General features: G+C 47.8%; 1 protein-coding gene and 1 pseudogene across 1 annotated transcript; both read left to right on the forward strand.

Moving 5' to 3' along the window:
• The first annotated feature begins 27336 nt into the window (after positions 1 to 27336).
• Positions 27337 to 28811, forward strand: LOC115312318 (annotated as a pseudogene).
• Positions 28812 to 36774: 7963 nt separating this feature from the next.
• LOC115315163 (carnitine O-acetyltransferase) lies at positions 36775 to 118515 on the forward strand. Its single transcript, XM_042293551.1, has 11 exons — positions 36775 to 36948; positions 49401 to 49660; positions 64648 to 64813; positions 68412 to 68583; positions 77343 to 77515; positions 78652 to 78752; positions 93576 to 93698; positions 94906 to 95028; positions 100812 to 101010; positions 113872 to 114000; positions 118160 to 118515. The coding sequence occupies exons 1-11, from the start codon at positions 36775 to 36777 to the stop codon at positions 118358 to 118360; spliced, it is 1821 nt and encodes a 606-aa protein (XP_042149485.1). The 3' UTR covers positions 118361 to 118515.
• The last annotated feature ends 10687 nt before the right edge of the window (positions 118516 to 129202 follow it).

The raw sequence follows: 129202 nt of genomic DNA on the forward strand, positions 1-129202 counted from the left end.
TTCTAGAACTACTCTAGATATTTCCAGTTCATCATTTTTCTCGCAAAGCATTCGAGAGAGCCAAACCCTGTAATGTACGGAGGGAACTCGCAGAATGATGCGACTGACAGTTTGGAACATTCGGCACTGTAACAGTAATAATGACATTTCACTTATGTAATGCTCATTATCGCAGATCAAACTGCTTTTTCTGTCTACACTCATTTTCAGTAGACTCATTCAGCGAACTCCCACCTGAGACTGCAGCGCTGGGTTCTGCAAAGTAATTTGAATGAATATAGATGCAACAGGTTTCTTTGAGCGTGCGTCTAACACATATTCTTCATATTGAATCTGCTAACTGTATTCATGACCGTGTCCATAATTGTATCCACATTCCAGCTTATTTTTATTTTGACATTTGAGTTTTCTTCCGAACTTTGCTCAACATCTGTGCTTGTTGAGCCGTACTCAAGTACATACATCTTGTCTTTCGCTATTACATTAATATATAAAACTGTTGGTGCCGAGTGAGAATTCAAGGTACCGAATCTGTCGTGCGAGCTAAATAAGAACCAATAAAAAGCTCTACAAAGGAAATTTTGTTAAAGGAGGCAGTATGGGCATTAGAATAGCACATGCCATGCTAAAAAAAAAATACAAATTTTTGTTAGGTATGCAAGGATGACAGTGCTGTGCTGTTTCTAATGTGTCACAAAAAAAATCAGTGCCATACAGTGTTCTTTATGGAAGTACAAACTGTTGAATTCGAAGCCTAGAAGTTTTATTCAAGAATGTTCCTCAATACAAATGTATTTAGAGATCTGAGCCACTGACTCATACATGACTATGTGACAAACATTCATTTTCATGTGCATTATAGTTTACAAGGTCTAGTCTGCATTGATTTATTGCATTCATGTTGAAACTGGGAGGGGTTCTTTGGGTATGAATAAAGAGTAAAACATTTCTTGAAATCAAAACATTTGAGAACGGACAAAAGGAAGGATCTGAGAACGGTATCTTAGATTCTCTTCTTTTTCTTACAGTATCTCTAATGTTCACTTTATTTCACCTGATGCATTTGGTTTTTAGCGCAGCTCTTAGCACCCGTTTCCGCGTTTCACGGCGTCGTTGTCGGCGTAACTGCCCAACTAAACTTGGCAGGAAATTGAAATAATGTTGTGGTCATGTGACGTTAATATTTTCGCTAAGTCTAGCTGAGAAACTGAATTTTTTTATGGATGACGTGACACGGTCATGCGACGTCATTTTCCCCCGCTACTTCTAGCGGGAAAACTGCATTTGTGTTGAGGTCATGTGACATCAATTTCCGCGCTAAATTTAGTGGGAAACTTAACCCGCTAAATTTAGTGGGGAAATTTTCCCGCTAAATTCAGGGAAATTTCCCCCTAAATGGGAGGGAGCAGAAGGGGAGGAGGGGAGGGGAAGGAGGGGCATACCCTCCCATCCTCCTCTTCAAGATCTGTACTTTAATTTCACATTACAGAGAATTGTAAACGTCTCATATTTCATCTCATGTTTCTTCAACTTTTATAAGGCAGGTGCGCTTGCAGCACAAATCTGGGTTGTGCTGATCCTCTACGCATACGTTAGGAACTCCTGAGTGGCAAGAGTGGGAGTTTGGTCTGACAGCTCAAGGGACACCATTGTTCAGTATTGAATTTTAATTATCTTCTTTTGAGCAAAGTTAAGCTTTGCTGCATGCAGTTCTTCTAAAAATAAACACCTACAAACAAATTTACCAGGTCACGACATTTTGCCTCTGCTCTTAGTGCTCCTGGTGAGCCTAGGATAAGAGCTTACTGGTGTGCAAACATCATGCTTGTTTGAAACGACTCACTGATGTAGAGACTCGCTGACATCCAGCATTCCAATGAAACGCTGGATATCCACAAGTCTTTCTTGAACAATGCAAGCGGGAAATGAACCATACAATCGTATCGTATTGGGGGACATTCGACGGAGTGTTTTTTTGTATGTTTTACAGGTTTTTTTTTTTTTCAAAAAGCCGTAAAAGCTACATTTACGCAGTCTGTGCACGTGAGTTATATGGCCAGGGCGGCATAGTATAAAAGGCTAATTTGTAATGATCAGTCGGCTTATTAGAGAGATGTGCCAGACTTCTTTCAGAAAAGTAGATAGAGGTTCATTCTAGCGTAGTTTTATCCCGCGAATCTGAATATCCCGTTCGTTTTCCACGAAGATATAACTAAACGTGAGAAAACACAAAAAAACATCTGACCAATAGTGACATCATAAGAAGACCCTTCGGCCGCCAAGCGTGTGTCGCTTAAGGGCCGCGCGTCCAATCGCAAGTTTTCTAGGTACATTCTCGCGCATTGGCACCAGTCGTGACACCTTTTTTTGCCCTTTTAAAAAATAGCATGTGCGTGCATAGCTTTGATAGGCGGTGAAAATCCGTGAACAAAGATTTTGAAAGCTGCTCTTGTGACGTCGCTCTCTAGGGAAGTGCTTTCACAGCGCTTTAAAAATGACTCTATGCAGCCTCGATTCATCAAATTAGCAAATAATTTTGATATTTGAGATTCTGGAAGTCAAATGAAGAATATTTAAAAATGTTTTCTCAAATACAAAACCGCTTCAGCCTCTCTCTAAGTATAGTATGTTCCTGAAATTTTTAATCACTGAAAATAGACCCATGGTTCCAATTAGAAACTTGCTAAGCATCATCAAAACACACTAAATCAACTTTCTTTGTGAAGATATAAGACAAGAGCTGAATTTTATGGTGTTCTCAAAAAATGGTCAATTTGGACGCGTTTCCAGACTTCGGCTTCTTACCAGAGCGCATATTTGCACCTACGGTCCTGCTGCCCGGTGCCCGCAGTGCGAAGCCGCCCCCTCGCCTCCCTCGTAGGATGGAGGGAAGAAGGCGCACGTGTGTTGCGCCTCTAAGCCCCTGGGGAACAGGACCGTGGGCGCAGAGATGAGCTCTGATAAGAAACTGAAACCTAGAAACTCGTCCAAATAAAGCATTTTTACAGAACACGCAAAATGCTACCCCTGCATTATATCCTTCTAAAAAGAGTTGATTTTGTGGTGTTCAGTGACTCAGCAAGTTTCTAATAGAAACCATATTTTCATTTTCACTAATTAAAAAGTTAATTAACAAATTGTATTTAATTATCTGACTGATCGTTTTGACTAGGTCCCTATACTATGTACGCCTGGCCGTATAACTCGCCTGCACAAATCGCATTAATTTAGCTTTCACGACCTTTCTAAACATATATGTAAAGCTTAAAACTAAATCGCCCTGTACAACAGTGAAAAGGCGAAACCACCAGGTTGGAGCCATATGGCTCCACCGTGCTGGTATCGCCTTTTCGCTGGTATAGGTTGTCCCATATTACGTTATGCATGTATGGTTCCGACATAATCCACTGCGCCGGTATAGGATGTCCGATAATTCGACACGCTTGTATGGTTCCGCCTACCTCCATGGTTCCACCTTAATCCACTATACTGGAGCTGCCTTTTCGCTTGTATAGGATGTCCCATATTACGGTTACGCTTTTATGAGCCTTTTCCATCATGGGTAACCCCTCTGCATGTAAAAATGATGCAGAAGAAAAATCGCTTATATGGGGAGTTTGTAACTTCAAGGAATCATGACAAGTTATTGCGTTTAAGGAAATGCGGGAACGAATTAACGTCTGAGCTAAGAAAAATGAAATCGTCATATTATAAGCAAAAATTCTATGACGCCACAAAACAGCGCGCTGAGGTTGTCTGGAAAGTTCTTAATCGCAATAAGGCATCTTTTTGTATAGAAGAATTAACCTTAGAAGGTCGATCTATGTCAGGAGAGTGTCTGGCAGATTGTTTTAACGCCCACTTTCGAGATACGCAGACTTCTACCTATGATGACAGTGCCATTTTTTATGTCAGTCATGCTCATGACACTTTTTTCTTGAACCCCGACGAGAAAGAAGTCTTTAACTCATTCTTAGGTCTCAGAAACAGTAAGAGTAGTGATATCGACAATCATGAAATAAAACCAGTTAAATTTGTAATGGACATTATATAACCATGGAAAGCGGATATATATAACTTATCATTATCTTCCGTAATATTTCCCGCAAGTATAAAGTTGGCTAAAGTCTCAGCCATATACAATGATAAAACATGGTAAAAAAACTATCGACCTTTATCCGTGTTGCCTGTATTCTCTAAAGCACTCGAGAAAATAGTCTTACACGTCTCAATAACTTTTTGTAAAACATTGCGTGTTAACAGACAATCAATTTGGTTTTCGAAAAGGTAAATCAACTGAAGCTGCATTGGTATTTCAAAAGGAAGTGATATTACAATACATAGAAAATAGATTTACTACATTAGGTGCATTCATTGACTTTCGCAAAGCATTTGATGGTTTAAATCACAAAATTTCGCTTGCGAAATTATATCGCTCTGGCGTCCGAGGTGTGCCACTGGCTCTACTGAAATCATATTTACAAGATCGGAAACTGTGTTATTATTGATGGTCACTGCTCTTCTTTTCGAAATGTACAGCAAGGCGTCCCGCAAGGTAGTATATTAGGACCTGTTTGTTTAATGTCTTCACCAATGATATATTTGAATATTGGTAATGAAGCACAGATTATTATTTATGCAGACGATACGAGCCTGTATTTCCCTGGTAATGATGCTAATCCAGTAATATGCAAAGCAAACTGTTCTAGAAAAGTTTTCTCAGTGGTCTGAGGTAAATCGGCTCAACGTAAACGCAACAAAGTCGAAGGCTATTTTATTCAGGGCTACCAATAAACCATTCGTGGTAAATCATACTATCCAACTTGGAACTTCGGAAACTGAACTGGTAAATAAACATAAAAATTTAGATTATTTTTTTTGTGGAGCACTTGACGTGGGAATCTCATGTAAACTATCTAGTTGGTAAACTTTTTTCGAATTGTTGGTAATGTCGCTCGTTGTCAAAGTGTTTTGCCCCCAACATTAAGCTACAAATTTACCAGCTCTGTTTCAGCCTCACTTAAAATATTGCTATCTTGTGTAGGGCTGCAATGACAAAAACGAATATTCAAAATGTAATACTACACTCTAAAAAAAGGGGGTGTAGGCGTTACACCCCTTGTCACATATACGACACCCCAAAACTTTAGTTTGATGTACAGCGCACTGACATTGTACCGACGCTACCAAATTTCACGAGCGGCTTGACAGCCGAGTTCTACAACTCATTAAAACAGTTAATGTGAGTGTGACTGATTGCAAAAAAGTTATCGGGGTTTTCTATGCTCAACTGCAAAAACTGTGTGTTTTTTCCCTGTAGACTTTAATACGTACTTTAGCTGTTTAATATGTTAGATTGCCCCGTCATCAACCCTCTCGCAAAAGTTGGGGCAGTCAGCTCGACGTCAGCGCGCTGTACGTCCAACTGAAGTTTTGGGGTGTCGTATATGTGACAAGGGGTGTAACGTCTACACCCCCTTTTTTTAGAGTGTACAGAAAAAAAAACAGTACGTTATATTGCGAATGTTTCGTATACAGACCACAGAGAACCTTTGTTTACAAAATTTACAATACTTCCTGTTGCGAGCGTGTTCGAATACCGTTTACTCTGTGTGATTCTTTTTTCATCTCAAGCATTTGTAGATTTTTTGTCCATTATTTCAGGACTCGGAATGAACGGAAGTAATGTTAACACACGACGTAGAAAGACATATGTGCTTCCTCAATCTCTCACAAACTAAAACTTTCAGTCAATACATTATAATGTACCATGATTATTAACCAAATATATCACAAATAACATAACCATATACACATTAAACAAAAAATACCTCCGCTTGCACTGTGTGTAGCTTCGCCTGTTGGGATTTGAATTGCACGTTTTCGCTGTGATTTTTAGTCCGTTGTTTATATAACATATGTTTTTCAATGTCAAAGCTGCTGCCAATGTAAAGGTATCCCAGACCCAGTCAAGCTGTTTTTAACAACTTTTTGTCTGGCGATCCCTCCAGTTTTCTTGAAATAACGAGTTGACTTAATTTAACTTTATATGCAATTTTAAAGCCCTATATGGCCCATGCATTGATATGTTTTTTTGGAACAAAGAAAAACTCTGCTCTTACACGAGTTTGTTAGGAATAAACTCAGGTTGTTAGGCTTGCAGGTTACCACAAAAGTGACGGCGCAGAAGTGCACGTCGGTGCACAGCACCGTCGTCCGCCTCGGATGGTGAGGGAGGAACAAGCACCTTTGGTGGTAGGTCGCAATTGCCGTCCTCAAAGCTGTAGTGCTGTGCAATAGCGTGCCTGACACAGCACACAGCAGCAGATAACGCGGCGCTTAAGCTGTCCAAAAGACCTGCTCAAGTCCCTTGGTCCATTTTCTGCAACTCAAGGTGGGCTTAACTGTCGCCCTTGTATATACAGCTATTGAAAAAGGGTGGCACATAAATAAAGCACCAGGTTTAGGCTTGCCACATGTACAGCAACTCACGTCTTCAATCAAGGCGTGCACCCCTCGTGCCATGAACCGTGCAGTACGGGCTGTGAGTTGAATGTTTTCGTTCACAAAGAACAAGCATTGGGGCCGAGCTCTAATAAGTGTTTGTATAAGCTGCCGTACTAATATTGCATGTCTTTATTGACACTGAATCTTCCTTTCTCGAAATAAATGTTCTGTGCCGATAAAGAGAAAGTCATAGGTGTGGAGGTAACGGCAGTGTGTTACTACGCCAGGGACTTCAGTTTGTTTTTCGTTTCAGTTCCCGTTTGTGCTTTGGCGTGAAAGACATCCATTTGGTACTTTCCAACCCTTTTAAGGGAATCGCAGTTTAAGTCGCCGAACCGCGATCACAGAGAACGCTGATATTTATAGGTATAACTTTTCCTACATTTCACCTGTTTCTAAACAAATCTGAATTAGGTAAATTACACCGTAATCGATCTCGTCCAATTTTGTCTTGCGACCGACGCAGGTATGCGCTGTCAATATAAGAAATGCCGTGCAGTTCACCGTCACTGCAGTTTTGAGGTTATCGGAATGTTAACTCTTCTGGCTTTTAAAAATCAGTGTAAGCTCGAAACATCGAACTAGGAACAAGCACGAGGTACGGCGCAAGGTAAAATCGTATTTTGAGCGCGTCCAATTACTGCTGGCTCTAGGCGGAATCGGAGGCGCACCACTGCTCGGCAAATGCATAGCCAAAACTCGTAATGAAAAACCCAGGGATCCTGGGCTCAAAGCACGTGGCTCAATCCACACCCCTGCCCATTGCACATGCGATGGACGCCATGCTTTTTCTGCAGGAAACTATAATTCACCGTAACTTAGCAAAGAGCAAACCCTACAGCACGCTCGAGCGAGCAGAGCGGCGGAGACGAAGCCTAACCCCAACAGTTCAAGAAGAGGGGAGGGAGGAACTCGGACGTCTATTCCTCACCCACGAAATTCAACCTGTAAGAAAAATGTGTACAAAAGCGCAATTATTTTCTTTCCCGCCGATGTCCTTGACAGCAATCCGCGCACCTAGTGAGTTACATGTCTCTTTTGACGTGCTAATTGGCTCGCTGTGACTGTAGCACTCGCCATTTACCAAGTTACGATGGAGCTGACTAGAAAAAACCTGCAGCAAACAAACCAGGAAAACCCAAAGGAGTAAAAAAAAGAATAGTTATGTTTGACACATTCTGACTATAATATCAAGCAATTGCGGGAAATCAAGGCCAAAAAGTACGATCTTATTTATTTTTGTGCAGTTATTCCTAGCAAAATATTTAGGTTGAACTATATTTATCTGCGCAGTGAAACGGCGTGCCTCGGCTCCGTATCTCCATTTTAACAAAAAAAAAAAAGAAGGCTCCTTTTATAGACCTTTAAACAAACAAAAAAACGTGAGGCCGGTGTTATTTTGAGTACTCGTGTGTATGGCCCGTGCTCTGCTCGCGTTTTTGAAGCGACGAACACGCACGTGCTGGGCTGTAAAGATCGCACGCTGGTCTGTGATTTGTAAACACCGGAAAGTTATTTAGTGGCAGTAGAAAAATTAAAGAGCCTCAATATCATCTCTATGCGATATTGAGGCTACAATTTCGTCTCCACGAGATGAAGTTCGTCTTGTATTGTGACCGTCACCATGTCAACAAGGCATATTCTTTCTAAACGACGGCGTGAGCGCTACGTCTGGAACCAACAACGGGAAATGCCATCTTTTGAAGGGCGTCTGCTAAATGAACGCCATAACTCTAGCCAGAGTTGACCGCTCCGTTGTGTACGTATACGCTGAGAGCGGAAAGCGGTCGCCTGACAAACCATTGGCGGTTCGAACCAGGCTAGGCGCACGCTTGGGCATGATATTATTCGAAACTCCACCCTCCGCTCAGAGTATCATGGATAAACGAAGAACCAGTGAAGTGAGGTCGGCGGTGCAGACGGTGGCAGCTGCTGTCAGCATAGGTCCTGATGTTACTGGTCTGCGTATTCCTGCACCTCGCAGTTCAAACAAGGAAGCGAGTGCGTCCTAGAATAGAAATTGATCCTTTCTGCTTCGCAACTTTTGAAAATCGACATGCACAGTGTGTTTTTAACTAAGGTCAACATCTACGTTACTTGTGATATGCTCCTGGCCTGACCGCTTCCTTTCTATAGCCAAATACATTTTAAAACGCTGACCGGCGTCTGCAAGCTGACACACAGGGAATCCCGAAGAATTTATCCTCCTCTCTTCCTACATCTACTGCCCCGTCACCTATAAGGCGTAGGAGTTACGAATATCAAAGCTTCACCGAGCGCAGCGAAGGGTGACCGTGCTGCGAGGTCTGTGTAACAGCCTACACTCTATTTACCTTTATTATGTACAGCAGGGAAGGCTAGGAGCGTTCCCTGCTGTACATAGGGCACATCTCGGCGGCACAAGCTCTCGTGCATTTAGGGCAGCTGCCAACGCTATGAGCTCGCGCTTCTAGCCATCGCTGCGGTACAACATAATTTGAAACGGAGTAAAGATTAAAACTCAAGCTATAAAAAAAAATCCGTTTCACCTTACGTTGTACCGCATCAAAGTCTGGAAGAGCGAGCTCACAGCGTTGGTAGCTGCCCTTAATGCACGAGAAATTTTACTGTCGAAACATGCCCTGCACTTTGTTCAGCTCAAGTCCAGACGCTGCCGATGCCACAAGCGCGAGAATGTGGCCCTGAGCAGTTCTTCCACTCATCGAACGCGCGCACTTGTCAGGGACGCTGAAAGCCCCGAGCTCGCGCTTGTAGCATCCGCTACGTCTGGTCTAAAGCTGAGCCCAACCCTGCCTGTTTCGATATGGATGAGCATCGAACCGGCGTGCGATGATCCCGTTGCTCTCGGGCAGGGGGCGTGAGCGCGTCCACAAGTCGCGACCACTTTATGCTGGCAGTGCTATCCAGGTGGCACTGTAACGTTCGATTTTCCTCGTGCCGCGTTCGAATGTAAGCATCTGTCAGCACATGTTGACGCGCGATAACAAAACGTCTAAAAAAACTATCCCGAGAGAACGGTTTACGAAAGCACTTTTTTGAGTCTCCGCTATGCCTCTGTTAGCGGGCCGTATGTTTCACTTTAGGTGATAGCGAAGCAGAAGCTACTTGCAAAAAATGACCGCATCTCTACGTGGTGAATGATGTTGGTTGGGGCGAAGCTCTGGTGGTGCTGATGTTACTGATTTTATTGTTCATAGGTAGTACTGATGGTGCTGTTTCTTTTATTGCTCATAGCTAGTGCTGAGTTCCGCTTTGCGTTTCGACTTCATTGTTACTGCTTTATGGTAGGTGAAATGCAGAGCCAGTGGTTCTTCTAGCGGATCACCTCGGATCCGCTAGAATCCGTGGGAACGCATCTCCACCGCTTATGTCAACGGTCCATGTCAGAAAGAGAATGTGTGGTATGGAACGTGGTTATATACGCATTTGAGCATTTGACCGCAGTGCCCTCTCGTCTATAAGCGTTGAGCCAATGCATGCAAAGTTTAACGCGATTATATACGCCTTTGACCGCAGCGCCCTCTTCTGTATAGACGCTGAGCGCCTACAGGCAACGTTTCATCCATGACAGAAACCCCAGCTCTTGAGTTACTACCACATCTCAGAGACCCCTACTCGACCCGCAGTCGTGGCCGAGTGGTTAAGTCGATGTACTAGAAATCCATTGGGGTCTCCTCGCACAGGTTCGAATCCTGTCGACTGCGCAAATATCTTTTTCTTTTTATGTGAGCACGGGCGCCCGCCGGCCGGACGGACGGACGGACGGACGGACGGACAAGGCTAGACCCTAAGGAGCTTCGCCCCTAAAGCATGTTCCTCCGAACGATGCTCACACTGCACGAGCGCGCGTGCTTGGAAGGGACACTGCAAGCTTGGAGCTCGCTCTTGTAGCCTTTGGTACGCTGGCACTTCGAATGGAATGGAGTATAAAAAAACTGTAACGCAGGTTGGAAACGCGAGCCCAATATTTTATTCTTCTCGCCTGGAGCGCTCCTCAAAACTTGGGAGCTACGGGTCTATTGTGTATCCCTACTGCGTGGTGCACATTAAAAACCCCTTGCTCCGGGTTGTACCGCACTGGGTAAATCGGTCATCTACGGCTAAGAGTCAAGACAACCCTTGAGGCAGTCTAACTTCAGGCTGCATAAACATATATAAACTAATCGTTGAACTTCACCTGAAACGAAGTATACACAAGAAGCTTGCGTTTGTAGACTTTCCTGCGGTACATCACAAGGTGAAATAGAGTATAGCGTTGCGCGTTGGTACCAGAGGACATTCAGCAAATGTCGCGGCTGTAGCTGGCTTTAGACGCTGCATTCGCGTCCGCGTTTATTGACATTAGACAGTTTTGGTATAGCGTTCTTGCATCTTACGTACGCAGTACGCAATGGTATAGCCATAGAGTTATTACAATAAACGCTAGAGGCTCAGCTGGCGCTAGTGTGCTGTTGCATTTTGAAGCAGACAGCAAGCAGTCAGAAATTGACTTCCGGTAATGCATTTCTGTGGGAAAAAGCGAGTGCATTTTCTCTCTGCGCTCGATTATAAAAGAAAATATCACGAATTATTTGTACGTACTAGGCACATTGGAACATTTCTCGGACACGCAGGCGAAATAATTGGTCAGTTACGGCGTTTTTATTTTAAAATCGTGGCAGGAAAAACGGTGTTAAAACCGCTTCGTACGTGTATTTATGTGCACTGTCGGACACTGTTAGCGCGAACACGGCGTCGACGCTTTCCAGCATTGGGGGATATACGTGCTAAACGAACGAAGCCCATGTGGAAAGCCAAGAGAGACGGCAAGAACTACGCAGTAGCACTGGATAAGTAACTCCTTGTGCTTGCAGACGATCAAAATAAATATAATGTCACGTAATATAGTCCGATTTGCGATGAAAAAGTACTGCTTTATTCGTTCTGCTCATGAATATGTGCGAAGATGCTTGTTCTGTGTTAAAATCAAAACCCGCACGCTCCAAAATTTTTGCAAACAGGGGGAAGCCAGAGAACAGGCGCGCTTTAAAAACTGCTAAACATAGGAAATAATAATAAAACACACCTTTCGTAGCTCACGTACTTTATTCTTTACGTTTCGAACGTTTTTCTAACCACTCGTAAAGATGCACGACGGGGTCATTTTCATATAGTGAGAGGACAGGCATATTAGCAAGATATACAAGCACCAACGGAATGCTGGCGAACTTTGAACACACTCTACATTCCTTTCGATCGTTTTTTCTTTTTGTTTAGAATCGTCGCTCGTTTCTACATACCTGCCATGGAACAGAGGTTTGTGACTGAAATATGGCGAAGTTTAGCATCGTTCGTTTCTAAAGAAAGAACGCTGTAACTAAAGCAATTACACTTTCACAATATTAATGAAGGTACATAAAATCCGGTACAACCGAAATAACAAAATTTATTCAAGTTATTTTCCGGCGACGAGACAAAATTCACGCGCGTTTTCCAATAGGAATACACAGGAAGGCTGGAAAAGTAGACTGCATGCCGTCTGCTTCAATTTGCAACCGGAAGTCCCGTAGACACTAGCGCCAGCTGAGCCTCTAGCGTTTATTGTACTAACTCTATGAGTATAGCGTACGCTAAAAATGACCTGCTCGCATCGAATTTAGTTCTGCGTTACGTGTTCGAGTGAACACCACGCATGATATTGGTTAAAGTTGTTAGAGCCGTAGAATTTCGCGAGCTTATAGCGCAACCATGCTCCTGAAAAAATATTGAAAAAGCAAAATTGTCCAATTATTTTATTTCAGATTAAACCAAGCCACAGCTGCCTCGTCAAGCGCACTTTTCTGCGGGGTACAGAGGCTACGAGTACGAGTGCGTAACCAAATTCGATCACGGAACCTCCGTCAGTCGTCCCGTGGAAACGGCACCTTTTATAAATGCTATAGCGGAATGAAATTCATGACCCTGATGTCCAGTGCATAGAGAGAACTTCGGCGATTTCTTTTAGAGTCGTTCGTCCGTCATCGATGAACTGTGGGAATAGGCTTAGCGTTGAGCAGATCGCAGCGTCGACGCATACTGCGAGCAGCGAACATTTCCACTGTGCACTCCTTTAGCTGCAGGGCGATCTGATTCGACCGCGGTAGGTCCCAGAAAGAACCGCCGAGCTGAACACGACGCAATTTCACGTATCACAGAACTGCGAAAACACCACGTCGCCCTTGCTGGGCCAGTCGAGGCAACCGCCATCTTGAAAGTGGCGTTCTCTTTGGGTCCGAGATCTCTCGAGAGCGTCCCGCAAGGCCCGCTAGCCAGCAACGCAAAATCCCCAGCGTTGAGTGCGTACGCAATACGCTACCCCTTCTATTGCGTTCTGCGCATGCGCACTCACGGCCCGCAATCTCCTTGCGTACGCAAAGCTATAGCGTACGGTATACTTAAACTGTCTATTAGTTTGCCGTATAGCAAGCGTACTTAATTGTGCGGCAGGGCGGTGGTGTAGCGAGTTCAGGTGCGTAATTAGGGAGTTTTCGTAGATCGTTCTGGCGTCTCCGCTACGTTATCCGCTGCTCCTCCGCAACTACTGCGCATGCGCCATTCTAGCACAGACATTGCGGAGTTGCGGACTTGGTTGCGGAGGCGCCTTACAAAATAGCGGATCTCAAGATACGCTGGCCGTTCGATTGTGTGTCTTTTTATCTATCTTATTTTAGTTATACATACCAGGTCTAGAGTGTCCCAATAAAGACGTCTGCGTTTGATGCTGCTTAGGTATTGCCACGAAAAACGTTCTTCAAAAAAGCGAATCGCATCTCTAGCTTCTATACGCGTATAAATAAAGAACACAACGACAACGCCGTTGAGAGGATGACACACCGGGCGACGGCGGTGCCTCAATCTGAGCCCTGGTGCCTCGGAGGCGGCAGCTTCTACTTTGACTGGGCTACCTCTTTGGAGCCTGATGCTTCGACCGCAGTGGACCCCAATGAGCAACAGCGCCTTAATGTTCCGGAGGCTCCTTCATGCACCGATCGAACGGCGTGCCAGATCCCCCAGCTCGCTTCTCACCCGCCCAACCCGCCTTCACGAAATGTGGACTTCTGCGATTCAGACTGCCATCCTCCCCAACACCAACAATCCATGTCGTCGTCATTATGCACATATATACGCATCACACTATCATGTCTACTAGACGCGGTACCGCGGGCCTTCATGGTACGAGCTGGGGGGCTATGTTGCACGTTTTGGGCTCCCAGGAGACTAGGGAGAAGGAAGTGACGTAGCTGTGAATAAACGTATCTTAGCAGCAGTACGCAACGCGTCATCAGCGACTCCACCAATCAACATCCAAAGAGCATTGTTGACGTCACTTCCTTCTCCCTAGTCTCCTGGGAGTCCAAAACGTGCAACATAGCCCCCTGGTGCCTTTCCGCGGTGCCGCGGCTCTCCAGAGGCAAATAAATAAGGTCTAAAGACGAAAGACAAAATTCTTTTCTAATCAACAGTCGGTAGCACCTTTGAAAAAATAACACAAAAAAACACAATTGTGTTTTTTTTTTTTGGTTTATAGATTACAAATTCCCAAAGTACACCATACCAGTGGCGCACATAAGTGAAATAACATAACACCACTTTGGCAGTTCCAACAACATCAAATACACATCCTCTATTTCCCTCCAACTTAACCTGGACAATAAAAGTTGGTCCTCAAGAAAGCTGAGCCGCTGCATCTTCGGGAATCGGCGGAGAACACGTCCACGAACATAGAAGAGCGCGAGATCACAAAGAGAGGATTGGCTTGGCCAAACTGAATCTGGCTTTAAGCAAAGCGCGAGTACCGCAAGCTGGCAAGATGTGCTACGAAGAGTTTATCCAGAAAAAAAAATTAACATTCATAATCGTAAATTAACCATGTCTTGTGTTCAAAAAGAGGCACTCTGATAAAACAAATACGTGGTTGCAATAATAGTATGCGTTTAATGTTTTATATAGTGCTTTTTACGACCGCTAGTGGCGCTGTCATAATCGCAGTACCGTAGCCCCGAGAGAACGGTCTACGAAAGCACTTTTTTGAGTCTCCGCTATGCCTCTGTTAGCGGGTCTCGTAGCGGGTAGCGAATAGCGTTACGGAAAGGCCAAAACGATCTACGAAAACTCCCTATTGTTTTTTTTTCGCCGTTGTTTTCAGTCGGAGGATTGTGAACAAAAACAGTTTCAATACGAAATTAACGCAGATGGTTTATAAGCCCTAAACAATTAATTTGCTGTTTTTTGGCCGCTCGAGGGCTGGTTTTTATTCCCAAGAACATGGGGCTAATGCATCAAACTGCAGATGACGAAGGCGAACAGAAGATGAGGAAGCTCGAGATATTCCTGCTTGCACTGCACGAGAGCGCGTGCTTGGCAGGGACACTGAAAGCCTGGAGCTCGCTCTTGTAGCCTCGGCTACGCTGGCACTTATAATGGACAGAAGTATAAAAAGCTGTAGGGGGAAGCGTATTGCCGCATGTTCGAAACGCCAGCCAAATATTCTATTTTGTTCACCTGGAGCGCTGCTGAAAAACTTGAGATCAACGGGTCTATGAGGCCCGTAGCCCTCAAGTTTTCAGAGCTATGGGCTATTGTTGACGTGCCGTTGACGTGCCAGCTTCCGAGGAACCAACCCTGACCTATGCAGCCATGTCGAGACGACTGTCGCAAGCTCCCGCCAAGATACGGCGCCACTACGACGAGAACATCCACGCCGCAGAGCTCCCGACGTTAACACGTGCGCCCAAAAATACCAGCAGCAAGGAAGACCGAATTGTGGAGGACGGCCCACCGACGCCCGCTGCGCTAGCACTGCGGGGAAACCGACCACGTCTACCGTCGTTGCCCGTACTGGCTGTTGCCCGTACTCGTCACGTCGGTCCTCGTGGACACTGAAGCAGATTAGTCCGTTTTGAGTGGGAAGCTCTCTCGCCGACTTCAGAAAGTCACCATGCCCTGGGACGGCCCACAAATGCGCACAACCGGGGGTCACCTCATCACGCCTGTTGGGACGTGCACTGCTTGCGTCGAAGTACACAGGAAGACCTGTCCAGTCAAGTTCGTCGTCATTCAGGGCTGTGCGAAAGACGTCATCCTTGGCATGAACTTCCTATGTGAGTACGGCGCCGTGATGGACCTTGGCGCAAATAGCCGCCGTCCGAGTCATTGCAGGCAACGTCAACCTGCCGCCGCGGACGAGTGTTCTTGTGCCCGTCGTGACCAATGCAGTCGCCCAAGTGGAAGTTCTTGTGGAACGCGACATCCAACTGCTCCTCGGGAGAGAAATAGGCACCGCAAGGGCGTAGCAGAGTTGCAGGATGGGCGCACGGTAGTACTCGTGACGAACTTTCAACAGGAGGCGCAGCATCTCAAAAAAGTACCGCTGTAGGACACGTGGAACACCGGAGCGGTGTCGAAATCGCCGCATTCTCCGATGAGCCCTCTCCATCTCAGCCCTACAGCACACCGCCACCGCAGCTCGACGTTAACTTCAATCTCAGTAACACGGAATGAGAGCAGCTCAGGGACCTCCCCGCCGAATACAGCGATTGCTTTGTGACGGCGTCGAAAGGCCTTCAAACGAGAGTTGCGAAACATCTGAACGTTACCAACCACGATGAGCTCCCTGTGTGTCGACCGCCGTACCGAGTCTTCCCAAGAGAAAGAGAGCCCATTGATGAGGAATTAGAAAGAATGATCAAAAGACGACCTCATTCAGCCCTCGAGAAGCCCTTGGGCCTCTCCAGTCGTACTGGTGAAAAGAAGGACGGAACACTTCAATTCTGCATAGACTACCGGCGGCTCAACGCTGTCACGAACAAAGACGTGTATCCACTCCCCCGCATCGACGACACACTGGACTGGCTGCGCTACTCCCGATACTTCTCGTTGACCAACCTGAAGAGTGGCTAGTGGTAGATCGAAGTTGACGAACGGGACCTAGAGAAGACTGCCTTCGTCACGCCGGATGGAATGCACGAGTTCAAGGTGATGCATTTCGGATTGCGCAGGGCGCTGGCAACTTTCCAGAATGTCATGGACACCGGCTGGCAGGCGTCAAATGGCAGAGCTGTCTCGTTTACCTCGACGATGTCGTGGTATTCTCGGCCAATTTTGACGTGCCTTTGCGGCGCCTCCAGGCCGTTCCTAATGCAATCAGGGCCGCCCGACTAGCCCTCAAGCCGACAAAGTGCCGGGTCGCCCATAGGGAACCGAAGTTTCTTGGCCACGTTGGGAGCAACTAAGGCGTTTGTCTTGACCATGAGAAGACCAAAACCGTACCGTCATTTCCACCGGTCACCGACAAGGAGGCAGTCCGAAGATTCCTTGGACTCTGTACGTTCTACAGGCGGTTCGTTCGGGATTTTATCAGGTTTTTTGCGCCACTCACGCACCCCACAAAAGGGGACGTGAGCTTCGAATGGGGAGAAGAACAACAACAAGCATGCGGCGAGTTGAAGTGACGACTCTAGCCGCCTTCAATATTCGGCCACTTCGACCACTTAGCCGAAACGAAAGCTCACACGGATGCCAGCAATAGAGGACTCGGAGCGGTACTGATCCAGCGACAAGAGGGTGCAGAGCGCGTGATCGCATACGCTAGTCGGACGCCACCAAGCGCGGAGCGCCATTTCTCGACGACCGAGGAGGAATGTCTCACCATTGTCTGGGCCATCACAAAATGCCTCCCGTACTCTTACGGGAGTCCGTTTCGAGTGTTCACCGACCACCACTCGCTGTGCTGGTTTGCGAGACTGAAGGACCTATCGGGACGCCTCGCTCGATGGAGCCTAAGACTGCAAGAGTACGACATGACCATGGTCTACAAGTTAGGCCGAAAACACAGCGACGTCCACTGCCTGTCCAGAGCCCCCTCGAGTCAGCTAGTGGCTGTGCCAAAGACGACGACGACGACGACGACGACGACGACAATCGCTTTCTTGACGCAGTGAGCGTTAACGGCATGGCGGCGCTCCATCGGGACGATCCTGAACTCCGCGTACTGATCAACCACTTGGAGAGACGAGGGGAGACTCGGTACGGCGCTCGATACACCTGTGAAAGGCCTCGGGGTCGATACGACCCCGATCTCTTTTACGTGCCCTACAAACATTCGCCGTCCGGCAAGGTGTTTTCTACAAAAAGAACTTCCGGGTCAGCAACTTGACGTGGCTCGTGGCAATCCCTACAAACCCTACAACTCTTGTAGGGATTGTAGGGATTGCCAGCAATGATTCCGAAGAGTGTCCATGTCTATACACAATCGTGCCACGAGTGCCAGCGACGGAAGAAACCAGCCGACGAAGCCGGCAGGCCTCCTGCAGCCGATCGCCACCTCGACTGCACAGTTCCAGCAGATTAAAGTGGATCTACTTCTACCTTTCCCGCCGTCGACGCAAGGCCCGCCGTCGACGCAAGGAAACCTTTGAATAATCGTGGCAACAGATTATCTCACGCGGTACGCCCAGACGAAAGCACTCCGTTCGGGAAGCGCAGCGGAAGTAGCCAAGTTCTTTGTTGAGTCTCTCGTCCTCCGACACGGCGCTCCCCAAGTCCTCATTACGGACCGAGCCTCATTATTCATGGCGCTCCTGACGCAAGAGATACCCCACCTGAGCCACACAGTCCACCGTCCACCGTCGAACAACGGCATACCACCCGCAGACCAACGGACTAACCAATCGATTAAACCAGACCATCAAAGACAGGCCCTCTCGGTACGTGGACGTGGAACACAAGACACGGGATGAGGTGTGGCACTTCGTCACGTTTACCTAAAACACGGCGGTTCAAACAGATACTTGTATTACACTTTTTAAGCTGGTACATGCCAGAAAGGTTACGATGATTCTCGACGCCATGCTGCCCTACGACGCGACGGACTACGGCACCGATGGCGCCCAGCTGGTGACCCATTGGGCAGAAGTGGTAGGCCAGCTAGCCCTCCATCGGATGAAAGACCAACAACGTGTCGATCCTGGCCGGTACATCCTTCGTCGCCGCGACGTGGAATTCCAGCCTGGAGACAGGATGTGGGTGTGGACGCTCATTCGCCTCCACGGCCTCACCGGTGAGAAACTATTAAAATTCTGCTTTGGACCCTACAAGGTCATTCGCCGCCTTCGGGAATTCAACTACGAGGTGCTCCACGACGAAACCCGACCATCAGGACGCCGCCATCCACTACACAAAGTCGTCCACGTAGTTTGACTCAAGCCCTTCTACGCGTGTTAGGATTCTGACACTGCTTGTTTATTTAGTTTCGCCGTAAATGTTTCAGCGATTTTTGTTTTCATGTCGCGTGGCGTCGGGACGATGCGCTCTTAATGTGCAACCCCACCGTGCATGACTTCTTGGGGCTTTTTCGACGGCTTATAACCAGCATCCTGGCTGTTGAGACCAATCCCAGACATAGACTTTTTATTGAATCTTGGCACATACAAACAACGCCAGAAAACATAAATAGATCCCTCGGCACTCTGCCGACCGGCTACGTGAACGGACTTCGCCACCTCACCGATGCAAAACGATAGACACTGCCGTAGACGAAGAAGAAAACAGATTACTGCTCCTCAACGGCCATAGCCGCAGTCAACCCCTGAAGAAGAGACCGAGCTGGTCTCGAAACGTAGGGTTTTCCTTTATACAAGGATTTGGTTGGTGTATATTCTATTTATTATTATTGTTGCTCCCCAACCAGAGAGACTTCTCTCAAATGTTCACCTTCAAGTTTCTATGTACTTACCTTACATTTATAAAGTTAATGCCAAAGTAAAGAGATGTTTTTCAACGATACTTTAATGTCTCGATATTACGGTTATTTTTAGCTGTTAGTTAATTATTAAGCTTTTAATAGACCACAGTCTCTAATATTGAAAAAAAAAAACTTATTTCTCGAATTATAACGCCCTATCGTCCACGATATTTTACGCGAGCATTTGGTTGGATCTAATAAATTAAAAAAAGTAAGCAACAAACTGTTCAGACAAAGTATATTTTAAAAAAAATTAAAAAGGTATTATTTCATGGCGCTATAAAAACGTAATCACGTCAATTAAAGGAGCTGTGCAACGATATTCAATTGGGATGTTTTTCTCTCTACACGAGCTTACTGGCACACCTGGGACTCAAGGATACTCACACGCAACGCCATTGGCCAAGAAACTCCTTTGTTGCGGTGTAATTTCAAGGACAAAAGCGATCATTTTCATTCAATCTCTCCTTTGCAAAATTTGATGACGTAACTCGGGGATCGCAGAACACCCAAGAGACGATATTTGAATGCGGTTCATAGATTGGACCCGAGCATTGCGTGGGCACTCGACTTGGGCTCGTGACAATTGCTAGCTCGAGAAGCATTCGGGTTGTGACCCGTGTCCAATCGCTGCAACGACGACAACAGCCGAGCCATAACAATGTCTGGAACTCAGCGCGTGTCCTGCGCTTTGCCAACCCCAGCGCGTGGCTATGATCAACACTGGCGGCATATAATCGGCTCCAGATCACGTGGCCGCTTGTTCTGGCTGCGAGTTGAGGGGGTGAACGCTGCTCGTTTTTCTTTAATTTTTTTTCTGGGACTTCTATTGCGTGGGGTGAAAAACGAACGCGTGTTTCATAGGTCATTAACGTTAGGGATCCGTTTTAAGCGGTATTTGCGCAGAGTACAAAAATTGTTGCGTAGCTCCTTTAAGGCCACGGTCCCACTGAATCTGGCAATTTAGGTACTTTTTGGCATGTCATTACTCATCTCCTTTTAAATCCTGTTTTGTGGGATTGATGTCATTCGAAAGGCAATGCAATCCTCTTTCATTTGATATTATGTGTGTATTGCTTATATACTGCTCATGCGCATTTGTAGCGTTGCGAATATGATGGCGCGGACCCTCACTTGCTCCGCTAGTTCATGTTTTACGAACGATCCATTAAAGATAACACGGTTCCAATATAGCAGTTTTGTTAAGATGATGTTGGAGCAGAATGTGACGATACACTTTTTTGGTGTTTGCAGTACTGTGTTTTTTTCATCCCTCCAAATATTGTCCTAAAATTGACATATTTCAGCACAAATATGTTTTTAATGACAACCGTTAGGACAATGAAATTAGCTACAGATGTAGTGCTTATAATTGGTAATACCCAGAAAAAAATTTAATGTTGTGTAAAATTTCTTTGTTTAGATATTTTATATCAAACGTAGCACTTTTTTATGCTTCGAGTCATGGTACTTCAAATGCCGCTGAGGAAATAATTAAACTATGATAAAATCTTTTATACCATTTAGAGCTACAATGGTTGCCCAAGAGGTGGACGATGGCTTTTTTTCATTTTCCAAGTCATAACGCTCCAGGAGCGTTTCAAACTTAACTGTTTTGACGCATATATTTTTTAGACATCAAACAGATTTATTGGCATCTAATAACATTTATTGTTTGGAATAGATATACATTGCGATGTATTAAATTTTCACAACGATATTGCTTTGGTTTCTTAATAGGTGTAGAGCTTAGATAATTTTAAAAACAATTAAAAACTGTTTGGGTGTTTTGTTGCGCTACCTGGCGGATGGCAGACAAACTGCTGATTTCTAATGTTCAAAAAATTTCCGAGGGTGGCGTTGGCGTCTGTATCATCATCAATCTCCATGTCTTTTTACCTTCACATTTAAAAATTATATTGCAAGATTTACTATCGATAAATGAATGGTTTACGTACTGGGTCAGGTTCATAAATCTAAAACAAATAATTAGACAGCGTGATATAATGTGTTCATTATTCGATATGATTGAAATCAATAAACAATAAAGACGAAGAGGAAGAGAATACACCCGAGTTCACTTCACGCCTAGAGTCACTAAATGAGCTGCGCTTAGAGTATCAGAACTCCGTTCCCCAACATTGTTTTGGGCGCCGCCATTTTGGGTCTTGTGCAGAGCAAACGCAACTGCCGATCGGAATGATTCAAAAGTGCGCCTTCCTCAGCATTAGATCCGGTGTCAGGAAGCTGATGAAATATTGCTTTGCTCTGTCGCGGAGTGTTTAAATATTTGTGGAGGACGGAAAAGCGTTTTCTGTGATTTTAGAGAAAGCTTCAGATAACTGGCAACCGTGATTTTAAGTCACAATATGGCCAAGTGTCGCTACTCTGAAGCGTAGCTAATTTAGTGGCACTAGCGGGAACAATGAGGAAGAAGCAGGCGTCAAAAGGTAGTGGTTTGTGGAACCCACGGGGCTTACGTCATGGCGCCTTCATGTATTACAAGCTCCTTGAACAAGGGCATGAATAGTGTCATTAAATAAGCTATGTTTCAGAGTAACGACACTTGGGCATATTGTGACTTAAAATCATGGTTGCCAGTTATCTGAAGCTTTATCTAAAATCACAAAAACACTTTTCCGTCCTCCACAAATGTTTAAACAGTCCGCGACAGAGCAAAGCAATATTTCATCAGCTTCCTGACACCGGATCTAATGCTGAGGAAGTCGCACTTTTGAATCATGACGATCGGCAGTTGCGTTTGCTCTGCACAAGACCCATAATGGCGGCCTTCACAACACTGTCGGGGAAGAGAGTGCTGATACTCTAAACGCAGCTCATTTATTGGCTCTAGTTCCCGCGAAACTCCTTTTCCCTGACTGAAACTGAAAATAAATATGAACAATACACCATTATTATAGCTTATTTAGTTATAACCAACTACACATAATGAGAGGAGGAAGCGGCTGGGTAGGAGAAACGCGGGTTTTATGTGCGACCGTTCTAACCGTCTCAAAAGAGAGAACGCGCGAGCTTTCGCTGGTTTAAAAAAGGCATCCAAAGAAAAGAGGCGGCACGCTGTGTTCTTTGTGTTTATGCGTCTAATTGCAAATTGCTGTGTGTATGTTTATACAGCCGGAAGTTAGTCCGCCTCATTGGGCGTCTAGTGTCTCAGCTGTAGATGAGCAATTTAGCCAGTGCCGTGCAACCGAAAACCTGGGGTCTTTAACGTGCACCACGCAGTAGGGATACACGACCGCACGCCGGTACGATGCTCTTCCGGATCGAAACGGGCAGGGGCGGGGAGGGTTCTGCAGTGGTCCGAGCTGGTGTGCGCTAGATCATGCACTCGCCCCCCCCCCCCCCCCCCCCCCTTGTGCGTCTAATTTATATACAGGTATAAGTATTTGAAGATCGACGATGGACGTCGATCGTCTCGAGGTAATGTAACGTAATAACATTCTATAAATAATAAGTTTGTTGAAGGACTGAACGACTCAATTTTTCAATTCTTGGATTGTAATATGGCGGTAGCCTATTGTACTTACTGTTGATGAAGAGCAATATGGGGTGACGAGGTAATGATTAAATGATGAGGCTCTGTAAGGACGACGACATTAGTGGGTGTCGAACCACAACGTTCAGTGCCTGACTTGTTTCAAGTATCGTGTACCCAAAGACTTTCTTCACCCGTAACAGAATATGGTAGAATCAATGAGGATGCTGCTTTACAACTGTACGTGGGACAGGAAACCTGCACTGTGCAGAAGCGCGGCTTATTCGTTAATATGAGGGACGGATTTCTAGCAGCATTCCCTGATTGACTACTTGAGACAAATGGCCTCGTTGACGTAAAGTGTCCCCGTTCCAAAAGATTTATGAAGCATACTTAAACCGCAAAGGAGTATGAGGCGAAAAATAAGAAAAAGGAGCCTGGTGTGAAAGGTCCAAATCAACACCATAGCTTCTACTACCAAATACAAAGGCAGTTACACAATACACAAAGAGAGTTTTGTGATTTAGTTATATTTACACTCAAGGGCATTGATATCCAACGTATTCAGAGGGATGACACCTTCTGGTCAACTAATATAGAGCCTTTTCTACTCAAGTTTTACATGGAAGGCCCGACTTCCGCTGAAATTCCTCACGTAGACGAGTTGTCCGACCGAATAAACTGCCATTACTCCCGATCTGGGAATCTCTCGATCTTCGTTCGTAGGATCATCAGATCAAGGGGTGTGACTCTTCGTCCGCCGAATATTGCTTCGGTGGGTGTTTTTACCGTGTAATATGAGACCGTCGCGTGCTGCTGGAACAAGAACCTGGCGATTCTTCACTGAACTGCTTCTTCCGTAAGCTTCAAAAGGGCTTTTTTTCGTTTCGCACACCATCTGTTCTGCTTGCCCGTTGTTGCATGATGGTATGGTGCACTAATGTGATGCCTGGTGCCGTTTTTTTTTTTTTTTTCTTTAAAACTTAGTTTATTTTATCTGAAGCAAGATTTGGCGCGTTATTAGAGAAAAGTATTTTCGGTAGGGCAAAAGTGGGTAAAAGAGACCGTAGAACGTCAATGACGTGTTTGGACGTCGTGGCAGGCATCGTGTAAACTTCCAGCCACCTAGAGTACGCATCGACCATGACTCCGCAGATGCGGATACGTTTCGCCACCCACCGACTCAATAGTGGATCGTTTTCAGTTACTGTTCATGATGGCGTTGGACTCAACGAAGACTTCGAGTCTTTCCAGAAAGTTTCTGGGAACTATATTGTAACAACCTTTACAACATCTTCCGGACCCCGTGAAACACAATAGTTCGTGACGTTATTTTAGTCGTCATTAAAATGGTGAGGTAAGTACCGTAAATCCTGAAGCAGTTTAGTTGACGTCCGCTTTCACTGGCGTCTTGGAATATGGAGTCTACTGAGCGTGCATTCCTGCAGAGGAAATTTTTATTGATAGAATATTGACACGTCAATCAACATTTGATTCCTTCTTGGTAAGATTTATTGCGAAAGCCCGTTACACCCGCCGAACCGCATCTCCCTATATCAGAGAACAATTTATACCCAGCCTGACATTATCGCATACATCCGTTTGCTGGGCCATGCTACTTGAGCTAGCTGAGCATAGCCAGAGCCCTTTATACTGGGAGAGTTCGGCGGTTCTTTGATCCAGCCGCCAGTCTGGCAGCCCTGATCAAACAGTCTGGCAACTGTGCTCATCCGCCATGATGTGCCTTGCCGTCTAGCTTGATTGCACCTTTGCATTTAATTGCATTATAATTATAACCTTAAACTGCAAGCTTCCCCCTTGTTTGGTGTAAGGCTGGTGGCGGCTGATAAAACCCGTTTGCCCTGCTGACTCGAGCCGGCAGTCGGCTCGCTAGAGTCCATGAAGCGAGAGACGACGATGAAAATGATCGTTCTGCGCTGCGCTCTGCCAGACGTTAGATGAAAAAGAAATGGGGGGCTGCAGTGCCGTTGGGTGCTCGAACAACGCGAAAAAGGGGTTCAGGATGTACCGGTTCCCGCAAGGAAAAGAAAACCGCGCAAGGCACAAGATCTGGGAAACCAAACCAAGAAGGGCTGACTGGAAGCCGAGTTCTCGATTGTGCGAGGTAAGTTTATGACTAACGTATGATTAACGTAACAAAATGCTTGATTTTTCGACTTCTTCCTTTCGCCAACAAAAGCGCAAACGGCAAAACCTACACGCGTATACATCACATGTCAATAGGGACCCACTCGCCGGGAGGCACATCATGGCGGAAGCGGCGCCCGCTGAGTCCGCTAGACCTAGCGGGCCGTAAGCCCCTCCCACCCGCCGAACTCTCCCAGTATAAAAGGCTCTGAGCATAGCTGGCAGCGGCGCGAGCAAGGCCACGAGGGGAACGTGATGGTGCTCGAGCAATCCCACTGTGAACCAATGTTTCGGCCACCCCACGGGTGCGTGTCGCCATCTATTGGTTGAACTAACGCCTTGTTCAAGATGGCTGCCGTGGGACCGCAGCCTTAATCAAAATAACGAGGCATTAAATAATGAAGAATCCGTCGATATTATATTTTACAGAACTTCCATATTGATATATTACACGTTAAGAATATTATAAGACCTGAAACTTTTCCCGTTCAGTTACGGCAAATTGTAATTTCTTAATAAAAAATACAGATGGCGACAAGTGTTCAGGAACAGCTTGATGTGCATTTTCTGTCGTGTGCCGCTTGGAACGCCATGTGCAAGACAGAAAAAGCGCTAGATGTCAGGGTGTTAGATGCCTGGATGCCCGCAGTGAGCAAGCCAGAGATGCCAGAACAACAAGCTCGAGGCTGCGGGTGCACCAAAGCTACTTTTGCGTTCGTTCTACTGTGCGTCAGTACCCATGCCCGACGCGATCGAAATTAAGTGTGCGCCACGAAATTCATTCTGCCATTTCAGATTCTGCCATGTATGCGAAAACGTTTTAACGATTTTATCAGTTTCGAAAATCTTTTTGGCAATCAAACTATGCTTGTTGAAATGGTTTGACTATATTTTGTTTGTAAAACCGCCTCGGTGGCTCTCAAGTGGCAATGATATTAAAACAAAACACGAAACATTAAATTGTCCCAGTGTCTCTGAGGCAACGCGCTGGCCCATGAATCCATCTTTATCGGGTTTAGATATCGGCCGAGGTGCCCGCTATCCGACGGTGGCCAATCTGAGATGTCGGCTGCACGTCAATAGATCTCCAGTTAGTCAAAATAAACCCGCAATTTTTTTTTATTGGGGCATGCTAAGTGATTTTTGTTGTTTTGGCTTGTGAAACCCTAAGATCTGAATATTTGCTTTAATTTACCTTAGTTTGTAGCAGCGGTGTAGACTCTCCATTTTTAAGGGAGGGGGGGGGGGGGGGGGGGTGGAGGAGCAGGCTGAGAGGGGCGTTACCTCCTTGCCAAAATTGGAGATTGAAGCTAAAGAAAGCACGCTGGGGTTTCATTCCCTATGCATTTTGTCAATAAAGGGAACATGGTTGTTATTTTGTTGACATGTCACTACTAGACGCTCGTTACATGACACGTAAACAGCGTTTCGGTAAGGATCATGGCCCGGTCCCGGGAGGGGGTGACTCTGCTCCCCCCCCCCCCCAGATCTCACAAGGGGGAGGGGCACGAGCCCCGATGCCCCCCCCCCCCCCCCCTTCCCCCCGTAGTCAACGCCTATGTTTCGGAGCGCAGCCAACGCTACGGGCTGATGAAGCCACTGAAGCAGCGCCAAGAGCGCGAGGTTAAGCTTTTCGTTCGTTTTCTGTGCAGACATGCGGTCGGGCTAAACTAGAGCCACAAAATAAGCTACGCTTCATACACATCTTTGTTGGTTGTCAGTTATCTGAAGCTTTATCTGAAATCACAGGAAACGCCTTTCCGTCCTCCACAAATGTTTAAACAGTTCGCGACAAAGCGTAGCAATATTAGGTGAGTCTCCTGACACCGAAACTAATGCTGAGGAAGTCGCACTTTTGAACCATGACGATCGGCAGTTGCGTTTGATTTGTTAGTAACCACTAAGATGGCGGCACCCACAACAATATCGGGGGAAAAAGTGCCGATACTCTAAGCGTAGCTCACAGGCTAAACGAAGTGTCGTGGGGGCTCGTTGGCCAAGTGTGTTGTGGCACCGCAGATCAGAGCACGTTGAGAAATGTTTGAGCGCGAGCTCCGTTCAAAGCACTGAGCTCACGCTGCAGAATCTCTAGGGACTGAATCCCCTCGATGTGTTTGCGTTGGTCTTTCAAGTAACTTCGAATATGAGGAAGAAGATTGGATGGAGTGTGGACGTGTCTCGCTTATGCTCCTCTGATTTTGGACACCGGGTATTTTGTTAAATTTTAACTGGAATCAACAGCACGTGACGAACGGACATCTAGACTATCATCATTTTTGTTTCAAGGTGGGCCCTTGTTTTTCACAAATTTCGAGGCTCCGAAGTGTTCGACGAGCCATGTCATGAGCTAAGCCTAAGCTTAGACCCACCGGCCAGAAGTCGTCGGCGGCGGCTGAGGCTCCGCTCGGAGACTGATCTAGCCATGATGGAGACCGTGGAAGGTACGGAGATTGATCCGGAAGAGTTGAACGTGCCAGGACAATGGTACGTTAGTAAGAAGAAAGGAAAAGCGGCCCCCTTAGTGGACAACGAGGCACGCCATATGGAACGGCAGCGAGCCGCCGAGAAGCTCGCAGGGAGGAAGCTGGTGGCAAAGTCGGTTGAAAGGCAGTTTGACCGAGTTCCGGACGGCGCCGACAAAATAGTCATGAGGCCGCACGGCGGTCTCACACGTATGATGAAATACGGAAGTGCGTATTTGGCCGACGTAATACTTAGGGCTGCTGGTGTCAGCCCAGACGCGGCCGGGGGGGGGGGGGGGGGGGGGGGGAGGACGTCATCTTGATGAACGTGAAGCAACATTCCATTCTCGTCGCCACCGTCAGCGCAGAGAGGAAGAGAAAATACGCCGACTTGAAGCTCCTCATGTTTGAAGGGGAAAAGATAGAAATGACTACGTACATCGCTATGCCGGAGGACTGCGGGAAAGGCGTGGTTCATGAAGTCCCTTTGTCCTTCTCGGACGAAGATATTTTGAAAAGGCTGCAAATCTACGGGAATCCTCCGGTCCTAGGAGTGCGAAGACTCGGAAGAGTATGGAGGACAGTTTTAATACTCTTCGAAGACAGAGAGGTACCGCGCTGGGTGCGACTCACGCCCGTGGCGCAACGCTGCATACTCTACCGCAAGAAGTACGAGGTTTGTAACGCCTGCGGCCGGCTCGGGCACCGCGAAGATGTCTGCCCGGACCCCGGAAATGTGAAATGCCGTGGTTGTGGCATGGAGAAACCGCCACAAAACCATTTATGCGAGTCCAAGTGCCAACTGTGCGGGAGAGGACACCCGCTCGGTGACAAAAAATGTAGAGAACTCTATCGTGTTCCTTACGAGGTGAAGAAGAAGATATGGGAACGCAAGATCAACATGCAACAGCATCAGCAACTTCAGAAAAAGCAGCAAGCCGGAGCGACCACCGAGGGGAATCTCCGAGGTCGTTCCAAGGTCGGGCGCGGAAGCGAGTACTTTCGCGCCAGAAGCGACTCCTTCCCGATGCTGGGGGAGACCACCGGGGGGAAGCAGCAGCGCAACCACTCGAGCTCCCGCACCAGGGCGCACTCCGGATCCAGACCCGTGGGGAGATCGAGTTCCCGGGTCCCGGCGAACGCGTGGACAAAGAAGCGGAGCCCGAGCAGGGATCGAAAAGGTGTAAGCTTTGGCAGTGAGGTTTCCCAGGCAAAAAATAAGAAGGACGAGGAGATCGATAAATTAAGGAAAGAGGTTGGGGAGCTTAAAGAGGTCGTTAATAAGCTCACTCAAGAGTTACAGAAACCAAGATTGCAGGAGTGTACGGGGTCCCCCTCCCCCCCAGAGTTCAACCAAAATTGGTACTGCAACCAACCCCCCCGGCCTCTAGGGCTGAGACTTCCACGCAGCCTGCGGCAGCAGGGGAGGAAAAGATGATTTTAGAATTGGCTAGACCGCCTCCACCGAAACGCAAAGGGGAAGACGCTGATCCGTTGGTGGCACTGGAGAAAAAATTAGAAGCCAAAATCGAAGCCAAATTCGATTCTTTCATGGCCCAAATTATGGGAGCAATAAGTCAAACTCAAAGCCAGATACAAGCCCTTACGGGTGAAGTTCAAAAGCAAAGGGCAGGATTAGTTGCCATCGGAGAACGGCAACAAAAAGCTGAGGAAAAATTCGACCCGCTCCAAACTCACCAGAGGCGCACGAAGTGAGTTGTTAATCTGGCAGTGGAACTGTCGCGGCTTTCAACGCAAGCGGGCGTTAGTGCAACAATATCTGACGCTATTAAATGAGAAACCGCTAGTGATAGCCCTGCAGGAGATGGGCAAAATAGCGAAACTCTCAGGATACCAAGCTTTTTCAAGTGACAGGGGTGAGAAATCTCGCGTCACAACGCTGATTAAGAGGAATATCGCAGCTATTGAGCACGAAATAAACTCGAAAGAAATTGAGGCAGTGCTATTGGAAATACTTACGGGACGAAAGGAGGAACCGAGCGTCTTCCTCTTAAATTTGTATAGTACCCCAAAGCAGAGAAATGTGGCATTCAGGGCCCTCTTCCGCAAAGCGATTAAGGCAGCCGGCACCAACCCCTTGCTAATGGTCGGTGACTTTAATGCGGCGCACCCGGAATGGGGTTACGCTAAACAAGATCCTAAAGGCAGGCAGTTATGGGAGGATGCGCATGAGCTGGGACTCACACTACACACCGACCCTAGTAGTCCATCCAGGGTGGGTAACAGCGTGTGCGCAGACACCTCCCCTGACCTGACATTCTCCAAATATGTGACAGACCTGACGTGGCGCAATTCGGAGCAAAATTTCGGCAGCGACCATTTTATTCTGGCCTCGATCATTAAAAAAGGAGTGAAGACGCGTTGTGCGCGTCAACCGAGGATTACCGAATGGGAATTATTTAGGAATAAACGAGAGACAGCTGCCACTGGGAGGATCACAAACATAGAGAAATGGACGGAGATCCTCAAGCGTCACGTGGGGGAGGCCACAAAGACACTTGAAGGGGACAATGCCCCTGGGGTAGCTGATAGCAAACTGCTTCACTTGTGGGAGGCAAAACACGGTATGGAGCGCAGACTAAAGAGACAAAAATGGAACCGCAATCTGAGAAGGAAGATTGCTAGACATGAAGAAATTGAAAATTATGCGATCAAATTGTGCGAACAAAATTGGTGCAGCCGATGCGACGAGATGAAACGGGGCATGAGCCTTGACAAAACATGGGGTCTGCGGAGACACCTATTAGATTCGACCAATTCGAAAACTCAATCAGGAATTAGATTATCAAAAGCCAGGCACGCGTTCGAGGGAACAGACGCAGAATTTATGGACAAACTAGTCAACATGCATATTGGTGATACCGCTAGTACCCCCCTCTTAGAATACGACGGAGCTCCCAACGAGGAGCTCGACGCACCCATCACGGAAGCGGAGGTCAGGGCAGAAATGTTGGGACTAAAAACAAAATCGGCCCCGGGCCCTGATGAGATAACTAACAAAATATTAAGAAACCTGGACAATGACTCCATCAGCGCTCTGACGGAGTACATGCAAGATATTTGGACTAAAGGCCACCTGCCTCGGCAGTGGAAGTCGGCAAACGTAATTCTAATCCCAAAGCCGGGCAAACCCCCTAGACTAGAAAACTTAAGACCGATTTCCCTAACCTCATGCATGGGGAAATTGATGGAGCGCGTAGTCCAGACCAGATTGACGCGCTTTATGGAGCAAAACGACCTGTGGCCGTGCGAGATGGTCGGCTTCCGGCCGGGCTTGAGTACGCAGGACGTGATGCTCCGACTGAAACATGACATAATCGATTCGCGTTCTAGAGACGCCAAAGTAATTCTCGGCCTGGACTTGACAAAGGCTTTTGATAATAGAGAGTTTTAGAATAACGTATGCCATTTTAGCGCACGCTAGCGCTAAATTTAGCGCTTGTATTAGCGCACGCGACGCAAGAGAGTTTTAGAATAGCGTTTCTCCGCCGCGACGCAAAAGCCCAAGCATCTCGCGCTTGCGACGCCACCAAGATACAGTAAAATATTTTATTTCACACACGAAATGCTGTAACTTTAGAAAAAAAAAAACGAGTTTTTTGGTCCAGAGTAGCGTTTTAATTTGTTTAAATATGAGAACGCGACGCGAGCGGTTGAGCGGTCGTGTCCGCTTGCGTCGCCACGGCAAGAGAGGTCTCGTGTACTGACCTTCGCAAATCGTTCCTTCGCCGTGAAATGTTCGCGCGTCGCAAGTATCAAGTTGTCGGTGATCGCTGCCAAACCGAGTACAATGTCGTCCCGTATTGAAAATTGCAGTCGCGAGGATACCGCCGACGTCGCACTCACGACGCCGCCAAAGCAGCCGCCGACATAATCCTGGAAGCCGCCATTTTTTTTAACTGTGCTCGTCTTGGCTTTAGCCAACTTCTCATCACGAATCCTCCCAGGAGAAGCGCAAAGACTCTTTGCGTACGCACGCTATTTCCGAGAAATAGCGCACGCTAAAATTGCGCACGCAAAGCGCAAAACCTGGTTTGCGTTCGGACCATGCGCAGTGGCGACGACGCTATTCTTTGCGTACGCAAAGCTTTAGCGTGCGCTATTCTAAAACTCCCTAATGTTAAACACGAAGCGATCCTTTGCGGTCTCCGAGAAATCGGGGTAGGTACGCGAACGTACGACTACATCAAGGACTTTTTGTCAGACAGAACTGCCTGCATAAAGTTCCAAGACATTGAATCACACACACTAAAGTTAAGGAGCAGGGGTACGCCGCAGGGCTCGGTTCTCTCCCCGTTCCTTTTCAACGTGGCAATGAGGAGCCTCCCAGCAGCTCTGAGGAGCATAGAGGGGCTGAATTTCAGTATTTACGCGGACGACATCACCCTCTGGATTAACCGGGGGAGTGATGCGAGCATTGAGGAGCGCTTGCAGGCGGCGACAGACACTGTCGTGAATTATGCTGCCAATAGGGGCCTCTCATGCTCTCCGCAAAAATCTGAATTATTCGTCTATAACCCAAAGTCTCTCCGATGCAAACACAGCTGGGATTTTAGCATTAAAGTAGAGGAGAAACCAGTTCCAAAGGTAGATCAGATCAGAATCTTGGGACTGTTCATTCAGGAGAATGGATATAATGATGGGGCAATAAAAAGACTAGAAAGATTTGCCACGCAAGCCCTTGGACTATTTAAAAGGGTCGCGCTGAAAGGACGAGGCCTGAAAGAAAGAAGCTTGCTTAAACTAATTCAAGCATACGTAATAAGCCGCGTGAGCTATGCCACGCCTTTCTTAAACATCAGGTCGGAGGAGAGAAGAAAACTAGACTCGCTCATCCGACGATGCACAAAGAGGGCCCTGGGCTTACCAATTAGCACCTCCACAGTGAAGCTCCTCTCTATGGGAGTGCACAATACCTGGGACGAAAAGCGGAGGCTGTCAGAGTATCGCAGCTCGAAAGACTTAGCCGAACAACCACGGGCAGAGCTATCCTCGAGATGGTAGGCCTACAAACAGATAGGGGACTACGAGTCAAGTCAAGCATTCCGCAGGACTGCCGAGAAAACCTAATCATTCCCCCCCCCCCTCCCTCGTCACGTGCATCCCATATTCAACACGGAGAGGAGGGAGAAGAGAGCAGAAGCACTAATCAGACGCTTCGATATAATGGACAGCAAGTCGGTTGCGTATGTGGACGCGGCAAGTGGCAAGTCGGGTGCGGCGGTCGCCTCGGTGGTTGACGGCCGAGGTGCTCCCGTATCGGCCGCCACCATTAGAAGCCGCAACGCAGAAACGGCTGAAGAAGTTGCGATAGCGCTCGCTTGCGTTGGAACGAAAGCCAATTTTATTATTAGCGATAGCAAAACGGCCATCTGGAATTTTGGGAAGGGTAGGATCTCGCCGGAAGCGGCAAGGATTCTTACCGGTAGACAGCTAAACAGAAAAATTAGCCTAATTTGGACCCCCGCACACACGTCCGTTCCTGGCAACGAGGCGGCCCACGAGTTAGCCCGAGCTCTCTCCTTCCGGGTAACTGTGGAGCCACCCGACTGCCGGGACATGGACGAGCGTCTGCAAACTTATATGGAGATTGTGGAAAATTATAGATTACAAAGGAAACAGGTGCCACCACCAGACAAACGTCTAAGCAATAGGGAGGCAGTCGCATGGCGGCGCCTGCAAGCTGGGGACTTCATAAACCCAGTCTGGGCATACCATGTTCGGATAGATGACAGGCAACACGATAAGTGCAAGCACTGTGGGGCGAGAGGGACCCTTGACCAGATAATCTGGGAATGTGCTAGCTCCCCAGGGGCTAAAGCAAATATAAATTGTGGAGAAGCCTGGGAAGCCCTGCTGCGGAGCGAGGTCCCTGCTCTACAGCAGCAAGCCATCCGCCTGGCGGAAGAAGCCGCGAAGAGCCAAGACCTCTTTGCCTGCTTCTAACCGCGGAGGTCCCTGGCCCCGTATCCTAGGCCTGCGTGCCGGGGACGAGGACTAGGTGTCTCCTCATCTGGTGGAACATTAAAGTTGTTATCTATCTATCACGTAACCTTAAATGTGGCAGTGCACGAGGCCCGTCTCCCGAGCGGCCCTTGGAGGCAAATGGCGGCGCAGCAGTAAAATGACTGACCCTCGAAAGCTAATGGTGGCGGAGCGCACGCTCGTGGCCCGTGTCTTGAGCGTTTTCACAACAATGGTGGCGGCACTTGTAAAGGACGCCTTTATCAAGGGGCCTTGGCAGAGGTCCTGGGTTCAGTCGCCCGTCTGCATCCTACCGTCGTGCGTTTGTGTGCCCATATAGTGCGTAATGTACGTTAAAGACCCCGAGCTAACAGTTGCACTGCACTTTTTATAATCTTCAACGGGTAACAATGTCGCCCTACGAAACTGCTGCTCTCTAATAAACTAACGACTAATTTTGAATGCGCCGCTACACTGCATTTTTAATGTGCGTTCGCGTTCTTTTTTTTGTGTGTACATCTTTGATCATGTGGTTCTTACTTATGATAAAACAGACTATAGCTGCGGGACTTCTGGAAAAAAAAATTAGATAACCAAGAAAATGGCACGTGAACGCAAAAAGCAAAAACACACACACATTGCTAGGCGCACCTAATAGAAATAATTGAAATAATGGAATTGGTTATAATGGTGTTATCAAAGTTTTTTGGCGCACCAAAAGCTATAAAAGCGAGCTCGATGCTTTGGACGGTGCGCTTCTTCGCTGGACGCACAGATCAGAGCAGTATGCTTGTGCTTGTATGTTCCGCTTTGCTCGCATGATAAAACCAAATACTTTACTGCTACTGTATTTTGTGAAACAAAGCTTACCTTCTGGATATGTGCAATGCCCTCAGCTTTCGCGTAATTATACACTTGTTTATCATTGTTATTTTTGTTTCCCACTGCGATTTATTTCGTGTTCTTTCGTGTGCTACATTCATTAAAGACCCTAGTAAGCCAGGAGCATTCTATTTCGCGGATTGTTTGAAAAACCCATGCAACTTGCCCCGTGTGCCACAATTTATACAAAATATTCTAAACTTCACATGTGGCAGCTTGCGTGAGCAAACAATATTGTTTTTCAAGAACAATTCGGATTGTACGAAATCGCGTGGGAAAATCTCGTTCTTAGCACGTGACCGTTGGCATGCTGTGAATACTCATAATCAGCAGGGGGAGTTTTTCTATGAAACCAGAGTTAAACTGTTTCCTACTTTCTGTTTTAAGCAATCAGGAGACAACTTACACAAAAGCTGAGGGTAATAAAGTGCAATAAACATTTAAACATTATGGCCTGAACAGCTTGTGTGTACAAGCTTTAGCTTTAGATGCACCCTTAAATTTGGACACGCTCAACGCTAGTGTAAATTCTAGCGCTGTTTCAGTCTTAATCAGCGCACCATGTGCGTGCTTACACTATATTTCATACAACGTCAAACTCTACCCGTTTGCATTTTTTTTTTATTTTTGCACACCACTATTTGCGCGCATAAATCGCCAAATTAAGACAGTACATTCCCTAAAATCTGTGCCAAAGCTATACCCGACCCAGAATCTTTGCCCATGGCCAGTCATTGCAAGTATCACTGAACTCGTACTAAAATTAGTTCTTATCAATTATTGCTGGGAGTTAATTTTTAACCCTGCCATTTGTTTTTTTTTTTTTTCAATATGGCTCTTGTACCAGTCCTTCTTTGGGTTAACCAATATCTAAACCTAAGTGTCATTTTTTTGTTTTCCAGTCTCGTGGTTTTGGTCAAAATAAACACCCAGCTACCTAAATGAGGCACCTGACCGCCTAAAAATAGTTTATTTGTTTTGATTTTTGTGGTATCTAATTCCTCAAGCTAGAACTTTGGAAACCCAAGTCTATCACGTCATCACGTTTTCCTGGAAATCCACAAGAAGCCAAACGCATGCACGACAAAAGGCTCGGCCCGTCATATAAACCCTGTCACATTGAAGTATATGTAATCGGTCTTTGAAATCCCCGTGGTTTCCTAACGGCGCACAGGCAATTTAATATTTTTCAGCTCATCGGTTGTTTTGTTGTGCATCTGTCTCGACACTTGGCCAAGGATGATTTTCGTTTTCTTCGGACCACATTTGCTAAGGACGGGAGCTCGGAGCGTAGACAACTGGCCCCCTTGTACAAGAACTGGCACAGCCGTGCGCGTTCCAAAGAAAGCACGTGCAGAGAAAAACAAGCGAAGGACCAGGGATGTTAAGTTCAGGATATAAAAAAATACCTCACTGTATGGAAGCGCCACCACACAAGATTTTTCGCACTGATCTACGGGCCTGGAAGGTGATCCCACCGCCATCTGTTGGTTCAGAAACACACCAACACCAAGGGTGGGGTTGCACCATAGTAGGGGGGGGGGGGGGGGACAATGCCGCGCGCAATGCCGAGCAAGCAACACTCCGTCACGCACTTCTGGAGGATGCCTCTTCATACTCGATGCGTGACTTCTATAATTTCGTCCTTGTTTCTTGCTCACGAAAATGCATGTTCATTCTTGCCGCGAACCCGCGACGTTCGAACCTTCTTTGCAGAACATTCCAGATGCTGACACGCTCCAGATAAGCGGCGGCCCGCGACCCAGCTGAGTTAATCTCGTTTTTTCTGCTGCCTCGAAGCTCGCCTTCTTTTTTCTTTGGCACAAGTTCGCCAGTTAAACCTCTACTTTCAGCTCACAGTTCGTCCTCTCGTCACCTTCATTCGTCACAATATATTTATTCGCTTGATGAAAATTTGACATTACCATTCAAATCGCAAAACTTGTAAAACTAGGTCATCGCAAAAATGAAGTCCTTTTGAGTAGGTGTACTTGCTGTATTCCTGGACACGGAGCGGCGCATCCTGCTTGAAGCGCACGTTTCCTGCTGTTACTAAGAGATTAGAATACTGAAATGTTTTGGGTCTGCCGTTTACACATATGGCGGCGTGCAACAGGGACTGCTTAGAACCTGTAAATTTACTTTTTATGTTAAAAAAGAAAATAAAAAAAATACTTCACCATCTGAAACCAGACCGGCGACGACGCGTTAATTATACGCGAGTCCCCAAAGAACACTGACGCAGTAGTTGCATCCAATCGCTATGGTGTCTCGGTCGTGCAGTAGCGTGAAATTTCGAGTGCATTTAACTTCTTGTCTATACGGCGTTAGCAGAAGAGATTGTGTCATGCAGAGGTAACCATAGTGTGAGGTTAATGTTTGCCGGCTAGTGTTGAGACAGGCGAGCATGTAACCTCTAAGTCCTCCGAAGGAAAGCAAAAAAATTACTTAGCGGAGCCAGTTTCGGAAGGAACGACGCGTAGCCCGGAGCTACTTCACGTTAACTCCATGGTTGCGCATTGACTTTTTGCAGGATGTCTTCATCTCTGATTGTCGCTGGCGAACCGGAGACACCTGAAGGTATGATGATGTCCAGACAGAAAGAACTGCCCACCTTGCCCGTGGTGCCTCTGCGAGACATGCTTCGCAGATACATGGACTTCGTGGAGCCCTTTCTAGCGGCACAAGAGTTGGAAGAATTACAAAAGGTACGCAGTGATTCCGGTTTGGATTTCAGCCTTTAGTGCGTATCACTATATAAGACTTTGCTGCTTTTGCCCCGTCGAAATGGACCGCGTGCCGTCAGGGATGTCATTTGTAAGCAGTGAGAGAGTGCAGGCGAGCTGGTAATTAATCGACATCTTATAAACCCTGAGATGGGGAACGATAAAAAAAACGGACGAACACAACAAAATCTCAATCTTGAGATTTTGTTGTGTTCGTCCTTTTTTTTATCGTTCTCCATCTTAGGGATTACAATATGTCATTTGGTGGGTAATGTCCGTTTTATATGCAATAGCATTTTCTTCACCGGCCTTGAAACGAGAATAAAATAAAAATATGAATTGTTTAAAAAAGTACCCTAAGTGAAATAAGTATTAAACGACAAAGAATTGCACGACATTGTTGTTTTTATTGCGCAATACCACCGAAGTAGAGGGGCTTAGATAAATAAACTGGAGGCTGAAAGTGACCCCACCCGGCCGCCGCCATGTTGGACATTTTCGACCACCAGACACGTAACCTTATTTGTGTCTAGAGTTTAACAAAGTACTCGGCACAGATAATAGCTTATTGATATTTAATAACAGAAGCGACGAGGCAAGCTATTTTAAGTTTGTTTTAACTCAAAAATGAAAGCCGCTTACAACTCCCTGTAACGCCGAATTGGAGTGCAGCTCTTGAGGAGGAGGAGGGAAGGGCACTGGGGGGGGGGGGGGGGTTAAACTAACCAGGGGGGGGTCACGTGACCCCCAATGCCGATGATGTCATCACTGACGTCCCTGATGACGTCATCAGTGACGATGACGATGCGGGTACCGATGACGTCATTAGTGACGTCACTGATGACTTCACCAGTGATGATGACGATGACGATGCGATTGTCGGTGACGTCATCAGTGACGTCGCTGATGACGTCATCAGTGATGATGACGATGACGATGCGGATGCCGGTGACGATGTCAGTGACGTCACTGATGACGTCATCAGTGATGATGACGATGACGATGCGGATGTCGGTAACGTCATCAGTGGTGATGACGATGACGATGCGGATGGCGGTGACGTCATCAGTGATGATGACGATGACGATGTGGATGCCGGTGACGTCATCAGTGATGATGACGATGACGATGTGGATGCCGGTGACGTCATCAGTGATGATGACGATGACGATGTGGATGCCGGTGACGTCATCAGTGATGATGACGATGACGATGTGGATGCCGGTGACGTCATCAGTGATGATGACGATGACAATATGGATGCCGGTGACGTCACCAGTGATGATGACGATGACGATGTGGATGCCGGTGACGTCATCAGTGATGATGACGATGACAATGTGGATGCCGGTGACGTCATTAGTGATGATGACGATGACGATGTGGATGCCGGTGACGTCATCAGTGATGATGACGATGACGATGTGGATGCCGATGACGTCATCAGTGATGATGACGATGACGGTGTGGATGCTCATGACGTCATCAGTGATGATGACGATGACGATGTGGATTCCGGTGACGTCATCAGTGACGATGACGTCATCGGGGGGTCACGCGACATCGGCGGGGGTCACGTGACCTCGAGGAGGGGTCACGTGACCTCGAGGAGGGGCACGTGACCTCAGGGGAGTCACGTGACTTCGGGGGGTCACGTGACCCCCCACGAGGTCACGTGACCCCGGTGGGGGGCTCGCGCGGTGCATTATGGGACATTTCCCATGATGCACCGCGCGGTTACGCCGACGGCGACGGCGACGGCGACGGCGACGCCGCTCAAGCCGGAAACGGGCCCCTAAGAGCTGCGCTCTAAAAATGAAAGCCGTTTACAACTACCTGTAACGCCGAATCGGAGCGCAGCTCTTGAGGAGGAGGAGCGAAGGGTACTGAGGGGAGTTTATATTCCCCCTCCCTCCTCCTCCTTCGTGATCCTGCCAGCTACTCCTGAACGAAAGGGCTCCGGTTCGAAGCCGGCAGAGGAACAAGGGATAAAAGCCTTTTAGAGCGCAGCTCTTAGGGGCCCGTTTCCAGCCTGAGCGGCGTCGCCGTTGGCGTCGGCGTCGCCGTTGGCGTCGCCGTCGCCGTCGGCGTCGGCGTCGGCGTCGGCGTAACCGCGCCCCTCCCTCTCCTCCTCCTCCCTCTCCTTCTCCCCCTCCTCCTCCCCTCCTCCTCCTCCCCCTTCTCCTCCTCCCCTCCTCCTCCCCCCTCTTCCTCCTCCCCCTCCTCCTCCTCCCCCTCCTTCTCCTCCTCCTCCCCTCATTGTCCGGCTTGAGCGGCAAGGAGGAAAGCAGTACGAAGGTGGAGGAGGGGGGGAGGAGAGGCGAGGAGGCGGAGGCGAGGGGAGGGGAGGAGCTTGAAGGACGAGGAGGTGGTAAAGGAGAGGGAGGGGGAGCAGGAGGGGAGGAGGACTAGCAGGCATGATCACGAGGGAGGAGGAGGAATATACCCTCCACTCCTCCTCCTCAAGAGCTGCGCTCCAATTCGGCGTTACAGGAAGTTGTAAACGGCTTTCACTTTTTTAAAATCATTTTTCGGAGCTATGAAAATTCGGATTCGTCCCCGCTGCTCATCCTCCCTGCTCCCCTTGTTTCTCCTCCTCCCCTCACGGGGGTCACGTGATCTCGGGGGGGGGGGGGGGGAGGGGTCTCGTGACTCGGGTTCCGGGAGGGTCACGTGACTTGGTGGTGTCGCGTGACCTGTATGGGGGTGTCACGTGACCTGGGGGGAGTCACGTGACCTCACGGTCATGCCGACGGCAACGCCGCTCAAGTCGCAAACGAGTTTTTGTAGTAAAGGCGCATTTTAGAGCTGCGCTCTAAAAGGGCATTTTAGAGCGCAGCTCAAACATGCGCTTTTACGACAAAAACTTGGGCAGCCTTGCAACGGCTACGCTAGATGCCGTCAGCAGAGGTCATTTATTTTTTTTTTATCGAAGATAAACACTGATCTCAGGGATGAACAGCTTTGAAAATCGGTCGCTCATATTTTTTACAGCTATCGCAATAAAAATCTTTGCTCAGTTTTGTGTTCAACCCTGAGAATTTGGTACGGTCACATATCTAGTGGTCAAACTTGTACAACATAGTGGCAGACAGGTGGGGGTCACTTTTGCCTGGTGAACGGGATGCCAGTTATTCGCTCTAAGCCCCTCCACCTCGCTGGCCAGTGCTTACGCCGCTTGACGCACTTTAGGTAGAGCTAGCCCTCCTCAAGGTTCCGCGCATGGCCCGAAGTTGCCTAGCCTAAGCTCGTTTTCTCGGCTCGGTTAGAAAGATGTTTGACATGTGGCATCTTCGTTTTAAAATTTCTGCTCTCTCTGTGCCGTAATAGTTTTTTGCTGGACATATTTTTCTGTTTGAGAAACAAACACAATATATATATATATATATATATATATATATATATATATATATATATCAGTGTGTCTAACTGAAAAAAGATACGGGTTCGGTTACCGTTCAGGTTCAGGTAAATTTATTTTGTTCCGGTTCAGTTCCGGTTCGATTAATTCGATCCGCGAACCGGTTCGCGAACCGGTACGGGGCGCTGAACCGGTTCGCGAACCGGTTCGGAAATTATAAATGACAAATTGCAACATCAAAATAAATTACAAATAAATCATCTGAAATCAGCACATACGAAACGGTATACATCGTAGTGTAAGGCTCAGGGATTTCTACCAGGAATGTTTTTTTTATTTGCACTCAAAGGTTACCTCACCGACGTTTACGCATTCGGACTTCATCTAATTGGGTCCGACGCAGTAGCTGTAAAATCTGCGACCTCCTTACAAACCCACTTACAACTAGAACTCGCTAACTATCCCGCCACCTCGGCGTGTAAGCAATTGAAGGAACAGTGGGAAGAAAATACAGCTTTCTTAATTTGAACTAGCCTTCGGTAACTCAAATTAAACCCTTAAAGAAGTTTTCATTAAACAAGATACGGAATATGAAAAACACTTCACCGAACGCAACGCCAGAAGGACGTAATAGGATAAATATTAAAATAGAAGAGTTCGCTGTCTCACAAATATGTTAGCTTCTAAGTGCCTATACGAAACCGGATGCATTATTATCAAACTCCACAGCCTTTTCTTTTCTCATTCCGATGGAAGCAAGCTTCAAGAACTCGCGCGTTCTAGAAACGTGTTATGAAATGAGCACACAGCAGCATTTAGGATTTACGAGATTGTAGGAAAATGAAATCCCGTGACGCGATTTTCTTTTTCTGCGCAGCCTTCCAATTCTCTTTATTCCGTGCCAGCCGCGACCAGCGAAATACTGGTTCCTATGTCAAGATTCATGGATGCAGCGTTTGTCAAGATTTATGGATGCAGCGTTTATATTCATAAGACTGAGTGGAGAAGAAAAATATGTAAGCGCGGTGTGTGTCAGTTGACGGCGCTTAAAAAACAAATGGCATTGATAGCACATTCATTGTCAACAGCGCGTGGCCGAACCGTTTTGACATGAGCCGGTAACCGTTATTTTTTTTCCGGTTCAGTTCCGGTTCGGGTTCATCGCGATAAAAATATAACGGTTCGGGTTCGGGTTCAGTTCCGGAAAAAATACCGGTTCGGTTCCGGTTTTAGGTTCGGTTCGGTTCCGGTTCGACACCCTGATATATATATATATATATATATAAACTCACGTGCAAAGATTTCTTTTTTTACATTACAAAAGTTATTGCTGCAAAAGGCAGTACGCGCAGTGCGTGCAGCCACATTTGTGCACGCTCCCTGAGCTCGGAAAATTGAACAAAAATTCAGTTCGAAATGGTAAAACAGCGCACATAAGCAATATTACCTAAAAGACAAGGACAGCGCATCATGTCGTCGTTTGTAGATCCCCAAGCCGCTCCAAGCGGCAAACAGGATGAAGCTTTTCGAGAGTTTGAGTATTTCACAACAGCGTCGCATTCAATGGCGGTCATAGCTGTTTGCGCGACGGCTGAGCGCGAGCTTAGAGTGAGCTTGCACAGTTCATTTGCGAGGCAATAGTTAATGTTGCGGATCTCCTAATAATATAAACCTGCTCTGAGAGTGCCCTAAACAGCGCCCTCAAGCATTGCGTCCAGTGACACCATATTACGTGAAGCTTAAGTTGTTCCTCGTTTCGAGCTCGTTTTGTCTCTGCACTCCACAGTTGCTGCAGTATGTATAGTGGGCTGATTATGTAGTTTGGAAACGGCTGACTGTGACGTTCATCATCATGACGTTCACCATGAATGCATTCGTATCCCATGCTACGTAGCTAGCGCTGGGCCCTGTCAGTAGATTTTTCATCATCAAAAAAAAAATCTTAACCTTTCTTCTGGCTTGATTATATGCTGAAATGCTACCAGACCTCTTGTACCTGTCATAGCGACTACAAAAATTGTCAATACAAATTAAAAATGAGACAGACGGGATGGCCGTTTTCCACGACGTTGGAACAGCGACCGCTTAGGATTTTTATTGCTTCTGGAGCAGAGCCGAAAAACATACGACCCGTAGACCACATGCGGCAGTCAAGTGTTTTTTTTCTCGGGACCGTGAACGTCCCCGCTGACCGAAAACCTGCGAATCCGTCGGCAGCACTTTGACCAAATGTCTTAAGATACATTTTCAATTTTTTTTTAGCGCAAATCCTTTTGATGTTTTTGACCGGTTTCTTTTGGTGTGCACTGTTTTTCACGAATGCAGCTCAAGAGCATTAACGACTTCCTAGATAGTGGCTTGTTGAAGAAGATATTGAGGTCGTGCTTGCCAGTTACGGATGCCGGCACCACGACAGAACAGCACACGACAGAACAGCACGCGACAAACAGCACGGTCAAAACAGCACGGTCAAAAAAGCACCACGTCGAAGCAGCACGGCGACAAAACAGCACTCGTCAAAATAGCACGCGACAAAATAGCACAGCGGTAAAACGGCACAGCAACAGAAGAGCACGTGCCAAAAGAGCACGGCGTCAAAACAGCAGAGCAAATAGAGAGCGCAGAGTCCAAAAAAAGGTCTTGCGGAAATTATTGCGGTAAATTTACTCATAAATGTCTCGGTTCTTGTCGGTTCATTGACGAAAATCAGTATACTGACAAAAATGAAATATTTAAAAGCTTTTGTTTAAAATGTATGGTGAGTTAAGAAGGTACTGTTTTTTTTTTGTTGCTGTGTTTGGCAGCCGACGCGACCTTTTCAGCAAGACGGACTGGGGCCCTATCGTGATCTGGCATTATCGCCGTGTGCGCGTATTTGTACGCAGGACGAGCATGAGCTTCACTACCACTTAAGTTGAAGAGGCAAATATCAAAATCCAGAAATTTGCAAGCACTGTATTCTGTGCGATTTTTCCCCATTTTTCACGACTGCGAGAGGTGCTAAATTCGCGACAACCACAGAAACAGAAAAAAAAAACAACGTATTTACGCTCTTCTCTAGTAGACGGAAGCTAGGGTTGTTAAAAAAAAATGAGCGGCAGTTATACCGACGCTTTTGATTTGCATTGTGCTGTTCACGATTAGATTTTCTCTGAACAAAGAATTTGGCACACAAATCCCTATCAGGTCAAAAATCCAGATTTCATACTGAGGACCCCTGCGGCCCCTGAGCTTTTGTTGAAGGTTGAACCGACCTCGGAGACAAGCTGAAAACTGCGAAAGAAGGTGGTCATATAGTCAGGAATGAATCACCCCCCCCCCCCTCCAAACGCCCTCGAAAATACTGGCCTGTTTCAATTAATACTGACATTTTCTTTTCTGCTTACTATAAACGACACGGGAAAATCCGACAAACGTACCAACAAGAGCTTCGCTGAAGGAGGTTGGAACAATTGCATTCGTTTGTTTAAAGCTTTCCGCCCGCCACCTTACGGGAATACTTTACGCTGGATGCCGATCAGTAATTCCTGTTGCGATAAAAATCGTGGTCCACCACCAACTGTCGTGCCTTCCAAACTGTGGGTCCGACAGATCCGGTGAGGGATCGCGAAGCAATTGCTGCTGTCATATTTTTAATGGATTTAAGTTTAGCCATCTTTAGCATACTTTTTATTATGTGGACTGATACTAGTAATCATCATTGTAACTGACTTTTGTGGCCTCGAGAAAAGCCCAAAAGGAATTCATGACGCAATATTTTTTTTTCTTTTTTTTTTTTTGGGGGGGGGGGAGGGCTGTTTTGGGAAGCGGAGTTTGGTAAGCTCAGAAATATTCAATAAATTTTTCTACAACGTAGCGACCATAAACGAAAATGTGAAGGCGGTTGGATATTATTCACGCAGACGGAGGTGAAGAACGCGCTTGAAGTTGCTCATGCGTGCTCTTTTGTCGCTGTCCTGTTTTGATGCCGTGCTCTTTTGGCACGCGCTCTTCTTTCGCTGTGCCGTTAACAGGCTGTGCTGTCTTGTCGCGTGCTGTTTTGACGCGTGCTGTTTTGTCGCCGTGCTGTTTTGACGCTGTCCTCTTTTGACGCGTACTGTTTTCACCGTGCTGTTTTGTCGCGTGCTCTTTTGTCGTGTGCTGTTCTGTCGCGTTCCCACGGATGCCGAGTAGTTTGTGAAATTTTCCTGAAATATTTAGTACACAGAAGTTACAGGAAATCTTTGTAATGGTTTGCATCTTTCTCTGCCAACGCGTATTTCAAAGTCCCATAGTGCATAGGTGTATCCCCCGCAGTCTCAACAGCTGCACGCCAAGGCTTTTTCAGCCTATTTCGTTTACTCAGTAAAACCTCTAAGAAGTTCTTCAGCGCCTACCTCACCCTCACTAGCTTCTCCTAATGGATGTTCTAGTCCTCCCTTCTCCTGGTGTCTGATTAGAATCATTGGAAGCCATCGAAGCTTGCTTAATGGCCAGTAAGAAGCAGTCATTGTACTCGACATGTTCCTTCACTACCCCTGTCATGTATCCACCTATTATAGAAATTGTCAACATCTCAGGGGTGGAAGGAATGTAGTGCATTCGTGTCAAGTGAGCTTCGAGGACAATGCCGTTGCTTTCTTGGCGAAATCATTTGCTTCGTCCTGTCCTGCGCTCTTGTTTGCAGATCAAGGGAGTGTTTGACAGCTCGACGAGTGCTCCACGTTGCTGTCCTTAGTGGCAGAGATTACCCCTGTCTTCGATACTCTCTCCAGGCCAGAAATGGCAGCCCTCGTGTCCACCTGGTCGTTGTTGCCAGCAGAGCTTCGAAGCCACCAGAAGAACGATTTTATGGGGTCAGAAGAGAATTTCCGCGTCAAGGCGAACCTATAGTTCTGTTCGGTCGGAAGGTAGCGGATGCAGTCCACATTGTAGGCAGTAGTCATCAGGGAGCCTTGGAAGGTTTCACACGTCAGGAAGGTTTATAAACAACTTCGTGACTCCATATCTTGCAGGTTCTTCAGGAATATTGTTTTGAGCCTGGTAAGCCAGATATCGTCTACATAATCCAATAGTTTGCTGTCGGGAAGGTTCTGGTGGATATGTTGTGTGCAGTTGCTCACATCCACTAAGAGGTACAACTTCTAAACATTCTTCATAAATTACACCATGGGACTAACGCTCCCATAAGACATGCTACGTATGCGGCCTGCTAGCGGTCGCATAAACTGCAATTCTGCAGTCACCGGCGGTGAGATGACTTGCACAGCCCTTTGCACATTCATCTTCTCAAGGTTGATAGGGAAGGCATGCTTTCTTCACAGAAAACGAACTAGCTTTACAACTTTATTGATTTGAAAAAAACAGACAAACAAACAGTGAGTGCGCAGGTGAGCAGGTGGATGTTGATCATCATGTAGAATACGCAAGACCATAGAAGAGACTTACGCTCTCACCTAGGTTAACTTGAAAACGTAGCTAACGCTAGCTACAACGTCGTCTCCATTTCTGTATGATGCTTTGGCGCCCCTAGTAGCAAATATGTGAAGTAGGCGCAACGACGACAAAGTAACACATTGGGTTGGCATTTCCAGTATAAAGAAGGCTATGTTCACGCTCACCTTTGAATGCTAGGACCCAATACTCTCCCTCGGAAAAACTTGCAAGCGTGGTTCATTCATCGGGAAGGCCAACACTTATATTGCGCTATGAAACCCTTGGGAGTTTTTTTTTATTCTTTGCATCCCTTCGCACAGCAGTAAGGTATTTTCGCTCATGCAATATCACGTTAAAGACCCCAGTCTAGCGGTCGTACTGCATTGGATCGCCCTTTGCCACCGCTTACGTCGTGGTGCAATAGTTAGTTACCGAGCCAATCGTGCTTTATATGGTGTAAAGGGACCATGTCAAAATGTCGAGATTTGACCGCAAATCACGAAGACATCAACGCAATACGAAGCACAGTTGTGCCGTCTTAAGCGTAAAAGAACCGGGATGTATGAATGGGCATAGCTACTTGCCTAGGAATTTTGCGGAACGCATTCAAACGCGACTGAGAAAATAGTCATGCCCACCCTTCACTCTGGAACATGTGCAAGGACTTTGCCTACATCCTGGCAGTAGATTTTAAATTTTTACGTCAAAGCGAATCAATAAAAGCAAACACGTCAGTGAATCAACTCAATTATGTGTACTTTTTTTTTCAACACAGCTACGTGAACATTTATTTTAGGCCATATCGGCCCAAACATGAACAAAAAAATATGCATGCCGTGTTGTAGATACAGTCGAGGGGGTATCGGTGGCTGAGTGGGCTAGCGCAAACCCTCTTAGAGCACGTGGAGCCAAAGCTCGCGCTGCGGATCCCAGGATCCTGGGTTCAATCCCCACTCCTCCCCGTTTCGATATAGATGAGCATCGTACTAGCGTGCCGTCATGTATCACCACTGGGTGGTGCGCATTAAAGACCCCATGCCTGCGGTTTGTACTGCACTGGATAAATTTCTTATTTATATCTTGGAGACAAGTCACCCGTTGAGGCAGACTAAGTTCTAGGCTGTATGAACATGCGTAAACCCCAATTTTCGTTTTCACTCAAGCATTCGACGCTTCATGTGCACGTCTTACTTAATCTGCAATAGCAGTAGGTACTCGCCGTGAGCGTGTGTTTCTTTACCAGCTACAAAAAACACTGAAGCAGCCGATGGAGCAGACGATGTCACAGACGATGTAGCAGTCAAGAATGCTCATCCGGCTTCATAAGGGGCACGGAGGGCATGTACTTGTTACGTCGTTTAGAGGAAGAAACGCGCAGGCGTTGTCTCCTACGTGGTATTGATAGAACACAGAGAAAGTGAAAGGACAGGTAGAATAAAAAATGATCAATTCCTAACTAATTCACTTTTAAAGAGGAGAAAAAGAAGCCTCAGAAATTAACCCCAACGTGAAAGGAAAGAAGAAAATGAAAATTAAGAAGAACAAAAATATAACCTAGGCATGCTTGATTTGAGCTAGACAAGAAAGGGAAGAAAAAGCAGTAGAAGAGATAATAAAAACAAAGAAAATACCTATATATGCACTTTGTTGACTCCAAGCCGGACAAAATGACTCGCCGTTTGCGTTCGCTAAGAAGATCACTTCCTTTGCACTCGGCTTCAGAGAGGGATGGCTCATGCATTGCTGTCCCATTTTATTTATTTTAGAGGCCTCAAGTTATATCGAATAGTCCCATTTTGACATTTCCCGAGTCTAGTTGTGTCACAAAAGGTAGGTGTGCAGTGGCAGGATAGATAGTGAGTATAGGCAGGTGTTCTACGGTGGAGTGAATAAAAAAAAATGTTCCGAAAGCTGGTTCTTGATGCATCTTTCAGCCTGTTATATATAGCAACCACCGCAAGCTAGGGAGATGTTATAAACTACCCTTTCCATGCAGAAAACAAACTTGTTATTCTGTTTAATGGGGCGTGCGGATCCTGAACATTTCGCGAATACGGAGCAAAACTTTGCACATATTTTACCTAACTTTTGGGGAGCACATATCTCTATTGGGCATCATACGATGTTGGCTGCTCGTTTGAAATTGTGGGACAGCGTAAGCAGTTACGGGACTATCACTGGGCGCTTTTTTGTAAGTTTTTTTTTTATGATGCTATACGCTTTAACTTTCTTCAACAAGGACCCCATAACCTGTAAGAGCTGCCTGGTGTAAAGCAGATACATCAAAGTGTTCAAACCGAGATTTACAACATTTCTTAACACCACGATTACAGGACTATGCCGGGAATGAGCCAAGAATGAAGGTGGGAGTGCCCCTTTTGACAAGCTGGGAATAAGAGGATGCTTCAGACAGTAAGCCTTTCTTGGGCCGGAGAGAAAATGGCTGGTATAGGTGATTAGCTTGAGTTAATCACGAGAGATAAAAAATTGCTGGGTCTCATAAGCAGAGGGCGCAACCCTCGTGTGTGAGATGACCGCAGGTAAACCTGAGCCGCCACAGGGCGGTTTGGAATGTTTTTTTTTTTTTTTTTTTTTAAATAAATTGCTGTCTGGTTCTGGGCACGAAGGTTTCTACATTGTGTCAAAAACTAAGCTCGCATTCTCTGTTTCCACTAGCACTGCGGTCACTACAGCGTAGCTCTTAAGCCACCTGCTGCCTTCCCGCATAGCCTACAGCCTCAACTGCGCCGTCTGCCTTCATGCTCCTCGCCGTTATGTCTAACGAAGTAGGTTTCGCCCTCACAGGAACCGTTTTCGTCCAAACTACATTGTGCGCTCGTCCGTCGCCCGTCTTTCGAACGCCGTGTTCCTGCTCGCCGCCGCCCTGCTCGCTGTCATGCCTAACGAGGAAGGAGACGGCGCCAAGCCTTCATGGCCGGACCTTTCACTGCATCAAGCAGTCCGCTTCGACTTCGAGAACACTGGTTACTGGCCGACGTGGCTGAGCCTCATCAAAGAATGCGCTTTTTCTTTCGGTCCTCGACAGGCGTCGGGAGAAAATCAGGTCCACACAATTCTCTATTGCATGGGCCGGAAGCTCGTCCTCTTCTTGCGACGTTCGGCCTGGGCGACGCTCGTAATGACTACAGGGTGGTCGTTGAGAAGTTTACGGCCCATTTCGTCCAACTTCTCAACGAGGTGCCGGAGTCGGCGCAGCCTCACGGGCGCGACCAGCATCCGGGCGAGACGGTGAAGAGCTACTAAGCGGAACTCTGCAAGCTCTGCGAAAAATGCCACTACATGTCACCCGAGATTGTGGGCCCCTCTTCGACGACCGCGTCATTGTAGGCTTACGTGAAGCTCGCTTTGCCGACCAGGTCTGCCCCACCCCGAAGTTGACCCTCAAAGCTCGCAGGCTCGCAGGCTCGCAGCTCGCAGGCCACGACACACAGTCTCGACCGGCGAGCCTCGATGCTGCCAAGTCTCGGAAGCTACAAGCAGGACGCGTCAATCACTGCTCAGATTCGCGACAAGCGCAGCCCAACCTCTAGCTCGTGCAAATACTGCAGCCGCGCTGCGCACCTCGTTGTGTAACCACTGCAAGAAAGAAGGTCATTTTGCAGTCGTCGGCTGTTCCCGGAAGAAATTATCGATCCAGGTGGCAGAGTTGGGACTCTACACAGTTCGCAACTCGGACCAAGGGAAGTTCGGGAAAGTCACTGTCAACGACTTCGCGGAAGTGTTCAAGGTTGACTTGAGAGGCGAAGTTTCAGCTGCCTCGACCACTTTCCCAAACTTGCAGCCGTCTCTCAATAAAGTGGACAAGATTCTCTTCGGGCCAGGGCAGCAGACACCCAATGTTCTCGGGTCCTTCGGGGTCACTTGGCTGTGGAGAGGCAAGTCTAATCAGCAAATACAGTAGGTAGTAAAATGCCTTTCGTTCCTTTTTTTGTAAGCCTTCTATCCATTCAGGCACTTAAAGTTGTCAAGTTCGAGGAAGTTCCATCCGTTAAAGTTGTCAAGTTCGCCAACAGAGTCTCATCGGAAGAAAACGACCTCCCTGACGTCAAAGTCTATTCCCAGACTCATGACAGAGTGTTCAATAGCCTCGGATCTCTCACTCAAGAATATAAGACCCGCCTCCAGCCAGACGTTGTTCCATTTTTTCTTAGCGTGGCAAGGCGCCTCCCCATCCCGTTGCGAGAAGTCGCCCGCAATGAACTGCAGAAAATAGAACAAGAAGGTGTCATCCGCCGATTTGGCTCGCCAACGCCATCGTGCGCCGGTCTGGTGTTCGTCCCCAAAGCCACTGGGGGCCGAAGGCTGTCAGTGGACCTTACGAAGTTCGACCGGGTGGTCCTGCGTAAACTCCACGTCGTTCACACGGCCGACCAGGACCTTGGTCTGCTGGGAGATGCAGCGGTGTTTTTCAAGTTGGACACTAAATCAGGCTTCTACAGGGAGGAACAATCGGAAGAGCTTACCACGTTTATCACACCTTTCGGACTCTACTCCTTCCGTCGGATGCCCTTCGTAAGGTCCACTGACACCTCGGCGCTGGAATTTTTCCAGAAGCAGATGTCCAGGATTTCGGAAGGCCTGGAAGGCACTGTGTGCCTGATAGACGACATACTCGTCTTCGGACGCACTCTCAAAGAGCACGACTCCCGCCTGCAGCAAGTCCTGATGCGACGATCCCGGGCAGGCATCACCTTGAGCGAGACGAAGTGCTGCCACCGCCAGAACGAAGTTTCCTTCTCGGGTGTGCATCTTGCTGACCTAAGCAAGCTCCAAGCGATCAAGGATATGAGCGCGCCTTCTTGTCATGGCGAACCACCTCTGGCGCTTCCTTCTGCGTGCGTCGGACGTTGCAGCTCTCATCAGAGAGTGTCTCGGCAAGGATGCTGCGTGGAACTGGTTTCCCGAACAAAAAACAGCGTTTACCCAGCTGAAGCTGATGCTCGTCTCTGACCGCTCTATAGAGAAGTATCATCTGGAATACCCAACAGTCGTCTCAGCGGATGAAAGTTCGTTCGGGTGAGGGGGGTCCTCCTCCTAACTCAGCCTACCGGCGGAAGAAGACCGGTTCTTTCAGGTCGCGGTTCCTTACACCGACTGAGCTACTATATAGCCAAACGTTGAATGAAGCTTTGGCAGGTGTATTGCAATTCAGCGGTTCGTCGTGTTCCTCCGTGGGTTGTTCTTCGACGTTGAGACAGATCACCTGCCAGTGGTTTCACTGTTTGGTTTGGACTTGGACGTGGTACCTTCACGTATCCAGCGCCTTTGACTGAAGGTGATTCGGTACCAGTTCATGATGTCCTACGTCCCTGGGAAGCTTCTTGCAACAACAGACTCCTTGTATCGCGTCCCACGGAACCTTCCGATCTGTCTCGTCCTCTAGACACGATCGAAGTGTTTGCTGCGAAAGTTCTCCAGAGGTCATCAGAAGCCGCGTCCCTACAGCTGGAGGACCTTCGAACTGCTCAAGCAAACGAAGGGGATTGTCGCGCGCTAATCTCGGTGTGTCGCAACGGGTTACCTCCGCAGTCGAGGTTACCGCTTCACCTGGCGAAGTATGCAAGCATGTTGGTCAAACTTTCAGTTTGTGATGGTTTACTGCTGAAAGGCTCTCGCATCGTGACACAAACAGCACAGCGTGCGACAGCTCTGGCTTTGTTTTATGAAGGTCACCAACGCTTTAACCGATGCAAAGTTCGGGCCCGGGAATCGGTATGGTGGCCACCAAGTATCAAGGCTGACGTAGCAGCACTTCTGGCACTATGTTTACAGAGCACGTCGTTCCAAGACAATCCAGCGCACCAACTTCGGAGCACGCATCTTCAAAGTCTTTCGGCAAACTTTCTGGTCGCTGACTTGTTCCACCTGAACCGACAGACTTGCGTTCTCGTGGTTGACTATTATTTCAGTTACCTGGAAGTGGTCTCCCTCAACTCTGAAACGGATGGGCATGTGATCGAAATACTTAAGAGCATTTTCGCTCGTCACGGCATCCCATTTACTCCACGTTCAGACTACAGACCACCCTTCAGTCTCACGAGTTTGCTCGGTTCATGGAATCTGAGGGAATCGCACACCAGAGAAGCAGCCCCCCATCCTACATTTCAATCGGAAGGTAGATTGCAAGGTGCGCATAGTGAAGAACTTGCTACGCAAAGCGCATACTCTGAGGCTGGCTTTGCTTTACTTTTGGGACACCCCCGAACCCTCAGGTTTCAATCCGACACAATTGTTGATAGGGCGTCGACTCCGCACTCGACTTCCCAAGGAGGGGAGCTTGCTGGTGCCAAGTAGCAAACCGCAGGAGGAGGTGGCCACCAGGAAGGCGAAGCTCAAGCGTCGGCAAGCTACTGACTTTGATAGCAGCCATCAGGTTAGAAACCTTTTGCACTCGAAGACGGTACCCGCGTCTGGTTCCGTCCAGAACGTGTACAGGCTACTGTCCTCAGTGCAGCGCGAGGTCCCAGGTCGTACATGGTGGCAACTGATGAGGGATCGATCTGGCAGCGCAACCGGAGAAACTTGGTGACAATTAGGAAAGGCCATGAAGACGTAACCGCAAGAGAAGAGGCGCAAGAGAAGAGGACCAACTAGCCCAACTCTCGACATTAACCCAATGACTGGCTTCTTCTGAAGAGACGACGGCACCTGCAGCGCAGAAATGGGCTTCACCTCAACAACCACCTGAACCTGCATCTCATGGATGGGCTCAACCTCAACAGCCATCTTCGCTGCAAGTCATAACATCCGGCGCAACGAACCCGACTCTGGTGCCACTCCTGTACAAATAACCAGGTGTCGCAGAGGGGTGGTGTGTTCCTGGAGGTTGAACCTTTAGTGCGGTGCATTGTGCTTTTTGGGTGCAGCACATTCTCGGGGGGGGGGGGGGGGGGGGAGGTTGGGGGTAGTTGTAGAGGTCGCAACCCTCGTGTGTGAGATGGCCGCAGGGAATCCTGTGCCGCCGCTAGGTAGCTGGGTATGTTATTTTTTGGAAATAAATATTTATCTGGTTCTGGGAACGAAGATCTCTACAGCATACTAGAGCAGGGGCGGCGAGTAATGTTATAACCCAAATTTTGGAAAACATTGATAGGTGCGGGTCAGGTTTAAAGTTACGTTCGAGCAAAGCAAGGACGGGACCTTGCAATTTATGGATCTCCCTTTGTCAGCCCAAGCCATTCACCTATGCTGGTTCCTTCCGCCCAGGTCAGAGAAAGGCACACTGACTTACACACTCTCATTCTTAGTTTGTCAAAAGGGAAATGGCCTTATCTATTCTAGGTTAAATGGTATAGCAGCACCTGAAAACACATAAAAACACCCGGTACTGGTCCTGTACCTGCATAAAGTGTCCCACAATTTGAAAGTAGTAGCCAACGTGAATGAATATAATGCAATTAAATGCAAATGAAATGATATTCAAATAGTGTTCTTTGCGCTTCATCAAAGATTATCTAAGATATGTGCAAAGGTTGACTTAGTATTTGGTAATCGTTTCCGAAACACATGGCACAAAAAGTACAAGAAAGTGTTTGTTTCCTGCACAGAAGAGGCAGTTTATAGCATCCCCCAAGCGTGCGGCGGTTGCGATATAGGACAGACTGAAAGATGCAACAACTGCCGACTATGAGAACACTTTAATTGTCTTCATACCACAGTATGAAGGCACCTGCCCGCACACTGTCCCTCCAGGCAGTGCTCACCGACCTTTTGTGACGCAACTATACTCGGAAAATATCAAGATCGGACTACTTAAGAGACCTTTGAGGCATTAAAAAAAGAGAACAGCCATGTGTGAGCCATGCCTGTCGGACATTGAGTGCGAGGGTTGTGGCTTACTTAGTAAACGCCGACGGCGAGTTATTTTGGCCGGCCTGGAGTCAACAAAGTACGTCATTAGCTATTTGTCTTATTATTTCTACCTAATGTTTTTTTTTTGCCTTTCTCTTCTCGCTCAAGTTCACCATACCTAGAATATATTATCTCTTTTTTTTCCGTTACTTTCACGTGGGTTAATTTCTGAATCTTCTTTTTTCTAATTTAAAAAACGAGTTCATGACCAGCGCTCTGTTGTTCCATTTGTTCTTTATCTTCTCCCGTTTTTGTTTTGTGTGCTGCTTTACTATGGTGGCTGGAAGGGAATGTGAGCTGGGCGGGAGCGAAGGGCTGCATAGAGTTCCGATGAAAATGACCCGCCTGCAGACTGCAGCGCCCTTGCAGTAACGAAAATGTTCATCGCAAAATCAGCGCTGCGGGTAACACGTGTGTTGAAAGAATTCACATAGCTTCTCTATAATATTGACTCATGTTTTTGTAACTATATAAATTGCACACGATCAACCCGTTAAATGGGTCGTGAGCCTAAATCCAGCGATGAAAATTCTGCAAAAAATTGTTGGGACAATAGGGGCGCTGCAGCCAGCAGGCGAGTTAAGCGGGAATGAAACTTGTGAGAGAGCCTTAATTACTAAATTTCCAACTTATCGAAGGGGGTCACGTGGTGGATGGGCCGTGTTTGTTGTACGAGCTGCAAGGAGGTGACGAACGCGTTGGTCGTCTTCCGGTGTCTCAACATCTCCACCTTTCCTTGTCGCCACTCGAAAAGCAACGTCATGCTCACCTGCGACCATTCTTTCCCGGTGGCGTCCGCCATTAAATTGCAAAATCTCCCTATATTTGTATAGGGACCCTCTCTGCAACCTAAGGTCTCCAAATATTTTCATTGCGTGCCGGGCCCCTCTTTGTCATTGTGCGCACTCGGCGCCCGTCACTCTTTCCCTTCCACCCACCATAGTTTTACCATGAAGATAAGCGTTTTTCTTTCCTGAAACATTTTGCGAAATTTTTGTTTTCTTTTTTGCTTTCCAAACAATTACAAAGATTGCTGCCGGCGTCTACGTTGAGTAGATTCTGACACCGAGTAAACCAACTATTTTTTTCTCATATGAGTCTGACTAGTTTAGCGTTCATTCACGTTTCACAGCAAAATCACAACCGATGCTGTTTGCAGTAAACGAGTGCCGTATGTGAACGCCTTCGGAAGCACTGCGCGGGTGGTTGTTTCTGTAGGGGGAATGAGGTAGGCTAGTGCCACTAAATAAGCTACGCTTCGGAGCAACAACTCCTGACCGTATTGTGGCTTAAAATCGCGGTTGCAAGTTACCTGAAGCTCTATCTGGAAATAACAGAAAACGCTTTTTGTCCTTTAAAGATGTTCAACCAGTTCGCGACAGCGCAAGGAAAGATTACGTGAGCTTCCTAACACCAAATTTAATCCTGAGGAAGTCGCAGTTTTGAATAATGACGATAAGCAGTTGCATCTACTCTGCACAAGCACCAAAATGGCTGCCCCCCCAACAGTGTCGAGGAACAGAGTGCCGATACTGTAAGAGCAGGTCATTTAGTGGCTCTACCGTTAACCTGTCAAGCCACCTGAACTATTTAGGTAGCCCTGGCTTGATTTGTTTATTTACGCTGTCTCATGCTGAACGAATGTGTCGGTTCTCGTAAGAACGGACCCGCTACACTGAGAATTCTGCAATCGTCCTGATTCCGGCAGTAGTCTCAGCACTGCAAGGGTAACCTACGCAGGAAAGATTTCACGGGCCAATTAGCGGCGAGGTGTTTCGGTGGCTCCCTCGTACGGTGACTTTCCTGACGTCATTACCTTGCAAACAACAAGTTCCAAGGTGTTTGTATTAGCATGGCGGAAGCTTGAAATCGTAGCGTTCTTGAACAAACACTCTCAACACCGTCAAAATTGAAGTCCTCACGTTCCTCTTATTTCCGTCCATTAGAACTACTTTGCTGACGTCATAGTAAGCATTCGGCCAATCGTGGAAGGCCGACCACCGCGACGCTTTCGGTCGCGCACGACGCCAATAGACCCTTCCAAAAGTCAGTCTACTCATATTGTGCTGAGCAAAGCCCGACGTTCTAGTGGCGGCACTACTCAGCTTATCAACACCAGAAAAAGCGAACGTCTTCGAAAGCATAGAGCAGAAAGGGGAAAATATGTTTTTCCTTTTACTTCATTTCCGAAACACGAAAAGGAGGTAGTGGGATTTAGCCAAGCTACAGTGTTCTGGAGGATGTAGTGGCAAGAGTGACGCCCGGTTATATTGGGCCGCGTGAAGACGGCCAACGTAGATGCAGCGAGTGGCGCTGGAGTTCCGAGCCCTAGGAGAATTTGTGGCAGATGGCAGATGTGCGATGAGCGGAGAAGATGACGAAGCGTTACGCTTGTCCCGAACGTAACACTACAGTGTTGTAGCACCGTAGTACTTTTCTTTTTGTTGTTTTGATGGTGGGGCGTCTTCTCCGTTCCGTTCCACTCTCGGTCATAAATGCAAGGAAAAAGGCGGAGACACACACTGCTTCGCGTCGTTTCAAAACGCGCTTGGCCTTGCACCTTACACAAGGCTGGTCCCCACATCAGCAACACGATGACAAAACACAATACACCAGTTTATTGTTCGTCTCACCATTAAAAGGTTGAGAGATTTCTTGAGATCCATTTGTCTATTTTTCTTTGCTATAACAGTATCGCGTGGTTTCTTTCGCAGCTATTTAGCCTACAGCACTAGTGATAGCGTTGCTGAACGACCTGTCGGTACTGGGTCCCCATGATGATCTCCATCAAAAACACGCTAATAATAAATGTAGAGGATAGACCACATTCTCAAGGCATTATTGCAAAGGAAAACCTACACTTTTTCACATTAGCAACTGTTCTGCGTCGCGAAAAGCTCCAGTCAAACCACAGTAGTACACGCCGAGCAGCGCCGACGCCGAGGCTGACGGGGACACGCAGGGCACGTTCCTAGGACTCAGAACAACAGGGCTACGGTTGCGTCTACGCGCAAAATCTTCACGCGGCAGCCGCCGCTCTTGCCACTACAACTCTCTAGAACGCCATGGTCGAGCATGATCACCGCCATTAGAAAGAAAATATTGGAGCTCTCGGGGTGGCCACTAGGTGATTCTCTTTAAAAAGGTCTATTGGCTGGAGGAAATGAAGTGTTCCCCTCACATCAGGGTTCTCAAGTTAGGTTGCCGTCATTTCGCTTGGGAAGACCTGTACGTAGCTCTCAAGTTTTAGGCAGTGCACCTGGCTTGCTAAAGCGAATATCTTATGGTCGCGTTTAGTGCGTGTCATGACGACTACTCAACTTCCTCTCGAACACTATGCAAGAAAACAGTAAGAAGAGTATATATGAAGGGGCGACATATTTATGTATATTCATTTTCGTTTTTTTTTTTTCTTTCGGACGAGTTTTACAGTTTGCATCGGCAGGCACAGAAGACGCTTTTGTTAAACCTTGGCGCGTGTATAATATATCCCTAGAACGCTGTTTTATAGTTGCGTACTGAGAGCGTGTCATAGGGTTTAGGAAAGTCTCTTCACAAGTTCCCCAAAACCTACGGGTGTTCTTGTAAGGTGGAAGAGCAGAGGGATGCAGGCGATGGCAGACGCGCATGGCCCGCATTCAAGGCCAGGTTTTACGGGCGTTCCAGGTGGTAGGTTCTAGTAGAAGGTGACGCAGTACGCTATTGCGCGTCTGCCCACGCGACGAGCAAACCTTGTGAGACGGCAGGCTAGACGCACCGGACGTCGCGACAGGGCATTAGAGTTGCGAACGTGTTCAGCCGAGAAGCCAAGCCAATCCAATAGTAATGGGTGGGGCCACCGTTTGTGCACATGGCCACCAGTGGGTGGGGAACTCCATCTAAATTGCGCCTAGCGTCGTAAGTATCAGTCTATTTTTTTCATGCACTTCTTTAGTGTCCGTGTCTTGGAAACCATTAAAATATATTATATATATATATATAGTTTTGTTAATTTTTTTTTTATTTTAGTATCCCTTTATGGGCTTTCCATACGTAGCGTGAGCTTATGCACAAAAGGAGAGGCGCTATCAAGCAGCTCCGGTGCAGCGTCAGACTTGGATACGGCGCAACGGAGGCACACAGCTGGGCACGCGGCGGCGCCAGTGCGTCTGCCTCGGCTATGATGTCACTCCTCTGGAATGCGAAGACCGCCGAGGCGAGCGCGGTCTCGACGGAGCCCGCGGTGGCGGCGGCTCCTGCACGCCAGTTGTGTGCCGTGTGACGTCACTGCTCCTCGCGCTTGCGCAGACCGGTGAGGCGCACGCGGTGGCGGCGGAGCCCGCGGGCGGCGACGGCGGCTCCACCCCGCCAGCTGTGCGCCGTGTGACGTCACTGCTCCTTGCGCTCGCGCAGCACGGAGCACGGCCTATTATGCGAGCCACGCGAAACTGCTCAACCTTGGCCAGTGTAGCTCACGCTACGAAAGAAAGGGAACGTTTCGGTGTGCGTGTTCGTTCTCACCGAGGACATTAACCACTCAAACAGACTGACCCCTCTATCCTGAGAAAAGTGGCGCCATTCATTGTTGTGAAAATGCTCGAGACACGAGCCGCGCTCCACTTCTGGGAAGAACATGGCGTCTGAAATCTAGCTCAGTGCTACACTTTGTCAGTGCTACGCTGTACCGCCATGATCTTCCCAAGAGCTGCCCGTTCACGTGCCTCGTGAATCAACATAAAGCGGCTTTAAAACAGTACGGCGTAATACGGCTTTTCTTCTCGCTTTCTCTCTCTCTCGTCTCCTCGCCTTTCTTCTTTTCGGGAGGCCGGGTACTGACAACACCAATGGAAGCCTTGATGAGCCGGAAGGCCGTGCGAGTAGAAACGGCCTGCTCTCCGTCATGAGCACGCTCCAACGTTTTGTGCAACAATGCTAATGGAGGGTGATTTTCCCCTTTGTAAAAACGGCCCCAAAGCGGACCGGAAGAGAATCATAAAAAAATGAAAGCCGTTTACAACTCCTTGTAACGCGGAATTAGAGCGCAGATCTTGAGGAGGGAAGGGTACTCAGGGCCACATGTGCTTGGGGGGGGGGGGGGGGGGGGGGGGTGTCACGTGACTTCCAGAGAAATTTTTCCGCTATAGATTTAGCGGGGAAATTTTTCCTCTAGATCTAGCGGCGAAATTTTTCCGCTAGATTTAACAGGGAAATTTTCCCGCTTGATTTAACGGGGAAGTTTACACATAATGCACCGCGCGGTTACGCCGACGGCGACGCCGACGCCGCTCAAGCCGCACACGGGCGCCCGAGAGCTGAGGTTTAAAAACACCACTTCTGCCCAGCTAATGCCGTGCACAGCAAAAAGAATGTCCTGCGAGGACAGCCCTTGTGGTACACTTGTGTAACACATGCAGTCTGCCTTTCTTAGGCTAGTGCAGAAACTCAACGATTTAGAAGATTGCACACGAGAGCTTCCCGTGAGAGTCGCAGGTGGCTATCGCGGGCCGCAAACAAGGCGCTAATTGGCTCCAGACATTTCTACTTTGTGCTTCAGACGCTCTCTCGAAAGGTTTCGCCATAGTCATGGTAGTTGAAGTCATTTACGGGATGCAACATCTTTCAAATGAACGCATCGAGGCGTATGATTTGAAGTACGGCATGTCCTTGGTTGATGGCCGATTTCGTTGAACTGGGAAGCAATCAAGATGTCACGACCAGCTTCTTCGATCCATCTTGGCGTGGGCTCGCTGATGCCCCCAGAATATATTTTCTATAATAAACCGCAAAGGGGGGGGGGGGGGGGGGGGGGCTTTCCTCCTGCTAAACTATTCCACGAGAATAAAAAGAGGACATGCCCCTTTGGTGTCACCCCGTATTTTTTTCAGCAATACGAATGTAAAACCTCTAAAAGATAAAAGCGGGCGCCCGTGTCTTTTTGCTGGAAACGAATAGATTTTGTACAGAACGCAATCTTACACTTGTAACACTGTTGGTAGGTTGTTCAGGACTTTGGAAAGCTCGGTGGCGACGGAGAAATTCTGCACAAGGTACTTGTAGAGCGAGCTTCTCGCAATCCAAACTGGGTGAGCACATCCACTTTTGTCTGTATTGTTTCCCTAATTAACTTTCACTTTTTATGCTAACAGTTGAGCACTCTGATGACTGACAAAACGTTTTAGTTTTCAGAAATATCTCTCGCATATTTTTTGAAGTCTAGGCTTCCCATGTCGAAAACGTCACTGGCAATGTGTCTTCCGAAAAACAAATTTCCTTCCAAAAAAAATCAACTCAGGTATATTTCACCTTTTATAATAGCCTAATTTCTCCGGGGCATGCTTAATCCTCAAACCGATAGAGTTGTGTATATGCTTTGCAGGCAGGCAGCCGCGCTCGCAGCAGGTGCACTGGATTTGAAGCTTTTTATTGAAAGGTGAGGTAGTCCACTACAAGGCAGCTTTATACACCTTTATCTAGTGTATTTTGTGGAGATCTGGCTGCCCTCCCCCGCGCCGAACCTCCGGACCCCAATTTCCGGCAACTCGCACTCGATGCCTCCGACATTCGTCACGCCTCGGGGGACCGGCCATGGCCTCGCGCAGCACAAGGTCCGGCTGGACTACTCCCCTAAGCCGTCTGACGTCACGGGACTGGCTCCCCAGAAGAAAGGACCCAAGGCTTGAAAAGGGGAAGCCGGACAAAAGAAAGACTCTCTTGGACGGCAGCGCTCTCGAACGGCGGGACACGAAGGATGGTGCAGCGGTGACAAGGAGACGAAGACGCTGGCGCGGGATTTGGCGGGAGGCGGACGCAGGCGCGTGGAGTGCGGGCAGTACGTCGAGTGGCGGACTCGACAAACGGACCGGACAGCAACCCTGGACGACGACGTCCCCATGACGCGGTGTGGACGACCACCGCTGAGACTTGGAGAAGCTGCTGTGGTAGCGGACTTTCCCCCGGCCTCGCTGATGACCGTCCCCCGATCCCGAAACCCCCCCGAGGCAATGAGTGAGTGAATAAACCCTTTTGCCGAGAGCGAAGTATTGCTGTGCCATATTCATCCGGAGACAGGGTCTGTGAGAATCGGAGTTAGAAGATGTCCGCATAAACTGGCGCGCAACGTGGGGCCTCATTTTTGATCAGGCAGGCATTCTGATTTTCTAACCTGTTTCCGGTTGAATTGGGGCACTGTTTCGCGCTCTTTTTGGGGGTCATCTTCGTTGCGGGAGAGCCGCGCGAAGTTTCGTTGCGGGCACGCCGCACTAAGGTCCTGACATTATCGCCTGCCTGAGGAGGAGGCGCGGACCTTGACCGTTGTCTTTAGGGATTAACCCTTTGTCCCAGCCAGTCAGGAATTTGCTTATCCCCCGTTACGAGAAGCGCCTTGAGTATTTGCTGTTCAGCGCACGGTTGGGTGCTGGCAGGTTGATCCTACTATGCAAGAGCGCTATGTGCGTCGAAATTACCGCACCCCTCGAGGCATGTAGCGTCGGGCGTCACCCCACCTAAGCCTCCGGCCGTCCACGTCTGCTGGGAAAGATGCCGGCTCACGGTTTGAGGGATGTGACGCGGCTAACCGCCTTTGCTCGCGAGTCGATGTATTGTTTTGAACCGCTTGTTAGCGATCGGACGCGTTAGAGAGGCATCGCTCCGGGTGGAGAACCCACCCATTGCGGGTGGCGGTTGCATGTACTGTGTTTGGAAATTATTCCCGCATTGCATTTTGTCCGGAAGGAGACTAGCGTCTCGGTTTGATCGCATGCTAGCTGCCAGTTGGCCTTGCTTGTGCTGTCGGCGCGGTTTTGAGCGTCGTTAGTTGACAGCGTTTTAAGGAACGGATGCGCTCTTGCGGTTCCGACCAAGATCGCTTTGAACGAGTACCTTGTGGCCATAGAGTACATTTAGGGGCTGAGCCCACTAAATCGGGCCGGGTACGCGATGTCCGGTGCGTGGACATCGGAATCCCGAAAACCACAGAGTTTCCGTTTTCACTTTATCAGTGGCTGTGCGTGTGTAATGCTCCCTGGAGTCCAGTCTGACGCGATGGGCATGACCCGTGCGTTTCTGGTTGTAGAGTCGTGAGGTTGATCCCGTTTAATTGTGCGCACAGTTGGTTCCGCATCCTCACACCGCCATATCGATGGTTAAGCCTCGCGGCGGGAGTTACTCTTTCATCGTTTTCTCCGCCTCCGGAGGAGCGGCGGCTAGCGCGCGCTTTGCGCTGCCGCCGTATACAGTACGGCTCTCGGCCGTGGTTTGGTTCGCGTTGGGACGCGAAGGCGTAGAGAGCGTAATTGGTCGTGCAGAGACCCGGATTAGACATAAATTATAAATTTAGGGGAGACAAGACAGCTAGGTGAGGAAAGAGCTGTGCTCGTGCAGTGAAGACCTGCACGAGGGGAGTGGCGGTCTTGCGATATTGTGACGAGTTGTTCATAGTTTTATCCTGTACAGATGCGCAGTTGGCCAGGGAAAACGTACGGTTCACGTCGGCGGGTACGTGCCCGGAAAGCCTAGAAATTATGGCAGCGGCATGGCCGTCGGTGGCCTATAACTGTTGTGCGTTGGGTCAGCCCGTCGCTGTACAAACTTGCTGCCTTTGCATGAAAGGGTAGCGGGTGTTGGAATGCGGCAGTAAACGCGGTAGACACTTTGACGCTGCGGAAACTGTTTATGCAGAGCAAATATAGTTTATTATCTCGTCCATCTCCAAGACTGGCCGGTTCGATTATTTGGCACTTCGGTATCGCGCTCGTTGCGCGGAAGTTGAGAGGTGCGCGTGTGGGAGACTCTCATTGTTCGAACTCTGCCTGTCCTCAAAGTCGCAAGAAGACTTTTCAGTCATGCGGCGTGTTGACTTGGCTGGGGGCGAGCTTTGTGCGTAACCTACTGCGTTTGTATGTGGACACGTTGCTCGATTCGAGAACGTTGAAGAGTCGCGACACGCGTTGACGGTATACTTTTATTGCTCGATCCCGGCCGGCCTTGACATCAGTTGGAAGACTTTTTAGTTATGCGGTGTCGGGGTTCGGCCGGGGGAGAACTCTAACGTGCGTCAATTCGCTTATCGCGGTTGTCGAGCCCGTGCGGGGTTCGGTGCGGACCGCCGTTACGCGCTCGTCGCTCCTGTTGGGTGGTTACCTCCGAGCGGTGAAGCGGTAACGTCTGGTACATGCCCAGACGTTACGGCCATAGCCGTGTAAATAGGCTGTCCAATGAGATCTGCTGTTCGCACGATCCAGGTACTGTTCCCTTTGTACTGGCGTAAGTGGCCGGTACCACGAAACAACGGCCTCTCAGTAAGGTGATTACCCCTTCTGATGAAGGCGTGCTGCGTAGCTTGGCTGTAGCGTGTTTGTAGCTCGGGTGTCGTGAACGCCGAGTGCATGGGTGCCTGTCTTGGGTAATTGCTACTGTTGCCAGCGTGTTCCTTATGAGTCGAACCTCGCAAACGGGACAGGATTTGTGGCCGTTTCTGTTTTACGGGAGGTTATTGTTAGTTCTTGAGGTTTTGTACGTTCTTCGCGAATGTGTTGGAGATTAATAATGTTGTCAGAGTTGTGCGGTTCTGACGCTCTGGTAGATTGCTAGTCCTTTAAAAGAATGCGGTTGAGTTTGATAGGAGCAAATGTTGTATAGTGGGCGTATGTACGATTTGAGTATACAATGAGTGCTCACGCTTTTTAGTTCAGGAATAGATTTCCTCTTAGGTACCTCATGAACGTGTAGCGTGACGTTCTTGATGATTGCCTGCCTGTTGGTATTGAAATGAAGAGTTTTGTTTTTATTTCGTGGCATGTCCAACGAATCGAAAGATTTTGGTTTCGTCGCGCTGTCTGTATAGCGTGCCGGTATTCGTTTTTGCGCGATTCGCTGTCTGTTACATTGGGGACGGAAGCGAACTTTAAGAGCCGGCGTGTTGTGTGTGCCTGAGTGCCCGTCCGTGTTGTGAGCTGTGGTGCTCCGGGCCAGTTCGTGGACCGTGCTCCGTCGGTCACGAGCTTCCCAGTGAATGGACGTTCACCGCTGACCTGCTTGGTTTGATGCCATCATCATCATCGAGGGTGCTCGTCGTCATCGGTGACTATCAGCTGAACGAGTTCCCTGCCTGAGGTCCTGGGGACCACGCAACCCTGGGTCCCCCTCAGTCCGAGCCTTGAGGGGAGGGAGGTGTGGAGATCTGGCTGCCCTGCCCCGCGCCGAACCTCCGGACCCCAATTTCCGGCAACTCGCACTCGATGCCTCCGACATGCGTCATGCCTCGGGGGACTGGCAATGGCCTCGCGCAGCACAAGGTCCGGCTGGACCACTCCCCTAAGCCGTCTGACGTCACGGGACTGGCTCCCCAGAAGAAAGGACCCAAGGCTTGAAAAGGGGAAGCCGGACAAAAGAAAGGCTCTCTTGGACGGCAGCGCTCTCGAACGGCGGGACACGAAGGATGGTGCAGCGGTGACAAGGAGACGAAGACGCTGGCGCGGGATTTGGCGGGAGACGGACTCAGGTGCGAGGAAAGTGCGGGCACTTCGTCGAGTGGCGGACTCGACAAACGGACCGAACAGCGACCGTGGACGACGACGTCCCCGTGACGCGGTGGGGACGACCACCGCTGGGACTTGGAGAAGCTGCTGTGGCAGCGGACTTTCCCCCGGCCTCGCTGATGACTGTCCCCCGATCCCGAAACCCCCCAAGGCAATGAGTGAGTGAATAAACCCTTTTGCAGAGAGGGAAGTATTGCAGTGTCATATTCATCCGGAGACAGGGTCTGTGGGAATCGGAGTTAAAAGATGCCCGCAAATTATAATTATTTGTTGTTACTTAATAAATGTTGGCGCCATCTAGGAACCGGTGCACAAATAATTCGAGTCAGCCAATGTTCCGTTACTTACTCTGGCCAGGCGTCGGACACAGTGGCGGCGTCAGCGTTTAGCAAGAACTCGGATCTAATCTCAGGCTTTGTGTCCAGGACGCCTGTGTTACCAATGTCGGTAGATGGGGTTTCGAAAATTGTTTATATGTGCAATATGTGATTCCTTCTAATTTATCATATTTCCACACAGACAACTTCTCCAGCCTGATGTCAGCGGAAAAACTCCTTTGGACATGTCGCAATACCAGCGTATCTTCAGTGTTTACCGCACGCCTGCTATAGCCTGCGATCAACTGGAGTTCAATACGCCCCTCGAGAAATCTGGGAAACACGTGGTAGCCATACACAATGGCCAGGTACGTGTGCGCTGAACTTCCATTGGGTGCAATCGATGTCAGGTAATGTGCCGTCTTAATCCTGCAATAAGCCAAATATTTCTCTGGAGACCTACCAAGATGATCACTCTGCAAATTTCAAGATGCACCGTCGGTGAAGGCGAATCTAGGAGTCCAATATATGTATCATCGCTTTAGAAAAAAGGTTTTGGTGAAAGTTAAAAAGAATGTTCCTTCGGTTGAGATGCATAAGAAATTATATGCAACGTGCACAGAATAACCGAGGTGGCAGGATGTAACTTTCCAGAGGCACTAGATTAAGACAGCCACGTAGCACCAAATATGACAGAGATGTGTGTTGCGCAGCGCACTGAAATATATTATTATAAACCTTTACAAGCAGCTGCGAGGGGCTTTAAAATAGGTAATGAATCTCACACTAAACAAAATAAAAACGAAGTAAATAATAACCATGCTGTGTTCATTAAAAGTGACATATCATAATCATGAATGTCGTTTCACCGATATGCGAGATTCTGCAAAAGTTGGTGGTGATAAAAACCCAAGTTTTTTTTTTTTGCCTAACGATCGCGTCGCCAAGGAGAGGTTAAGCGCTTAGATCTATTTCTGTCTCAGCTTTTCGAAATCGGTAACTTCGACGCACTAAGGAGTGAATCAATTCATCATAATGGACACCCATCTCTCGCCTTATACATCCTGGCAAAGGAGAAGCAAACTGTTTTAGTTTGCTTCCCCTGTTACTTAATGGTTTCAGGAGATTTTGAATCAGATTATACTACGTATGTGTAACTGCTGCATGTTTGGTGTGTGAGAGCAAAGGACAGGAGAGAATCAGAGAAGACAAAGCCCTAGCTATAGTTTTTGCTGCCTTCAGCAGTTACACCTATGTAATCTAATCTGATCCAAAATATCCTAAAACCATTCAATCACAGGGTGGAGAAATTTCGTCCTTGGCATCCAGGGTTGCGTGTCAAGTGATAACAGCGTCACAACTTAGCGCAAAGCCGCGCTTACGTCAATATCTCAGGGGGCGGGGGAGATTTTGCTCGTGCTGCACAAACAGTCCCCGCCTTGGCGTGGGATCTATATGAAAATGGCGGTATTTTATTCGCGTGTCTGGCAACTCTATTCACTTTCCTCAGCGGGATACTGGTGGTGGCATAGGCATAGCGACACCCGTGGCTTGTGATGTTGCGTGTGTCGTCCGAGGCACCCGAAGGAGTTATTGATGTTCATCAATGTCGTCCTGAAGCCGCTCTTCATACTATTGGTTGGGGCTCTACGTTCTTTTTTGTGGCATCCAGCCCTTCAAGAAGCATTTCTGTTCCTTTTTGTGTTGCGCTATATACTTCATGATATGTTGTACCAACTAGCCCACCAGATAATCCTGAAGTATCCAACAGCACTGATACCATAATTGCGTATCGCCGCCTCATGCACGCCTTCATTTTTACACTTTCGGCAACGCGCACCGAGTCGTTTTATCGAAAATGTCACCGCTAAAAGCGCTTGATAACACAGACACCCCCTCGGCTCCCCGTGGTTCGTGTGAATGCTGGAGTCCTGGAGGGAGTCCCGCTTCTTCCGCCGAGCAATGACGTCAGGCACATTCCTCCCTGCAAAGCATCCCCGTGTCAATGCTGCACTACAATTAGCGCCAGGGCGATCGGTGACGGAGTAATAACGAAACGATATTGGTGGCCGAGTCTGTTGGCGCATCGGAGGTCAAAGCACGCGGTATGAAGTTGAAGGCACGTGATGCATATATATCTCCTTCCGGTTGCATTTTTAATTTTCAGCGGACCGAAATCTCGGCAATTGAGTTCCAGATATGTGGTCGAGTGTCCTCCATAGCGACGCGCGAAAGACGTCTGTATTGATCCCAACCGTCCAGTGGTCGATGAGCGCTCCACGAATGTCGCTCATCAAGCAAATCGAAATGAATAGAGCAATTCTTCATAAGTTAGACGCCCGCAGGTTGACATTTCACCGATCGAGACATTTAGATGACTGCTTTGGTCATGCAAGCTGCAACATACAGCGACTCCCGAGAGAACATTTCTGCGTTCAAATCTATCGGCTCCTGAGAGCATCGGATCAAGAAACCCGATTCGGGTGCCACATCGTCGACTGAACTTGCCGCACGTGCAATACCCAAACGCGCAATATCCAAATTGCGTAACATTGGATAACAGCCTCATGGCTCACTATCGCATCGCGGAGGATTCTCTCTCGTAGGGTTGCAGTTTCGCCTCGCGATTTCACCAGTTCACCCCACGTTGGTGTAACCCTGCGCACGAGGGTTTGTTTGTTTGTTTGATGGCTATTTTGTAACCTCTAGAATGTAACCATTCCTACAATGGTCCTGAACAAGGACCAGTAGTATAAATAAATAAATAAAAAGAATACGGCGCAAGATAACCACAGAGACTGCACTTGGAGACTTTACAACATAATAGCACCAGACTACGGAGACCACTCCTCTTCTCCGGCCTTATTTTAACCATATAAAGAAGCTAATGTTCTTACCAACTGTTTTAGACCAATTTAAATTTGAATCCGGAGAAACCCAAGACGCTGCACTGGCTTACAGCTGATATGGAAATTTGAAGTAAACCGAGGGCCGCGTTTTCCGTGCTAAATGTATCACACCCTAAGTGTACACCAGTTTACATGAGGAGTAAAACGAAATGAAACCCGGGATTTTTACCTCCATATAAAGATAAGCACCGCAGAATGCTAAAAGTTCGTGTGAATGAGCGACTCTATAGACGCTTTGCAGCAGCTGTGCATGGACGCCGCCATAACTGACCTTTAGTTTTTGCTTCCTCTTACTCCGTTTACTTCACTTCATCATTACCATAGCAGGCCAGGTTATTGCCATCCTAGATTCAACTGTGTCCTTTTCTAAAGCATCGGCCTTTGTAGAGGATCGTCAACTACCGTTTCAGTGACTCGGCATCTCGGTATGACAAGAGAAGGTAAGCAATGGCGGCTGTAATTTGGCGCGTGTGTAAAGCGTCTATATATGGTGATAAAATGAGCAAGCTAAAAAAAAATAACCACAGAACGTTACATATATAAAAAAAAACTATAGCCCAAAACGAAATCGTTTCTATCAACCAATGTCCACCTATGCCTAATATTGGTCAAACAAATCAATGACAATGCGAGCGAACTTGGTATTTATTTCAGTGAAACAATCTGGTCAGCGAGGAAGACGTTTAGTTTTATTTCTGCTCAGTTGTGTGATTCACTAAAATAGGTTGTACTGACGACCAGAATGCTATTTATATATTTTACTGCTAACAAATAAACCTCCGAGCAAAAAAAGAATCCTTACATCTGTTTTATTCTTCATCCCATCTACGACATGTTAGAAAAAAAACAAGAAAACTTTGCATCTTGTACTATTTGTCAGCGTTAATTTACACCGATTTGAAGAGTTTTGGTGAAGCATAGTTTACAAATGCGGGCCGTAAAAAAACAGTTTCAATTTCGCAATTCGATACAGATCCATGCAAACGAAAATAAGATACCATTAATTTCTCCTTGTCCTTTGCGCCTGGAAGTTGAGTGCGAGTTTTGTGCCACGCAGATGTTTACCTTCAACGCGTACGATGCCCAAGGAGTGCCCCACGACGAAAGCAGGATCCTCGCCCAGCTCATCCGAGTCGTGGAAATGTCTCCCGAGAAGGACGTCGGCGTGGGCATTCTGACGGCGGAAGACAGGAACGTCTGGGCGAAGGTGTACGCCAGTCTTGGCCAGAGTGAGTTTCAAGTCGAATCATGTACTTTACGAGGAAAATAAATCCTACTTCGCTCATGCATTGGACTGTGCGCTTAACGAACCAAATCTTCCGCGAGGAGTTTGGACGCTCGGCGTCCGAAAGATCGGAATTGTTGTTTGTTTGTTTATTATGGGGTGTCGGGAAAGGGGGAAACCAGGAGATGTGGGCCTCAATTAACGGGCGAGTCGCTACCTGGTTGTTGGGGAAAAAGGATAGAAAGAGGGAAGATGAAGATTATATACCAAAAAAAAGGAGTTAAAAGGTCTATTTTTACAACTAATCTAGTTATAAATATCCGCCCAGTTAGTTATCAACATAGTTCAGAGCCTTTGGTTAGGGAGCGAAGTAGACCAAATCACAGTCTATCCGCCAGCCCAGTGTCACGTAGAATGCGCAGAAGAGCGCGGAAGGCTTTCTCCGCTGTTCCTCTGGTTCCTCTAGGGTTCAAAAGTTCTGTAATAGTTCCATATGGCAGGCCAGATAGTGTGTAGTGTTGGAAAAGAGTTCTTCTGGCCTCGTGATGTGTGGAACAAACCAGAAGGGCATGTTCTGTGTCCTCTGGGTCGCCGCAGGTGGGGCAGTTAGGATCCGCTTTGCGACGCATCATGTGGAGCCGCTTAGCAGTGTATGGGCAACCAGCCCGAAGCCTGTGGAGAAGGCTTGTCTCAGCCTTGGGGAGCTTGCGGGGAACCACGGGGGGTGGCCTCCCCGTTGCGACCCCAGGATGTGGATGCCGTTCTGTGAGGATCTCACGGATGAGTCGATGAGCCTCGTTGAAGCGATCCAGTAAGAAGGTTGGGACTGGATCGTCATGTGCTTTTGCAGCCAGCTGGTCAGCCCGTTCGTTGCCAGGAATCCCGACGTGAGACGGGATCCATTGCATAGCAAGGCACCATCCCATGTCTTCAACTGCCGCTGCCTCAGACGCGACTCTCGCCAGCAGTGGGGTTGCATTATGAAGTCTCTGAAGCTGCTGAAGAGCACCTCTTGAGTCTGTGAGTACGACAGCTTTTGTTGGTGAGGAGGTGTTCTTAATTGACTCAAGAGCCGCCCAGATGGCAACGAGTTCTGCCGTGGTTGACGACGATACAAAATTTAGCCTGCCCGATATATCATAGTCCATTTCTGGAATGGTAATCCCAACCGTGGCAGTCCGTTTGGTGAGGTTAATTGAGGCGTCTGTATAAACATGAACCCAACCGTCATACACTTCGTCTATGCGCTCAAGAGCGATTGAGCGAGCGACAAACCCTGGGACATTCGCCTTGCGCTGTGGGATTGGGAGCGTCGCATGTATCTCCAGGGGAGGACGCGTGGAATGAGGTGGTTGAGGGAGGATAAATTCGCTAGGAGCTCCAACTTCAAAGTCGAATCGTCTTGCTTGGCGCCCGAGGTGAGAGTTTGGCCGGGCAAAGAGATGTTTACGGATTGTGTCCGCAGGGGGGAGACTGCTCATACGAGCGATGTTGCGCAGCGCTCTCTCTTCAAGTCTTAAAGACAGCGGCCACTCTTCGGCTGCAACAATTGTAGCCACGTTCTCTGCTGAAGGAGGCAGTCCCAAGCAGCTTCGTAGGGCGGACCGGTGAAAAGCATCGATGTCTCGAATTTGTGCCCTTGCAACAGCCAGTAGCGGTAGTGAACCGCTCTCGCGCTTTCGAGCTTCGCCGAAAGAGGGGGCTGCCATCAGCGCCGAGACAGCAGAGATGGTTGTCTCCGCTATCTCGATGGGCTTCCAGGACCGATAGATCCGCCATCCCTCCCTATACAAAGATAATAAGCCAGAAACTGTGCGCGAGCGACCAGCCATTTCCACTACGCTAAAGAACGTTTCAATCATAAAACGCGTGCTCATGGGAGCGTTCGCCATATATGTATCGCACCGTCAAAACTGTTGATCATGGGAGACGATAAGTAGCTGACCACACGTGAACACCGCTATTGGCGACGTGCGCGATCGAAAGCGTCGCTGTGGTCGGCCGTGAACGATTGGTCGAATCCTGACTATGACGTCAGCAAAGGAATTCTCATCGACGGAAATAAGGGGAATGTAAGAACTTCAATATTGACGATGTTGGCAATGTTGGCACCAGAGCGCTGTGATGTCAAGCTTCCACCATGATCATTATTGGCGACGTGCGCGACCGAAAGCGTCGCTGTGGTCGGCCTTCCACGATTGGCCCAAAAGCTGACTATGACGTCGGAAAGAGATAGATAGATAGAAAAATCGTTTTTATTACAAAGAAAGTCACGTGGCTGAAGCCGATAGCCTTCCAGGAAAGGGAAATTAAGGGGTAACTAGGTCAGAGGAGCTTTCTGATTCCTGTCGTCGCAATGAAGTCTAGTAGGCTTATACCATCGACGGAAATAAGAGGAGTGAAAGAACTTTAATTTCGACGGTGTTGGCGGTGTTGCTTTGAGAGCGCAATGATTTCAGGCTTCCACCATGCTATTTACAAACACCATCGAACTTGTTTTTCGCAAGGTAATGACGTCACGAGAGGGACTCATACGAGAGCGCCACCAAAACATCTCGCCGCTAATATGAGTGTCCACTCTAAACTCTCAAGAAAAAAGGGTGTCGAAAGGTGTATTCTTACACCCTTTGTCCCATATAATACACCCCCAAACTTCAATTCGACGTACAGTGCCCTACAGTCGAACAGAGGGCCCGAAATATTACGAGGGGCTTGATAGCCGTGTGGTACAACTTATTATCGAAAGGAAGAAGAAGCCAACTGGGCGCAAGACGTGTCTTTTCGATCATCCGAAAGCCAGCCGGACCAGTGGCACAGACCATGCTTTCGATCGACATGGTGCTCAGGCTGCTCAGTTACAAGCTGGACCGCAGGCTGAAAGACTCCAAGGCCCGCTTTTGTAAAGACCGCCGCTCGGCCAACACCGGCGCCAACCCCTGCAGCCCGCCCGCGGGGGTGATGGATTCCCTGCGTCGCCGGTAATTCGGCCGGCTACTATGCAAGTCGGACACGCGAGGAGCCCACTCCAGGTGTTCGAGACCGGCCTGCTAGAAGTAAGCAGCAAATGGCAGCACCGCGAAGACCACAACCGCGAAGAATGCTATTAGGCCTAACGCACATACCTAATCATAAGCACTCTCATCTTGTTTATTACATCATCTTATAACCCCTTCACTAGACGCGGCACCGCGGGCCTCCTTGGTACGGGCTGTTGCCTTTCTGCGGTGCCGCGGCTCTCCTGAGCAAATAAAGATTATTATTATTATTATTATTATTATTATTATTATTAAAATAGGTAAAGTACGTATCAAAGACCACATAAAAAAATACCGAGTTTTTACAGCAGGGTCAAGAAAACCCGGATTATTTTTTTCCTGTTCAGTAAAACATATATTTGCTATTTTAATAAGTTGTACCACACGGCTATAAAGCCCCTCGTAAAATTTCGAGCCGTCTGTTCGACTGTAGGGCACTGTACGTCGAATTGAAGTTTGGGGGTGTATTATATGGTACAAAGGGTGTAAGAATACACCTTTTCACACACTCTTTTCTTGAGAGTGTATGTGGGAGCCGGCCTTTAAGCTGTCGGCGCACAGGCCAGTAAATTTCGCGTATTAAATTATTTTCACTATACTTCGTTTACATTTAAATTTAAACAAAGCCGACGTTACGAGGTAAGGGCGTCGATCAAGCAGCGTAAGAAGCGCAAGTCGCTAGGCCTTTTCTGCTTATGATTGGTTCAGCAATGTGAGAATACGTACGTACAGTCGGGGACAAATGTCTCCAGAACACGCGAGCTGCGACTGAAACGCATTGCCCTGCCATCTGCCGGCCGGTCGCTTGGTTTCGAGATCACAGAAACGAGCGCGCGTGTCCTACTCTCCCTGCCAGCATGTCCGTTTTCCCGCTCTTCTGCGCCGCGGCGGCGAACTCGGAATCGGGCGCGTGGTACCGCGTCGGAGAGAGCGCTTACTGACATGGCACCTATAAAGCAAAGAAGTCACGGCAGGTCAAATGAGCGATAAGCTGAACTGGTTATAATGCAAGCTGCGCTGACACGGCAAATGCGGCGCAATGCCCCAGGCGGTATCTCGAGTTTCGCATTATGTAGCAGACGCTCGTCAGCCGCCAGCACTATCTCCGAGGCGACACCACGTGCCCGATTCCTAGTTAGGTGCCGTGCCACAGAAGAGCGGGAACACACACATCTTTGCAGGCAGAATAGGACGCGCATGCGGTTTTGCAGGATCTCCAAACCAGGCGACCCGCAGGCAGATAGCAGAGCAATGCTTTTCAGCCGCAGATCGCACGTCCTGGGGACTCTTGTCCCCGACTGTACAGAAGCAAGTGCATTTTTGAAGCTGTCTGATCGATCCCAATAGTTCGTCGCATCTGCTGCGTCGACACTTGGTGTGGTGGTTGAAACTATGGTGGAATATGTTGTCGAATAGAATTTCGGCCCTTTTTTTACAACGACGCTCTTTATGGCTGGGTTCCGTGGATTTTTCGTGCACGTCAACAAAATCTCTATTTTCCCAGTTAAATGTAGCATAAAAATTTGCCCGTCTATATTAGCTGAAAAATATTCTCTGCAAAGTGTAGCGGGAAATTTTTTCCCCTAAAGTTAGCGCAAATATTTTCCCGTCAATCTCATTAAAACAAATTCCCAGGCAAGTTTAGTCGAAAAAGTTCACCGCAATATTTAGCGGAACAATTTCCCAGCTATATTTCGCAGGGAAATTTTCCCGCTAAATAAAGCGGGGAAATTACCGGGAAAAAGGACGAGGAGGGAAGCGCTCGCTTTCTAGTTGTCGTCGTTCATAGCGCTTGCGTGCTTAGTTTCCTTTCCTTCCCCTGGGTGGCGGTCCCGTCGCGCGTGCCTAGTTTCCTCCGGCTCCTCGGGGCGTCGATAGCCATGGACATGTGGGTGCGCACCTTCCTCATGAGGGCCAGCGATCTGGGTAATACATATGTTCGTAGCTTTGTTCAAAATTTTGCGTTACGCCTGCGTGGTGTGCTAAACAGATTCGCAGGTCTTCCACCCTCATAGAGTAGATGGCTCAGAGTTGTTTTTATTCTTACGCAAGAGACCCTGTTTCGAAAGTCACTTTGCCATTTGTGAGAAGGTCGGAACCACTGCGCAATGGCGGAACAACTAATACCGAGGTACGTGCAAGTCATTGCGTAAGGCTGCAGACGTCGGGGAGTAGCAATGTTCGAGATCTTTACATCAAAGTAGTTGCCTGACCAGTGGATAGAGAGCTGTTACGCATTCGCTACCATTAGTTTGCTTCAACCTGATTGGTTTCGGATTCAAAGTGTACGCGTCTGTGTTGCTGCAATATGTCGTTTTTGATTAATTTTATGATGAAAATGTGCTCCTTTTAGGCTGGAAAAAATGCGAACAGTGGTACCGGCTAAATTTAGAACCACAAAGTTGTTTTGTACACACGTCGCAGGTATTTTTTGGAACACGTTTGATGCATCTGGTTTTGTTTCTTGTTAATGCTGGGTTCGGCGAAGAGACCTTTGAACTGATTCACAGGGAGGACTAGCATCGTCTATAACCGTGCCTGATGACGCTGGCTCGAAACAAATACAACCAGGAAAAATACTAGTGCATAATTGCTTAGTGATTAAGCAAGTCCATAACTTGATTAACAAATCTAAATCGTGAAGAACTCATGAACTTGAAAGTTTACTTATCACTGCCTGGATCCCGTAGACGTTACCTTTTTGAGAACTTCGCAAAGTAGAGAGTTTTCTATATTGACGCCAACAATATAGAGTTATCTCAAAAATTTTTTCGGACTCTTTCCGATAAAAAAAAGTAATTGTAAAATATTTCCATCTTCGACATAAACCAAGTAGGACATTTCTTACATTATGTACCCCGCTAAGGTTCTATAGAACTGCATTGCAGAACATTGGTTTTAGGAAATAAACTATTTGTTATACGGACATGCGTATACTGCGTACTTAAAATATGCCATGAATGACAAGCCCGTCAAATTAAGGCTGAAATTTTGCTTTGCCCCAAGTAAAATTACAGGGCGTAAGAAAAAAGACCTCAGAACGCATGGCTCATATCGAACGCCAGGCGCCACTTCATGGATTTCTGTACATATATCTTCATTTTTTAAACAGATGCTCTTTTTGAATTTCGGTGCCGCCAGCCAGTAAAAGCAAACCTCTATTCGGCCTCGACAACGACGCGCACAAATGATTTTATGGACGCGGCTTTTTCTCGGTGTGAAATTTTGCGGCTCCGAAGCACTCCCAAGTTGTCTGTGGCAGTGTTTTGTGTCGGAAGTTCTAACCTTTATATTTAAATAAATTTATTGTATTAAACTAGTTTTTTCAGCATATCGTTAAAACAAGAAATACTGCAGGCATTGGACGGAGGCCCTGTATTAGTATGTAGCGCGTTCGATGTCGTGGACGGAATAGATGGTGCGACCGACTCCGAGCTTAGGTGAAAACGTTCTGATTATTCTCTCGTGCCGCTGGGCTCGCATCGACGAGTGACATCGTCGTCTTTTATCTGCGGCTTGGTAGGCCGATTGACCGCCACAAGTATTTTTTTTTTTAAATTTGTAAATAAACCAATCAAGGAAAGGTTTATATTGCAAAAACGATTACCAACGTCAACACATGAAGGCGTAATAATATGAACAAAGAAATTCCCTCATGCTTACGTACTATAATGCCATGCCGCGAAAATGCGCGTTAAAATTTCGTTGGTTATCTATTCCAGAAGTTCCCCCTTTAATTATATTCAGCGGTTTTCGATCTGTAATATATTTAAAAAAAAAGAAAATGCTTTCAGAAATAACACAGAGTGGATCATTATGCTGCTGGTTTTTGCAACATTCTTCGCGCTTTACTATGAATGTGCTGCCGCTTGCAGTAAGCAAACCTGAGTTGTCGAAAGTAATCCTCCTGTGAAAGTGCTGTTTTCGAGTAATTTTTATGCTCAATGTTCATCAGTGGTGGCTTTTATTCCTGTGGCCCACGTAAGCTGACTGTAATAACTTAAAACTACGTGTAGATAATGATGTGATACAATTAAGTGGTAAATATAGATACCCGACGAAACAGTCCGAAGCAAGGCAAAACGTGTGCTGAAAGGCCACTCGGATTCAACGTATCCGCCCACGCGCGTAGGGGAGAGCGGAGCGAGATGTTGAAGCAACCTGATGGCTGCCACATCACGCGACCCCAATATTAGAGCGCCCATGCGAGGATCGGCTATATGGTCTATAGTAGACGCCGAAGCATTTAAACAGTGTCAAAATTGTGACACCACATACTTCATAGATTTTTCTTTCTGCAACCGTAATACTGCCCTTTATTCTAAGCAAGAGATTGAAGTCTGCACTGACATTGAGGGTTTCGTTCGTCATTTGGCAGAAATTCCGTAGCATCGAACAAAGGCACGCTTATGAAAGCGGCCCATCAAGTTTCCTAAATTCGAAAGAACAAAGTGCTTATAGGGACTACTGTATGTGATGTTACAATTTTGTGCAGGCGTATCGTTCCCAGTTTGGTGCAACAATGGCTGTGTGCTTCGTGGCATGGTGTCACAACGAAATATACCTCTTTTCTGTAGTCCTCTGCGCAAGGACCTATTCTCGCTCCCAGTGTGTCGCCGTCATTGTGGTAGTGCCGCCGCGCTAGCCACGCCTTGGTACAAGTAGCATCAAAGTAGCCAAGGTAGTTTAAGTCGTGTTGTGATCGTGTTCATCGTGTTTATCTGCAGTTGACCGGGACTGTGTGTCTGGCCTTTTTCTCTTTATAACGCCCAGCATTATTGGTGGCACGGCGAAATGTTTACAGAGTGATAGCTTGGTTAATTCAACGGCCTCAGAAAGACGCCATGCCATATACAGTGATACATGTCATGCTATAATACCTTTCTCTTGTTCCGCAGTTTGTTGCTGAAATTCAAGAGGGAAAGAAAACACGAATCGTTTATTTTACACACCCTTTCGCCCGATGTACTCGTTAATCAACCACAAAGAACTAAATAGCAGCTGTTCATCTGTTGATCAATGCCGCGGAGCACAAGCACAGGACAACCACTTTCTTTCAGATGGCAACAACGTTTATTTCATGTAGAAAAATTGCACTCTGAACGAGATCCCAACTAAGATAAAGTGAAAAGGGAATGAAAAAGGACAGGACAAAACTGTGAGGCACCACACCGAAACCGAACCATCATCGTAGTTCTTCCCGTGCCTCGCGGTTTCTCCCTCCCCCTTTCCATCTCCCAATTTTCCTTCCCTCTTATCAAGCTATCTTAGTTGGGTTTTCGTTCAGGGTGCAATTTTGTCGCCGCCCAAAAAATGTTTTTCCTCAATGAAAGAACGTGGTTATCCCCTGATTTTCCTCTGCGTTTTATTTATTTTTGTTGCTTTTAATTAAGCAACAAACTTGTTGCGAAAAGTGTATTTAATTGTATTTATGATTTCTCTAGGTCATTAAAAATGTATTTTTCAGCGTTTTTAATGTGAAGCGAAGTATAAGGGCTCGTTTGTATGGCGTCCGCTTAAGGCCGGCGTATGGTAAGACTAACTATAAAGAAAAGAAACCTGTTAACGGAAACAGAGCGCTAGTATGAGAGTGCAGCACACCTCGCGACTTAAAAACTTGAGACCGAAAAATAACGCAAAGACTTTTTATTCGCAAAAAATAAATTGAAAATCGCAAAGCGGAACCCAGTACTACAATAAAGAATGGTTTCCGATTATTGGGACGCAGATTCTCTGAACGAAGCGTCTTTGGAAGCGATCAAGAGGGCTTCACTCGTGGTGTGCCTTGACGGCAGACTGGACGACGTGGATCCCTATGAGGTGGCCTGGCCCCGGCAGGTATACAAGGGCGGTCCGAACGCCGAATATGCAGCCAATCGATGGTGGGACAAGCCGGTTCAGGTAAGCACCAAGACGGGTTGAATACTGTAGACACATACCCTCTAGCATAAGCCGCTACTGCGCTGGAATGCATGAGAACATTCATAGGCGCGAAGTACCATCCTGCACATAATAAGTTACAAAACGCGACCGATGTCCGTTGAATATTTCGAGCACCGCGCATGCGTGGAGGTGGAAGTGCGCCGTGCATGGGGTGGCCTCGGCCCTCCAGCTGGCGACCACGCCACCGTGTCGCAGTCTGTAAGAGGAAAGCGGCTGACGCCGAAGCACTTTCCAGTGTTAAAACCAGCTGTGTCCTCCGTAGTACCGACATGAGGCCTTTTTTGTTTGCCTTCCGTTAATCAACAAAACTGTTTGCCTTAAGCGCGTTTTCTGCGGCTTGGCTACTGAATATTTTTTTGTTTATTGTTGAGCCCTTTGCCGAAATATAAAGGCCGTTGTGGACAAATGCCAAGCAAAGATCCAAGCATTTTTACATGTCTCGATAAGCAATAGAGGAAACAGTGTTTCGTAATGCATCACGAACTATCAGTTAACAATAGAGCGGTAGTATATTAGGCAAGAAATCTAGAGATGTAATGTTCAAGCGCATACATAAATCGCTCTATCATAGTAAAAATATACACTTCCTAGTCGACCTGCGTAGACATCTTCCTAAATTTCCTGCACATTAGCTACGAAACCTTAGCACTTAATGTAGTCCCTGACGAGATGAAAACGGCGGAAAGGATCTTCAGTTGTCTAGCGTCCAGAGGGGGCCTGCTACCTTCGGCAACGCTTCGCTCCGGCATCTCGTGTACACCGTAATCGCGCGACATCAAAGCACGGCGGAAGTCAATGATGGCGTCCTGTAGGCTGGGCGTTAAAACTCGGATTGTCGTTCACACACTGTCGGCGACTAAAATACCAGACATCTTAGAAAAAAATGAAAACAGGGCCAGGGCAATGCCTTATTACTGATCCCTTCTTCTGCCCTGCTGAGACTTTATGCTTGAGGTGAACGCGGGAATATATCTTCTCATTACTTCTAGTTTTATATTCACATTCTTAATTGTTAATGCAACTCACGGCGCATAGCGGCACCATGCTCCGTAAAAGAATGCTCAGAGAGTTATTTTATTCGTTTCTCGATCTAGGTGATTGTCGGAGAAGACGGAGGGTCTGCACTTCTCTACGATCACACAGCCTTCGACGGCACTGCGATGGCTGGAGTCACAAACCACTGCTATCATTACGCGTGAGTTTGAATTCAGCGCAAAGTCGAGTGCTTCTTTAAAGATTCTTATGGGAAGCGAAAGTTCATCTGCCTCTTACGCAGGCGTTGCGATAATGTCGGAACGCGGAGCACTTATTGGCTGAATTAAAAAAAAAATAGTTGATAGACCTGAAGGCATCTAGCGCCGAGGGCTACCCACTATATTCTAATTCTAAGCCAACCAGGTATTGGCGTCGTTGTGACGTCACCGCTACATCTGCACAAGAAGCGGATGACTTGCTCTCCGCATTCAATTATTTGCCGTTATGATTACGCCTATTCGTAAATTATTGTTTCAGAAAGAAACTATTTAATAATTAGTTTGAGCATCCAGCCCATGGAATAACTGCGCATATTCACCGAGAGTGTCGCAATATTTGGAAACGGATGTCTCCAGGTACATACTCCTTTTCGCACAAGTCCGAACTCAATCAACTCTCCGATTCGATGGAGTGAATCAATCAATGAGAGGCAAAAGTGCATCATCACGACGCTCGTCGTATTTCGATATGCATGCTGTCACCGGCTGAGCCAACCAAGCGCATGGCAGGCGCCGTGACCCTGCATTTTTGGTTAGGAGGTTTGAACCTGCGTTTGTGTCTTCTCATTTTCCACTGCGCTTGAATTTCAAATGAAAGGAAATATATGATTGTAATCGTATATATTGGGTTCAACTAATGAATATCGAAACTGATACGAAAACCGCCAAAAAGATTAAACCTATGACACTGCTGAAATATAGTCGTTTGACGTCAAATTCGAATGGTAAACCGTCGGCAACCTACTTTTGCGGAAAAAAACGGCAGTAGTGTTTGCGTGGTAAGTTTCCGGCAGGCGCACACTTTGCCGGTAGAAGGTGTCTGGCAAGCACCTGCAGCCTTCCGGAGGTTTTCACGCCCGAGCTCCAAACGGCCGGGCGAGCGGGCGCCAAACTGTGTTGCTACCCTTTAAATGGAAGTTGAGGTCAGTGAGAAAAGATGAACGACAGAACTATACTGATCTGAGGTCACTTTAGCAGCCAATACTCGAGTCGATCCAAGCGGTTGGGAGAATACCACGGGTAAAATGGATGATCCGAAAACGTGAGTGACGGGACGCCGGCGAATGACTCTGCGGTGTCTTGCGGGAAGGCGTCAAAGTAAACTGCCAACGTCCGGCGTTTCATGTTTGGGTACCAAAGGTCACGTGGTGTGCCGCCGGCGAGTTTCTGGCTGCCGGTGCCGCCGGCTCTGTCTCGCCGGTGTTCCCCGTTATAATTCTTCTTCTGAGGCTGTAGCCTCCGCTTAATAATGTAATCGCATTGCCAAATACTTTTTTGCCAATACGAGCTGAATGAACCAGTCAGACAACTTCCAAAGCGCACCATCCTGGTGTTCGCTTTTTATATGTGCGTGTTCTAACATCGCTAACACCAATCAGAAACAAAGAAGACGCATTGACGTGTGCTTTCCATACTGCTTGATTGGTCCAATTTGCTCGTAGCCTATAGGCTGCGTCTATACTTAATCTGAAACGCTTTATAAGCGAGACATTTAACTGCACAAAAATTCAATTGCTTTGGCCCTGATAGCTTTATGTAGTTGGAACGGCTGAACGCGCACGCCATCGGTGTTTTTCTTTTTAAATCGCAAGATGAAGATGCCGCCATCTACTGTAGTGAAAACCCCTCAAGACAGCAGAGGCATCTGTTTCTGATGTCTTGGCCGATTCAGTGTAGCGGTGCGTCGGCGGCAGGCGTCCCATACGACGCAACGCGACAGTATGACCAACTTGATGCTTGGGCGTTTCCTCGACACCGGCTCTCCCCGCCGCTTGGGAAAGAATTTGCGCTGTAATCGCGCTGTTTAATGTGAATGAGCAGATTAGATTGTATTAAGCTATTTGGTTGAACTTGATGGTCTCCTACTTTTCTCCACCTGTTGAGGTAAAGAGAAAAATAAAACTCTTTCTTTAGACAAACTGCCAGCCAATGTGGATATTACAAATTTCAAGAACAAAAAAAAAAAACGACCTTTGTAAATAACTAGCTAATATTTACTAGTCAACGTTTTAAATATAAAGATAAGCATACTATATGAATTAGAAACATGCTAATCATCATTGAAAACCTTAGAATCGAATCATTAGGATATTAAAAAAAGAAAAAAAACTTTCGGTGTTAAAAAAAAATACACAAAAACGTCCACATTTGACTTGCTGAAATGTATGTTAGGGCTAGTTGATTGTTGATCATCTTAGTTTAAAACAGCGCGACAAGGACAAAGGAAAGGCAGACGACATCGCTGACAATTTTGAGGCGCGTTTTGTTTCCTTTTCTCTGTCCGCTGGCCGAGACGCTGACCACCTTTTCCTTATACTTCCCTCCATTCTACGGGGAGGCGAGGCGGTGGCTTCGCGACTCCGCCACCCGGGCGGAGGACTGCAGGCACTAAAATGCACGGCGAAAATGAAACGAAATATAGAAACATTTCCATATTGAGAGTTTTTTTTTGGAACGCCGTACAATGCTCCCCTTGTCTTTTATTTTTCTAAAATTAGTTGAATTTGTGCTATTCGATGATGTTCCTCATTGAAACCATTAGTTTGTGATCGCAAATTGAAACTTTGATTAGGAAATTTTAGTGAAATATTAAGCTACTTGGTATTTTTTCGATATATCTTTAAGTTGGCTTAAAATATTTTCCGGAAAACAATACTTTTTCTTTTGTGGGCCATGCAATTTTTAAGCATTTATACAACCTTTCGTTAAAACACCTTGTATTTAGGTGAGGACCAGTGTTGTACCGAACGGATATTCCAGTGAAGCGTTTTTTTTAGGAAGAACGAAGGAACGCCAAGGTTTCTTTTTGCAACGGTGGAACTGGAACAGAAACTCCTGACATATTTACTGGAACGGAAAAAGAACGCAGTTCGCTTTTTCCGTCCAGTGGGATAATTTTTATTTTATTTCCGAGGAAAATTCTAAAAGTATAAAACCATCATCTTTCAGGTAGCGCAGGATCTTATTAACGTTTTGGTTAGTTATCTCGGGGCTTATTTTGTGTGGTCCTCGCTTTGTAACACTAAAGTCCAGGAGAACAAGTGGACATCGATTTTTTTCTCAGTGTCCGAGACTGCAATACAAAAAGCAAAACTCAGATAGTTTCTTTGCTTCCACGAATCCCCTTCCACTCGGTAATCTAAGGCCGACTACAACCATCACTGAACTTCTACAAAGAGACCCACAATTACAACAAAAGAAAAGCTTACCACATATGGAACATACCCGTGTATCCCGAATGTTGTTCAATTAAGAAATGCACAAAAAGTAACCTTTATTCCTTCTCCCCTTGTCCGCCAACTTGAAACTGAACAAGAAATCCAAACTTCAGGAAGAACTACTATTGTTTAAAACTGACTTCCCAAAAGCCCCACCACATCTTCACTCTCGTTTGCGGACGACAACAATGAGAAGCAACTGTTGTTAAGTTCAGCAAGGGACTTCGATCGATTGAAACGTGTGAGCTTGATGCAAAACGCCCGTGCAATGTGTGGTAACATAGCAAATGGCTCGTCTCAATCGCCTACCACAAACATGAATAGGGTTAACGATGAGATAGATAAAAAAGACAACTTTCGTGGATCCAGCGAAATATGGTAATCAGCAAAATGCAAATGTGACGTATATGCAACGATACGTTCCATTTTTGTAACTGTAACGGGAAGAAGTTCCTTTTTAACATATGAAACTTATAACGGGAACACGTTTAAAAAATCAGAAGGAACGAGGAAAAATCTTTCGTTTCTTTTTTGGATGAACGTGTACAGCACTGGAGGACACCCAGCACACCGAACGCTGCAACGGGACCGACCAGATGTAGCCTTATCGGCGCGCGAGCTTATTTCAGCTTATTCCAACCGCGTCGCGACCGGCCAGATTGAGGAAGCACACATGTGTCTCGCTGCAATGACAGCTCTCCACATCCGCTTTTCGCTGGGCGCGCATGCTTTGACCTCGACGCAAGCTGGCGTAAACACCGCGTTAGAGATATTGTCACGGTTGGTGACCAATAAACAAGAAATGAACAGGAAGAAATAAACGTTTACAGTGGCGAACTTGTGCCAAAATAAAAGGGTACAAAAGACAATAACAGAGCGTCGAGGGCGTCGAGGTCGGCGTAGCAGCAGAGTCGAACGCTGGGGCGAAAACTGACTCTGGCTTGCCACGCGGAGCCGCTTTTGTACACGCGTTGGCTTCTGGAGCATTCGACGTAGAAGGTTCGACGCGTAGAACATTCTAAACTCGAATCAGCAAGACGGTTCTCGAATTCACCAGAACATCCCATTACCGTGTCAACAAAATGCGTAGCCGCGGCCAGGAATCGAACCCTGGCCCTTCGCGTGGGAGGCAAAGGCGATAACCGTTAGGCTACGGCCGCGCTATCTACTTGGCGCGCGGCATTACTCCCCCCTTAAAACAGTGCATCGTCCCGATGCAACAGAAAACAAAACAAAGCACATAAAAAGAAGGGCAAACTAAAGAGTTATTTTAAACACATAAGATCCACAGTCCTATCGAGCGTAGTACGGCTTCAGGCGCACGACGTGGACAACTTCAGGTCGTGGTGGGCGGCGTGATGATGTTCTTGTTCCGTCGGCCATCACCTCGTAGTTCCGCTCGCCGAGGCGACGAAGTACCTTGTATGGTTCAAAGTATCGTTTCAGCAGTTTCTCACTGAGGCCGCGGCGACGGATGGGCGTCCACAGCCACACCCTGTCTCCGGGCTGGAAGTGAACGTCCCTGCGACGAAGGTTGTAGCGGCCCGCGTCGATGCGTTGCAGGTCTTGAATCATGAGTCGGGCGAGCTGGCGGACTTCTTCGGCGCGTTGAGCAACCACCTGGGCGTCGTCGCTCTGATTGTCAGATGGCTCATGGGGCAGCATTGCGTCCAGCATGGTCGTTACCTTCCGACCATGTACCAGCTGGAAAGGGGTGAATCCAGTGGTCTCCTGAACCGCCGTATTGTAGGCGAACGTGACGTAGGACAGCACCTCGTCCCACGTCTTGTGCTCAACGTCGACGTACATAGAGATCATGTCGGCGATTGTCTTGTTCCGTCTCTCCGTCAGCCCGTTGGTCTGCGGGTGGTACGCAGTTGTACGACGGTGCCTGGTGTGACTGAGTCGGAGGATTTCTTGGGTCAGCTGTGCCATGAACGATGATCCGCGATCAGTAAACAAAATTTCTGGAGCGCCGTGCCGGAGGACGATGGACTCGATGAAAAACTTGGCGACTTCAACAGCCGTGCCTGCTGGAAGGGCTTTCGTCTCGGCGTACCGTGTGAGATAATCGGTGGCGACGATAATCCAGCGGTTTCCCGACGTTGACGGCGGGAAAGGGCCAAGTAAATCCATTCCAATCTGCTTTAACGGCATAGACGGGGGAGAAATCGGATGCAGAAGTCCTGACGGCTTCGTCGGCGGTTTCTTGCATCGCCTACACTCGTGGCATGATCGAATGTATAGGTGAACGGTCTTTGGTAGCCTCGGCCAGTAGTACTTTTCTCGAATCCTGGCAAGCGTCCTGCTGTAGCCAAGGTGTCCAGCCGTTGGGTCGTCATGACATCCTTGGAATATTTCGTCTCGAAGGGTGGCAGGAGCAACCAACAGCCATGCTGTGTTGTTGTTGACGACGTTCTCCTTGTACAGCACCCCTTGCCGCACAGAGAATGTCTGCAGGATTCTTAAGAAAGCACGGGGAACCGAATTACTCGCTTGTCCCACTAAATGCTCGATGAGCGCTCGCAATTCAGGGTCGTCTCGTTGGAGTGCTGCCATGTCGCTGACGTCCAAAGCGCCGAGGAAACACTCATCGTCGTCGTCTTCGATACAGGCAGGTCCGGCCTCGACAGGAGCTCTTGACGGGCAGTCGGCGTCATTGTGCTTCCGGCCGAACTTGTACACAACGGTCATGTCGAACCCCTGCAGTCGTAAGCTCCACCGGGCGAGGCGTCCGGAGGGGTCTTTCAGATTCACGAGCCAGCAGAGCGAGTGGTGGTCCGTGACCACGCGAAAAGGACTTCCATACAGATATGGGCAAAACTTTGTTATTGCCAAGACGACAGCAAGGCACTCCTTTCAGTTGTTGAGTAGTTCCTCTCCGCCTTAGACAGCATCCGACTCGCGTATGCAATGACTCGTTCTGCCCCGTCCTGCCTTTGAACTAGCACCGCGCCAAGTCCGGTGTTACTGGCGTGCGTGTGGATCTCTGTATCAGCGAACTGGTCGAAATGGCCAAGAATTGGGGGCGTCTGGAGTCTTCGTTTCAGCTCATCGAATGACCGCTGGTGTTCGTCTGTCCATTCGAACTTTACGGCGTTCTTCGTGAGGTGCATCAGCGGTGCGGACAGCTTGGCGAAGTCCCGAACAAATCGTCTGTAGTAGGCACAAAGACCGAGGAATCTTCTCACGGCCTTTTTGTCAGACGGCGGCGTAAATGCAGCTACGGCGCGGGTCTTCTCGGGGTCCGGGAGAACACCTTTGTTGCTCACGACGTGGCCAAGACACTTAAGTTCACCATAGGCGAATCGACGCTTTGTCGGCTCGAGTGACAGGCCGGTGGTCTTGATGGCTTGAAGCACGGGTCGAAGTAGTTTCAGGTGCTCGTCGAAATCTCGTGAAAATACCACGACGTCGTCAAGGTAGACGAGGCAGCTCTGCCATTTCAGACTTGCCAGCACGGTGTCCATGACACGCTGGAAGGTGGCTGGCGCTGTACAAAGCCCGAACGGCATCACTTTGAATTCGTACAGTCCGTCGGGAGTGACGAAGGCAGTTTTCTCCCGGTCGCGTTCGTCGACTTCAATCTGCCAGTAGCCACTCTTCAGATCCATCGACGAAAAATATCGGGAGTGGTGCAGTCGGTCTAACGTATCGTCGATGCGGGGGAGCGGATAGACGTCCTTCTTCGTCACAGCGTTCAGTCGACGATAGTCCACGCAGAACCGCAGGGTTCCGTCCTTCTTCTTTACAAGGACGACTGGGGACGCCCATGGACTTCTTGAGGGTTGAATGATGTCGTCGTCGAGCATTTCTTGGACTTGATCCTGAATCACCTTTCTTTCCTTTAAGGAGACTCAATACGGCGACTGATGGACAGGGAGCGCGTCGTCGTCGGTAATAACGCGATGTTTCGCCATTGGTGTTTGGCGAACTTTCGACGACGTGGCAAAACAGTCACTGTATTCGGCGAGGAGATCAACCAGTTGCCGGCGCTTAAGAGCTGGGAGCTGGGGGTTGATGTCGATAGGCGGCGGCGGCGTGCTGTTCTGTTGTGACGACGATGTTTCTTCGGAGACTGCGGTGACGACGGCTGGCGCCTGAAACTCCTCAATGTGGCCCACAGTGGTGCCCTTCGTTAGGTGCTGCGGCTCCTCTCGGAAGTTTGTCACAAGAACAGTTGCACGTCCTTCTTGGAGATCCGTTACGCCTCGTGCGACGCCATTTCCTTTCTCAAGGAGCAGTTGGACGCTGCCTTCCAGAAGTGCTTCACCGTGCATGGCTGAGTCGGTTATGGCGGTGACGAAAACAGTCGACCTCGGCGGTAAGTTCACATGGTCGGCGATAACTCGGATCACGGTTGACGTCGTGTTGGTCTTTACCGGCGGTAAAACAGTCTTTCGCAGCGTCAGCTGGTTTGCCCCGAGGTCGATGACGGCGCCATACTCGCTGAGAAAGTCCATTCCGAGGATAACGTCTCTCGAACAGTCTTGCAGAACGACGAACTTCACAGGGCACGTCTCACCGTGGATCTCAACGCGAGCAGTGCATCTTCCGACTGATGTGATAAGGTGCCCTCCGGCGGTTCGTATTTGTGGTCCATTCCACGGCGCGGTGACTTTTCGAAGGCGGCGGGAGAGTCTCCCACTCAAGACCGAGTAGTCTGCTCCAGTGTCCACGAGTGCTGATGCGTCGTGGCCGTCAATGACGACGTTTAGGTTATTGGACACCGCTGCAGGGGCGTCGTTTCGACCTCTGGCAGCGTTCGAGCGGGGGCGCTCCGATGTTCGTGGAGGATCTTGGCGTCGGGTGTCTTCAGCAACTCCACCTCCAGGGGTTTCCGCGCCTAGTTTTCCCGGCGTGGAGCGAGGGGCGACAGGCATTCACGTCGGGGTCGGTGCATCGGCTAAGCTGGACGTCGTGGCGAAGGCGACCGGAACTCTCGGCGGGACGCAGGCTCGGGGGACTGAGGTCGTCGCAGGTACTCGTCGATTTCCCGAGGCCGTTCACCATAACGGGGTCGCGGGTCGTTCGGCTGGAACCCGCGCAGCCCGAGTCGACGGTATGGGCATCGGCGGTAGGTGTGGTCTGCTTCCCCGCAGTGGAAGCACAGAGGGCGTCGGTCGGGCGTTCGCCACACATCGGTCTTCCGGGGTGCACGGGGCTCCTGACTGGCGTACTGGAGCTGGTCGTCGCGGCGTCGGTCGTGCTGCGGCGCAGGAGAGTGACGTCGGGGCGGCGCAAAATAGGCTCGAGGAGGAGGCGGTGGCCGTCGGGCCACTGCGGCGTAAGTCAACGTGGGCTCCTCGGTGGCTGCCACGGCGACGGGGGCCTCAGGTTGGATGGCTCTTGGAACTTCTTCCCGCATAACCTCGGCGATGGAGAGCGTCGCTGGTCGGTTTGCAGCTGGCAGCAACCGGCGGATTTCCTCCCGGACGACCTCCCGGATGATTTCGCGGATGTCTGTACCATGAGCGTTTTCACCGCTAAGCAGAGCGGTTGTTGTGACGCTTGGATGCCGCTGGTAGTGGGAGGCGCGCGCTTGGAGGGCGCACTCGATGTTTGTTGCCTCGGTGACGAAGGCGTCGACGGTTGCCGGCGGGTTGCGGACGAGGTCCCCGAAAATGTCGTCTTTTACCCCGCGCATGAGAATTCGTAGTTTCTTCTCTTCGGTAGCCCGAGGGTCGGCGCGGGCACTCAGGTGCAGAACGACCTCTACGAAGCCGGTGACGCTCTCGTTGGGACCCTGGGTTCTGGTTCGCAGTAGGTCCTCGGCTCTCTCTCGGCGGTGGTGGTTGCTGAACGTAGCCTTGAGATCGGTCTTGAAAATGTCCCACGACGTCAAAGAGGACTCATGATTCTCGTACCAGTGCTTGACGGGACCCTCAAGCGAAAAATAGACGTTGTGCAGGCGCTGCTCGTCGGTCCAGCACTTGTGGCGGGCAACGCGTTCATAATAGTCAATCCAGTCTTCGAAGTCTTCGTATTGCTGGCCGTGGAATGGAGCAGCCGTGCGCGGTGCGACGGGAAGATAAACGACGGCTGGAGCGGCCGGGGTCTCCGACTGGTTGGCCATCGTCGTCCTCCTGGTTCGCCTGGTCCTGGGTGGCAAGGGTCCTGATTCCGGGGGTAGGCCAAGGTTCCGGCGACTTAATCGGATCTCGGTCTGGTCTTCGTTGGGTTCTTGGGGGCTTGTGTTCGGACTTGCACTGCGGGAACTCGAAGGGGAACGCTGCACGGGCATACGGTTACCCCGCACCTCCGCCAAAATGTCACGGGTGGTGACCAATAAACAAGAAATGAACAGGAAGAAATAAACGTTTAATGTGGCGAACTTTTGCCAAAATAAAAAGGTACAAAAGATAATAACAGAGTGCCGCGGGCGTCGAGGTCGGCGTAGCAGCAGAGTCGAACGCTGGGGCGAAAACTGACTCCGGCTTGCCACGCGGAGCCGCTTTTGTACACGCGTTGGCTTCTGGAGCATTCGACGTAGAAGGTTCGACGCGTAGAACATTCTAAACTCGAATCAGCTAGACGGTTCTCTAATTCACCAGAACATCCCATTACAGTGTCAACAAAATGCGTAGCCGCGGCCAGGAATCGAACCCTGGCCCTTTGCGTGGGAGGCAAAGGCGATAACCGTTAGGCTACGGCCGCGCTGCCTACTTGGCGCGCGGCAATATACCCGCTTCAAAGCGTTAATAAAGCTGCTTTTGCCGCTACTGAGGCACTCAAATAATGTCATTGATTAAGCTGCATATAGGCAACACGTATTGCACAAGTACCATGTTTTACATGGCTTGGAGCACTGAGAAAACATTGAAAAAGAGAACTTTATCTGGTGCTACGCCGCGGGCAGTGACGACATTTGTATATACGAGTATCCTACACTGTTCGGGGGCGGGACCAACAAGATGGCTAGGTTTCTGTGTTGTTGTTGGCCCCGCCGAACAGTGTAGGATACTGGTATATACAAATGTCGTCACTGCCCGCGGCGTAGCACCACATAAAGTTCTTTCCGTGCCTTGGTGGAAATGGACGCCCCAAGACGTCTCCTCCATATGAGGCTAATGGCAACCTGTCGTGGGTCCGGTTTCCCATGCTTCTCCGTGGGTGTAACGAATCTTTTTCAATGTTTTCTCAGTGCGCCACGCCATGTAAAACATGGTACTTGTGCAATAAGTGTCGCCTATATGCAGCTCCCTCATTGACATTATTTGAGTGCCTCAACAGCGGCAAAAGCAGCTTTATTAACGGTTTGAAGCGGGTATATCTCTAACGCGGTGTTTACGCTAGCTTGCGTCGAGGTCAAAGCATACGCGCCCAGCGAAAAGCGGATGTGCAGAGCTCTCATTGCAGCGAAACACATGTTTGCTTCCTCAATCTGGCCGGTGTGGGAATATACGACTGAATCGAATAGCACGCTTTGTTTTTAGCTTTGAAACTGGTAATGCGACGTACCCCCATTCAATGAAATGCTGGCCAAAGCGCTAATTATTAGGGTTTTTTAAAACAAGGTACGCAATTATGACGGACGCTGGTGCTTAAGTTAGCACTTTAACGTATGCTACGAAAGAAGGGTTTAGATTAGCGTTCTTCCACTGCGACGTGGAATCCCGAGCATCTCGCGCTTGTGACGCCACCAGGTTACGCTAACAATTTTTATTTCACGCACGAAGCGTTGCAATTAAAAACAAGTAAATGTTTTGTCTCAGAGTAACTTTTCAGGATAGTTTAACGATGAGAATGCGACGAGAATGGCCGACTGGTCGTGTCCGCTTGCGTCGCCTAGGCATGACAGGTATCGAGGTATCGTGTACTGACCTTCGTACATATACCCGACGCACGTTCCCCGAGAATTGTTCGCGGGTCGTGAGGAGCAAGTGGCCGGCGATCGCTGCCATTCTTGCTGGGTCCTCCGAGTCGGTCATGACGTGCACCTCCCGTAGAAATTCAATGTCGGCGTGTCTTAAAATCTGCAGTAGCGAGGATGCCGCCGACGCCGCGCTCACGACGGCTTCCAAAGGGGCCGCGGTCCTGGGAGCCGCCTTTTTCTGACTATGCGGGTCATGGCATTAGCAAATTTGCTGTGCATCACGAAAGGCACTCGAAAGAGCGCCAAGACTCATTGAGTACGCACTCAATTTCCGAAAAAATAGCATACGCTAAAATAGCGCACGCAGAGCGCGAAACGCGGCTAGCGTTCGGCGCATGCGGAGTGGCGTAGACGGTATCGTTCGTGTACGCAAAGCTTTATAATAATATTATTAGTTTATTTCCATTACACCTAATGATGGAGCCAAGAAAAAAAGCCGTGCTACGGGACTTGACGGGTTCTCGGCCTCAGTACATTCTGCAGAAGCTTCGGAAATATCAATATCCAAACAAGATCGTCCATATTCACGATGATTACGAAAAAAAAAGAAACTAAAAAACATCACTGAGCACCGTATTAGTCGACATGCCAAAATCATCAGAAAACGTCATTTTAAACTGAGAAAAAAATAAAATGAAACCCTATTCCCCTATTGCCCTGTTCTAAAATATTCTATAATATAGGCTCTCAGAAAAACAAATCAAAAGAGTAGTGGCGATGTCGTGAATCTCCGTTCGTAACGCTACGCACGTACGAGTTTCATGATAAAATACACGTACGTCACTATATTCCTTGTCACATCAGGACGCTTATGTAGACCGCGTTTCCCCCTCCGCTAAGCCTTCCGGAACGAAGAAGCCGCACCTGCGCCTGGGCTACAATGGCCTTGACTAAAGTACTCCACGTCACATTGTCTCCCACTGGAGGCACCGTCGGATGCAGGCATTCAAAGAGCGCCGAATGTATATCGTCAAGGTGCCTTCGTCTGGTTCGTATCACCGGCTAATCGAAACACGAAAAGTTAATGCGACGTGAATCGTTGCGGGTGCTGCGTTATGTATAGTGCGTGATTGTTTTAGTGCGTGAGAGAAAGAAGATCCACGAACAGGACGATCGCCCTGTCGATACATGTTTAGTATTGTTTAATTAGCTGCAGAGATTTCTTGCGCTGCCTAATCATATATACGCTAAATATTTTAACACCATCAATAATATTTTGGGCTTGTCCCGTAGCTAACACCCCTTATCCGTGTGGCAAAATACCTTAAGATGGTGGTGTAATTTTGAGCACATTTCGAAAAAGGTGGAGTGATCACACAGCCCAAGAACAAGGTGTTATAATGAAGCACCCGAACTATGAGGCATGCTTCTCTAACACTTGAAAGGGTGCGGCGTAATCAACTTATCGCACACTCGAAAATTAAAACAAATTTTAAGGGCTTTAACGTGCCAAACCAAACGACCGTCACGCCCCGGCGGGGGACTGAAGAATAATTTCGTCCACCCGGGAACCTTTCGACGTACGAACGATAACTCAGTTGCGCCGCACCTTCTGTGCAATAAGGGTCCGTCAGATTGCGGGCATCTCGGCTATTCGAAACCGACACTTCGGGGTACGTAGGCCAGCGCTTTGCCTCTGAACCACCAAGGCGGCAAACTTGAAAATACTGTGCTAGTCTTTAGGCCACAAGTAAGGAACCGTGCAATAAAGAAAGGGAAAGGCATTTGGGCTACTTCAATTGAATAGGGTGTGATTGTTCTATGTACTACTTCTAAGGACCTACGGAAAACGACTAAAAATGAGCACAATCGAATCTGAACCACTACGATATTTTATTCCAGGAGTGCCGTTCATTACTCGGTTTTACAGCGAAGCTGTTTATGGTTAGGGTTCCGTGGAAGTTTCGTGTGCGTCAACAAAAACTCCTTTTTGACCGCTAAATTTATCAGGAAAAATTTTCTAGCGGAAATAAAAAATGTCCGAAACAAATTTAGCGGGAAACTTTTTCAGCTATATTTGAGGAGGAATATTTTGAGCTAAATTTAGCGGGTAAAATTGACGTCACGTTACCTCAACAGCATATCAATTTCCCGCCAAATTTAGAGTTGAAAATGACGTCACCATTTCATGTGACGTCACCCAAATTTCCCCGCCGAGTTCAGCGGAAACATTTCCCCTCATAAATTAGCAGGAAAATTTAGCGGCACAGGAGAGGATGAGGGAACGGGAAGAGGTAGGAAGCTGACCGCCCTCTCTTTGTCGTCATTCCCAGCGCTTACGTACCTAGTTTACTTTCCTTCCTCCAGGTGGCGGTCCTGCCGCACGTGTCTCGTTTCCTCCTGATCTTGGGAGCGGCGATTGGCCGCGACATGTGTATGCGTATCTTTCGTCACGGTGACCACCGATCAAGACAATAAATCAGTTCGTACATTTGCTGGAAATTCTGTGTCACGTCTTTGTCGTGTGCTAAACAGATTCGCTGGTCGTCCACCTTCACAGAGTGGAATATCGTTGTTTCCTAAATTGGTAACGCAGCGCTTCGCTCTTTTGACTAAGTTTGAGCAAAAAGACGAAAGCAATCGCTAAAGAGAGAGTAGTTCATTAATATCGCGTACAAAATATCTCCTTCAACCTATAGATGTTCAAAAACTAGCCCGACTACAAGTTATTCTCCAGATTTCCTCATGCGCGTTGTCTTCAAAAGAAAATACACGGGCACATGCACACAGACTGCAGTATGTCAGGCATTTTTTGCAATTCTTCCGCTGCAGCGGTTCCTTCTGCCACATCAAGTGACCTCGTTCAAGACTCTACACAAGTTCACCCGCTTCTGTTGCATCGCGATAATCTAACGTTCTTTTCTCACAATTAAATAGAAGTTTCCTCTAAGCTTCAGCAGAGTCCCCGGGAAGTCAAAAATGACTTACTGCATTGTTGTTTTTTTGTGTTTTTGTTTCCTTTGAACCTTGTGACTGCATTTATAACGCGCATACAAATGAACCAACGCGATCAAGCGACAAAAGGCAGGATTGGCTTACTTATCGAGCGGAAGCACATCTACGTCATTCCCTCCTCTAGTGGCAGATTGACACGGTGAAACCAAATCGCGATAGACGTCCGAGGAATGTGTACCACCTGACCAGCACGTCACCAATTTCTACTTCCTCATCCACGAACACGCCTACTGAAACAACCAAGCGCCTTTTCACTCGCAGAATTTTGACGGAAGATTGACTAAAAAAGCGTTTCGCCTGGCAACCCCTCAACGTTTTTCTTTTTTGTTTTTACAAGGGAAGCAAACATTTTGGGTCATGTTGATCTTCGCGAGTTTAGTGGTGCGTTTTTACAAGTGAATCTTGGTTTAACGCGTGAAAGAAGCTGCAGGAACTTTGCTTGGCTCACGCGTCTCGTGTTCCTTTTGATTTTACGACTCTCGAGCATTCGGCCAAATAAATAAATAAGAAATACATTTAACCAACTCAGTATGTACGATAAGAAAGCTGAGTAAGCTGAGATTTCAAAAACTTCTTCATATATATTTTAATGAATATTCATATATACATATATAGAGATGTCGTTTGCCACTCTAGGTGAAGCACTCGCTATTTGATTGTCTATATCTGCACATATACTAAAAGTATGTAATTAACATAAATGCCGAATATTGCAGCCAGAAGGCAGGGAGCTTCGAAACATCTAAGGACGGCGAGGAAGGTGCTCCTCAGAAGCTGGAATTCGTTCTTGGGCCTGACACCTTACACGACATAGAAAAAGCAAAATCGTCCCATGCAAGGTCAGTATACAAGCTGCAGGACCAATCGAATATCACAATGCGGAAAGCAATGCATATATGGACGGTCTAACTGTCGACGTGCCATAAATCCTGCAGGAACACTTACTAAAATGTGACGAATAAAACGAAAACTATTTTAAATATACATTTGCTTTTTGAGCATTGTAGCTTCATTTTCGCAACAACACAATAGGGGCATTAATACAGATTTTTTTATATCTCAAACATCCTGAAGATTCCACAATTAATGCATACAGTGGCGACAATGTTCGTTACGCTGTAAAACAAAATTTAAACATCGGCTTCAGCGCATAGAAAGCTCTACCCTTCACCAAATGTGCAGCTGGATTTTGATTTTTTTACAATTTGAACTTCTTCATCTAGTGGTTCTTGTTTTCTAAAAAAAAAAAGATGAGACTAATTAACTTGACAGTCAAAGGAATAAATTGTTGTTTGCTATTTCTCAATAACGGAAGCGAGCAGACGACGCCCTTTGTTGTCTGCTAGGTGCGGCTTTCAGGAGATGCCGCCGAAATTACATTGATAGTAAATTTGTGTCTGAGATCACGTCCGCCATTCACCGGGGAAGTGTTTTAGTGTCATTTGTAACAGAAAGAGAGTTACGGTCTTCGAACTTCCCAAGGTAAAATGCACTACCCAATTGCACATTTCCTGAAGGGATGACTTGTCTAAATACAGGCGCTAATTTTTTTCGTCTGTTTTACAAGGCACGAAAAACTGGCCATCCTGTGGTATAGCCATATACGACTGGAGAACTACTTGTCGTAATTTATTGCATGCACACAGGAGTCTGCAAGTAGGTCGTAGATATACATGGCGTTCACTGACATTACTTGTCGAGATACTAGGAAGGAAGGGCGCGAGCTTCCGCTGCATATAACGATGCACTTCTGGTCACCAGAAAAAAGGGTGTACTGATGTCACGTGCACGCCATGTATATGGCGAGGTCCAGAAAAGACCTAGTCAGGTTTCTGTCATTATGGAGTGAATTTTCATTTTTATATTTGTTATGCTGCCTCGTCCTGATTTCACCTCTCTACATTTGTCAGAGATGGGAGCCATATTGTTCTTCAACAGCAGTTCGTGTAAAATGCTACTTTAAAAGAAAGAGAGCATGTAGGGTAACGAGCTGAGGATACTGATTCAGGATGCTGTAATTATTAATAATTACGGTTAACACCACAGATATACTGGCGGTACTGAAAGGCTCTTCTATCAATTTTCCAACTATGGAAAAAAGTTCATCCAGTCGTGCAACATGAGTCCGGACGGCTACACGCAGATGGCCATTCAACTGGCGGCCTTCAGGTAAGAACACAATGCCTTGCGCGCGTAATGCAAAAACAGTGAGTGCGCAGGCGAGTTGGCGGAAGTTTATTATGATGTAGAATACCCGAGACTATTTAAAAACTGAAAAACTTGGTCGAAGAAAAAGGACAGGGGAAAAGAACGTCTCAGTTGAGACGTTCATTTCCCCTGTCATGTTTCTTCGACCAAGTTTCCCAGCTTTTACCACGGTCTCGGGTATTCAACATCATGCGCGTAATGCGTTGTGCTCTGAAATTTTGGTTACACATTGACGGCGTTCATTTTTTTCCGAATTTGCGGTGTTTTTTTTTTAATTTAGCGTTTTTCAAATAGATTATTTCTTTTTTTGTGTCGAGGTAATGATGTGTGTTTATCGATAATTCCGTTGAAGAACGGGAGCATAAGATTCCCTAACTTCTAGAGAACGGGCTTGGGATCCGAATATATCCCGCTACCGATAACATAAGAGAACACGTTAAGGGCTACCGTTGCGAAAAATAGGAACAGCCTCAGTTTGGGCTGCGTTCCGCCTTAACATTGAATAAAACAGTAGGTAGTCATTTCTTCCTGCGAAGTTTGGGAATCTACGATTCGTGTGCTAGTCCTTAATGTTCGCATGCCCTTAATTTATTCTAGTTTCGCAAATTGAAAAACTTGCGGATTTTAGGAGCAAGCAAAAATTCCGGTATTTAAGAGTTTCTTTGCATGCATCTGGAAATGGCGAAACTTAATGGCCGGGAATATGTCCTCTGTGACCGATTCGCGAAAAATAGTGGCCGCTGAAATAATGGGTTTTACAATGTCTGTTTTCGGAAACACATCAAGGATATGGTTGGTTTCTTCGGAATCACACCCTTTATCTCGTTTCCTTCTCGTATCGCTAGCGAGACGTGTTCGGATCACGGGCATGTTCCCGAGTGATTGGGAAATCTCATGCTCGAGTTCCGCTTTTTTCAACATAATCCTTGATAAGCACCGATCGTTTTTTCTACGCCGCAAAATGAAACTAACGAACAATAAATCGAAATAAAAATAAATAATAATAAAAAAGTGCTTCATAACTAGAATGAAGTGGTACCCCGAAAATACGGCACCTTACCTATAGGTGCTGGCTTTCAAACCTTCGTTTGAATACAACCGGGCGCACTAAATCTATTTTTATGTCGTTTGTGACTGTTTACAACAGGCTTCGCTGCATCGAAATCGGTTGCAGTGCTATCACTGCGATGCCGCAGCCTCTCATCAAGAGGTGGCAGTTTCATTTGCTTTGTCACAAAACCTTGGACCTCTCAACATTTCATATACATTATATATGATGTTTTTGAATGATGAAAAAAGTTACAAATGGGTGAATATAAAGTGGTATTTTACTCATTGTTAAAACATTTTGCATACATCGCTACATCAGCAACCATCCGAAAACAAGAAAAAATGTGAAGCTCAAAGAGATGTTCAACATTCAGAATTCCCTACTCGTTGTGACGTTGGTGATTTTACGCCTTGGAGAGTTCCGGCCTTGTCTACGTGTTTCTTTCAGGTTAAGGAATAGTCCGGTGATATAAGAAACTTTCTACAGTTTTGCGCTGATCACGTATAAAGCTTCTAAATAATGTTAGATATCAGATTTATTTGATTAAGAAACGCCCCAATATTCGTTCAATGAATTATGGACATCAATATGAAACGTGACGCCAAATGTCACAACAAATGCATGGCTGGTCTTGTCGTGACGCCCCATGAGGCATGGTAACGCCAGAGCCGGAGGCGTTGAATTGTTTTCGGCTTTGATTAACATGGTCAATCTTGCGTACAAAGATCGTCGTCGACGAATTCAGCTTTCATCGACACAGTAAATCTTGTATTTGTAGGAACAAAGGTATTTTACCGAGACCGTAATCAAGAGCTGTCATGGCTCCCTTTGAATGACGTTACGTCAGAGCCTTCCGCTGTTACCAAAGCAAACGCTGTGTGTTTTCCGAGTGCCATCTCAGCAGTTGTGTTCTGTTTAAAATTAAATTACTTGCACGGCGAAGAATTAAAAACTTGGATAACATGCGGATAATATTACCAAAAAACACTTTAACTTAATTGTTTTCTGAAAGACATCTTAACGGACAGTGCCTTTAATTCCAACCTACAACCCGACGATGTGTTTGCGTTTGTCTTGCAAGTAGCTTCAAATGCGCCAGTGCAAGAGTTCTGTATTTCGAGAGGTCCTTGGAAGGAAATGGCGGTAGGGCTCCCGGTAGTGGCACGTGTCATGCCTGTTTCCTCAACAATAGTTGGCGGTATTTTTAACAAACGCCTTTGTGAAGGCGCTTTAGTCCAGTTGTAGCCGACGCTACGAGCTGATTGGTTCAAATAGGCAGCGTCAAAGGCAGACCATCTTTGCGTTCGTCATGTTTCTGTACGCGTTCTATCGTCGCTGAACCATTGGTAGACAAAAAGAACTCAATGATTTGTGCTTTTCACTTCGCTTGATCGGTTCAGTTAGCTTGTAGCATGAGCTACGTCTGGACTTACGCTGAGGCAAAGGATAACTGGTGTTTGGCTGCGGCGTCACAAAAGAGCCGACGCCGTCGAGCGCTGTTGTGACGCGCGTTCAATGGGCCAATCAAGGCACCACGAGCTTCCCTCTATGTTTCGCGCCGTCTTAATCTAAAACGTTAAACCGGCCGGGGTATACGTCCTACTACGAGAAAAGTCCGCGTCGTTATGCCCGAATGATAGTCACACCATTACCTGATCAAGCACTTGTCGCTAAAGTTCAAAGCGGGCGAGCCTCAGAAATAAAACACAACGAAAAGCACAGCAGCGCAAAAGCTTCGTCATTGCAGCCGGAGTTGGTGCCGCGCCTGCGCAGTGGGGTTGCGTTATGTCATCGCCAGAGCGCCGGATGAAAAAAGAAGAGGTGTCGCGCTGCTTGCAGTAATGCGGTGCGTGTAGGAATGCATACGCAAGCAGTTTTAAGGCTCGTTCTGTAACATTTTGGCTAGGAGTTGGTCATTTCCTGAACCCCAGATACAAGTGAAGCCCGGATAAAAGCGTGGCCGTGAAGCTCGAAACCTGGAATCACATAAAAACGCTTTGGAGCCAGGCGCGCATCTCACCATACCTTTTGATTCATTACGAAAGCTTATTTCCAGCACGTGACGACACATCGCCTTGAGTTTAGGTGCTATAAACGTGAGATGTTCTTTGCCTGGGTGTTTGGCATTTTGTGAAGCCCAGATGAAACGTGGCCGGGAGGCTCGACACTGATTGGTTGGCTGGTGGGAGAGGAGGAGGGAAGTGCTCGACGCTGATTGGTTATCGGGGAGGTCATCTGACCAGAGGGGTAGCTGAGGAGGGGTGAGGTAGGATAGGAGTCATAAGAGTAGCTAGATCACCTCTGCGCACTCTCGGAGAAGAGCTCGCAAGTATGGAAGGCGTTGGAAGATCGCCAAGTTTATCAGTTCCGATTAATGGTAGTATCGCTTCGTTCTAGGAAGAACTATTAGCCGAGCACATAATACGCGTTGATGAGGGGTGCCGTGTAGGTAGGAGTCCGGCGATCTCTAAACATCTCTAAACATTAGTGTCTCTAAACATTAGTGACGCTAGAACGTCTCCTGTATTCTACACATTCGCCTGGTATGTATTTTTTGGTGGTGGGGGTAAGTCAGTATCACATAGAAGAAAAGACCTGCGCATAACTTCATCGTTATTGGAGCCAGGTCACAAGCGTCGATCAAGCCGAAGCTCGATTTGTGAACTCCGCAAAGTGGCAGACGATGGATGCTGCGTCATTGAGAACCGTTAAATAGGATGCTACTGCACTGAACACCACTTATATCTGGAGAGCGAAAATGGGGCGTGGAAGAGGCTGATGTCTGGAGAACACCCTTTTTGAAGGAAGTTTGCTTAACTGCACCGATTTAGCGATCATTTAAAATAATTTACACTTCTACCAATGCTTTTTACTTGTACACATAGTGCTTGAACTTAAATATAATATGCACTCCCTCTTGAATATTACACTCAGATGGCTCATTTTCTCTAGCGTCAATAATTTTGGCGAGCCTTGGACAGAAGTTATGTTTCTGGCTCGCAAATTAGAAGAAGTTTCTGGTACATCGACATGATGCAAAACTAACGATATGCCAACGTTTATACCCAATCTCGTTGCACGGACTCTCTTAGCTGCAATGTGTCGCGCAGTCCATGAAAAGCGGATGATTCTGACTACCTTAAATGCCACCGGGAATAAAACTCTTCGTGCCACATGCTATATACTGCACCCCACTCATTAAACATAATCATCATAATTGAACCGATTTGAAAATTAGTCTGCCGGTCTCGACGCTCTCAACTGAAAAAGTATCTTGGTGCTCATCAGTATCACAATGTTCAGTGCTCAACAAAACGAAGTGGACCAGCTGAGTGCGTGGCCTCGCTAAAGTAACTGCGTATGCTCAGCTCTAGGAGCATTTGCAGTTACTCTAACGTATAGGCTACTATAAATAGTTACTTTACTCTAAAGTTCTCATATGGCCCGCCTTCAAGATCCTCCAAGTATCTCTGGCGTAACTGTGTACTCACGAGTCCACACGCTCAGGCTCCACTGGTTCATTTTGTTTCATTGAGCACTGTACTTTTTTCTTCTTCTTGTGTACACTTTAATTTATTACATATTTCAAACCTGACGTCACTCCCCTCTTTATTGCTTTGAGTATTTGCTGTTTTTTTTAGAGCGCAGCTCTTAGAGGCCCGTTTCCGGCTTGAGCGGCGTCGCCGTCGGCGTAACCGCGAGGTCACGTGAACCCCCCCCCCCCCGAGGTCAGGTAACCCTCTGAGGTCACGTGACCCCCTGAGGTCACGTGATCCGCCTGAGGCCACGTGACTCCCTAAGGTCGCGTGACCCCCTGAGGTTACGTGACCCCCTGATGTCACGTGACCCCCTCCTGAGGTCGCATGACCCCACTGAGGTCACGTGACGCCATGAGGTCACGTGACCCCTGAGGTCACGTGATCCCCTGAGGCCCCATGACCCCTTTGAGGTCATGCGACCCCCGTGAAGTCACGTGACCCCTGAGGTCACGTGACCACCTGAGATCACGTGACCTCCTGAGGTCACGTGACCCCCTGAGGCCACGTGACCTCCCTGAGGCCACGTGAACCCCCTGAAATCACGTGACCCCTTGAGGTCACGTGAACGCCTGAGGTCACGTCCCCCTGAGGAAACTCGACTCCCTAAGGTCACGTGACCCCCCGAGGTCACGCGACCCCCTAAGGTCACGCGGGAGGGGGTCACGTGACCGCATGAGGTCACGTGACCCCCCTCCCCAGAGGTCACGTGACCCCCCTGACGTCCCACGACCCCCCTGAGGTCACGTGACCTCAAGGTGTCACCTATCGCTTAGCACGCTTCCACCCTCCTACTTAAGAGCTGCGCTCTAACCGGCGTTACAGGGAATTGTAAACGGCTTTCACTTTTTGTTTTTTATACATATTACATCCACTCTCGCTTGCAGTATTCCGTAAAAACGGTTAACTTATTTTGCACCAGAACGTCTAGTAATTTACTCGTTGTCCGCACAGCAGACTGAGTACTTGTTAATGCCAAACAGAATACAGAAAGGTTGACGCAGGCGTTTCTGAAAGTGATCGTACATATAAAGTTAAAAAATATGTAATCGCTGTTAACTTTATCTCAACTTTAAAAATTGTGTTGATTCACTTATGTGCTTATTTATCGTGTTCGTGTTCTGCAAAAAGGTGTGTGTGGGTCTTTCTGTTACCAGGTGTACTGGCACCGCGGTCATGGCGTATGGAGCGGCTTCGGCTCGCCAATTCCTTTACGGACGAGCTGATGTATTTCATTCCTCCTCGAAAGAAAGCCTATCATTCTGCAAGGTCTTTGATAACCCTTTATCAAGCAGGGAAGAGAAGGAGCAGAGCTTGAGGAAAGCCGTGGAAAGATGCAAGCAAGAAGCCGTTTTTGTAAGTTTGCGAGCGCTCTTTTGAGCGGATAGACAATTTTCAGTGGCAAAGAAACGTAAATTATATGTGATTGTTTGTTTAGAAATCTTTTGATGTAACACAGCGTGACATCTGCGGTGTCTGTAGAGTACTGCAATGGCCAACTTTGGTCAAACCATACATGCACCATTTGTTTAAAGTTTAAACGCGAGAAACAATTGAGTTTCAAAACTTTGTAAAACTTGATGCAAAAATGTATTATCCATCCTTCTAATACTTTATCCAAGTAAAAACTGACGTGTGATAGAAGTGCAAACAGCGTAGAAGACAAAATACAAAACTCAGTTGATAGTGAACACTCCATGGCTGGTTCATTTTTATTGGTTTGTGTGTTTCAGTGTGAATTGTTCGTGTACGCTGTAGATTATACTAAACAAAATACCCTTATCTCCAATTGTTTTGCACATAAACATTTGGCTGGTAATTTGATCCGTCTTTAGCTCTGTCGTCAATGTCATACCAACAGAGAGGTCAGGTGATTGAGGCGGGATTTAATTCAGGTAAATGCCGATTTCAGCGCTGAGCGAACAGTGGGCTTGAGTAACTGCAAGTAAATCAACTCAGCTGCGGAACTACTCACAGTCGTTGCTTCCACGCGCAGTACGACCATTTCCCCTAAAGGTTCGCCTCCCGTAAAGTTCTTTCATGCACCAACTCAGCCCCTCGCCGTCACGCGCCTGCTGTGGTTTTTTTGTCGGCCCTTCACATGCGAACACCCTTTATCTCATACGACTCTAGTCTTCACGCAATCACTGTGACCACACGTTATGTGAGGAAACGCGGACTTCTATGTAAACATCGTGCTCGTGTATAGCCTCTCGCAGAGCAATATATACCGGGAGAGTTTGATTCTTTGTTTTACGCAAAAATACTCCAGAAACCAGACAAAGACATTATAACTGTAATAACAAAAACGGCTTGAAACATCAAAATAGCAATTTAATTACTTGTTTCGCCTCCTAAGCGGGAGGCATTTTCAGTGATGCAAAGAGAAAAGGAGGGTTTCCCGGAAAGTTCGGCTATTTAGGTATCAAGTTTGTGTACCTATCCGGTAGGAGGCCACAGTTCTTTTTGACCAGAGATTTGTCACTTTCGCGTTCGTCGTTCGGGATGAACAAAGATTCCAGCAGCTTTGTCGGTCCCCACCTTTTATCCTTCGCCAAGGTCGATGCTTTTTCAAAGTCAAATTTGTGGCCTAAGGTCCATGCGTGGTTGAAGAGTTCAGATTTAAAGTGGGAGGCGTTCGTGGCCTTGGCGACGTCCCGTGCGTTTTTGTTTTAGTCTTGTTTGTTTTTTTTCGTCCCGCCTCTCCAATATTGGGAGCGTCACATTCCTTGCACTGCCCCTGGTAGATCACACCACTTTCTGTCTCTGAATGGATAGTGTTTTTGGCGGCGAGATAATCTAGGAAATTGTTGTGTACTGTTTGTATATGGTACGTACCCCCAACGGCCTGAGCGCGCGTCCCAATGCCTCCGAAACCCCGTTAAAGGGATACTACAACGAAATTTCGGCGCTTATTTTTTGGTCCATATGTGTTCAAAGGAACAGAATCATATAAGACACGAATTAAACGATTAGCAAAGAGCACCTGGTGGTTGTCGCTAACGCCTCGTTGGTAATGCCAGTCTAGGAACCTTGGCAGATAGTGACGACACTTGTCTCGCCTCAGGTCACGACGAGAGAAGAGGGGAAGGATTAACTCCCCTATTTTTAAAAATCCCTTTTGTGTGACCCAGAAGTCTCTATTGTCCCTCTGCAAGATTATAGAGAATTAACCCGTCACTCAAAATTCGTACAAAAGCAGCCGCTTGGGTGACTGGAATATGACAAACATGGCCTACGGAAACACGCCAAACTCCGAAATGGTGCACTTTTGATCTTGTTTAAATGGTCGCGTAAGTTTGTAGAGTTGCCTGCGTCTGGACTTAAGGTGAAAAGTAATATACAAACCGCGCGAGGGCTGGATAAAAGGAAACACTGCAAGAGAAAGGCAGCACATCAGCTGAGTGGCTCTGGAAGAACATCGTACCGGTGTGAGGTCGTGTATCACTACTGCGTGGTGCATGTGAAAGACTCAAGGCTAGCGGTTGTACCGCACCAGCTAAATTGATCATCTACAGATAAGGCATCAGACGCGCAATGAGGCAGACTAACTTCTACTGTTTAAACATCCAAAGACCAATTTACCAAAGCCATGGGCGTAGCAACCGGGGGGGGGGGGGGGGGGGCAAGAGGGGCGCTTGCCCCCTCCCCCTCCCAGTTCTCAGAGTGGGAGGGGTGGGCAAGGCAAGGCACGTGTTTTGCCCTCCGTGAAGCAGCCGCGGCTGGGCAGGGCAAACACTGGTTGGCGACGCCCAAGGATTATCTAGGCAACCGCCCCAAGGCCCGGGGTGGAGTCTTGTTTGTCCCCTCCCCCCCCCCCCCCCCTCCCACACACTTAAAAGCAAGTTGGTACGCCACTGACCAAAGCGCTCGCGCACTTCAGCGTTCGCCGTATTAGCGGAAATCTGAGGACAGATTTAAATAGAAGCTCAAACACTTCTTGAAAAAAAAACGAGTTGGAGGTGAATTCTAACGTAGTTTTATCCCGTGAATCTGAATATCACGGACGTTTTGGCCGAAGATGTAACTAAATGCGAAAACACGACAAACTGCGACCAGTCGTGACGTCATACAAGGATCTCTGGGCTGCCAAGCACGTGTCGCTCGTGTGGGCAGCGCGTGCCATCGCGAGCTCACCCGGTACATTCTCCCCTCAATTACACCACACTCTAAGACAAAATAGAGGAAAAAGGTAGCAACAGCGCGTCTTCCTCCCTCCTACTCACGCGCCCCCAATCGGACACGGGAAAAAAGGAGGAACGAAACGTTTTTCTCCTTCTCCAGGGCCGGTTTTCTCGAAGCGATGGTAAACCCATTTTGGTAAACCACGGTGCCTAGAAAGGAAAAAGTACCTAGGTACTGTAATAAGCGGCTGGATATAGAACACTAATTATATTTGATTGGGCACTAAGTTGCGCCATCTATCGGTGAAACAAGCCAGTCATTTTTGTTTATCCTCTTTTTCTGCTGGTTGTTATCGATCTAGTATGCCATTATACGTCAAAATATAGTAATGTTGTACTTGAAGACCAATTTATTTGCTTCAGATGGTACGAAGAAACTTTAGCTACTATGCTAGAGTTTGTCGACGGATATTCGAAAATGTACGAAACATTTCCTTCAATATCTTTCGCCATAAACAACGCATAACTTTCACGTGTGCCTTCCAGTCTGGCAACGCCGGTGTTGTATTCTCATTTTTGTTCCTTGCGACGCGCGTTTCTGCGATTCCTGCTGATCTCAACTGTTTGCTTTCTCTTCCGTTTTCCCAACCGATCCACCGGTGACGAGAAGCTAAGCTTCTCGTTACCGTTGAATTGCTGGCCACCGGGGATATGTAGAAACCTCGATGCTGTCGGCATACTGTAGGCGCACTGCGAACAAAAAAAAACAGTACAATGTCTCAGAACGAAGACTTTATCAAGGATATTTCCCTTTCTCCGCAAAGTAATCGCTGCTCACGAGTCGGCATGCATAGTGTAACAAATTAAACGTGTTAGTATAAATACATACCAACACTCGTTCGCAAAACATTTTTTTTACTTACCATAAAAACACTTGCAAGGCCTATGTACCGTCATATGTCTTGGATTACGGACTGATGAAGAGTGATCCATTCGCGGAATGCTGCCGTCGGTTAGTTTAGTAGTCCCTCTGAACTACCGCTTTGATTGATGTGCTAATAGGTTGATGGTGCGTCATTAATATAACAGCCGGATCGAAATTAATGTTCAGCAGAACCAAGCAGAACTATTAGCTCTCATTAAGCGACGTCGCGGCCATTTTGCTTGTAGGCACTGCTCCTCCCTCGGCGCCCCTGCTCTCCCAGTCACGTGACCTAGAATTCCCCCTTCTAGGGACAATAGTTAACTTTAAACCACGGTTCGCGTTCGAGAAAACAAGCCCTTGTAGACGGACGAAAGCTTTCGCCCTCCAGACTCATCTTCTTTTGAATTCGTTTTTCGAGCAGGTCGGGCACGTTCTTTAATAAATGTTATTGATTTGATTGAGCTTCAGTGGTAGCAAAGGCCACCTGTACTTCCGTCTTCTAGTCCAAAGGTGCAGAACATTTCGGTTGCATTGATATTTTTATCACTAGTTTTATTAAACGAGCAAACGAAGCCGCTAGAAACAGCGAAGTTCCGCATCAGTGCCAGCTGCCCTACATACAGTGGGCGAGCCGGCCGTCTCCGGATTGCGGAGATTGCGAAAGCCAAGCGGAACTACAGTAACGGAACCACGCGGAACTATGTCGGCGTTTTCGACGTTATAGGAATCACAGGAATCACAGAAGTGCTCCATTTACATCATTAGTTTGTTTTGTTTTCCCAATGAAATGAGTTTTTCCTTCTTCGTATGCTTCTGTTTGTGATAGGGTACCTTAGTGTTTATGTACACTGCGCAACACCGTTAGCGGAAACAGTCAATCCTGTTTTTTTCACCTTAAATTCGAGGGGCTCACATCAACCTATTGGTGTGTAATGAAGCGCTCGTTTGGGGCACTGTTGTGCCACTAGGAGGAAAGACGAAGAAGTGAGGCAGTGGGCGCGAGCAGCAGAAGCGGTTGGGATCCTTTCGAATCAGCTCAAGCATCCGGTCTCGGCGAGGCACCGAGCAGGGGAACGAGGTCTCGGCGACGCACCGACCGAGGGAACGAGCTCTCGGCGACGGAACGAGCAAGGGAACGAGGTGTCGGCGACGCACCGACCCAGGGAACGAGCTCTCGTCGACGCACCGAGCAAGGGAACGAGGTCTCGGCGACGCACCGACCCAGAGAATGAGCTCTCGGGGACGCAGCAAGCAAGGGAACGAGGTCTCGGCGACGCACCGACCAAGGGAACGATCTCTCGGTGACGCTCCGAGCAAGGTAACGAGTTCTCGGCGTCGCACCAGCCCAGGGAACGAGCTCTCGGCGACGCACCGAGCAAGGGAACGAGGTCTGACAAGCCGCCTCGGTGGCTCCCAGGCGAGAGCGCCGGCCTAGGGATCCCCAGGTGGCGGGTTCGAATCCCGACTGAGGTGCCCGCAATATGACGGAGGTTAATTGCGGAGAAGGTGCCGTGTAACCGAGCTTTCGTTTGCACGTCAAAAGGTCCCCATGTGGTCCAAATTAATCCTCAGTCCTCCGCTGGGGCGCGCCAGATGCCCGTCGTAGGTTTGGCACATAAATCTCCAATATTTGACTTTGAGGTCTCGGCGACGCACCGACCCAGGGAACGAGGTCTCGGCGACGCTCCGAGCAAGGTAACGAGGTCTCGGCGACGCACCGAGCAAGTTAACGAGGTCTCGGCGACGCACCGACCCAGGCAACGAGCTCTCAGCGACGCACCGAGCAAGGGAACGAGGTCTCGGCGAAGCACCGACCCAGGGAATGAGCTCACGGCGACGCACCAAGCCAAGGAACGAGATCTCGGCGACGCACAAAGCAAGCCTCGGCTGCGCCTGGGACATCGCTCCGCAAGTCCGCATCCGAGCTCTGAGCACCCAGCCACCAACCATGAGCAAGTGTTCATGAGTGACACAACTGGGGACTTACCCAAGAGATTGGGACTTACTTATTCACGGTTATACGAAGACGTTATTTCTTTTTCTAGGGCATAGACTGTAAGCGTCATAACGGTTGCCTGGCAATATTTCTATAGTCGGTTGCAAGCTAAGAAAAAACCGGAAATGCCTCTCAGAGGAAAATGTAATCCTACGCCGAGAAACGCCAGCCACTCGTTTTTATGACGTCACGATTCCGTGGACCAATCGCGATCCTTTTGAAAAAAAAAAAAAGCTCAACATGGCTGCTGGCCTTAGCAACGCGACGCTCGTTTCTCGTGACAATTATTCTGCTTTTTGCACCGTGTTTTACGTGCCCGAGGTTACGCCACGAAATCTTAATGGTATCGGCTTGCGTTTGCAGCAGTTTTTGCGCGACAACGTGAGAATCCAGCGACGCTATCGCCAACGAAAATTTCGAAGCGGGCGCGAGGCTTAGCACTGCTGAGAGGCTTAGCACTGCTCGCTGGCCGCTGTTCAAAACTCGACCTCGCTTGTGCTTCTTGAAGAACCGCTTTGGTGTCACCGGTAAGGCTGCGCCAGGCTGTTTCGTCCAAGAAGAATCACGGGAATCGCTTTCCGATGTCACCTCAGAAGGATCCATGACGGAAGACAGAGAGCGGGGCGCGGTGGTGGTGTCGATGACTTGGGAGGGTGCCGATTTGTCAAAACCCGAAAAGTATAATTATTCTTGTTTTCTATTAATCCAAAAAAATAAAGGCACACATTTCGTGCGCAAAGCCCACAAAACTAAGTAAATCACTAAATATTTATCATTTGCAGGAACTATAAGTGCTTCGCTTTCCCTCAATTGAAGGCGCTGGAAGACGGTATGCTAGACAGTATCTTGGAAAGAAAATGAATTGGGAAGACGGTACATTGGACATGACTTTCTTTCTTTACTAAACAGCTACTTCGTTGACAAAAACGTATTCTAACTTATTTAAATGTCCTAAATGAATTAAATAAATATTGTAGCAGTTTAAGACACGTTTCCTGGAAGAAGAAAAAGCAACGTTGCTAGCGAACTACTTTCTCGACGGCGGAGGCACTTCAGATGGGCGCAATGAGCTTGTGGGTGGAGCTAAAAGATTGTTCTCAGGTTGCATCCGACTATAGTTATCATTTTTCGTTCCTTTCTTCGTCTTTTCTAAATATATATTCCTTTATTCTCATCCTCCACTGACCTTCTTGTCTCTACTGGCACTAATGTGGGCGACAAAACCTCACCGCTCTCAATCCAAGGCAGACTATGTCCAAGACATAGTCTGCAAATAAAAGCGATTTTATCGTGTTCGCATTAACAGTAGAGCGCAGTGTACGTATCTGGCTTGGGGGACGACTTCAAACCATTTTGCTTGCTAAACTTCTTTTCATTTGTTAATGTGTTTTTAAAAGTGCGTTTTTCGTCTCAAGCCCCTGAATAGTTTGTTTCACGTGTGCTATGGTGTTTTCTTGCAATGGAAGGCTACGCAACACAGGTTACTTTTACAATGCTAAAGTCAAGGGTAACACTGTAATTTGTTTAGATGCAACATTCGCACGCACATCTCAGAAGTAAAATGGCAGTCGTTAGTAACTTTTGTTTTATTAAAATATTTCTAGATGCATTTCAGCCTCGTTAAACCAGTATTTCGCTCAGTATAAAACCTTGGATATGAGTCACTGTTATCAGTTTTACGCATTCGAATATTGAGCAAAAAAAAAAAGCATGCTAGACACCTGGCATCATGCCCGTGGTCTTCCAGCGGACAAATTTTGCCGTCTACGCACATCACTGCCTGGTACTTCACGACGACCACGCTCTTGTGACTAGAAAAGTATGGCTTCTGATTCTTTGAAGGGCGGATTATGGGCGTGCTGTGCGGTCAACGAAGTTCCAACAGTTGTCCAGGAGTACTCCCTTGTCTTTGACGGCCTAGTACAAAAAAAGGCACACTTACATCACGGCTGTATTTAAACACTACCAAACATACCAGATGAGACTTGTTACTTATGTAAAATAGAGCGTATATTAATGGTAAGGTTGTTAAAAAATGTGTACCGTGAATTAAAAAAAAAAAAAGATTTAGTTCCTTAATTCTGCTAAGCTCTGAGGCCGCCAAACTGTGCATGCGGGGCCCGCTACGCCGGAATTCAAAACAAAACTTCTGAAAAACGTTCTAATCTACCGTTATTGCTTTGAAGTCCATCGTTGTGTTTACTAAATTTTGCATTGTTTTTGCCTGTCAGGTTTTCCCCAGACAAAAACCTGATGTGGAATATTCTTTCGACCGATTTCGGTAACTCTTTTCAAAACACCGCCGTGTAACATATTCGGCCGCCATATTTAGGGCATCGCTTTTAGTGCAAGACTTGTAACTAGAACCGAGTTCATATCCAGCGTTGACGCAGCATTTGTGTCTAATGCACTTAGACTCGCATCTGCGACGAACAATGACGCAGCCATCTTGCTCCCTAGACGCTTGGAAAGAAAAAGGCGGCCTCGAAGAATAGTGGCAGCATAACATGCCCTTTTAGAAATGCTGTATTCAAGTCTCTGTTATTTTCTAAATCTACTTAGGAAATCCAAGGCAAACATTTCCGGAGGAAAGTTAAACAATTTAAAAATTTCACGCGAATATGACTAAAGGAAGTTGAGAGGAACGGCTTCTTTGGTGCGGCTTGCAATCGCTATGCTCGTAGACAACTTACAGTGGCGTTTTCGACAGCAGGGCGCTCGCACAGGTACAATCGGTGTTGAGGCACGCGCTCCCCTACATATGACTGCATAGCCAAAGAAAGTCCACAAAAACGCGACAACTTTACCGACACCGTGCTGGTTGCACAGTGATACTTGTTCACTTCGTTGGATCATGTTCTACCGATCCCACCAAGCGTTCCACGCATGCGTGACGCCGCCATAACTGTAGTTCGTAGGAGGCAGACGACAGTTCACGCGATAGCTCATGATGCCTCGTGGTTTGCTCGCGCAAACCTCCAGCTCGGTTGTCGCGCGTGCAGAAAGACTACAGCTCCCACGATGCATATTGGCAGCGGTGGCGTACTCAATCTAGCTGGTGAGATCGGTCTATTGAATAGGTTTCCTTTTCACGCGTGGGGCGTACGCTTTACTTCTTGATTTGATCTATTTCAGGCTGAAGTCACAATGAAAAACATCGACGCGTATTGAGTAAGATCAGCCATCTTGAGATATAAGCGATCACGCTATGGACGCTGAGAGCCGTCCGCTCTGCAACATGTGAAGCGGAGAGCACGCTCACTCCGCAAACTATACGCTGCAACTCAGAGCCGGCCACGCAAGCGCGGTGGGGATGATGCTTCTTGCAGAGCGTAAAGTAGAGCATAGAGGGCTTATAAAAGTGGCCTACTAAACCTCACAGATTACAAACGCGCTCGTCGTGATATCTACTAACACGGCCCATGTACACCTTGTTTTTTTTTGTTTTTTTTTGTGCCGAAACAAATGTAAAGACTTAAATTGTTGGCACATCAAAAAGGGTAACTTTTTACCAGAGACAGCAGCTGCGCTAGAAACATTGGAAATAGGAAATTTAAAAAACAACAAAAAAAAAAACATGCAGGGTATCACTTGCGAGCACAACTCGATCCAGTTTCGCGAGGGTCAACCACCTACGTTTGTTCATGTAAACCAGCAGGTGGCCGAGCCTCTTGTTGATGTGACCCACAGTGAGGCTCACAATCACGGCCGGCTTAATAAGGAGTATCCATTGGACGCCATATTTGTGGGCGCTGTTTAGAGCCCATGCTCAGAACGAACTCACATCAATAGGCTGCTAAGACCGGCACTCTTGATGGTGCGGAATGCACGCTGCAAAAGAACTGTGGACGCTCGCCTTTAGCACGCGCTCAGCATTCGCGCACACATCTATGGCCGCCAGTGAATACTTCCCATAGAGAGTATTCACTGGACGTCATATATGTGTGTGCTGTTTAGAGCGCATGCTCGGAACGAGCTCACATCAATAGGCTGCTAAGACCGGCAATCCTGAGGGTGCGGAATGCACGTTACAAAAGAACTTTGGAAGCTCGCCATCAGCACGCGCTCAGCACTCGCGCACACAGCTATGGCCCCCAGTGAATACTTCCTTTAGGGGCGACCAGGTCACCCTAGGCAGCGCAAGCGCGCCGCATTTGCTTTTGCTTATTTAGTACTTTGCTAGTTCGCTGAACCGCCACCGCGGTTACTGGTGCTTTAGCTCACCACACTAGCAGACGCTTTCGCGTGTGTATCTACTATACTCCATTTCACTTTACGTTGTACCGCAGAAAAGGCTAGAAGCGCGAGGTCATAGCGTTGGGAGCTACTCTTAACGCACGAGACCTTGTGCCGCCGAGATGTGCCCTAGAGCAAGGAGCTCGCGCTTGTAGCCTTCCGTACGGTACATCATAAGGTGAAACAGAGTATATCTATGTGTGTCGGCTCCCCGACCAGCGACGTTTTGACGATAATATGCTTTATTATTTTAAGGACTTTTTTCGTCGTTTTTGCGATTCTACGTTGGGTAAAGAGCCACAAGCTGATCTAGATAGCATTCTTCTTAGGTCAAAAGATAACAAACTTCCCCTAAACTTAAACCGAACGTGTTACCATGCAGATCATTGCCTCGCGCCAACCTTCGACTTCTCCAACACGTTTCCTGAGCCTAGTGGAGATCTCAAGATCAACGCATATCTGCCCCCTAGGTGTCATCATCGACCAGCATTTCGATTTCCATCGTTACGTCAAAAACGTCGTGTCCGGGGAAAGGCGACTCCTTGGCTACGTCATTCGGTCCACAAGAAGAGCCAGTCGCGATGTGCCCAGATTGCTGTTCACAGCACTGGTGTTGCCCATCCTGGAGCTTTGCTGCTCGGTGTGGGATTCGGCAACCAGGCAACTTGTTGCCTCCTTCGAGTTGGTGCAACGTCACGCCTCCTACCTTATTATGGCGCCAACTTGGCCCCCGAACAGCATCCTATTGAGCGCTGCACCTCCTCCGTTCAGTAGGCAGGGATCGGCCTCAACATCGTCCTTAAGTAGCGACCACGCGGCTCGTAGCCACTTTTCTGCCACCAAACTCCTCGCTTACATCTGCCCCCTCCCTGCGGCGGCGCCCCTTTTTACCCGTACGCTTAGTCACTAGAACTCCTTCCCACCCTGTGCGATCCAACTTCGCAGACCCAGTTCACCACCAATCGACAGTGTCTCACTTCGAACATTCACCAAGAGTGTCACGGCCCACCGCCGGAGCATCTAACTCGATTTTTTTTTCGATCACGTGAGTGCGCTCCAGCAGGCAGACTGGATGCACCATCCTGTACACTCGCACACCCTACTGATGCGTAGCTCACAATACTAACCATTCTGCTCGAGAAAACTATGATATGGTGACTCATATTACATTATTATATACACACAATGTGCTAGCATTAGGGCCTACCTATTAAAGTGACAGAAATCATCCGAAACCAACGTTATTTCAACACGCTCCCATTGCCTTCCATAGCGGCCGCCACGATTTTTGTGGTGAGCTAGGGCGGCGCGAAGCAGAACACTCGGTCCCCCCAAGCCGTTCACGGGATATTTCTTGACCTTCGCGCTCCCATAAGGAAACGCAGAATGAGCAGGTCGCCCCTATAAAACCGGTCGTGGTCATAATACGGGAGAACACCGACGAGTTCCGTCCAAACGCTCATTCAAGTTCGAACATACGGTTGGAATAGGCCAGCCGACAAAAACCATGCGAAGCGTCTCGCCGGATCGGCAACACCCTGCGCCTATCTGACGGGTGCTGGGATTTGGAGGCCCGCTTGCAGAGCAGCCAGGTCCTTCTGGAAGCGGGATTGCCTTCAAAAGAATTTTTCTTCCACGTTGGCAATGTCCAGCACACAGTTCGGAAAGGAAGCTTCGGCACTTCATAGCATGGGTGATGCAAATCATAAATTCGATGTCTCGCCAGCTTAATCTCGTTAGTAGAAGTCTCCTTCCTTGAAAACAGCGGGGATCCATCGTGCAGTTACCTTGCTAGCTTTGTGCAACACTGTAGTCAAACTTCGCACAAGGTTGTTCTCGTACTTAGCAAAAGGGTGTTCTTGCAATGCGCAAACTTCGTCCGTTTCATTAATTTTTCTACTTTGAATACGTAAATCCGCGTTGCTTTTAATTCGAGTGGAGCATAAGTAGCTGAAGCTACAAGAGCGAGTGCCGAACGTTTAGCGTCCTTGGCCAGCACGCGCGCTCGTGCAGTGCGAGTACAGTGTAGAGCAACATGCTCGTGCTTATACCTTCGGCTTCACTCGAACACATGGTGGAACGATTATATTTATATTTTATAGCTTAATATTTTTCGAGTGTGTGCCTACGCTTTTGTGTTCATTACTCTCGCCTTCGTTTTTACCACCTCTGCAAACACGATCCTTTCACTCTCTTAGTGTTAACGTTTGGTGTTTTTTTGTTTTACTAGTACTGTAAACGTCCACTTGTGGGGCTACGCAAGTGAATTTTTTTTAACACTTTCGAAACGCTCTTGCGATAAAGAAAACCGGTCTACTAAAAGGCGTTTTTAGACCTCCGCTTTCCATTCCGGCGAAGCAGACCGCGAGTGCGCAGTTTGGCATCCTGAGAGCGGAGCCGAAAATGGAAACGGTCCACTAAAACTCTCTAATAGCGGTTAGTACTTTAAAAAAAAACAAAAAAACGCTGATCGTGAATTTTATGGAACGAATCTCATGTTTGGTTGTGGTGTGTCTTGTTCTCGAACCTGAGATGGGGCGTGAGCATTGGAGCTGCGATCGCATCTGTGTCGGCGCCGCCTCGATATCTTTGTTACCAGTGCCTTGACCACAATAATTTGGAAAATACGAAAATTTGCTTTTACATGTCGAAGAGATAATTTTAAAACGTGTCAAATCACTTGCCATGGCGGGCGGTTCAGAATATTAACAATACCTGCTGACATTCCTGGTTCTCCGCATGTTACGGTTGGTTAATCTCCTGGCTTTCCACCGCTCCGAGAAAAAGGGTAAAATCTAGAGACCGGTGTGAAGAGAAAGAGAACATTTCGTGTCAGTGACCATTTGTAAATACTTCCTAAAAAGTATAAACTCTACACCACAGTTGCTTGCTTTACTTGAGAGGCCTAATTGTTTTCCGTTGTGTTTCCTACACAGGCAGCGGACGGCTTCGGCGTGCAGCGGATGATATATGGCTTGATATTCATTAGCCTCGAAAACGGTATCCCCATTCACCCTTTCCTCAAAAACCAGGCTTTCTGGCGACCTGCTTTGGTAGCCAGCCAGGTATGCTGTGCTTGCTTCAATATGCGTTTTTGTCGTGTTTTTGTATCGCACCTATGTCATAAAAAAATAAAGGTTGGTAGCGACCTTTATCTCCGAATTTTTCAGGGGTGTTTGAGCTAACTTGTTTTAAAACTTTAAAACAGATAACTGTTACTTGCCGAATTCTCGCAAAATTGTTCACAATCTTATTGAGCAAGTTAAGATATATTTTGTGATGTGCCGAATCCGCATATTAACGCAGACTAATTACGAAAAATTTTCAATAATAATGTGTGCGCAGACTCTTCTATAAAATCGTTGTAGAGAGTGCTGCGAAACATGTCGTTAGGTCGTTCCCATAGAAATAACTTTGTGTGTGTCTAGTTATATCGAGGTTTAAATCTTTAAACCCCCTTTTTATAGAGCGCGCGTCGCACGCAGCCGGGCTGTCTGTACGGCATGTTTTCCACCTAAAACAGAGCCACACTAGGCGTGACCATTTTGCTGGTATATCAAGCTTTTACAGTACAACTCAGTGGAGAAAACAAGAAAACATGTTTATTCAGATGATTAAGTGATTCGATGAAGTCTATATATCACTAGTCCCTCATGGATTCTTCCTCGCACGAAAGATCTTGAAGTATTTCATCGTCGGTCGCTCAGACATCGCGCAACCAGCGCACACTTTTAGTGATTCGAACTCAGAACTGTTGTCGGAGACATTTCCGTCGTCGAGAGGAGGCTCCGAAAACTCACGATCCTCACCAGAAGTCTCGTCATCATCGTTGCCGAAGAGGACATTCATAAATGCATCGTCAAAAAGGCCACACCTAACACTGTGCACTGCCATCGTCTCCAAGCAGGCAGCGATCGAGCGGGAAAGAGGACACTCAAAATAACAAGCTCAAACACAGCGAACCGAACGACCCTTGCAATCTCTTGGCAATGTATCTAACTACACTACCTCAAGTCTGCATAGCGCGCCATCCATGAATGGCTCTTCAAAACAGAAGTTCATGGAGACCGGCGAATCGCCGGCTTTGGCAATATGATCCTATACAGTACGCCCGGTGATTCGCCGGCTTTGGTCGCGAATGGGTTAAAAAAATGGCTCAACATAAAAAAAGAGCCAGCGGACTACAGGCGTTATTATTGCAGTACGCTGGCGGGTAGTGGCCTGCGATTTTGTTTTCTTCATATCGCTCTGGAAATGTTTTAGCTTTTTGAAAGCTTAAAAAAAGAATACACGGAAAAGTTACCTAATGTGGGAATTTATACATGATATGCGTTTCGGGGACGGGATATGCCTGACGTCAGTGATCGGCTAAACGGGCGAGACTCCTTCTTTGTCTCCAGCATTTACACTACCGGCGGGGAGCCCAGGGGGATATCAGTGTTATCAGACGCATTTAGGGGTCGCAATCTCGCAAACAGGGCTCGGTGACTGCTGTCTAAAGTAAAAAAAAAATAACGAAAAAAGACGGAGGCGATACGCGATATTGGCAGCAGCGCTCTTAGATGAAGGAGACGACGAATTACTCCCTGCTAAAAGAAAGGTGCTTCTTGAATCGGTGGATGCAACACAGAGGACGTGGGATGAAAAGTAAGTTGTATGAGGTGGGGTTTGAGGTCGGAATTGGGTGGGTATCGAAGACTCCTTGGGGCGCAAGAGCGCAAGCCACAACAAGTTAGTGAATCACAATGACACCGCCGGCATCTCACTGCGCTACATCTGCAAAGTTCCCAGACACGCGAACAAAACACCGCCACTTGCGAATAGATGCCAAGCCAAGGCGGAGTGCGTTTGTGCAGCTGGAGCAAAATGCTCCCCACCTTTCTTGGATATCTACTTGAGTGTCAAAGCGCAAAAGCTACACGTTTAATTCTCACGTAATGCGCATCCCGGGGAACAAAGGGAGGGATTTCTCCCCCGTGTGAATACCCTTTATGAAACGGCACGATGTGATCTCTCTCAACACGGTCTCCCACTTTTGTACCACAGTGCTTGCGCACAAATTAATATTTAATAATGTTTGATAAATAATTCGAGTTAATTATCCAGTGTAACACACCGGAAAAAATATCCCGACATGTCAGTAGGACTGTGAACAATAGTGTGACGCGCGCCGGGTGCATCAGATTTCTTTAAGTCCTGCTACAATTTAACAGAAAAAAAAATAATTTGTACAGATGTAACATGATACCAATTTTCCTGTTCAATATAGCCGGTCACTGAATTGGAGTATAGTTCACGTGCCAGCAGCGTTCCAGGTAAATGTAAAGGGGAATCGGAAATGGGGCTTAGCTATCAGGCCGTCAATTTCCCCAATAATCTTTAGCCGGAAAACTGGATCAATACATTTACCCCCTAAAATTTACGGGGAAATTTATTTGGTGACTAGGGTACGTGAAGTCAATTTCCTTACTTAATTTCGCGGAGAAGCACTTCCGAAGAATGTTTTCTTCACACATGGGCATTCTTCGAACACGTCTGCCGAAGTGTTTGTGTAATTGATGTGAAATGGCCCTTATAATACAATACAGACTGTCTTATGTAGAATGTTCCAATAGTTTGACTTCGGCATTATGAGCACTATTTGTGTAGTGTGCTTTCGTCTAAGGGTAACTTAGATATCTGCGCCATCTTGTTCACTCCGCGCATCTCATTTTAATCTCACCAGGCATCCAAAGCTGGGCAAGAATAATCGTAGTGCGTCCGCCACAAATTGCTAGGGATGCACAGAACAGAGTTTGTACAAGCGCGTACCCTGACAACGTGCAACTCACTCAAAAGTGAATGTTTTTCTCTTTAAAAAAACCTACACACAAGTTAGGCCGAACGCTACTTGCTATTGTATCATTTATGTACATTTCTTTATTTGTACGCGTCTATTTTTAATTAACTGCAATGGAGTAGCCGGAACTGCACTGCCCGTGACCGCAGTCACAAAACGAAAAAAAAAACGTGAATTTAATAAACAAGACAAATATTTCGATTACGTCATACATTACACCTAAAACGCCTGTCCAGTCTTTGCAGAATAAAAAAAAAACATTGAAAATCTTGTTAAATATAATGCTTTTATCGGCTGTTTTTTCACAGTGAATTATCAGAAATATATTTAGCGATTATAAAATAAATAAATGTCGTCCTCATTTTATGACGGAGAAATTATATGCCGCATTTGTCCAGAAATTATCGGTTCAGAAAAAAAAAAGAAAAAGAAATAGCTCCGAAGATATCATTTTGTGACTACGTTCTAAGGGCTTCTCCGTTTTTCGACCTTGCCTTACAACACGTTTAGATTTATCATATGCTAGACAGTGGTGCCCAAACTGCGGGTCGCAAGCCGCACGCGGCACTGCGCTGGTTTAAGGGCGGCTCGCAGTTCTCTAGTGAGCGTGCCCCCTTCCCCTCCTCTGTCCCCCCCAAAAAATATTCTGGAATAGATAAAATAACTCAGTCTTGTCAATCTTGTACTTCACTAAGGACATACAGCTGGATTACTTTTTGACAGGGTACTGTAACCCTATTTTTTTTTCTTTTTTTTTTTCTTCGGAGAATTTCAAACCGCATACGCCTAACGGGCATCAGGGACAGTGGCTCGCAAGCAAACCGCGCATAAATATAAATTTTGATTAGCGGTTGGAAAAATGTACGTATTGCCTTGTGTTACTTGTTTTAATTGACAATTATACTTGCTCATTTTCAAAAGACTGTTAACTCCATATCGTATCTTGTTATAAACACCCTTCTTTTGGTTTTAATGCGAAAGAATTAACTGTCCCATGGAGCGTAGCCGGCGGCCTCTGTAACCGCGAAAAACGCGAGGAGCTCGAGGGCGTCTGTAAGGACGATGCTTTGGTAAACACGCCTCAGTAATTCACCCAAGCTAGGCTTTATCCGACCCACAGATTTGCTTACGCATGTCGGGTAAGCAAATCTGGGATATCCTTGTGCCCGCTCGCCTCCTTCCCCCCGCCCCCCCCCCCTCCCCGCGTAAATTCAGGTGGTGTGAGGTATGTACTTGAAAGCACGCCAGAGTGACGAAGTGTGCCTGTCAACTTTACAAGCTTTTACGGTTATGCATTCGGGAATTAGTTTGGTAGATCGTGAACTGGCAGTTTTTGAGAACACGTGACCCTACAAGCCTGACGGTTGTTTCCACTTTTCGCCAAGGTGAATCTTCAATGCGACGGCACTAGTTTGGAGGATCCTGGTTTTCCTGATACCTACATGGTCATGTACAACATCCGACCGGAATCTGTCACTTTCGGCCTGAGCTGCAACAAATCTTCCCCCGAGAAGAACATCACCAAGTTCAAGGACGCTCTTGAGCAAGCCCTTACGGATCTCAGAGTGTGCGTTGACAGATCTTAAGAGGTAGATTGCGCAACGAATAACCTCTTTCGCTTCTTATTTCTTTTTTCGGGGGAGTTAGGGAGCACCGCGGAGAACATAGGATTGTAAGCACAAAAATAAAAAAAGGCAAACCAAAAGTGGTTAGCGGAAATAAAGCAAGGAGAACATGCGATTTGGAACAGAAGTTTTGTTTGTCCGTGTTTCTTTTTAAAATAGTGTAGTAGCACCCTACTTCGTGTTGGCGGGTTCTGAGACATTCCCTTTCGTGTGGTCACTACAGCACGCATATACCATGTATGGGAAAAAGAACACGACCGAATCGATTGGTGCTCGGGCTCCGACTGCCCGCACGTTTTAAATTTGCGCGTGACCCGCGTCATGGAGCTCGTGACCCGAGCTCCGTGCTGCGGCCATTGTTGCGGGCTCCTACAGGGCTCCCCTAGGGTGCCTCAATGTCTAGGCTCCCCCATTGGTAGCATGGATCGTAGGAGAAGAAAAACTAATAGATCCCATGCTGGCAAAAACAAAAAAGGAAGAAAAATAATGAGTAGATTCGGTTCCGACATTAAAGTACAAGAAAAGCTATTTGGAGTTATGTGGCCCATGAGACACGCTTCCTTGTGGGAGGGGTCTTGTTCGCTCGCAGAGACAGTAGGTGTTCTGTGGATGGAGACTGGTCCTTAAATTCTTGAAATGCAGGCTTGAGTCTGTCTGTCGCTATGGTTTCTGTATGTCCGTTGACGTCTAGAGTCATGGTTTTCTCGGTGCGTTTGAGCAACTTGAAAGGTCCATCGTAGGGCGGAGTCAGTCTTTTCTTGCTGCCTTCTTTGCGGATGAAAACATGTGTGCATGTTTGGATCTCCTGGCTGACGAAAACTTTCTGAGAATCAGGATATCGAGGTAGTGTCGGTTGAAGCTCTCGGATCAGCTCTCGCAGGTTGTCCAAGTACGTTTGGGATGGAACAGTTCGGGAATTTGTGTTGCTGTTGAAACATTCACCAGGAAGTCTAAGTGTCGAGCCATAGACGAGTTCCGCTGCGGTGCATCCGAGGTCTAGTTTGAGCGCGGATCGAACGCCGAGGAGGACGAATGGTAGGTGATCGACCCAGTTGAGTCGCCCGTCTCGTGCCGTAATTGCTGCCTTGAATTGTCGGTGCAGTCTTTTTACCATGCCGTTTGCCGAGGGGTGGTAGGCGGTAGTATGCACATGATGAACTCCTAGGAGCTGGGCTAGAGCGGCAAAAAGCGAGCACTGGAACTGCCATCCCCGGTCCGTAGTGACGGTTGTTGGACAGCCAAAGCGGGCGATCCAAACCTCCACAAACGTCCTGGCGACAGTCTCGGCAGTGATGTCGGGTAGGGGTATAGCTTCGGGCCACCTGGTATAGGGGTCAACGCAAGTCAAGATGTAAGTAAATCCCCGGCATGGAGGCAGTGGACCCACAATGTCAAGATGCACATGGTCGAACCGTGCAGAAGGAGAGCGGAACGGTACCAATGGAGTCACCGTGTGCCGGCTCACCTTAGAGTGCTGATATTGCAGACATGTTCGTGCCCAGCGACGTACATCCGCGTTGATGGTAGGCCAGATGTAGCGAGCTCTTATCAGGTGCTGTGTGGCTCGGATGCCTGGGTAACTGATGTTGTGGAGGTGGTCGAAAACGTTCAGACGAAGAGCTAGCGGAACAAGAGGTCGAGGACTGCTGGTAGACATGTCGCAGAGGATGGTCCCGTTAGAATGAGGGAGAGGAACTTCCCTGAGTACCAAGGACTTCAGCATGTCAGGATGAGCAAGCAACTCCGGATCATCTCGTCGTGCGACAGCAATGCTCTCAAAATCGACAGCTCCACGACCTGCCCAGACAGCGTCGACATGGGAGAGCGCGTCCGCCGCTGAGTTGTCTTTGCCTTTTACGTGGCGGAGATCAACCGTGAACTCGGAAATGAAAGCCAGTTGTCGTATCTCTAGGGAGCAGTAGGCGGTGTGGTTGCCATGGAACGCATACGTTAGAGGCTTAAGGTCCGTCAGGATATGAAACTCGTGACCCTCAAGGATATACCTGAAATGTTTGACAGCCAGGAACACTGCAAGAACATTATGCTGTACACTCTTAGAAAAAAGGGTATGGATAGTCCTCCCTTAGGGGATGAACGGTCTTGTAACCTATGATCCTTTAGAAAGGGAGAAACTTTCGTCCCTGAAGCAGGGAAGCGAAGTTCCTCCGTCGCTTGGATATCAATATGGAGGCCCCGAATCGAGCAAATCGAGCCCAATAAGGCTTGACGAGGACGCTACGTCTCTTGTACAAAACGCGAGGAACAGCAAATAAAAGCGTAACACGAGCTTTCCACGAAATGTGTTTATTTCCGAAGCCAGATTCCCCCCACAGGTACAGAAACTTGCCGTTTCGAGACCATGCAGTCTTCTCGTCGTCAGCACTGCGATGTTAAACGGAGACAACCGATACCCAGTTACTTCGCGCACTTTGCGTCTTACCTTTGGTGTTCCTCGAGTCAAAATTCCTTCGTCAACCGCCTTATTAGGCATCATGGAGAAGGGCAAACTCAATCCGCGGAACAAAAAGCCGCACTCGAATGAACAAACTTGAAGCCTCTGTCTATCGCGTAGCGTGAAAGAAGGTTAAATCGCTAGCCACCAGATGGCGGGGTCAAGCAGAGTAATTGCAAGTAGCTAGGCTAGGTGGCGCTAGGTACCGCCCAATTCATGCTCTACAAAAAATAACATGATTTTCTCAGGCCACTGCTGCGCCTTGGGGATCCTTTATACTATACACACATTACGGATAGTACAAGCATCAGGTGAACATACAGTCGGGGACAAAACTCCCCAGGACGCGCGAGCTGCGAGTGAAACTCCTTGCAATTCTATCTGCCGGCGGGTCGCCTGGTTTCGAGACCACACAAAAGGGCATGCGCGTCCTACTGTGAGTGCGAGCATGTGTGTTTTTCCGCTTTTCTGCGGCGCGGCGCCTGACTGCGAATCGGGCGCGTGGTACCGCCTCGGAGATAGCGCTTGCGGCTGATGAGCGCCGGCTACACATTTCGAAACTGGAGATACCGCCTCCGGCATTGCGCCGCATTTCGCCGTGTCAGCGCATCTTGCTTTATGACCCGCTGAGCTTATGGCTCAGTTGAGCAGCCGTGACTCCTTGCTTCCTATATTTGGTTCCAGCTTTGGTCCGAGCGTGGCCGCTGTTATGAGCCGAAGGTCCATTCAAAGAGCGCAAAAAGAGCAACGTTATGGCGTTCTCCGCTCTTGATAGGACGAGCCGGCGGAGGAGCAGCGTGCACTGAAAGACGACGAACACCTCTGATCCTATCAACTGCGAAGAGCACGCCGTGACGGTGCGCCTTTTTCGCCGTTAGATTGGCCCTTCGGCTCATAACGTCGGCCGCGCTCGGAACGAAGCTGAAACAAAGTATAATTATCCGACGTTCTAGAACTGTGTTGTCAGTGAACGCTTGCGTTTGACAATGACAGGCACGCCCTTCGAAGCAGCATTTTGTTTTTGTTGTCCAATTGCAGTGCCCCTTTAAAGAGAAGCTGAAGAGGTTCATGAAAAATGCGAGTTATAGGTGAATTTTAGAGTATTTTCACACTCTGCATTTGATTATCACGTTGATTTTCCCTAAAGATGTAACTAAAAGGGAGAAAGAACGAAAATTCTTCCAAACGGTCGTCCCGTCACGGAAGGATCTTTCAGCTGCGAAGCGCGTGTCGGTCGTGTGGGCAACACGTGCTGTTTTAAGCTTGCTAGGGATATTTTCCCGCAATGACAACGGTAGTGACCATAGACTTATTATGGTGTACACTAGAAGTTCAACTGGCGCCAGTGTGCTGCTGCAAATTGAAGCAGAGAGCAACCCGTCAGAAATTGACTTAGGGCAATGCATTTTGATGTGAAAAAGCGGGGGCCTTTTTTCCCAGCGCTTAGCTATAAGAGCAAATGTTACGAATAATTCTTGCGTATTTGTAGGTAGACAGGAACATTTCTTAGTCACGCAATCACATTAATTGGTTAGTTACGGCGTTTCTTCTTTAACTCGTGGCAACCAAACCGGTGCTAAAACTGCTTCTTAGGTGTATTTATTTGCACTGCCGGACACCGTTAGCGCGAACACGGCATCGGCGCTTTGTAGCATGGGAATATACGTGCCAAACGAACGAAGGACATGTGGAAAACCAAGAGAGACGGCTAAAAACTACGGAGTAACACTTGATCACTACGTCGGTGAGCATGCAGACGATCAAAATGAAGTGAAACCCACGCAATTTAGTGCAGTTTAGAATAAATAAGTACTGCTTATTCTTTCTGCCCCTTAATATGTGCAAAAACCCGACATTGACCGCAAGCTTCCACGGCTGAAACGACGGCAGCTGATTGACCTCCTCGCAGAAAAGAGCGACTGCTTTTCGACGTCGTTGTAGGTGCGCCAAACCGCCGTTGCGAAGCATAACATCGCTACCGAGGACGACGCGCTCACTGTGCACTGCTCGCCGTACCGAGTCTCCGTAGAAAAAAGGAGGTCATTCAAGAGCAAGTGCAGAAAGTGCTCAACGACCACATTATTCAGCCTTCAAGCAGTTCGTTGGCCTCTCCAGTCGTGCTTGTTAAAAACAAGGACGGAACGCTTAAGTTCTGCGCAGACTACCGACAGCTTAACCCGGTAACGAAGAAAGACGTCTATCCATACCCCCGCATCGATGACACGCGAAACCGGTTGCGCCACTCTCGATAGTTTTCATTGATGGATCTAAGGTGCAGTTACTGGCAGATCGAAGTCGACGAACGGGACAGAGAGTAAACAACTTTTGTCACTCCGGATGGACTGTACGAACTCAAAGTGATGCCATTCGGACTATGCACGGCGCCGGCAACGTTCCAGCGTTTGATGGTCACCGTACTAACAGGACTGAAGTGGCACAGCTGTCTCGTCTACCTTGACGACGTCGTCGTGTTTTCAAATGACTTCGACAAGCATTTGCGACGATTCCGAGCTGTTCTCCAAGCCATACAGACCACTGGATCACCCTTAAGCCGTCCAAGTGCCGGTTCGCCTTTGACGAACTGAAGTTCCTAGGCCACGTACTTGGTAACGACGGCGTCCGCACAATCCCCGAGAAGACTCAGCCGGTTGCGGCACTTCCAGCGCCTTCAGTGAAGCGTCGATAGTAGACTTTGTGCCTACTATCGACGCTTCACTCGGAATTTCATAAGGATTTCCGCACCGCGCACAAAACTCACGAAGGACAGCGAGAAGTTCGAATTGGCCCAGGAGCAGCAGCACGCATTCGAGGAGCTGAAGCAACGAATCGAGACTTCTACTATTCTTAAACACTTCGATCAAGGTACGGAAACCGAGGTTCAAACGTACGCAAGTAACGAAGGACTTGGCGTTCTACTGGTTCAAATGCAAGAAGGCACCGAGCGAGTCATCGCCTACGCAAGTCGGACACTGTCGGAAGCGGAGAGAAATTATTCCACGACTGAAAAGGAATGTCTTTTGGTCGTGTGGCCAATCACAAAGTTTCGCTCGTACTTATACGGGAGTCCTTTCCGCGTTGTCACGGTCCACCAGTCGCTCTGCTGGTTGGCGAACCTAAAGCACCCTTTCAGGACGTCTCGCTCGATGCAGCCTCCGACTGCAGCTGTTCAACATGCATGTGGTCTAAAAGTCAGGCTGCAAGCACAACGACGCCGATTGCCTGTCAAGAGCCCCTGTTGATACACTTCGAGGTAGCTGCGACGACGAGGACGACGAGTGCTTCCTAGGCGCGGTGAACACAGACGAAATGGCGCAATGTAAAAGAGACGATCCTGAGTTCCGCGCGCTAATCGAGCACCTCGAAGGACGAGGGGGGTACTATTCTCCGGGTCTTCTTGAGAGCCCTGTCGACCTTCGTCCTCCGACAAGGTGTACTTTACAAGGAGAACTTCGGAGACAACAGCTCGCCATGGCTGCTGGTGATCCCTGCCGAGCTTAGAGAGGAGATCTCCTAAGCCTGCCACGACAACCCAACAGCTGGACACCTTGGCTACAGCAGGGCGCTCGCCATTATTTGGGAAAAATACTACTGGCCAAGGCTACCGAAGACCGTTCACCTCTACACTCGATCATGCAACGAGTGTCAGCGACGCAAGAAAATGCCGACGAAGCCATCAGGGCTTCTGCATCCGATTGCTCCTCCGTTCACGCCGTTTTAGCAGATTGGAATGAATTTACTTGGCCCTTTTCCGCCGCCAACATCGGGAAACCTATGGAAAATCGTCGCTATAGATTATCACGCGATACGCTGGAACGAAAGCACTTACATCAGGAACTGCTGTTGAAGTCGCCATGTTTTCCGTTGAGTCTATTGTCCTCCGGCACCTTGCGCCCCGAGTCCTCATTACAGACCGTGGATCATCGTTCATGGCTCAGCTGGCACAAGAAATTCTTCGTCTCAGTAGCACCCACCACTGTCTAGCCGCTGCGTACCATCCACAGACGAATGGAATAACGGAGTGACCAAACAAAACTATCGTCGACATGACCTTCACGTATGTCGATGTAGAGCACAAGAGTTTGGACGAGGTGTTACCCTTCGTCACGTTTGATTACAAAACGGCGGTGCAAGAGTCTACAGGAATAACCCCGTTTCAGCTGCTGTGTGGTAGAAAACTAACGTCCATGCTCGACGCGATGCTCCCTCACGAACCAGCTGACGATGAGATCTCCGACGCCCAGGTGGTTGCTCAACGAGCCGTAGGAGTCCGTCAGCTCGCCCGACTCCGAATTCAAGATCAGCAACCAGTGGACGCTACCCGGTACAACCTTCGCTGGATGGAAGTTCGCTCCAATCCCTGGGACCGTGTGTGGGTGTGGGCACCGATTCGCCACCTTGGTCTCAGCGAGAAACTCCTGAAGCTCTACTTTGGACCCTACAAACTGCTTCGTCGACTTGGTGATTTGAACTGCGAGGTGATGCCCGACGGAACAAGAACATCATCACGCCACCCACCACGACCTGAAGTCGTCGACGTCGTGCGCCCGAAGCCGTACTACACTCTTAGAAAAAAGGGTATGGATAGTCCTCCCTTAGGGGAGGAACGGTCTTGTAACCTATATTCTTTTAGAAAAAGGAAACTTTCCTCCCTAAAGCAGGGGAGCAAAGTTCCTCCGTCGCCTGCATCTCAATATGGTGGCCCCGAATTGAGCGAATCGAGCCCAATAAGGCTTGACGAGGACGCTACGCCTCTTGTACGGGACGAGAGGAGCAGCAAATAAAAGCGTAACATGAGCTTCCCTCGAACTGTGTTTATTTCCGAAGCCAGATTTCCCCCACAGGTACAGAAACTTGCGTTTCGAAAGCAGTTACTCAGTCGTCTCGTCGACAGCACTGCGATGTTAAACGGAGTCAACCGATACCCAGTTACTTCGCACACTTTGCGTCTTACCTTTGGTGTTCCTCGAGTCACAATTCCTTCGTCAACCGCACATCACGGAGAAGGGCAAACTCTATCCGCGAAACCAAAAGCCGCTCTCGAAAGAGCAAACTCGAAGCCGCTGTTTATCGCGTAGCGTGAAAGAAGGTTACATCGATAGCCACCAGATGGCGGGGTCAAGCAGAGTAATTGCAAGTAGGTAGCTAGGTGGCGCTAGGTACCCTCCAATTTATGTTCTACAAAACATAATTTGATTACCTCAGGCCACTATTGCGCTTGGGGATCCTCTACGATACACACATTACGCTTATTACAAGCATCAGGTGAACATACATTGAGCACATACAGGGCACACACAAATATCAATAAAACGGAACACCACACTAGCCCGAACACTACACCCGTGCTCTGCGTTTCCGTTTTTTATACTGGTCGTTTTGAATGGATGGAATTTCTCGGTGACTGAATAAGCAATAAAAAATATTCTCAGCATGTTGATTTTTTTTCAGCAATGTCATACCTCTGAGAGTATTTTGAATGTCTCAGGGGATGAATTTCTTATTAAGCAGCAAACGCTCGTTCATGCCGTAATTATTTGAAAGCCAATAAATCAAGCGGCTCCAGTGCGGTTCGAAGCCATGAGTTTGTTTTTCCGCGCGGCACGTCGTAGCCAGTATTTCTATTGTTGCGTTTGTTTTTCTATTTGTGCTGTTCGCGCAAAGCTGCAATTTTCGTCTTGAATTAATCACTGTAGAACGGATATTCACTCAGCTGGAATTGATGCTTCAAGGCCTTAGAAATCGCTTTTCGATCAACTTGAATGCAGTCAAAGCCTCGACTTGTGGCAGGTGTTAAGTGTACGAAGCTACGCCATGGTGAGCCCGAAAACGTCTAGCGCTCATCCCAGCGCGCCACTTGGAGGGCAGTTTCTCCAGGAACCGGAGTATATTTAAACAGCAAAATAAAGGGTAGCTTTTTTTTCGATTTTACCTACTATTGTTTTTTAATGCTAAAATTCCACACTGTAAATATACGTACTTTTTGTCACGATTTCGTACTGTTGTCCTTGCCCCAGAGCGCAATCACTCTCGGAGACGAGACAACCGACAGTCACATTGGCGACTGTACGATAGGAGCAGCGTTCCAACATGAGTATCCGCACGTTGATCGATTGCACCTAACCCCTCAAGTGGTATTAAACTTTTTAATGTAAAGCGAAACGTCAACCTGCGACACCCCGCCCCCTCCGATCACGGCCCGACCAGCAGCATCAATGCCCGACAGTTTACGCCATCTCATCTTGTTACACCACTGACACGCGTACACACTGTCACATCGGCGATAATTCCAGTCTTCTGTTCACAACCTACAACACTCCCATCAGGATGTTGCAGCTATGTTGCTGACACGAAACAGAACCACGTTGAACGCCGGTTGCACTCGGCATCGGAAAACAGAATCGAACTCAGCACGGAAGGCACCCAGGCAGCCGGCGGCAAAACCTGCCTGTCTTGGACGCAGTTCCTGCGGTTTCCTTAACGTCGGAAACGTCGACACAGTTCCGCGTGGTTTCGCTACCGTAGTTGCGTGCCAACGTTCCGTGCCGCGTGAGTCCCGCAATCCGGAGACGGATATCCTAGCCAGTGTACATGGCGCTGCTGGCAGTGCTCCGGAACTTCGCTGTTTCTAGCGGCTTAGTTTGCTCGTTTGATAAAATTAGTGACAAAAACGTCAATGCAACCGAAATGTTCTGCACGTTTAGACTAGAAGACGGAATTACAGGCGGCCTTCGTTGCCGCTGAAGCTCAGTCAACTCAACAGCTTTAAATTAAATTAATTAAATTAAATTAAAATAAAAAAATTTAAACAATTAAACAACGTGCGCGACCTGCTCGAAAAACGAAACCGAAAGAAGATGAGTCGGGAGGGCGAAAGCTTTCTCCCGTCTGCCTGGAGAAGGAGAAAAACGTTTCTTTCTTCCCCCTTTCTCGTGTCCGCTGGGGGGCCCGTCAGTAGAAGGGATGAAGACGCGCCATTGCTACTTTTTTCCTCCATTTTTTCTTAGAGTGTTCGCTCGTTAGGACTGTGCACCTTATGTGTTCCAAAGGACTCTTTAGCTTGCCGTTCTTTTTATATTTTATGTTTTGTTTTGTGCCGCATCGGGGCGATGCACTTTTTAAAGGGGGCAGTAATGCCGGGCGCGCAGCTGACCAAGTAGGCAGCGCGGCCTCCCACGCGAACAGTCAGGGTTGGATTTCTGGGAGCGCCGTGTTTTTTATTTATTTTTGCAATTTCGTGTTCTGACAAATTCGAGAATCTTGTTGCTTGCTTGGGGTTCAAATGTTCTCCGCGCCGAACCGTCCACGCCGGTTGTTCCAGAGTCCCACGCGCGTACATAAGAGACTCCGCGTGCCGAAGCGGAGTCAGTTTTCGCCCCAGCGTTCGGTTCCGCTGTCACGTCGACTTGGACGCGCGCGACGTTCTGCCTTTCTTTTGTTCCCTTTTTATTTTTGGGCTCAAGTTTGCCCCCTTAAACGTTTCAGTTTCCCCAGTTATTCTTTGTTTCACCTTGTCATTCGTGACAATATCAAAATGGGACCAAAATTTCAACGAGGGTGAATAATAATAAGAATAAGAATAATATCTTTATTGCACGAAGAAATGCACTGTTAAAAAAAAAACCGTAAAATTACAGGGAGCGCCAACGGGACCAGAGCCGCTCGCGAGCCGTCGTTGCCGTTTTGCCGTAAACCCCTCCACCGCACCCGAACGAACAGACATAGCCGGCGCGCTGCGCAGGCGCAGTCAATGCAGCGCTTTTATTCGGAGAGGCGGAAGATCACGTGAACTTCTTTCCCGCGCTCCCGTGGGACGCTGTCCGCGTGAAGGCACCCCTGGCGCATGCGCAGTGAGCGTGTCGAGGCAGATCCCGCGCAATTCGGCGACTTTGCGGACGTGTTTTTAGTTCGCCGCACTCAAACCTGGAGATTTCACGGTAAGTGCATTACATCCCCTTCCTTGAACTGTTTGATGAATACCTGTCGCACCACTGTTTTCTTTGATGAGTCGCGCAGTTGTCTGGATTCACTATTATGCATTGCTCGCCACAAGCGTGTGCAGACGATGTGCGCCTCGCGCTGGAGGTGCGTAGCGTCTAGGGTGACGGGGTCTTTGCCTTGTTGCTTTCGAGTGTTACTCTAGCATTATCACGAGACGTAGTGTGTCGGTGTTCTACGTTTTTCTTGCTCCCTTCTTAGTTAAATATTATTCGGCTACGTGAAGCGCTCTTGGCTTAGCGCTCCGCTGGAAAGGCAGAGGTCCCTGGTCCGGTTCGAGGACCATGCACGCTGATTTTTTCGGTAGCTGCTTGCTCGACATAACGTGCTGTTCAGGTGCAATTTGTTTCGAAACA

This window comes from Ixodes scapularis, unplaced genomic scaffold (assembly GCF_016920785.2).
Source record: "Ixodes scapularis isolate PalLabHiFi unplaced genomic scaffold, ASM1692078v2 PGA_scaffold4__175_contigs__length_147842914, whole genome shotgun sequence".
Classification (NCBI taxonomy): domain Eukaryota; kingdom Metazoa; phylum Arthropoda; class Arachnida; order Ixodida; family Ixodidae; genus Ixodes; species Ixodes scapularis.

Excerpts from the sequence above, each read along its gene's own strand:
- LOC115315163 (XM_042293551.1), top strand. The coding sequence starts at position 36,775 with ATGTCTTCATCTCTGATTGTCGCTGGCGAACCGGAGACACCTGAAGGT. Across the intron at positions 101,011-113,871 it reads GCAAGCAAGAAGCCGTTTTT|GCAGCGGACGGCTTCGGCGT; the intron begins GTAAGTTTGCGA and ends TTTCCTACACAG. Across the intron at positions 114,001-118,159 it reads CTGCTTTGGTAGCCAGCCAG|GTGAATCTTCAATGCGACGG; the intron begins GTATGCTGTGCT and ends CTTTTCGCCAAG.